The sequence below is a fragment of the Panthera onca genome, chromosome A1 (genome assembly GCF_046562875.1).
Source record: "Panthera onca isolate mPanOnc1 chromosome A1, mPanOnc1 haplotype 2, whole genome shotgun sequence".
NCBI classification, from domain to species: domain Eukaryota; kingdom Metazoa; phylum Chordata; class Mammalia; order Carnivora; family Felidae; genus Panthera; species Panthera onca.
The window spans coordinates 151130781-151274017 of NC_138339.1; the positions used below are offsets into that span (position 1 = coordinate 151130781).

Here is a 143237-nt window from a genome sequence, read left to right on the forward strand (position 1 = left end):
AAACACCCTTAAGGAAAATTTTTCTGTATACAAGAGAAATACACTCTAAAACATGACTATTGTACTTTACTACAATGCTAGTAATTGCCTATTGGTAATGCAACATTTGAAAATTCTATTTACTCTTTTTAGTTCAAGATATTTAGCTGTGCATTTAATTTTAATTAAGCAAGACTTTTCTAACACTATATTCATTTATCTGTGTTCTGGCATCTATTAAGGCTGCCGAGTGTACTCTCACCTCTGTAGGTTTTCTAATTTATTTTTCTCTGCTTTAAAACGCTGTGCTTTTTAATGTTTTTGTTGTAATTTCTTTTGTTTACACACTTTGATTAAGATTTCTGGTGAGTATCTTTATCTGCTTTTGTTGCAATGCATTTCTTATTTATGACATCATGCCTAGTTTTGAAATTAGAAATTTATGATCATAATTTCTTTAATTTTGCTTTATTATTTTGTATAGACTAGTGAAACAATTAAATGATTCTTATTTCTTCCCATTCTGATCTTCATATTTCATTGTGACAACTCTATTCTCCATAAATGTTCTCTATTTATGTCTTTAGCTTCAATATTTTTGTTCAATATCTAGTATATTATTTCTCTCATCAACTCAGACTAATATAATTAACTAATATATTGTGTACTAAATTGAATTATTTAATTTTCTTTTTTTGTATTTTTTAATATGAATTTTATTGTCAAATTGATTTCCATACAACACCCAGTGCTCATCCCAACAGGTGCCCTCCTCAATGCCCATAACTCACTTTCCCCTCCCTCCCACCCCCCATCAACCCTCAGTTTATTCTCAGTTTTAAAAAGTCACTTATGGTTTGGCTCCCTCCCTCTCTAACTTTTTTTTCCTTCCCCTCCCCCATGGTCTTCTGTTAAGTTTCTCAGGATCCACATAAGAGTGAAAACATATGGTATCTGTCTTTCTCTGCTTGGCTTATTTCACTTAGCATGACACTCTCCAGTTCCATCCACGTTGCTACAAAAGGCCATATTTCATTCTTTCTCATTGCCAAGTAGTATTACATTGTGTATATAAACCACAATTTCTTTATCCATTCATCATTTGATGGATATTTAGTCTCTTTCCATAACTTGGCTATTGTTGAAAGTGCTGCTATAAACATTGGGGTACAATGTCCCTATGTACCAGCATGCCTGTATCCCTTGGGTAAATTCCTAGCGGTGCTATTGCTGGGTCATAGGATAGACCCATTTTTAATTTTTTTGAGGAACCTCCACACTGTTTTCCAGAGCGGCTGCACCAGTTTGCATTCCTACCAGCAGTGCAAGAAGGCTCCCGTTTCTCCACATCCTCTCCAGCATCTATAGTCTCCTGATTTGTTCATTTAGCCACTCTGACTGGTGTGAGGGGGTATCTCAGTGTGGTTTTGGTTTGTATTTCCCTGAAGAGGAATGACATTGAGCATCTTTTTATGTGCCTGTTGGCCATCTGGATGTCTTCTTTAGAGAAGTGTCTATTCATGTTTTCTGCCCATTTCTTCACTGAATTACTTGTTTTTTGAGTGTGGAGTTTGGTGAGTTCTTTATAGATTTTGGATACTAGCCCTTTGTCTGATATGTCATTTGCAAATATCTTTTCCCTTTCTATCAGTTGCCTTTTAGTTTTGTTGATTGTTTCCTTTGCAATGCAGAAGCTTTTTATCTTCATGAGGTCCCAATAGTTCATTTTGCTTTTAATTCCCTTGCCTTTTGGGGATGTGTCAAGTAAGAAATTGCTGTGACTGAGGTCACAGAGGTTTTTTTCCTGCTTTCTCCTCTAGGGTTTTGATGGTTTCCTGTCTCACATTCAGGTCCTGTATCCATTTTGAGTCTATTTTTGTGCACGGTGTAAGAAAGTGGTCCAGGTTCATTCTTCTGCATGTTGCTTTCCAGTTCTTCTAGCACCATTTCTTAAAGACACTGTCTTTGTTGCATTGGATATTCTTTCCTGCTTTGTCAAAGATTAGTTGGTCATCCTTTTGTGGGTCCAATTCTGGAGTCTCTATTCTATTCCATTGGTCTATGTGTCTGTTTTTGTACCAATACCATGCTGTCTTGATGATGACAGCTTTGTAGTAGAGGCTAAAGTCTGGGATTGTGATGCCTCCCACTTTGGTCTTCTTCTTCAATATTACTTTGGCTATTCTGGGTCTTTTGTGGTTCATACAAATTTTAGGATTCTTTGTTCTAGCTTCGAGAAGAATGCTGGAGCAATTTTGATTGGGATTGCATTGACTGTGTAGAATGCTTTGGGTAGTATTGACATTTTAACAATATTTATTCTTCCAATCCATGAGCATGGAAGGTTTTTCCATTTCTTTATATCTTCTTCAATTTCCTTCATAAGCTTTCTATAGTTTTCAGCACACAGATCTTTTACATCTTTGGTTAGGGTTTATTCCTAGGCATTTTATAATTCTTGGTGCATTTGTGAATGGGATAAGTTTCTTTATTTGTCTTTCTCTTGATTCATTATTAGTGTATATGAATGAAACTTATTTATGTACATTGATTTTGTATCCTGCAATTTTGCTGAATTCATGTATTAGTTCTAGTAGACTTTGGTGGAGTCTATCGGGTTTTCCATGTATAATATCATGTCATCTGCAAAAAGCGAAAGCTTGACTTCATCGTTGCCAATTTTGATGCCTTTGATTTCCTTTTGTTGTCTGATTGCTGATGCTAGAACTTCCAACAGTATGTTAAACAACAATGGTGAGAGTGGACATCCCTGTCATGTTCTGGATCTCAGGGGGAAAGCCCTCAGTTTTCCCCATTGAGGATGATGTTAGCTGTGGGCTTTTCATAAATGGCTTTTATGATGATTAAGTATGTTTCTTTTATCCTGACTTTCTTGAGGGTTTTTATTAAGAAAAGATGCTGAATTTTTTCAAGTGCTTTTTCTGCATCGTTTGACAGGATCATATAGTTCTTTTCTTTTCTTTTATTAATGTGATGTATCACATTGATTGAGTTGCCAATGTTGAACAAGTCTGCAGCCCAGTAATGAATCCACTTGATCATGGTGAATAATCCTTTTTATAAGCTGTTGAATTCGATTTGCTAGTATCTTACTAAGAATTTTTGCATCCATATCCATCAGGGATATTGGCCTGTAGTTCTCTTTTTTGGCTGGGTCTCTGTCTGGTTTAGGATTCAAAGTAATGCTGGCTTCATAGAATGAGTCTGGAAGTTTTCCTTCTCTTTCTATTTTTTGGAATAGCTTGAGAAGGATAGGTATTATCTCCTCTTTAAATGTCTGGTAGAATTCCCCAGGGAAGCCATCTGGTCCTGGACTCTTATTTGTTGGGGGATTTTTAAAAACATTTTTAATATTTATTTATTTTTTAGAGAGAGAGACATAGAGCATGAGCAGAGGAGGGACAGAGAGAGAGAGAGAGAGACAGAATCAGAAGCAGGCTCCAGGCTCTGAGCTGTCGGCACAGAGCCTCACGTGGGGCTTCAACTCACAAACTGCAAGATCATGACCTGAGCCGGAGTTGGACACTTAACCGACTGACACACCCAGGCGCCACAATTGGGAGATTTTTGATGAACTGATTAAATTTCTTCACTGGTTATGGGTCTGTTCAAGCTTTCTATTTCCTTCTGATTGAGTTTTGGAAGCGTGTGGGTGTTTAGGAATTTGTCCATTTCTTCCAGGTTGTCCAGTTTGTTGGCATATAAATTTTCATAGTGTTCCCTGATAATTGCTTGTATTTCTGAGAGATTGGTTGTAATAATTCCATTTTCATTCATGATTTTATCTATTTGGGTCATTTCCCTTTTTGAGAAGGGTGGTTAGAGGTTTATCAATTTTGTTTATTTTTTCAAAAAAACCAACTCTTGGTTTCATTGATCTGCTCTACAGATTTTTTAGATTCTATATTGTTTATTTATGCTCTGATCTTTATTATTTCTCTTCTTCTGCTGGGTTTAGGGTGTCTTTGCTGTTCTTCTTCTATTTCCTTTAGGTGTGTTGTTAGATTTTGTATTTGGGATTTTTCTTGTTTCTTGCAATGTATTTCCCTCTCAGCACTGACTTCGCTGCATCCCAAAGCATTTGGATTGTTGTATTTTCATTTTCATTTGTTTCCATATATGTTTTTAAATTTCTTCTCTAATTGCCTGGTTGACCCATTCATTCTTTAGTAGGGTGTACTTTAACCTCCATGCTTTTGGAGGTTTTCCAGACTTTTTCCTGTGGCTGATTTCAAGCTTCATAGCATTGAAGTGGTCTGAAAGTGTGCATGGTATGATCTCAATTCTTTCATACTTATGAAGGGCTGTTTTGTGACCCAGTATGTGATCTATCTTGGAGAATGTTCCATGTGCACTCGAGAAGAAAGTATATTCTGTTGCTTTGGGATGCAGAGTTCTAAATATATCTGTCAAGTCCATCTGATCCAATGCATCATTCAGAGCCCTTGTTTCTTTATTGATCCTGTGTCTAGATGACCTATCCATTGTTGTAAGTGGAGCATTAAAGTCCCCTGAAATTACCGCATTCTTATTAATAAGATTGCTTATGTTTGTGATTAATTATTTTATATATTTGGGGGCTCCCATATTTGGCGCATAGACATTTATAATTGTTAGCTCTTCCTGATGGATAGAGCCTGTAATTATTCTATAATGTCCTTCTTCATCTCTTGTTACAGCCTTTAATTTAAAGTCTAGTTTGTCTGATATAAGTATGGCTACTCCATCTTTCTTTTGACTTCCAGTAGCATGATAGATAGTTCTCCATCCCCTCACTTTCAATCTGAAGGTGTCCTCAGGTCTAAAATGAGTCTCTTGTAGACAGAAATATATGGGTCTTATTTTTTATCCATTCTGATACCCTATGTCTTTTTGTTGGAGCATTTAGTCCATTTACATTCAATGTTATTGAAAGATACAGGTTTAGAGTCATTGTGATGTCTGTAGGTTTCATGCTTGTAGTGATGTCTGTGGTACATTGTGGTCCTTGCAACATTTCCCTCACAGAATCCCCCTTAAGATCTTTTGTAGGGCTGGTTTAGTGTTGATGAATTCCTTCAGGTTGTGTTTGTTTGGGAAAACCTTTATCTCTCCTATTCTGAATGACAGACTTGCTGGATGAAGGATTCTCAGCATTCCTTTCAGGCCTGCCAAGTTTCAGTAGATAGGTCTGCCACTACTCTTATGGGTCTACCTTTGTAAGTTAGGACCTGTCTGTTTATCCCTAGCTGCTTTCAGATTTTTCTGTTTATCCTTGTATTTTGCCAGTTTCACTATGATATGTCGTGCAGAAGATCCATTCAGGTTACATCCGAAGGGAGTTCTCTGTGCCTCTTGGATTTCAATGCCTTTTTCCTTCCCAGATCAGGGAAGTTCTCAGCTATGATTTGTTCAAGTACACCTTCAGCCCCTTTCTCTTGCTTCTTCTTCTTCTGTAATTCCTATGATGCGGATATAGTTCCATTTGATTGCATAACTTAGTTCGCTAATTCTCCCCTCATACTCCTGGATTTTTTTAGTCTGTCTTTTTCTCAGCTTCCTCTTTTTCCATAATTTTATCTTCTAATTCACCTATTCTCTTCTCTGCCTCTTCAATCCGTGCTATGGCTGCCTCCATTTTATTTTGCACCTCACTTATAGCATTTTTTAGCCCTTATGGCTATTTCTTAGTCCCTCGATCTGTAACAATAGATTCTCTGCTCTCCTCTATGCTTTTTTCAAGCCCAGCAATCAATTTTATGATGATTATTCTAAATTCTTGTTCCATTGTATTGCTTAAATTGGTTTTGATCAATTCGTTAGTTGTTGCTACTTCCTGGAGTTTCTTTTGAGGAGAATTCTTCCATTTTGTCATTATGGATAATCCCTGCGGTGGCTCCAAACTGCAGGGCACTTCCCATATGCTGTCTGGAGTAACTTGTGTTGGTGGGCGGGGCCACAGTCAGATCCGATGTCTGCCCCCAGCCCACCGTTGGGGCCACAGTCAGACTGTTGTGTACCTTATCTTCCCCTCTCCCAGGGACAGGACTCACTGTGGAGTGGTGTGGCCCCTGTCTGGGCTACTTCCACACCACCAAGCTTGTGGTGCTGCTTCAATGGGATCTGGCTGGGATATTAGCTGGGGTGGATCCACAAGGTGCACAGGGGCGGGAGGGGCAGGCATAGCTCGCTTTGCCTTCCCTGTGGGAGGGGCCCTGCAGCACCAGGAGGGAGGCAGACCTGTTGGAGGGATGGGTCCACAGAGCACCACGTTGGGTGTTTGCATGGTGCAAGCAAGTTCGGTGACAGGAACTGGTTCCCTTTGGGATTTAGGCTGGGGGATGGGAGAGGCAGATGGTGCTGACCAGTGCCTTTGTTCCCTGCCTAGCTGAGCTCTGTTTTCCAGGGCTCAACAACTCTCCCTCCTGGTGTCCTCTCTCCCTCCTGCTCTCTGAGCAGAGTTGTTGACTTATAACATTCCAGTTGTTAAGTCCTGCTGGCTGTCAGAGCTCAGAGTCCAGCCCCTCCGCTTTTGCAAGCCAGACTTCGGGGGCTCTGCCTTGCCTGGCTGGTTGCCCCTCCACTGCCCTGGCTCCCTCCCACCAGTCTGTATAGTGCACACTGCCTCTCTGCCCTTCCTACCCTCTTCCATGGGCCTCTTGTCTATGCTTGGCTCTGGAGAGTCCATTATGCTAGTCTTCTGGCGGTTTTCTGGGTGATTTAGGCAGATGTGGGTGGAATCTAAGCAATCAGCCGGATGTGGTGAGCCCAGTGTCCTCCTATGCCGCCATCTTCCAAGCACCCCCCGCTTAATTTTATTTTATTCCCACAGTGAAGTTTATGCTCATAAAACAATACTAATGAATAATAAAGACACCCAATCTTACTAGGCCATTTCTCTTGTTGGATACTTGAATGGGCCATATTTTCTAATTTTAAATTTCTCCTTATATGTAAGCAAAAGAAATCATGACAGGGGTGTCTGGGTATCTAAGTTGGTTAAGCATCTGACTTTGGCTCAGGTCATGATCTGGTGGTTTGAGTTTGAGCTCCACATCAAGCTCTGTGCTGACAGCTCAGATCCTGGAGCCTGCTTCAGATTCTGTGTTTCTCTCTCTTTCTGCCCCTTCCGTGCTTATGCTTTGTCTCTCTCTGTATGAAAAATAAACATTAAAACAAATTTTTTAAGAAATCATGGCATGCCTCTTTTGAAATCTCTTTACCACTTATTTCTTTAAATTTATTGAACTAATGAATGAAAAATGGAATATTCCTCCTGCAACATCATCCTGGATCTCACACAAGTCAAACTCGTTTAATATTTGATGAATGTTGAAGGGTAACTAACTCTGTCACCTACACAGTTCATGAAATAAGGTTATTCCAGCACCCCAATTTTCAGAACAGGAAAAAATGCCAAAATTATCTAGTAATAATCCTTCTGATTGTGATTTCCTAAGAGTGCATATTGTTTGCCAGTCACACTCAATTTCCTTCCATAATCATCATTTGTATTTCTATCCTTATTCTCCATTTTGGAAATTAAGATACTGAAATCTAGCACAGGTTCCTTTTTAAATGTCTTATTAAACACCAGGGACCAACTTCTAACTGTTACATAAAATGATCTTAAATAGTTCTTTCAATGCTCATAGCTATATTCAATTTTAAGGGGATACTAGCTTTCTGTGAGAGGTCCACCACCTCTTATTTGTTAATTTTAAAGTAAGAAAATGAAAGACAGATTTCCTTTCTTTTTTCACATTTTTATTTAATTTCTAGTTAGTTAACATAAAATTTAGCATTGGTTTCAGGAGTAAAATCCAGTGATTCATCACTTACATATAAACCCAGTGCACATCCCAACAAGTGCCTTCCTTAATACACATTACCCATCCCCTACCTACCTCCCCTCCAACAACTCTCAGTTTGTTTTCTATATTTAAGAGTCTCTTTCATTTTTGTTGTGTCCTTTGCTGTGCAGAAGTTTTTATCTTGATGAGGTCCCAACAGTTCATTTTTGCTTTTATTTCCCTTGCCTTTGGAGATGTGTCAAGAAGTCGCTGCAGCTGAGGTCAAAGAGGTTGTTACCTATTTTCTCTTCCAGGATTTTGATGATTTACAGTCTCACATTTAGAACTTTCATTCATTTTGAATTTGAATTATTGAGTTAAAATTGAGTCATTTTGAATTATAAGAAAATGGTCCAAGTTCATTCTTCTGCATGTTGCTCTCCAGTTTGCCCAGCACCATTTGCTAAAGAGACTGTCACACCCCGCTGCCTTTCCACTCTCGTTCACCCTAAGTTTGTTCTCTGTATTTAAAAGTCTCTTATGGCTTGCCTCCATATATAATATATATATATATATATATATATATATATATATATATATATATATATATAATATCCAACCATATCCAACTATATCCAAATAACTATATCTCCAGAATTTGTAGAAACCCCAGAACTAGACCCACAAACGTATGGCCAACTAATCTTTGACAAAGCAGGAAAGAACATCCAATGGAAAAAACACAGTCTTTTTAACAAATGGTGCTGGGAGAACTGGACAGCAACATGCAGAAGGTTGAAACTAGACCACTTTCTCACACCATTCACAAAAATGAGCTCAAAATGGGTAAAGGACCTGAATGTGAGACAGGAAACCATCAAAACCCTAGAGGAGAAAGCAGGAAAACACCTCTCTGACCTCAGCCGTAGCAATCTCTTACTCGATACATCCCCAAAGGCAAGGGAATTAAAAGCAAAAATGAATTACTGGGACCTTATGAAGATAAAAAGCTTGTGCACAGCAAAGGAAACAACCAACAAAACTAAAAGGCAACCAACGGAATGGGAAAAGATATTTACAAATGACATATCGGACAAAGGGCTAGTATCTATAATCTATAAAGAGCTCACCAAACTCCACACCCGAAAAACAAATAACCCAGTGAAGAAATGGGCAGAAAACATGAATAGACACTTCTCTAAAGAAGACATCCGGATGGCCAACAGGCACATGAAAAGATGCTCAACGTCGCTCCTTATCAGGGAAATACAAATCAAAACCACACTCAGATATCACCTCACGCCAGTCAGAGTGGCCAAAATGAACAAATCAGGAGAATATGGATGCTGGAGAGGATGTGGAGAAACGAGAACCCTCTTGCACTGTTGGTGGGAATGCAAATTGGTGCAGCCGCTCTGGAAAGCAGTGTGGAGGTTCCTCAGAAAATTAAAAATAGACCTACCCTATGACCCAGCAATAGCACTGCTAGGAATTTACCCAAGGGATACAGGAGTACTGATACATAGGGGCACTTGTACCCCAATGTTTATAGCAGCACTCTCAACAATAGCCAAATTATGGAAAGAGCCTAAATGTCCATCAACTGATGAATGGATAAAGAAATTGTGGTTTATATACACAATGGAGTACTACATGGCAATGAGAAAGAACGAAATATGGCCCTTTGTAGCAACGTGGATGGAACTGGAGAGTGTGATGCTAAGTGAAATAAGCCATACAGAGAAAGACAGAGAAACTTAACAGAAACCTATGGGGGAGGGAAAGGAAAAAAAAAAAGAGGTTAGAGTGGGAGAGAGCCAAAACATAAGAGACTCTTAAAAACTGAGAATAAACTGAGGGTTGATGGGGGGTGGGAGGGAGGGGAGGGTGGGTGATAGGTATTGAGGAGGGCACCTTTTGGGATGAGCACTGGGTGTTGTATGGAAATCAATTTCACAATAAATTTCATATATTGAAAAAAAATATCAAATAATTAATCAATGTAATGCACCATATTCAGAGTATAGAAGAAAAAATTATCATTTCAATACATGCATGTTCGTTATTTCTCCTCTATCCTTTGTGATTTTGTTAATTTGAATCGTATCTATCTCTATTTCTCTTTTTATGACTCTGGCTAGAGATTTATAAATTGCATTAATCTTCCTAGAAACAATCTTTTGGTTTCATTGATCTTTAGTTTCCATATCATTTAGTTTCCATATCATTGATTTCTGTTCTAATCTTTATTATTTCCTTTCTTCTGCTGGTTTGGGGTTTTGTTTGTTCTTTTTCTAGCTCCTTTACGTGTAAGGTTAGGTTATTTACTTGAGGATTTTCTTGCTTCTTGAATTAGCCTATATTGCCATAAACTTCCCTCTTAGAACTGCTGTTGCTGCATCCCAAAGGGTTTGGACCATTTGTTTTTATTTTCACTTGTTTACATACAATTTTTTATTTCTTTGATTTCTTGGATGACCCATCCATTATTTCATAGAATGTTATTTAACTTCCATGTATATGTGGTCTTTCCAGAATTATTATCGTGGTTGATTTCTAGTTTTACAGTGTTGTGGAAAGGAAATATGTATCATATGACGTTGATCTTTGTGAATTTTTGAGACTTGTTTTGTGACATATTATGCGATCTATTCTGGAGAGTGTTCCATGTGCACTTGAAAAGAATGTGTATTCTGCTGTTTTAAAATGGAATGTTCTGTATATATCTGTTAAATCCATCTGGTCCAATGTGTCCTTCAAAGCCACTGTCTCTTTGTTGGTTTTCTATTCAGATTATCTGTTCCTCCAAATAAGTGGGGTATTAAAGTGCCTTACTATAATTTTATTACTATGGATTAGTTACTTTATGTTTCTTATTGACTGTTTTATGTATTATTTGCTCCCATGTGAAGAACATAAATATTTACAGTTGTCGCATCTTCTTGGTGAATTGTCCCCTTTATTATTATATAGCGCCCTCCTTTGTCTCTTGTTACAGTCCTTGATTTAAAGTGTATTTTTTCGGGGGCATCTGGGTGGCTCAGTTGGTTGAGCATCCAACTTCGGCTCAGGTGAGTTTGAGCCCGTGTTGGGTCTGTGCTGACAGCTCAGAGCCTGGAGTCTGCTTTAGATTCTGTGTCTCCCTCCCTCTCTGCCCCTCCCCCACTCATGCTCTGTCTCTCTCTGTCTCTTGAAAATAAATAAACATCAAAAGGAGAAATTTCTACAAAAAATAAAGTGTATTTTTTTTCTTATATTAATATTGCTACTCTGGCTTTCCTTTAGAGATCCATTTGCTTGATAAATGTTTCTCCATCCCATCACTTTCAGTCTGAAGGTGTCTAGGTCTGAAGTGAGTTACTTATGGAGACCATACAGGTTTTTACTTATGTTTTATTCACTCTATCACCTATGTCTTTTGATTGGACTATTTTGTCCACTTACATTCAAAGTAATTATTCATAGATATGTAGTCATTGCTATTTTGTTACTTGTTGTGTGGTTGTTTTATAGTTTTTCTCTAACTCTTGGATTTTGGTCTTTTTGTTTGTTTGTTTCTGTGTCTTTCATGGTTTTCTTTTTATTTTTTTTTTTCCAGTAATATATTTGTATACTTTTTCTTTTTCTTTGCGTATCTGCTATGGGTTTTCATTTGTGGTTAACATTTTGTTTGTTTATAACATATATTATAGCACTGTCTATCAAGTTGATGGCTGCTCACGTTTGAACCAGTTCATACTCCTCTCATTACCATGATTTACATATATGGCATCATATTTTACATCCTTTATTTTGTGAATGCCAGGCTTCTTTTTACAGAAATACTTATTTTTACTGATTTTGTGTTTCCTATTTTTCAAATTCTTATTCATGGTCTTTTCTTTTCACCCCAAGTCCCCTTCAACAAGTCTTGCAGGACTGGTTAATGGTCATGAACTCCTTTAGTTTTTGTTTATCTGAGAAACTCTTTATCTCTCCTATGCTGAATGATATCCTTGACAAGTAGAACATTCTAAGTGACAGAGTTTTCTGTTTCAGCATTTTGAATATGTCATGCCAGTCCTTCCTTGTCTGCAAAGTTTCTGCTGAAAAATCTTTTGATAGCCCATGGATTTCCCTTGGATATTACTTTAGTCTTTCCTCTTGCTGCTATTTTTTTTCTTTATCACTACTGTTTTCTATTTTGATTACTCTGTGTGTTGGTGTGGACTTCCTTGGGTTAAATATGTTGGGGGTATCTCTGTGTCTCATAGATCTGGATATGTTTCTTTCCCCAAATTATGAATGATTTCCATTATTGTTTCTTCAAATATATTTTCTGCCCCCACTTTATTTCTTTTCTCTTTCTATAAGGTGAATGTTATTAGTCTTGATGGATTTGTTGAATTAAAGTCTATTCTAATTTTGTGAAATTTTCTTCTCTCATCTGCTTCCATTACTCTGTTTTCTAGATCATAAATTCATTTCTCTGCTTCCTCTAGTATGCCACTTATTATACCAATTTCATTTTTATTTATCATGTTCTTTATCTCCAATTGGTTCTCTTTTGTCTCTTCCTTTAGTGTCTCACTGAGGTCATACACTCTTTTCTCAAGTCCTGTCAGTATATTTACGATCATTATTTTAATTTCTCTATCAGGAACATTACTTACATTTGTTGCAGTTAGGTCTCCTGCTGATTAGTCCTGTTCTTTTATTTAGGACATATTCCTCTGTCTCATTTTGTTTAACTCTCTGTGTCTGTTTCTGTCTGTTAAGAAAGTCAGCTACGTCTCTTGCTCTGGAAGGTAATGTTCTCATTGAGAAAAGTTCCTGTAGTCCCTGCAGTACAGTGCCCCCTGTGCATTGTGACCTGGCACTTAAGGATTCTCTCTTGTGTGTGTACTCTGTGCCCTGTTGTGGGTTAATCACTTTTTTCCTTAAGTACAGTTGTCTGCAGTGGCTCTCCTTGCCTGTGGTGGGGTGTTTTATTCCCAGCCTTAGGTGAAGTGCATTTTAACAACTGACATGCTGGTCTGCTTGTTAAATGAGGTCTGAAACCACTGCTTCTGGCACCTGAAAGACCTAAGTGTTTCTGGGAAGTGGGTATGGGGTATATGCAATTTTGCCAAGATGCACCTCAACTTGCATAGAAGCCACCTCTATGCCAGCACAGTCACAGCCTTCAGAAGTACCGAGCCCTTGCAAATCATGTGGGTAGGGATATGAGTTGGTGACATTTGCTTATTTTTTCTGCAGGAGGTTCACTGTAGGGCAGGAAATGAGGCAAGCGTCTGCTCCCTACCACATAACTGCCTTTCCTACCCTCTTTGCTATCACTTCCTCTCTATCTTTAGTTGTTAAGTTTGTTCTGCCAGTCTTTGGGTCCTTTTCTGGGTTATTTACACTGATGTGAGTATCTAGTTGTATCAATGGAATGAGACAAACTTAGGGTTCTCCTACTTTGCTGTTTTCCTAGCTTTTCTCCATAATTTTTCTTTTTTGTTTCTGTACACTCAAGCTATTGTCTGGAGCCACATACTGAATGCAATATGAGATTACTCACATTCAGCCATTTTTGCACATATTGGAAAATGTATATTTCTCTATTCATAGACTCAATAATTAAACAATATGAATTTTATCCAATTATATACAAAACGATTATATATAAACATAATTATACATTATGTAGAATTTTATAAAATTAAAAATACAATTACCACATGATCAAGTAATTCCAATACTGGATACTTACCCAAAGAATATTACATCAATAATTCAAAAAGATATATGCACCTCTCTCAACACACAAAAAACAAATAATTCAGTAAAGAAATGGGAAGAAGACATGAATAGACACTTTTTTCAATGAAGACATCCAGATGGCTAATAGACACATGAAATTATGTTCAACATCACTCACCATCAGGGTAACATAAGTCAGAACCACAATGAGATACCTCCTCACACCTGTCAGAATGGCTAAAATGAACAATTCAGGAAACAACACATGTTGGCAAGGATGTGGTGAAAGGGGAATCCTTTTGCACTGTTGGTAAGAAGGCAAACTGGTGCAGCCACTCTGGAAAACAGTATGGAGGTTCTTAAAAAATTAAAATAAGGGTTATCTTATGACCCAGCAATTGTACTACTAGCTAGGCATTTATCCAAAGGATAAAAAGTGTCAATTTGAAAAGGTACATGCACCCCATGTTTATAGCAGTGTTGTCAACAATAGCCAAATTATGGAAAGAGCCAAAAGTCCATCGACTGACAAATGATTAAAGAGGATGTGGTGTGTGTGTGTGTGTGTGTGTGTGTGTGTGTGTATGAGTGTGTGTGTGTGCATGTGTGTGTGTGTGTGTGTGTGTATAATGGAATATTAGTGATAAAAATGAAATCTTGCTATTTGAAATGATGTGGATGGAATTAGAGTGTATTATGCTAAGCGAAATAAGTAAGAGAAAGAGAAATATATTATCGCACTCATATGTGGAATTTAAGAACCAAAATAGATGAACATAGGGGAGGTATGGAAAAGTAAGATAAAAACAGAGAGAGAGAGAGGCAAATCATGAGATTCTTAAATACGGAGAAGAAGCAGGGTTGCTGGAGGGGAGTTGGGTGGGGAGGACAGACTAAATTGGTGATGGTCATTAAGGAGGGCAGCTTTTTGGGATGAGTACTGGGTATTTTATGTATGTGATGAATCACTGGTTTCCACTCCTGAAAAAAATAATACTACACTGTATGTTAACTAACTTGAATTAAAATAAATAAATTTTTTAAAAAAGTATACTGTCTGTAATTATCAACTTTTAATATTCATCATATCTTTTCTAAAGTTAATGACTACCTTCATTAATGGGAGTTTGCAATATCCATCATGATTTCAAATACTATATTAAATCAATTAATTTTAATAATTTGTTTTTATATGGAATAAAAAATGTTCATTAGAGTAAATTTGTTTAGTTATGAGATAATAGTAATTTTCAAATTTGAAAGTGATAGTATCCCTTATTATCAAAACTATACTCTTAATTTCATATCTCCTCATTCTCTGATAGTTTCCATTTGTAACTTTTATACAAAAATGTTTATTTACATATGTGACAAGTATATTTCAATTTAGATGTTGAAATTTAAATTTTACAAATTCTACTGTATGAATTCATTAGGAAGAGCGACTTTTTTTTAAATCATTTTTTATGTAAATTCCCATTAGTTAACATGCAGTGTAATATTAGTTTTAGGTGTAGAATTTACTGAATCAGCACTCACATACAACACCCAGTATTTATCACAAGTGCACTCCTTAATCCCTATCACCTATTTAACTCAACCCCTCCCCCACCTCCCTTTTACTAACAGTTTGTCTCTACAGTAAGAGTCTGGTTTTTTTTTCACTTGCCTCTCATTCTTCCCTCTATGTTCATTTGCTCTGTCTCTTAAATACCACATCTGAGGGAAATCATATCGTGTTTGTCTTTTTCTGACTTGCTTCATTTAGCATAATATTCTCTAGCTCCATGCACGTTGTTGCAAGTGGTAGATTTCATTCTTTTTATGACTGAGCAATATTCCATTGCATGTATATACCACATCTCTTTTATCTGTTCATCAGTCAATGGACACATGGGGTCTTTCCATAACTTGGCTATTGTTGACAATGATGCTATATCAGCATTCATGTTCCCGTTCCAATAAGTGTTTTGTATCCTTTGGGTAAATACCTAGTAGTGCCAGTTTGTAGGTTAGTTCTATTTTTAACTTTTTGAAGAACTTCCATACTGTTTTCCAGAGTGGCTGTACCAGTTTGAACCAAATTAACAATTTAAGTGGTTTCCCCTTTACATCCATTGATTCCTGCATTGTTAACTAGTTCTCAACACAGTGGCAGTGACGTTTAATGTCCAGATTTATTTAAATTAAGAATGTGAGAGAAATGAAATCAAGAGAGAATAAATATACAATGAGAAGAAAGGTTTTTTTCCATTTATGATATGTGAGGACATCAAGCCCTCAAAATTCCTATCATCAGTGAGCCTTTATATTTTGGAACAGTAGTACGTTTTTGCCTTAAAAACTCATATTAAAATTCTACATTCCATCCTTTAGGGAGAAAAATGTTAGGATAAAGCTCAACTGATCCTAGTCAACATACATAAAGAAGAGGGAACATATTCTTCAAAATTTTAATTTCCAAGAATTCTTCCAAATTCAATGTTTACACATTTGGTGTGACTCTCATTTTTTTTACTCTGATGCCTTGAGACAAGATTATAAAAGATCTGTCATACTTGTGGAAGAATATTGATATAATTTCCTGGTATCTTGTTTATGATAGAAAACTCACTACCAACAGGATTTTGGGATTTTCCCAAAACATAAAGAATGGATATATAAGATAAACCCCTCTAGTTTTTCCTGACTACCACATATGTAGTGATATTTTCTTCCAAATGGTATTGCTCAGGAGAATTAAGTGTGTTGAAATTATACATACACTTCAAGAACCATAAAATTCCTCAGTAAACCTGAACAAAGATGTAAAATGTCTGTATTTTGAAAAATATAGAAAACTCATGAAAGAAATTGAAGAAGACATGAAGAAATGGAAAAACTTTCCATGCTCATGAATTGGAAGAATAAATATTGTTAAAATGTCAATACTACACAAAGCAGTCTACACATTCAATGCAATCCCAATCAAAATTGCACTGTAATTCTTAAAGCTAGGACAAACAATCCCAAAATTTATATGGAACCACAAAAGATCCTGTATAGCCAAAGTAATGTTGAAAAAGAAAGCCAAAGTGGGAAGCATCACAATCTGTACTGTAGCCTCTATTACCAAAGCTGTAATCATCAAGACAGTATCTTATTGGCACAAAAACAGACACCTAGACCAAAGGAATAGAATAGAGAACCCAGAATTGGACCCAATATCCAATGGAAAAAAGAAGTCCCTTTAGAAAATGGTTCTGGGAGACCTGGATAGCAAGATGCAGAAGAATGAAACTGGACCTCTTTCTAACACCATAATCAAAAATAAACTCAAAATGGATGAAAGACCTAAACATGAGACAGAAAACCATCAAAATCCAAAATGAGAACACAGGCAACAACTCTATTTGTTTTCGGAACTTCTTACTTGACATGTCTTAGGAGGCAAGAGAAACAAAAACAAAAATGAACTATTGGGACCTAATCAAGATAAAAGCTTCTGCACTCCAAAGGAAACAATCATCAAACTAAAAGGCAACCAACTGAATGGGAGAAGCTATTTGCAAATGACATATCAGATAAAGGGTTAGTATCCAAAATCTATAAAGAACTTACCAAACTCAACACCTAAAAAATAAGTAATACAGTGAGGAAATGGGCAGAAGACATAAATAGACACTTTTCCAAAGAAGACTTACCAGAAATCAGAATCCAACCTTACATTAAATGAATAATTCACCACGATCAAGTGGGATTTATTCCTGGGCTTCAAAGGTGGTTCAAATATTCACAAATCAATACATGATACACCAAAATAGTAAAAGAAAGTATAAAACCCATATGATCATTTCAATAGATGCAGAAAAAGGATTTGACAAAGTACATCATCTCTTCATGATTTAAAAAACCTCCACAAAGTAGGGATAGAGGAAACATACCTTAACATACACAGGCCATGTATATAAAACCCATACCTAATAATATTTTCAAAAGGGAAGAACTTAGAAATTTCCTCTACGGTCAGGTACCAGAGAGGGATGTCCTCTCATTCTCATCACTGTTATTTAACATAGTACTGGAAGTCTTAACCACAGCAGACAACACAAAAAATAAAAGGCTTCCAAATCAACAAGGAAGAAGTGAAACTTTCACTATTTTCAGCTGCTATGATCCATAATGTAGAAAACATGAAAGACTCCTCCCCCAAAATTGCTACAACTGGTATATAAATTCAGTAAATTTGTGTGATACAAAATCAATGTACAGATCTATTGTATGTCTGTACATCAATAATGAAGCACCAGAAAGAGAAATCAAGGAATCAATCCCATTGTTAAATATGCAAAACCATAAGATACCTAGGAATAAAACTAACCACATTGGTAAAATATCTGTATTCAGAAAATTATACAATACATATGAGAGAGATTTAAGATGACAAAAACAAATGGAAAAACATACCATGCTCATGGACTGCAAGACCAAATATTGTTAAAATGTCTAAATGTTACAAAGTTAAAATGCACCTCCCCCACTCAACTTCTCTCTCACTCTCTCAAAAATAAACATTTAAAAATTTTTAAATTAGAGAAGAGAACACAGGAAGTAATCTTTTTTACATCAGCCATAGCAACTTTTACTAGACATGACTCCTGAGGTATGGGAAATAAAAGAAAAATAAACTACTGGGACTTCATCAAAAGAAAAACTTATGCAAAGTGAAGGAAACAAAGAAATTAAAAGGCAACCTATGAAACAGGAGAAATATTTGCAAATAACATATTTAGTAAAGGGTTATTATCCTAAACATATAAAGAACTTATTAAACTCAACACCCCAGAAAACAAATAATCCAGTTAAAAACTGGGCAGAAAAGGGGCACCTGGGTGGCTCAGTTGATTGAGCGTCCAACTTCGGCTCAGGTTATGGTCCCGTAGTTCATGAGTTCAAGCCCCACGGCTGGCTCGGTGCTGACAGCTCAGAAGCTGGAGCCTGCTTCGGATTCTGTGTCCCCCTCTCTCTCCACCCCACCCCTGCTTGTGCTCTGTCTCTCTCTGTCTTTCAAAAATGAATAAACATTTAAAAAAATTTTAATGGGCAGAAGACATGAATAGACATTCCTCTAAAGAAGTCGTCCAAATGGCTAAAAGACACATGAAAACATGCTGAACTCACTCATCATCAGGGAAATACAAATCAAAACTACAATAAGATGGTACCTTACAACAATCACAATAGCTAAAATTAACAACACTGGAAACAACAGGTATTGACAAGGATGTGGAAAAAGTGGAACCCGCTTACAGTGTTGGGAGGAATGCAAATGGGCACAAGCACTCAAGAACAAAGTGTGAAGCTTCCTCAAAAAGTCAAAAAAGGAGTTACCCTTTAATCCAGTGATTGCTATACTAGACATTTATCCAAAGGATACAACAATACTGATTTGATGGGAAACATTTACCAGATGTTTAAAGCACCATTATCAACAATAGCCCAATTGTGGAACGAGCCCAAATATCCTTTAACTGATGAATGGATAAAGAAGATGCTGTTTTATGCACAATGGAATATAACTCAGGCATCAAAAAGAATAAAACTTGTTATCTGCAATGATGTGGATGAAGCTAGAGAGCATATGCTAAGAGAAGTAAGTCAGTCAGAGAAAATAAAATACCATATGATTTCACTCATATGTGTTATTTAAGAAACAAAACAAAGGATCACAGGGAGAAAATAAAGGAGAGACAAACTAAAAAACAGTCTCGTTAACTATAGAGAACAAACTAATACTTACCCTAAGGGAGGTGGGGAAAGAGATTGGCTATATGTAAGTATTGAATCACTATGTTGTACCCTTGAGTATAATTTACCCTGTATGTTAAATAAATGAAACTTAAATAAAAACTTAAAATGTAGTTGGTATAGAAAAGGAACAATATTTAAAATTTATGCCAACACAATGGTACAAGAGCGGCTAGAAGGTGCTAATAATTGTAAAGCCTTAGTTGAAATGATGGTTAATAACAAAATAATCACAGACTACTAACTACACATACTGGCTTCCTGCTCTAGGCTTTGGGAGGAACAAGACCAATAACATAAAGGAAACTGGGATGTGGCTAACAGATATTTATAGGAAAACTGTTAATCCCTAGGCACCATGATAGGCTTGAAGAGGTAAGTGGGAGGGACAGAGTGAGAGAAAGACAGTAAAGGAATAAAATATGGCCCCTGCCCCAAGGAGCTATCATCTTATGAAGGAGGCAGATGCATGTTTATAATCACAACAACAGTCAGCAGACAAAGGTGATAACAAAAATGATAACATTGCCATTAATGGTGTGTTTGCTCAGTGGCATGCCAGGCATGTACCTGAGTATTTTGCAGTGTTAACTCCCTTAATCCTGAGAACAGGTGCTATGAGATATGTACTATTGCAGAGAATTTACGTCAATAAACTCTGCCCAAGGGAGTTGAGGGAAGATTTATGGGCAATGAAGGATATATAGGAGTCTATCACTGTCAAGAGTGAGAAAGGACATCCCAGGCAGCAGGAATAGCATGAACAATGGCAGATGGAGGGTAGGATGTGTGTGAGGACTGAAGGAAGGATCCATGTTGGGGGACACAGCATCACAGACAGTAGGAAACATAGTCCTGGGGGAAGGGTGGTGTGAGTTAGGTTGGGACCTAATTGTGGAGAATTTGTTAATTAAAGATGTTAGGGAAGAGAAATGAGGCCTTGAACAGCTTTGGGATTTATAACACTATTTCTGGATTTTTGTGGACCAGGGAGAATTTGGAAGCAGGAGACATAGGCCAAGGGTCTTAAAAGACACTAGAAACATTGTAGGAGAACACAAGTCATTCGGAATGTCATCTCAGCTTTACACGAGGAATACATGGGAAAGAGACATTAAAGACTATGGAATTACTTACATTGAGTCTTGCTAAGGCATATATATGAATATTCAAATGAGTCCTGTGCACTGTTCATGTAGAATCTACAAACAGGTTAAGAGAAGAGTCTACACAAGCCTCCCTGAGGGTTATGTAGAGAGAGGGGAGGGGTTGAGAGACTTCAGTGGTAGGACTCACAGGACCTGACAAGTGACTGGATATGAAGGTGGCAAGGCCACAGACTCAGGTAAGGATGGGTGAGAAGGAGAGGAGAAAAGACCTTGTATGATGTTGTAAGGATTAAAAGTGAGGCTCCTCTAGGAGGTGGTGGTGCTCCGCCAGGGATGAGGAACAAATTTCATGGGCTCCTGAGAAGGTGCTTGACTCAAGACTAATCTGCAAAGTGTGCATGAGGGCAAAGGGAGCAAAGAAATCTATTCATATTTTATGTGCAATCAGGCTCAAGAAAGAACCCTGTTTCCATCCCTCCCACTCCTTATTCTACCCAGTAACATGTCCATCAGTTTTATAAATCTCTGACCATTGTCTCTGGGAGATCTGGGCAGGTAGGCCTGTGTAGAAAACTCCGACGTTCAGCTGGTCTAAATCCATCCCCCTCCCCTTTCTCCCTTGCCTGCCTCCACCATGGAGGCCTAACATCTAAATCCATGTATTACCAGAAAAGTCATGTGACTCACATATGAGCTTCCAGGGTGTGGTTGGAGCAGAGCTGGAGGTCTCAAGGGCCAGGTTCCCTTTTGAGGGTCAGTTTAAGTGGGTTGACTGGATCTGGATCACCTCGCCAGGTTGTGGGTTCTTCTGAGTGGGCCTTCTTAACTCTGGTTGATGGACCCATGGGGTGATACCTGAAACTTTAAGGGCTGTAGGAGTTGTTAGAATAACAGTATGTGGCCCAGTCCACCGTGGTCTAAGGTTCCCTCTTCCAATCTTTGACCCACACAGAGTCTCCTGGCTGAAAGGGGTTAATGGGGGTCCCTAAGGAAATTGGGGCCCTCTCTATGGTGTATCTCTGTAACTTATTTAGGACTGTCCCCAAGGTCTGGAGCTGTTCTCTTATTCCCTTGTCTCCAATCTAGTGTAGGTCTCCTGGGAGTTTTCCTAAACATGGGGGGCGGGGGTTGCCCATATAATAACTCAAAAAGGGAGAAACCCAGTGCCCCAGGCATGCATTGGGCATGCAGGAGGGCCAACAGTAGTAAATCTGGCCATGGGAGATTAGTCTCTTGGAACTTAGCCAGGGTTTCCTTGAGGGTGCGATTCATCCGCTCTACTTTCCCTGAGCTCTGGGGTCGGTAAGCAGTGTGCAGTTTCCAGGTAATGTTGAGGGACGTTGTCAGGGTTTGTATAACATCTGCCACAAATGCAGTTCCATTATCACTGTGTATGGTTACGGGTAGACCAAACCGAGACACAATCTCCCATAGAAGGGCTTTAGCCACCTCATGACTTCATTCCGTTCTGGTTGGGAATGCTTCACCCCATCCCGAATGTGTGCAGATTATTACAAGAAGGTACCTGAACCCTTTATTTGGTTGTATGTCACTAAAGTCCACCTCTAAGTCTTCAAAAGGGGTGCTCCCCCATCCTTTGCGTGCCAGGCAGGGGCCATGGGGCAGACCAAGCATTGTTTTTGGCACACGTTACACATTGCTCACTGACAGCTTGGCATAATGCCGGCAGCTGGCTGATATAGTAGTCCTTTTTGAGGAGGAGGGCCTCCAGTGCAGTTTTCCCTAGGTGTGTGAGTTGGTGATATTCCTTCACTAGGTGTTTTCCCATAGATGTCGGGACAAAGATGTGCCCATTTGGCATGACCCCCCATTCCTCTTTGCTTACTGTGTCCCCTTCTGTTGAGGCCCAACTTCTTTCTTCATTGGGGCAGGGAGGCTTCCCTCTGGGGTGCAAGAGTCATAGGTAGGAGCTTCACCTGGTTCACCACAGGTGGCCGCTCTGCCTGTTTTGTCAGCCAGGCGATTTCCTTGAGTTATGGGGTTGTCTTCTTTCTGATGTCCCTTAAAGTGTAGGATAGCTACCTTGTCTGGCAGCCATATGGCCTCAAGAAGCTTTAGTATTTCTTCCTTGTTTTTGATAGTTTCCCCTGCAGCAGTAGGGAGGCCTCTTTCTTTATAGATGGCCCCGTGTACATGCACAGTAGCGAAGGCATACCAGGAATCAATGTAGATGTTAACTTGTTTACCTTTGTTAAGGATGAGGGCTCGGTTTAAGGCGTACAGTTCAGCCCATAGTGCCAACCATCCTTCTGGCAAGGCCTTGGCTTCCGGAATTTCAGTGGTTACCGCATATCGTGCTCTTTGGCTGCCCTCTTGTAAATAGTTGCTCCCACTGCTGAACAGGGTGATCTCTGGGATTGTTATAGGCTGGTCTTGGAGGCCCAGGTGGCTGGTGTAGACGTCATCCACTACTTTGGAACTGTCATGGTCAGGTTCTCCCTCCTCTTTGGAAAGGAAGGTGGCCGGGTTTAGTGTTCTTACTGTTTCAAGAGTGACCCTTGGGTTTTCATAGAGAAGGCCTTGGTATTGTGTCAGCTGAGAATTGGAGAGGAAATGATATCCTGGGGTGCTTATTAGGGACATGACCGCTTGTGAGACCTTAACATTAAATGTTTGTACCAGTATGAGTTTGCCTCCTTGATGAGCAGGACTGTGGCTGCCAGTGCTCTGTGGCATGGTGGCCATCCTGCAGCCACAGGATCAAGTTTTTTGACAGGTAGGCCACTGTCCATTGCCAAGACCCCATGCTCTGAGTGAGCACTCCAAGGGCTATTTTGTCCTTTTCATGTACAAAGAGGTTAAAGGGCCTTTCTATGTCAGGCAAACCCAGGACTGGGGCTTGTCCCAGAGCTGACTTTATTTCTGTGAAAGCGGTCCTTGCCTCCTCAGTCCATGCAAGGGGCTCCTGGTCTTGCCCTCCCAACAGGTCATAGAGGGGCCTCACTATGGTTGAGAATCCAGGAATCCAAATGCGACAGAACCTTGTGACCCCTAAAAATTCATGAAAGCCTCATTTGTTTGGGGTTGTGGCAGTGTGGTGATAACTTTCTTCTTTTCCGGTCCTAGTTCTCTTTTTCCTTTTGTGAGGAGGAAGCCTAAATATCGGACCTGCTGCTGACAAACCTGTGCCTTCTTCCAAGAGGTCCAGTACCCCGAATAGGACAGGAGCTGCAGGAGGACCTTGGTACCTTTCATACAGTCTTCTTGGGTGTCGCTGGCAAGGAAGAGGTCATTTACATATTGGAGGAGGACACACCCTGTTGTTTCCCTCGGAAAGTCGGTGAGGTCTGCAGCTAGTGCTTCCCCAAAAAGAGTGGGCAAGTTCTTGAAACCTTGGGGAAATCGTGTCCAGGTCAGCTTCATCTGGCACCCTGTAACGGGCTCAGTCCATTCAAAGGCACACAATGGTTGACTTTGAGGAACCAGGTGGAGGCAGAAGAAAGCATCCTTTAGGTCAAGGCATGTAAACCATCTGGCTGACCCCGGAATTTGCCTGAGGAGAGTATACAGTTTTGGAACCACTGGGTGTAAGGGAATAGTCACTTTGTTAATGTCCCTCAAATCCTGTACTGGTAGGTATTCTCCTCCTGATTTCTTGGCTGTCAAGAGTGGGGTATTCCAAGCCAATTGGCACTCAATTAGAATACCTGCTTCTCAGCTTGGTCAGGTGCTCTTGTATACCCATTGTAGCCTCGAGTGGAAGGGGGTACTGCCTTTGTCTCTGAGGTTGGGCTCCAGGGATCAGGTCAACAATGGTGGGGCCCCAACTCCAAGCTAGTCCAAGTGGGTTATCTTCAGCCCATACAGAGGGGAATGTAAGCCTGAATTCTGAGGGGCTACAGGGTAGGGCTTGGGCACAGAATAGTCTCCATTCTTCTTCCCTTGGCAGGGTAATCGCCAAGACCAGGGTTTATTTCTGCCTTGGGTATAATTGGAGGCTAGTGTGTCCAGTGGGATCAAAAGTTGTCTGGGCCCCAAGTTTAGAGATCAGATCCCAGCCCAGGAGAGGAATTGGGCAGTCAGGTAAGTAGAGGAACTCATGCTGGACCTTGTTCTCTTTTGAGAACATTGTCGAGCTTGACAGAAGGGCTGCTGCATCACCTGTGTCCCAGTAGCCCCAAGTATGGTTTTAGTCTTTTGGCTGAAGGGCGCCACTGGGGAAGTAACAATGGAGTATTCAGCCCCAGTGTCAACTATGAAAGTTATTGTTCGGCCCCCCTACCTTCATTTTGACCATGGGCTTGTGGAGGCCAAGAGAGAAAGAGCCCGGTCCCCCTCAGTCCGATTCTACCCCAGCCAGACCAACGAGGTTCTCACCTCAAGGTTCCTCCTGAACCCTCCTGGCTGGGTTTTGAGGGCCCCTTCCAATTTGGACATTCATTCTTCCAGTGTCTTTTCTCTTTGCAGTATGCACATTGGTCCCTTGCTAAGGGGGCTCCGGGCTTCCCCCCATTTGATGGTTGGGGTCTTTCCATCTTCGCGGCATCTGTTTCTTTTAGTGCCGCTGTGAGAAGGATGGCTTTCTTTTTTAGTCTTCTCTCTGATTCTCTTTCGGCTGCAAATTCTCAGTTCATGATAACTGTTGGCGACCTCTATCAGCTGAGTGATATTCACCCCAGCAAAGCCCTCCAACTTCTGGAGTTTTCTTCTGATATCTGGGGCAGCCTGTGCCACAAAAGAGGTATTTACCATCTGTTGACTTTCTGGTGCCTCGGGGTCAAACGGGGTATATACACAGTATGCTTCACATAATCATTCATAGTAGTCTCTGAGAGACTCCCCAGGGTGCTGCATGACTGATGATATTTTAGTCATGTTCACAGGCTTTCTGGCTCCAGCTAGGACTCCCCAGAAGAGGGCTTCCTGCTATCATTGGATGTGGGCCTGTCCTTCTTCTGTTTTGAAATCCCATTTTGGGCATTCTTCAGGTGTGGCAGCTTGAGCACAGACAGCAGGGTCATTAATCCCCAGAGGTGCGTGATCTTCTAGGTACTGTCGTGTTTCTCTCATTCTTCTTCTTCTTTCTTCTGTATTAAACAGAGTAGGGAGTAACTGTTGACAATCTTCCCAAGTCAGTTGGTGGGTCTGGAAGAGGGACTCCATCAAGTTGACCATTGCTTCTGGCTTTTCAGAGTATGATGAAGTGTTGTGTCTCCAATTGAGGAGGTCGGTTGTAGAGAAAGGTTGATAATGCATCATGGAACGGCTGGGCTGGACTGTTCTGTCCTCATTCTGTCTTTCAAGCTCTCTCATCTCCCTTACAGGCATTTGGAGAGCATTAGGTCTGGGTCTGGGGCACAGCCTGTCTGCTGGCCCTTGTGGGGGAGGGTTCTTCGGTCTGAGAGGGGTGGGAAGATGGGCGGGAGTGGCAGCAGTGGCGGCAGAGAGACAGATGGGGGAGGAGTTCCAAGCTCAGGAGAGTGGGGAGGGAGCTTGGCAAGTCATAAGGAGGTAGAAAGACAATATCTTCCTCCATGTCTCCTTTAAATATTAGAGGAGCAGTGAGTCGCTTCTTTGGCTCCCTGGGTGAGCTTCCGGATAAAGTGGCTAAAACCTTTGCCTGTCTCTGTTTGCTAATGATGAATTGCACCCAAGATGGAGGATTTCAGGCAATTTCAAGCCAAGAGTCGATGTATGGAAATTGGTCAGGGTGGCCTGGGTTCCCAGTGACTATTAGCTAGACCCACTGCACTATTTGAGCATCTAATGTCCCTTCTGGGGGGCATCATACATTGAATATGGGCCATTCTAGTTCACAAAAGGTCCTTAACTTCCTGGGTGTCATTTTCACCCCATAATCACCTGAAAATCCCTTTTTAAAATTTTTGAGCATGACCTCTAAAATTGTAGGCTTACTCTGTTTTGATCCCATTATTAATTTCTTTCTCATGTTCGGTGTTGCAAAGAGACAAAGGGAGGGCAGATGAGAAGACTAATGAGATATTCGTCTGCTCGTGTTCCTGAGGGAAACTTTAGGTGACGTTTGGCCATAGCGGACTCAGTTTTGTGACCTGTGATTGGAATCTGATCCAATGCTGCCCTAGACCTTATACACTCACCACAACACAGGAAAGCCCATTCAGACTCCGTATACTTTTGGGGGCCTTAAGGGTGTCTGTCTGTTGATCCACAAACACGAACTCGACTGGCAAGCCTGGCTGAGCTGCACATTTTCACACACACACACACACACACACACACACACACACACGAGTCTATTACATTCCCTCCTGCAAAATTCTCTACCTGTGAGAACTGTTAAGGCCTCTGGGGATTGATCAGGTCCCCCTTCCACCCTTTTGGGTGGGCCTGACTTCTTTGGGGCCCTGGCCTTACTGGTTCCAACATTGGGCCCAGGTCTTCACCTACCAGGTTTCTTTGAGTCCGGCGGGAACAAAAGAGCGGGCCGGCCTGAGGCAACTGAGAAGGTGACTCCCAAAATTCAGGCAGGGCATGCCTTCTCCCTTGCGATCCCTCGCTCTGTCACCACCTCGCTGTTCTCCCAAACTGGTGGCAACACTGGACCAGTGCGGTTGGGTTTCCCGGTCAGGGAACCAAGTACATTACGGAACATTACGGAACCAAGTACATTAGGCTGGAATGCTGGCAGAAAAACCAGGCGGCACTCGGAGATCTTGGTGGATTGGAGATTTATTTAACACAGGTGGGCTCAGAGGAGACTGTTTCTCCAAAGGTCTGAGCCCAGAATGCAAGTGGGGAGGGTAATTTATAGCCAACAGCCTCCATATCTGTGGGGGTTTTCATAGGCACAGCAAACAAAGGAAGAAGAAACCAGAGGAAAGGTCTCTAAGATAGAGACCAGAGTCTGTTTTAGCCCTGTCAGCCATCTTTGGCATACTTTATTTACTTCTCCAAGAATCTCATGATTGGTGAGATTGGCCCTACATGGGCTCTGTGTAGACAGTGCCTATCTCTCAAAATAAATAAACATTTAAAAAAATAAAACATAGACACAAAGACCAATCCAGAAAAGAGAAAAATTGATAACATGGACTTTATAAAATAAAACTTCTACCCTTGATAAACCTTGTTCACAAAACCAAAGACAAGCCACAAGCTGGGAGAAAATATTTGCAAACCACATATCTGAATTCAGAATGTACCCTGATCCTAAACCCTAGCTCTCTCAGGGTCTTCTACCTCTAGGTTGGAACCCACAAATTCCAGTTAATCAGTCTAGTGCTGTCCCTAATGAGTCCTCTGGACAACCGGGTTCTCCTTGCATATTCCACTGCTCCAGCCTAAACACACTAACCATTATCTCCAAAGACTCAAGGCCCACCCTACTCCTATCCTCATTTCCTAAACCCTCATGCCCTAAACCATTACCACCTGATCTCTCTAATCTCTCAACTAATAAGCATTCATTCCCAAAACCTTCTAAACCCACAGCCAATACTGTCACCCCCTTACCACCTAAACAATTACCCTCTCAGACCTTCACTCACTCACCCTTAAACCATCGCTTCCAAATTCTGAACCCACTAGCTCCCCCACATACCACCCACTAAACCTCCTAAACCCTCCCCCCACAAACATCCACCAGCTTACCCCCTCATCCACTCACCCACAAGAAATATTTCATCTCAAACCCAATAACACTCTTCTTCCCACCTCCTCACATAAAACACCTAAATCATAAGGGCGTGTGGCCAAAAAGCCATATGCCATCAACCCAAAACCATACACCATTAAATAATAGAATCCTAAAACCATAATCTATAAACCACACACCATGATCCACACATCATGAACCAGAACCGTAATCATAACTAAAGCCAACATAAATATTCATAGCAATACTATTCACAATTGGAAAATGGTACAAAATACGCAAACATGCCACAAAGGGTAAAAGAATATACAACATGGGGTAGATCCATAAACAGAAATGTTCTTCCAATATATCAACAAATGAAATAAATTTGAGCAGCTACTGAGGAAAACTGAGTGGGAGTTCCTCAAAATCTTAAGGGTAATAATCCAATCACAGAAAAGAATATTATAAGATTCTACTTGTTTGGGGTATCCATAATAATCAAATTCACCTACAAAAAGTAGCATATGGTTGCCAGGCAGAGGAGAAAGGGGAATGGGGAGTTAATGTTTAATATACACAGATTTTCACTTGGTCAAAATTTAAACATTCTCAAGGTGGAAGGTGGTGATTTGTGCACAATGGTAATATATTTAGTGGCATACAACTGTAGACTTAAAATCTTTTAGGGATGCCTGAGTAGCTCAGTCAGTTAAGGGTCCAACTTCAGCTTGGGTCATGATCTCACAGTTTGTAGATTCGAGCCCTGTGTTGGGCTCTGTGCCGACAGCTCAAAGCCTGGAGCCTGCTTCAGATTCTCTCTCTCTCTCTCTCTCTCTCTCTCTCTCCCTCTCAAAAATATATAAACATTTTTTAAAAACTTTTTAAAAATCTTTTAAATGGTCACTATTATATTTTGTAAATTGAACCACAATTAAAATCATGACTAAAGTACTAAAACATATCACAACATGAACAAAGATTGAAAATACTAAATTACAGAAGCCACCCAGAAAAGGCTGCCCAGATTGGAGCCCTCTGTGATCTTTAAATCAATCATGGTTGTGAAGTGAGTGAAAGTCTCAAGATCAGAAAAGTGGGTCACAACAGGAGGAGTCATTGTCACAGAGTTCAGGCAGGTGATTACAGTTGAAGTGGCCTCTGGATTAGATTATCATGAGGAAACCATAATGATTTCCCTGTTTGGGAGTTCTATAACAATTCCTGGGGAAGGTGTCCTGTTTTGAGTAAAAAACAAAGAAGTATGTCATAAGAAGTGGCAACTGTGTAAAATGACAGCTGGTGAAGCTGAGTGCAGAGATAAAGAGTATTTCTACTGCTATGGAAGGCTTTCTATATGTTGGAAATTTATGGAAACTACATGACTTCTCAGAACAACTATATTAGTAACATACCAGAAAAGTGCAGAACACATCAAACCTTATGATGGAGGCCAAACCCTACCTGGACACAGTTCACAAGATGCAACATATTACTAAAGGACACTGTGGTAGAATTATATTAGTGGCCACTCTGCTGTGGATGTTGTGGATGACCTAGGATATGGTAGAAACATGCCATTTTGAGTTCCCATCTTTCACCACATCACTCCACACAAATACAAAAAAAAGTTAAAACAAATAAACTCAGTGAAATTGTAGGATACAAATTCAAGATACAAAAATCATTACATTTGACAAGCTCATAATGAACCATCAAAAGAAGTTACGAAAACAATTAGAAAAAAATTTTACCACAGACATGAAAAACTTGTATCATGGAAATAAGACATTGATGAAGAAATGGAAAGATATTATGTGTTCCTGGATTATAAAAATGAATATTATGGAATTGTCATTTTACCCAAAGTGATGTACAGATGCAATGTAATCCCTCCTGATCAACATTCTAGTACCATTTTGCACAGAACTAGAAAAATCCTAAAACGTGTATGAAACCACAGAGGACCATGAATAGCCAAAGTGTCTGTATAAAGAACAAACCGGGAGGCATCACATTCCCTGATTTGAAACTATATTATAAAGCTACAGTGACCAACAGTATGCTATGGGCCAAGAGATAGAAAGACCAATGGAACAGAATGGAGAGCCCAGAAGCAAATCCACACATACGTGGACAATTAATTCGCAACAAAGGAGCCAATAATACACAACGGTGAAAAGACAGTCTCTTCAATTAATGGTGCTGGGAAAACTGGACAGCCCCAAGCATAACACCAGACCCCTATCTTACACACCACACAACAACTAACTAAAAACCCACAACAGCTAAGAGGAAGGAGGAGCACCAGTACGGAGGGCAGGGATGCCCTGAAGTTAATGAGGCCTGGTATCCTGATGGGATTAATTCCCAGTGGGGACATTGGTGGGACCTGCAGTGGTTCTGATTTCCTCCTAAGCTCCGCTTATTAAGTATCAGCAAAGACAACTCTGGGCTCAGCTGTCTCCTGGTGATGTTTCCAACTCTGAAACAATGGTTTTACAAAGGAACAAGACAATGTGCTTCAGAACTTTCCTCAATGAGGGAAGGAAGAGGGAAACTGAAAGGGATGAACCCTAAGGAGCTTTTCCTGCAAGGGATCCTGTGGGGAGAGGCAAGGACCATACAGTGGGGAAGTGATGGACAACAGCACACCAAATGCCTCCCTCGCACATGAGAAAGGCCCTGTTCTGAGGGCACGAGGACCAAGCACCCACTTCCATGTTGGGGGGCTCCTTCTCTCAGTCCCAACTGAGGATGATGTCCTGAAGAGGGGTGTTCCAAGTTTGCACATGCATCTCATGGTTTAGGGTCAGAATCCTGATTGGGAACCCTTTGCCCAAGTATGTGATCCAGGTGATACTTTGGTCATCAGACACATCAGAGGATACCTACAAGGGGGCCCTCCCATGAAAACTTCTGAGAGGTGGGGCAGAGAGGGATAAAATGCACTGGGAGGGAAGGTGCATGTCTTACCCACGAACACCATCTCTGGGCCCCTCCAAGTATCAGAGTCTTGGGGGATTCCAGCCATTGAATCCAATCTCTTCCCCTACTCATTCTGACCCCCCAACCCCAGCAACTGTCTCTTCAGCCTTCACACTGGGATCAGACAAGTTACTTAACACATCAGGGATTCAAGTAATTCTTATTGACCACTGATGGGCACGGCTTTTGCCCAGGCACTGGTCCTCCAGATACGTCGTGCCAAGCAGGCATCAAGGGAGATACCAGAGCAGCGTGGGTAGGCGGGAGCAGCGTAGTGGGCTGGACTAGTTCTAATATTCTATTTTTAACATCTTCTAAGTGCCTACCTTGGCACCCCAGCCAGTCACTGGGGTTACAGAGACAGAAAAGCCCCACTCTGTGCAGGAAGGGCATTGCAGGGGGCCCACTGACCCCAAGCCCACCACTGACCACACAGCCCTGAGCATTGCCATGACCTCTGAACACATCTACAGCCGGCCCATCCCCAGAGCACCCAGGCCTGGGGTCTTAACCATGTGACATCTTTCCTCAAAAACATGGGCCTAGAATGCCCCCACCACCCACTATAGCCCTCAAGTTTCCAGAAATCCCACATATTCTGTTGGATATCTGCAGGCTGCACAAGGATAAGCCAAGAAAGTGACATCCCTATGGAGTCAATGCTGAGGAAACTGTCTTACTCAACCCTATGAGTCCTTCCCTCTGGACCCTTGGACCCCTGGACCTCAAGGCTGGTGAGCAGGGCTGGGCTGAGAGGCTCTCTTTGCATTGTTGCTGATCTTTCCTTCCTCATATGTGGCTTGGAACCTTGGAAATAAATGCTGAGATTGACTTTTTCAAGTGTTTTCCTGAAACAGTGGTTGAGGCCAAAGATGTTTTGATGCTGACATGGATAGGTGCACAGTGGGGAGCAGTCAGAGCTGGGGACAACTTGCTGCCCTCCACATCCCTGGGCTGATGTCCCTCACTGACCTGGTAATGGAATTTCTCAGTATCTGCTGGTGGCAGGAGGAGGTGGGATCAGGATGTCCAGGGGTTGTTCCAAAACTGTGGACATCTCTTTACGCCAGCCCCGTGTACCTGGTGGCTCTGCTTTGCATACTGGATCCCCTTAGAAATTACATCTGGGATCAGATTCTGTTAGTTCCTGGCTCCAGCCTCCATGTCAGCTGTCCATCCACTTGTGCTGAGGCTGAGTACAATATCATGGACAGGAGGCCAACCCTGGGCCTGATCCCCACTTGGCAGCAGCAGGAAACCTGACACAAGCCATGGGAGGGGAGCTTACAGGAGGGTCTCATTTACAAGACAAATCTTTGAGTTGCTGCTCCATGAGTCAGGGCTCGTTTTCTGGAAAAACCTTCTTGGTCAAATGAGATTTTCAGAAGTAACTCATGGATTTGATGTCAATTAATATATTATGAAAGGACCTTATTTGATCTTCTTAACTTTCATGCAATTGAATTAACAAACATGGACCCTATTTACAAAATTCACCAGGTTGCCAATGAATAGACACCTTGAAGTCAGAAAGTACTGCATCAGGAATCCAGGTCCCCAGTGTCATCCCTTTGCAAACTGTGATGTTTGCAAACTTGTGAAGACATAGGATGTACTTTGTAAGGACCACTGATACCCTTGATCCTCAGAAGGTGAAAAGGATACAAGCTTGAGTTATGGCTGACAACCACATGGTAGACATACCTGTGTGATCCCAGGTCCCACTGGGGCTTTGGCACACATGTCTGCAAGACCAGGCCGTGGCTCATTGAACCATAAAGCAATGATGTTCCCAAGGAAGCAGCCCTGACATGCCTGCCCCATCTACTGGCTTTTTCATTTCTTGGATCTGCTGCTCACAGTTTCCACATCTCTTGCTCATGTCACTGCTGCCAGCATGCCTCTCCTGCAAGAGCAACCACCTCCTATCTTCCATGATCTATGTTCCAGGCATCCTGCAGCTTCACTTTTTAGAACACAGCAGAGAAGAGAGCAAGCAGTCAGGAGGTGGTGCCTGAGGGCTGCACCTGCATGCAAAGTCATGCCATCACGTGGACATCATGTGACTACTTAGGGCCTCCTGGATGTCTGGGTTGTCCACGCACATGTCACATGGTCGCATGCACATATGTGAGCAATTGACTGTGTCTAACTCTTGTTACCCAAAATGTTTGATCTTACAGAGGCTACAGCCCTACAACCCAGGTGATATTTAATCTCCTGAGGTTGATGACCCTGAGGAACAGTTGTTTCTGGGCCAGCCCAGACCTTGTGTCCGACTCACAGAAGGAGAACACAGGGTTTATTTGCTGGAGCCAGTTGCCTCCATAATTGCACAGTCCCTCGAAGTCAGGCAGGAATTCTCCTTCCACCTCTGGAGCACTGGGAGGAGCTGCAGCTGAAGGAGGTGGTGAAGACACCACTTCATCCCCTCCAGGTGCATTCCTGGGCAACCTACTTCAGAGGTCATGGACCACACAGGCTCATCGACCACATCAGTATGCTGGATATGTTACGGAACCAGGCTGGAACGCTGGCGGAAAAACCAAGCGGCACTTGGAGATCTTGGTGGATTGCAGATTTATTTAACACTGATGGGCTTAGAGGAGACCATTTCTCCAAAGATCTGAGCACTTTATGCAAGAGGGAAGGGTAATTTATAGCCTTCAGCTTCCATATCTGTGGAGGTTTTTGCATGCACAGCAAACAAAGGAAGAAGAACCCAGAGGAGGGGTCTCAGCTAGAGACCAGAGTCTGTTTTAGCCCTGTCGGCCATCTTTGGCGTACTTTATTCACTTCTTCAACAGAATGACAAAGTTCTTTGAATAAATTTGAATGGCACAGTGAGAAGAAGAGGGGATGAGACAGAGGAGCACATTACCTGAATCCAGGGGTGCAAACATTAACATGCCCAGTCTCACTCTGTCACATTAGCCTTTCCTGATTGTGGGGTCCAGAGCTCAAGTCTAAGCAGGAGTCCCACACCTGGAAGGGCCCAGAGCAAATGACACACAGTGGCTCCACCAGACAGGCATGGGGATAAGCATGCCTTATCGCAGCATACCTGCACAGCCCTCAGTGTTCAGATGATCACCTGGCCTACACTGTACCTGAAATATATACCAGTGCAGCAGCTTGACCGCCAACAGAGAGGCTACGAGGAAGGTTGTGGCTTTAAAGACATGACTGCAGGGAACAGAGGACAGGGTCATCTGGGATTTCCAAAGGCAGTGTCTATGGAAGGTGGAGACCCCTTCAGGAGACAGCTGGCAATGAGGCTGGAGATGTAATACCTCTATGATCTGAATGGTCATGTGCCCCCCAAGCTCGTGTTAGAACCCCAGCACCCAAGATGATGGTGTTAGGAGGTGGGGCCTGTGAGAGGTGGTTAGTTCAGGAGGATGGATCCTCCATGGATGGGAGTGGGGCCCTTACAAAAGACCCCACAAAGCTCCCTCACCCCTCCACCAAGTGAGGACATGGCAAACAGGTGCTGTCTGTGAACCAGGAAACATGCTCTCACAAACACCTGATCTGTGGGCATCTTGATCTTGGGCTCACCACTCACTGAGGGCAGAGGGGGTGCACAAATAAATGCCTCCTGTCCCCATGGGGAGAAGATTGAGGGGTTCATGCAGCCCCTTGGGCAAGGTTTTGCATTGCCTGGAATCATGGTGAGGCCCCAGCCTAAGCCAGACCCTGCTCTCTACTGTCCTGGGATGTGTCACCCTGAGCCAGGATGCCCCCTACACCAACATCCCACAGAACATGCCAATGATGAGGCGGGGGAGGGGGGTGTCTCCAGGGCCCAGGCCAAATGGCATGGTGGTGCTGCTCCCCTCCCCAGCCTGGTCTTAGCATAATTCTCAAACTTCCTGGATGTGGACAGCATGCAGGGCTCAAGTATCAAGGGCAGCACAGCATGCGTGGAAGGGCAGGTGCCACTGCCTGAGGACTCTGAGCTTAGCAAGGTGATCCCACAGTGCAGTCCTGAGAGATTCTCCAGAGGCCTGGACACCCTTGAGAAACAGAGGAACAACAGACAGTGTGTGCCCTGTGCAGAAGTGGAAGGGGCTCTCCGTGTTGATGTTTCTTCCCAGTGGGCACAACACTGAGTGAATGTTCATTCTCCCACTGTGAAGGCACAGGGAGGAGACTGAGGCTTTCAGAACTAGCTTCCCTCTCTCATGCTGCATGCCGTCGTCCCATGCTCTGCAAGAGCCCTGCCCCCTGCACCACAGCAGAGGGGAGGGAGGCCAGGAGGTTTCTCTGGACAGGCCCCACCAGCCCCTTCTGGACACAGTGCCACACTGCCCTGCCTCTGGTCCTGTGCATCCACGAGAGGCTCCTGGCGGTCTCCTCTGGGGGTCTGTAGCTTCACTGTGCACATGGCGTCCAGCACAGGCACACGGCTAGGCGGGGCTCCAGAGAAACAGCATTCTGCTTCAGGGAGGACAGATAATTATCTCACGTTGGCAGAACAGTCAGTGTTCTGGGTCTGAAGTTTACAAACAAAATCCCTGTCTTTGAGAAGGAAGATTAGCAATGGAATACCTTCCACATCGCTATCTGTGTAAATGATTTGTCCTGAAGTCAATCTCTCTGTGTGCCAAACAGCATTCTGGGTGAGACTGTGAGGTGCTTCTGGGTGAGATTCACACCAGAACCTGCCCTCGTCAGTGAGGGTGGGCCTTGTCCAGTGCACTGAGGCCTGAATACAGCAGAAAGGGGAGTAACCCCCTCTCTGCCTGGCTGCTGAGCAGGACCTGGTCTTCTCTGCCCCCGGACCAGAATGTGCACCTGCTGTGCTTGTGCTCTCGGGCCTCCTGGCTCGGGCTTTGACCCCAACCACCAGCTCCCAGGTCTGCAACGGGTCTGGGTGTAGGTCAGGGTGTTCCCAGCCTCCATAACTATGTGAGCCAATTCCTTATAGTACACACACAGGTATACACACACACATACATACCACATACACACATGCACACCACACACATGCAGGTACACACACATACAGAATCATACCACACACACACACACACAAACACACACACACCACACACACACACATACATACATGCACACCACACACATCACCAGCTCCCAGGTTCTCAGCAGGCCAGCCGCAGGTCAGGGGGCTCCCAGCCTCCATAACTTTGTGAGCCAATCCCTTGTAATAATGTTATGCTTCCCTGGAAAACCCACACTAAGACACTCATGTTCATTATAAAAGACAAGAACCAAAATTACATTTGCATCACTTTCCCAATTTTCACAATTTTATGTATATAAATACCTACATACACACACATGACACAGTTTGGGAAAAAACACAGCAAAATATCCTGAGGGTTAAAACTGAGTGGTGGGACTCTGAAGAAATACTGCTTCTTTATCCTTCATTCTAATTTCTATGTGTTGTACAAGCATAATTTACTTTTTTCAGAAAATAATAAACATCCATTTTTTTCTAAACTCATACTATCCACTGTTGAAGGCATTTATTTACAACCATCACAAACATGGAAACCACCCAGTGCCCATCCACTAGTAAATGAATAAACAGGAGTAGGACCGTGCATACACGAAACCACATGGACACGAGCAAATTGCTGGTGCATGTCCCCCCACATTGCAGTGAGGTTTAGATGTCCTGCAGATTCACTGGTTTGGTGGGTTTGGAGGCTTTTCTGCTAAATATTGTTTCTCATTTAATTTTATTCCTTCCAAAAATGATCTGTTATGTACCAATGTTGATAGGTTCTTAAACAATGCAAGGGTTAGGGCACCGACCCCCCATGCAGTCAAAAGTCGATAAGTAACTTCTGACTTCCCCAAAACCTAACCACTAATAGCTACTGTTGAGCATAAGCCTCACCAATCACATCAACAGTTGATTAGTACGCATTTTGCATGTTGTAAGTATCATATGCTGAATTCTTACAATAACGTAAGCCAGAGAAAAGAAAATGTCGTTGAGGAAATCCTAAGAGAGAGTATACTTACAGGACTGTACGGTATGATTTTAACGTTTATTTATTTTTCAGACAGAGAGAGACACAGCATGAACGGGGGAGGGGCAGAGAGAGAGGGAAACACAGAATCGGAAGCAGGCTCCAGGCTCTGAGCCATCAGCCGAGAGCCCGACGCGGGGCTCGAACCCGCAGACCGCGAGATCGTGACCTGAGCCGAAGTCGGACGCTTAACCGACTGAGCCACCCAGGCGCCCCTGTACGGTATGATTTTAAAACCACTTACACTCACATCCCCACTCGGCTCCTGCTGCTGGGTCCTGGACAGTGTGTGTGCTGTTGGCTGCTCCAGGTCTATCGTGCTGGGGCTGAACCCCGAGATGCTCCTGGCATTTCCCAAATGTATATGGTGACAGAAGATTTCACAATTCTGGTGGAGAAACATATCAGCCTGGGAGACCCTGCTGACAGGTGCAGCTGAGTCTTAGACACATCTGCACACAGGGTTCTGATCCAGATTAGCTGGAAGTCCCAAGTGCAGGCTGATCCCCATTTTGGGGAGCTCCCAGAGAAGCTGTCCTTGCAGCTGGCCCTGCCTGCATCCACCTGGCCTCATCTTACCCTCTGGAGAGGGTCTGCGAGGCCATCGATGCCTCAGCAGGATTCTGGTGGGGAGAGACTGGGCACGAACTCCTTGGATCACTTTTGTTTCAAAGAAAAAGTGTGGGATTCAGGAAACAAATGATGGGCTACTGTTGGCTTTGTTGCTCACGTTGTTCACCTTCCCCACCTAGCCACACTCTCATGGAAGACATTGCCCTCTTCCTACTCACCGGCTCCTCACTTCTTTACCCACCAGAAGAACCCAATTCTGTGTTTATGTAGCAGGCAGAGAGCCCTTGACTCAGAGAAAATGAGGTTCCCACATCCCTTTGGTCTAAACTAGTCACAGCAATAATGTCCCTTTCCTTTGCCACCGATTATTCCAGGGGGTGACTGGCACCTTGCAAGGCAAAAGAAAAAAAAAAAATCAGTGAGGTGCCTGGGTGACTCAGTGAGTTAAGCATCTGACTTCAGCTCAGGTCATGATTTCATGGCTCGTGGGTTCCAGCCCCACATCGGGCTCTGTGTTGACAGCTCAGAGCCTGGAGCCTACTTCACATTCTGTGTCTCCCTCTCTCTCTGCCCCTCCCCTGCTATCTCTCTCTCTCTCTCTCTCTCTCTCTCTCTCTCTCTCTCTTTCTCTCTCTCTCTCTATCTCTCTCCCTCTCTCTCTGATAAATAAACATTAAAAATTTTTTTTCAATCAGCTGGAGACTCCATCAGCTTCCCCCACCCACCCCACCCTTCCTTCAAGTGTGGGATGTAGGTGTCAAGCCTGGAGCTCTGGTAGCTATTTTGTAACTAAGAGGCAGCCAGCATGAGGGTTATAAGTCCTCATGTTGGGAATGGAAACAGAAGATCAGGACATGCCTGGCTCAAGGGACATCATTCAGCTCTGGCCCCAGCTCTGACTATTTCTTTGGTAACCCCACCAAATGCCATTACTGTAATAGCCCCTCTGAGATGGGTTTTCTCATATTTGCAGCCCAAACTTCTTGTTAAGAAATAGCTTTACCAAATTTCAGCCCAAGTAGGTGTTACTTTACCTAAACATATTCATTTTTTTACAACCAGACTGAATTGCTGTGTTTTTCATCCTTTGTCCTGTAAACAGTGTTGGTCAGCAGACAGGGCAAGTGCAGTGGAGCTGGAGGGTGTCACCTTCAGATGAAAGAGAGGTAGGAAACTGCCTGTGCCCTGCAGATTGTGGAGGCCACCTGTAGGAGGCGTGGGGGGGGAGGAACTGGCCAGGCAGCTGTCTCCTGGAGTGGGTATGGGGCTTTGGGACAGTCAGCCTCTTCCTGGGTCCCCCACAGCTCCCCAGGTGGGCTCTGTGGCCCATAGGACTCCTGAGGCTCCCATCAAGCAGGCCATACAGCTGTGCCTGCTTCCCTTGGGACATCTGTGTGGGTAGTGTCCATGCAACAAGCTGGATTCTGAGGGCACCCAGCAGGGAGACCACATGTAGAGAAAGAGACAGAGACAGACTGAGAGAGAGATACACAGACAGGGCCTGACCTGTGTGCAGCAGGTTATTCAGAGGCCATTTTCCAGCCTCTTGCAGCCCACATCTTGGCCGCCGTGCCAAGGGGCCCTAGGCTGGATCGCTGTGGAGTAGGGTGGCTGCCCCTGCTGACTAGGGACATTGTGTTGTATCTCAGGGGGCTGCTGAGGCTGCTACAGAGAATCATTTCAGGCTGTTGGAGGTCCAGGGGCCCTGGTAGAGCAAAGAGAGCAGACCCATCACCGGGCCCTCCACCATCAGCCTGCCCTCCCAGCAACTAGAAGCTTCTCTGGGGAGGGCAGGGCTAGTGAGAGAGCCAGAGGGATGTATGCTGCCAAGGGCAGCTGAGCTCGAACCACCCAGTGGACTTTGCCGGAGTCACCCACCACGGCATGCAAACCACAGAAATGCCCTTATGGAAGCAACAGGCATGTATTGTTTTGCATGACTGTGTGCGTGGCAAGTAGGTCCCCACTGATTTCTTCTGGGCCCCGGCAGGCCTGAGTGGGGTGCCAGGGCCTCCACACATGTCAGGAAGTCCCCAGGCTCTCCCCATAAGGGGTCTCTAATTCCAAGCTTTCCCACACACAGGGGTCCAGGCAGGTTCCCCGGGGCCACCTCCCATCTGAGGAGGCCAGTGTAGAGACCAGCACAAGTGATGCACCTGCTGAGGCAGAATCTGAGGCACATCTGGTCCATATCTGGTCCACAGCAGGCGGATGTCCAGGACGGATGGGATGGGGGTGCACGCTCCCTCCTGTCACCCCAGCTCAACAGACAGAGGCTCACAGGTGGCTTCAGTCCTAGCAGGTGAGGGCCCTGCCCTTTCTGTTGACCCACCTGTATCCATCTACCTGGAGTCCCTGGAGGGTAGGCAATGTCACCATTGGTTTGGGATATTTTAGGTATCAAAGTGAGCACTGGAGACAGATTCTCGTAGGCCTGATGTTTGGACTTTGCACCTGTACCCCCAAAATCTCCACACAGGCTGGTTGTTTTATTTTACTTTAAACATTTTAGTAAGAACGGCATCTATTTAGGGTGTTCAGCACAGTGATGTGAGGCACGCATACCAGTGACATGATGGCTGGAGCCAAGTTCTGGACCTGCCTTCTCCCCACTCAGTTACCCTCTATGTGTGATCACAGCACCTGAGGTCATGCACACTCAGTACAGGGCTGTCAGCTGGTCACTGTGCCGGGCACCAGGTCTCCAACTTCCTCCTGCATCACTGCCACCATGTGCCCTGGGATCAACATGCCCCCACCCCACGCCATTCTGTGCTCAGCTTCTGCCTGTTCTTCAGATTCCACATGTAAGTGAGACCACGCAGCCTTTTCTTGTGTGTCTGGTTTATTTCACTCAGCATAACATCCTCCAGATCTGCCCATTCTTTTTTACAGCTGAGCAATATTCCTTTGTATATGCATCACTCATTGGATGGACACTTGACCTGTTTCCATGACTGACCATTGTGAACAATGCTGCCACGAATGTAGATGTGCAGAGATCTCTTCCAGACAGTGATTTCCTTTCCTTTGTGTAAATCCCCAGGAGTGGAATTCCTGGATCATCAGGTGGTTCTATTTTTAACTTTTTGAGGAACCTCCATTCTGTTCTCCACAGTGGTAGCACCAGTTTGCATTCCCACCAGGAGGGTTCCTTTTTCTCCGCATCCTCACCAATACTTGTTATTTTAAAATAATGAAGGTTTAAACAGTGCCTTCATTGCCAGCAAAGAGCCAGGTTGCGCCCAGGGAGCTGGGAAGTCTTTTGGCCTTGGAAATAATAGCAAGAATGTCCTGAAATTCATTGAGTATGGTGAGCCTCTCCCGGACATCCACTTTCCCTAGGGCTGAACGGCTGGCTTGTAGGAATACTTGGCAGGAAGTTAGGGACAGGGAACAGAAAGGCAGAGGGAAAGAGATGAGAGACACAAGACACAGGGAAGATGCTGGAGAGCAGGTGCTGTGTGGAGCAGGAAGGCCAAGCTGCAAACGGGTCCCTGCTGCCCAGGCTGCTTAGAGCAGGCAGGTCCAAGAGGTGCTGTCACCATCTGTCAAGTAGAAACAGTGACTTCCCAGCCACTGTGAACCTTTATGGGCAGTGGGGCCCCTAGACATGTTGGTGTGTCTTGGGAGCAACTGACATAGTCCCTGAAACTGCAGACACTGTGATTGTTAGTAATGATTCATGACACAACAGCCTTTTAGTGTCCATGGGCATTTCCTCTGACCATACTTACAGTAGCATCAGGTGTGATGGTCCCGAGCATGTCAAGGGATGAGGCCTCTTCCAAGTTTCACTGGCTCTTCCATTTCTCTGCTTGTTTCACGGACACCAGGAGAAGGGAGGATGGAAGCGAAGCAGGGACACCACCCCAGGGCAGCGCCCACCTGGGGCCCCATAGTCGCCCACACACGGGTAGAAGAATCATCTTGTCACACAGGCAGACTTTTCCTCCAGGAAGGACATTGTGGGACCACAAGGCAGAAGTTCCACTCATGGGTTTTCCCCTGAGATAAACCACCAGCAATGTAGGATCTTAATCAAGAAAGATCCCAAGGGAAACTCTCCCCTTCATGCTCCCCTAGAACTTTCCAGTTGCTATGGTGACAGGCAACCTAGTGGTGATACCTCAGATACCTGATAAGATGCTCAAGGTTGGTCCCACTTCAGCAGGTGTCTGTACTTGGTGCCTGGATGGTGGGGGAAGGAAGGATTCACAGCCCTGGTGCCAGCTTGACCTCTGATGGTGGTACCCCAGCAGCAGACTGGGGTTTCCACACACATAGCTGGCCAGCCAGGAACAGCAGCTTTGTTTCAACGAAAAAATCCCACAGCCAATGAGGGGAGGAAATTGGGGAACAGAGGACAGACCTTGCCCAGCGATTCCTAACTGCTGTCCCCACCTCATGTGCTTCTGCCTTTGGAACATTTATGGAATTGCTTACTGCACAGCTCTCTGAGTGAATCTCCCTTCTCCAATGGCTGCTGAAACTCAGCCTCCATGATCTGGCTTCCTTTCATTAAATGATTTCATTGAAATCATGCACTTTGCAACTACATGGAAGGAGCTAGAGAGTAATATTCTGAGTGCAAACTTCATTCTAAACCAAACCCTAAGCCTGGTACCAAACCCCTAGCCTCAGAGCCATAAACCTAACCATGACCCTAACCATAACCTTAGCCCTAAACTTCTCTCTCTAGAGAGGTTACTGAACTACAGGATAATGGGCACATACCTTCACACTGGCCCTAACCCAAACCAGAACCAGAGCCTGAACCTGAGCTCAAACCCTAACCCGAACCCATTCCTGATCCTGAACCAGAACCCATATTGTAATCCTAACTCAAAACCTAACACTAACCCAAAACCAAACTCAAATCCAATCCCAAATTCAAACCCAATCCTCAAGGTGAACCTGAACCCTAATTTTAAAGCCACTCCTTAACCCAGATCTGAACCTTAAATTCCAAACCTTAATCCAAACACCAACCTGAACCTGGCCCAATCTGAACCTCAGTCCAAACACTAAAGCTAACCTGAACATGAACCCATACTCCAACCCAACCCCAAAACTGATCCTGAACCTGTGCCCAACCCGAAGCTGATCCCTAACCAGAATCCAAACCTGAACCCTAACCTGATCCTTAACCCGCACCAGAACCCCCAACCTTAACACAAACCCATACGTGAACCCGAACCCTAACCTGAACCCTAACACTAACCCTAAACCTTAACCCATTACCAAACTCAAACCCAAACCCTAACCTTGAACCCAAACACTGACCCTAACCTGAGCTCTAACTCTATACCAGACACTACCTGAACCCGACCCTTAAACCCAAACCTACCTCCAGACCTGAATCTTGAACCCCAAACCAAACCTGAGCCCTTAAACCTGAACCTGGAATCTAACTGGAGCTGAACCTGAACCCTATGCCCTCATCCATAGCCCCACCTACTGGCTATGGGGATGGCTGCTCCATGGGTATGTGACCTGTGTTGGTCAGTAATATTGTAACAGCCCTAGGTCTGTGTTGTCCTGCAGAGCACACCGTGTGGTGGACAGACAGGCTGGGGTGCTTTCTGCCACTATGGCACAAGTTATTAATGTGCTCGGTCGACACGCTGCCTCAACGTCCTGCACACGTGTGTACATGTTTCCACATTTGGTCAATTTCCAAATAATGTGTGCATTCTCCTTTTGGATTGTGATGGTGTCACTTTTCATTTGCGTCCAATTGTTATTTATAGGCAAATATCACCAATAATGAATCAGAGCCCTAGATGGATTATAAATGTCCTGATGTTAGAACATTCCTAAGAGAATATTCATCCAGAGTCAAGTGTGATTCACTGAATGCATAAATATTTCCATGTTGGAATTGAGAGGAGACTCATCGCTATGTCAACCAGAAGAAAATACAGTGGAATGGCAGTGTGGTAAGCTATGTGGCTTGAAGTTAGAAAGGATTAAAATTTTGCAGAGAGGGGCGCCTCAGTGGCTCAGTGGGTTAAGCGTCTGACTTTGGCTCTGGTTTTGGCAGTGCGTGGGATGGAGCCCTGCATCGGGCTCTGCACTGACAGCGCAGAGCCTGCTTGGGATTCTCTTTCTCTCCCTCTCTCTCTCTCTGCCCCCTGCCACCTGTGCTCTCACTCTCTCAAAAATAAATACATAAGCTTAAAAAAATAAAAAATAAAATAAAATGTTGCAAAGAAAGTTAACATGAATCAGCAGTGATATTATTTCTTTATTAATGCAGATGTCTAAAATGAAATAATTGACATATCAATGCTATGGTATGAATGTTTGTGCCTCCCCAAAGTTCACATATTCAATCCAAACCCCCAATGTGATGGTGCTAGAATGAGGGACCTCTAGGTGATTAGATCATTGGGGTGGCATTTTGGTGACTGGGATTACAGTGGACCCTTGAACAAGGGTCCTTAAAATGCATGGGTCCACTCATATGTGAATTTTTAAAAATAAATCCAGAACAGCACTGTAAATGTATTTTCTCTTCCTTATGATATTCTTAATAAAGTCTTATCTTTGCTAGGTTACTTTATTGTAAGGCTACTGTATATGAAACACATATAAAAATATATGTTAGTGAACTGTTTACATTATCAGTAATGCGTCTGCTCAACAGTAGGCTGTTAGTAGAGAAGTTTGTGGAACCTAAAGTTATACATGAATGCTTCACTGCATGGGGGGGTTGGTAGTCCTAACCCCCACATTGTTTCCCCTTATAAAAGAGCCCCTAGCCCCTTCTCTTCATGTGAGGGCACAACAAGAAGTTTGTCACCAGAGAGTGAGCCCTCGCCCTATCATCCTGCCACCCTGGTCTCAGACTTTCAGCATACAAAAGTATGATAAATAAATGTCTACTGTTCTTTTTAAGTTTATTTGTTTATTTTGAGATAGAGAGAGAGAGAGAGGGAGGGAAGATAGAGGGAGAGAGAGAGAATCCCAAGCAGGCTCCATGCTGTCAGCACAGAGTCTGACTCAGGGGATCAATCCCATGAACCCTGAGATCATGACCTGCACCACAATCCAAAGTCAAATGCTTAACTGACCGAGCCACTCAGGCACCCCCAAATGTCTACTGTTTATAAGCCCCTGTCTGTGGTGTTCTGTTATAAAGGCCCAGATAGACTAAGACAATCAGCAATGATGTATAAAACAAATTGAAATTTGAAATGAAAACAAGCTACAGTACCAGGGCAAAAAGTTAAAGTTCATAATATAAATCTAACCAAGTATATATATAATATGCATTCAGAGAAAACTGAGACATGGATTGGGAGATAAATTGAAATATAAATAATGCAGAAATATTATTTGTTCAGGAGCAATACACTCAAAATTGTTGCCATGGCGATTCCTTCTACCTTGATCTACAGATTCCACGGCCCTCATCAAATTACCATCACAGATACTGACAAATGGTCCACACTGAGACTAGATGATGTAAGACTGAGGAACACAGTTGAAGAACCCACACATGTGGGTCCAAACACTTGTCATAAAGCTACAGCAGTGAGGAGAGTGTGATATTGGTGAAGGAATAAAGAAAACAGCAAAGCACAACATAGAGCCATGTGAATGTAGTCATTGATTTGTCAAAGGGACAAAGGTAAATCAATGCTGAGGAAAGTCTGTCCCACAAACGGTGATAAAACAATTGGGAGATGGGGGAAATATGAATGCACATGTAAGCATTCACTCAAAATAAACATAAGTAAACAAAATAGACATAAATTTTCAAATGCAAAACTATAAAGATTACACAGGCAAAATCTACATGACCTTGGGATGGTTGATTCATTTTTTAAATAAAACACCAAAAGCCAGTCCATTAAAAAAAATTTGCTGGTGTTTACCTTATTAAAATTTAAAATGCCTCTCTGTGAAGGTTTTGTTAAGAGAACAAAAAGATAAGCCAGATTGGGAGAAAATATTTGGAAAACACATCTGAAAGAGGACTTCTATGGAAAATGTACAAAGAAAAAAATACATACAAAGAAACCCCAAAAGAAATCGAGACAAACAATCCAAATAAAATTGGTAAATATGTGCAAACACAGTGAACCAGATGAGATATACCAATGACAAGCATACAAAATAATGGTCAACAGTTTGTCAGTAAGGAAAAGCAAATGAAAACAGCAACATAGCACTGTATGCCTACCACAATAGCTAGGATCTTAAAGGGAAAAAAATAGCAACAGGAAGTTTCATTCACTGTAGGTAAGATGCACAATGGCACAGCCACTTTGGAAGACAGTTGGGCAGCTTTTCCCAAAGGTAAATGATTGCATTCTTGGGTATTTGGACAACTGCTTTGAAATTCATGTCACGCAAAACCCTGTGTGCAATTATGCACATCATCTCTTCGTGATGGCCAAATACTTGTAAAAATCAGGGTATCCTGCAAAAGGTGTATCAATAGCCACGTGAGGTACATGTAAGTATCCATGAATGGAATACTGTTCAACAATATGAAAGAATGGTCTCAAGCCATGCAAAGAAATGGATGGATCTTAATGGATATCACGACACACACACAAAAAAAAAAAAAACTGACCCAAGTAGACTACACGCTGTGCGCTCCAGTTTCTATGACGTGAGGGGAAAGGAAACATTACAGAGGGTAAAGAGACAGGGGAGATTAAGAGAATAGGGCGATGGAAGGCACTGAGGGGCCGGGTTGGAGTGGACTCCCATGAAGCCCGTCAGGGAAATGCAAATCAAGACCACAGAGAGGTGCACTTCACATCCATTAGAACGGCTATTACAGAAACAGTGGACATGAACACGAGTTGGTGCAGACATGGAGAAATTGGCATCCTAGCACGTTATGAATGAGGATGTAAAATGTCTCAGCCACTGTGGAAAAGGGTCTGGCAGTTCTTCAAAAAAGCAGAACGTACATTTAAGATGTGATCTTGCAATTCCATTCGGAATCTGAACTCTAAACAATAAACCCAAATTCAAACCTGAACTCAAACCCAATCAGAAACCCCAGCCTTACTCCGACCCAGAAGCTAACTCCCTGATGGCCCGTGTTGTTGGCACTGGACTCTCAGACACTCAGACACTCGACCTGCTCCCCTCATTCAGCCCCTCTCATGGGGCATGTTTTGGGAATAAGATCTTCCAGGCACATGAGGGACCCTGTCTACCACTACCCATGTAGGGTCTGTTCCTCTGCACACCCTCCAAGTCCCACCCCCCACAGGGACGTCCAGGTATGGAGCATGGATGGGGACCCAGAGGAGAAGCAGGCACTGGAGGTGGCAAGGGGAAAGAAGACTTGAAGAGGTTGAAGACAGCTCTGCCATGGGCCAGGACTACCATGCATCCAGTCCCCTAGCAGCATGCCCAGGCCCAGAGAAAGAGGAGGGTACAGGTGCTGGGCTGATGGTTTGTGGGGCCCGCCTGGGTTGGGGCCACCGGTGAAACACCCTGGAGAGGACAGGGCTTGGGGTCCTGTGTCCACCATGGCAGACACCTGGAACTAGGATGAGCAGCCTTCCCTGGTGAGAGGACTACAGGAGAGAAGGCCTCAGTTTCTTCCCTTACAAGTCGGGTGTGTGAAGTGGGTGACCCAAAGGGTTCCACATGATCAGAGAAGCGTGGGTTGGACTTGGTCCTCTAGGGATGGCCCACTGTGTTTGGGAACCCTGGTGGTCCTTTTAGTAGGGTCGCGTGGGGACTCGGGGGCCAGGAGCTGGTGTGGTTCGGCACGTGCCGAGCACTGGATTCTGACTCCAGCAAGATTTAGAGAGGTGACCATCCTCACTAGAGCCTCGGGTCTTGGTTTGGCAGTGGGGATGTCGCCGCCTATTGAGGCGGCCTTGTGAGGGAACAGGGGAGCCTGCCGCCGGCTCCTCCGCCCACTGGACACTGGGGAGACCCCACCTGCTCACATGCACAGGCGGGTTTGGCTCCAGGTGTCCCGCCTGGGCTGCAGTTCCAGCGCCGTCCACCAGGGGGAGGGCCGCTCCCACCGCCAGAGCGGGCCAGACGATAATTCCGGGTCCCAAATGCGAGCTGCTCACGGGTGCGAGGGACTCCGCATCCCCTCACCTCCTCCTTCACCTACTGACTCCAAGCACTCGGCCCCGATGCCACAGTTCTGGGTGGCCCCTGCCCTCCAGGAGCTCACGGTCTGGAGGGTAGAGGGGCAAAAGCAAACGCATGTGCAAGGAGAAAGCCAGTACAGGGCGGAGGGGAGAGGAGGAAAGAAGAGGGAGTGAATGAGATGAGATGAGGAGAGAGAAGAAGGGGAGGGGAGGACGGAGAGGAGGACCAGAAAGGAGGAGGAGGAGGTGGAGGAGGGGGGAAGGAGAAGAGAAGAGGGAGGAAGAAGAAGGGGGAGGGGGAGGAGGGAAGGGAGGAGGAGAGAGAGGAGAGGAGTGAGGAAGGAGAAGGGGAGGAGGAGGAATGTAGAGGAGGAGGAAGGAGGAAGACAGAGGGAGAAGAGAGGTGGGAGGAAGGTGGAGAGAGGGGAGGTGGTAGGGGGAGGGGGAGGGAGAAGAGAGGGGGGAGGAAGGAGAAGAAGGGGAGGGGGAGGAGAGAGCAGAGAGGAAGGAGGAAGGAGAAGGGGAGGGAAGAGAGTGGAGGAGAAGGAGCAAGGCAGTCATGGGGAGGCAGGCAGAGCCTGGCAGAGGGCATCAGCTACCTATCAATCTATCCATCTATCCATCTATGGCCTTCGGTCACCCTGCCCAAAGCTTCCTGGCTCACAGCCTGCAGTGCCTCACAGGCTTAGCGGGAGCCTTGGCCTCAGGGTCTCCCAGGAGGCTGGGCTGTGCTCTCCACTGAGGCTCAACCGGGGATGCCCCTCTACCAAGCCCCTCACTCCCGAGTCCTTGACAGAGGGTGCCAGGGCCCTCCTTCAGTTCGTTGCCACGTGGGGTTCTCCACAAGGCAGCACATAAAAAGGCAGCTTGTTCTCCCATAGCCAGGAGTCAGGAGGAGTCATTTAGATAGAGGGACAGAGACACAGAGAGGGAGAGAGGCACAGAGAGGGGCAGATGCAGATAGAGAAAAACACAGGAGGGAATACAGGAGACAATGAACAAGACAGAGCCTTGGGCTTCTCGCAGTGGCATCCGGCAGGTGACAGCCTCGCACTTTGCATCCTTCACAGTTAGACAGGAGTGACCAGGCTTCCCTGCTCAGGGCAGGGGCAGGGGGCGCATTACAGAAGGATGTGGGCTCCAGGAAGTGGGGGTTGCCAGGATGCCACCACATGGCCAAGACAAGGCACTCTGGTCTGATCCTAAACACAGCAACAGGCCATTGAACTTGTGATGCCAAAATGGAAAGCTATCTGCCTTTCTGCTATTTCAGGCCCCTCACAGTGCAGACTGGGGCATGAGAGCAGGAGGGGGAGGTCAGGGCACCGGCACCCAGGCCCCAGGCTACATCTCAGTGTCTGAGCTACATGGGACAGACACCACTTCTCTGCCTGGAAGGGGCATCTCACATGTACCTGATCACATCCCTGGGAAGTAAATGCTGGATAATTCCCACTGTGCAGTGGAGATGCCTGACAGGCAGTGATTCATCCAGGGTTACAGAACAGTCAGGTCTGTGTCCTCTGTGTCCTCAGAGCTGGGGTCCTGGCTGCACCCAGGCCATCTTGGGGGCCGTGTTGGTGTAACTGTGTATGGACATGGGTTGGGGCAGTAGGGTGAGCAGTCAGAAGCCCAGAGGGGCCTTTTGGGGGGTGATCCTATCTGAGGAGGGGCCCAGGGAAGGGGACCCTAGGAAGAGACCTCAGTTCCTTGGTGATAGGTCCCCAAGATACCTTGGGCACCCACATTCTAGAGACAGCCCTTCCCAGCTCACTTGGACAGAGATACTGCCCCGAGCAAAGTGTCCTCCTGATGTGTACTGACTTCCTGAGGCTCTGGGCTCAGAAAACCCAAATTACAGCCTTTTCTGTTGCTATAGACATTGGCTCAGCCCTCACCCCAGTGCCTGTGGCCATTTGGCAAGAGGGACCCAAGAATAACACAGGAGAGCCCAAGCCACCACTGTGACATCAGTTACCCTAACCCCCTGGCCACATCACTTCTTGCCTCCATGGTGTCCCATTGTTGGTGACAAGGAGAAAATTAGGGTGGAGCAGAGAAAGCAGGAGGTTGTCAGGATGAGGCCCTGTTTGTCTGGGGAGAGAGAGATGAGGGGTCATATGACCTGACATTAGGAGTGCAGGTCCAAGATGGCCAGCTGATGGCCAGCTGTACCTACTGAGGGCTCACCCAGGTCCCACCCTCATGACTGTTCTCACCACAATCGGGCCCTGGGAGCTGGGATGGCAGATGTTGGGGCCTGGTCCATGCTCTTGCCTAACTTTCCAGTGAGGGGTGTTTGAGAGATTCTCCTCTCAAAGGTCAGCCTTCCTGTTGCCACTGCCAGAAGCTGACAGTGTCCGAGGAGGTCCTCGGGGACCCTAACCCCTAAATGGAACAAGGGGAAAGGAGTAGGCTTCCGGAGAGGGAAGACCCTTCCAGCTGAGCTGATGGCCTTGGCCGAAGGAAGCTCCACTCCCTGGCAGATACTGGGGGTTAGCCCTTATCCAACTGGTAGATAGCAACCCTCTAGGCCCTACCTTGGCTGCTCCCTAAAAGTGAATTTCTAGGCAGAAGAGGGACAGTAGACATCTGTTTCAGTTCCCTGCTTCAGGAGGACTGTCCCCTCCTTGATGGAGGGGCTACACCTCCAAGTGTGGGCCTTTGGGGTTTGAAGTGTATGGGTACTGTTATGGGAGTGTCTTCCTGGGTGTCCTCTGACTCTGCTGTCTGCCTGCCTTCCTCCAGCACCTTCTCTCCAATCCTGGGTGCCTGGCTGGACCAGTCCCCAGAGGATCTCTGTCAGTTTCCATACCTTTCTCCCCAAAATGCTAGTGGACCAGCACAACTTAACGTGCCTGGTCTGGACCTGCTGCTCTGCCCAGATGTTCCTCACCCAGTGGAAGCCCACTGAGGCAGAGCCAGAGGGTCAAAAGAATTAGGGTGGCTGCTGTGATGATGGAAGAGGGGGCTGGGCCACAAACACAGGAGCAGAGAGTGGCCTCAGCCCACTCCTCTGGTGAACTCTAGTCTGGGAACCCTTCCTGGGACATGGCTCTTGGGTTGGCTTGGGTTTCTCTTAAAGGCAGTAGGGTGTTTTCTGTTTTTGGAAAGTCACATGGAAAGGTAATCATGTTGGTTGAACATTCCTCTGCCTGCAGTTCACGTCAGCTCTGAAGCCAGATCCAGAGCTAATGACAGCTGTGTTGCCAGCTTTAGCAACTGCTCTGTGAGCATGAGTCTACCATCTCCAGAGCTGAAGTCAACTCCAGAGATAGCTTGAGCATGAGTTCTGGCACAAGGTCCATTGCCAACTCCACCACAGCTCCAGAGCTAGCCCCAGCATCTGCAAAATTATTACAGTGAGAGCCATTTCTAGCACCAGCTCCAGTGGTAAAGTCAGCTCTGTTGCCAGCTCTGGAAGGAAGGAAGGAAGGAAGGAAGGAAGGAAGGAAGGAAGGAAGGGAGGGAGGGAGGGGGGGGAGGGGAGGGGAAGGGAGGGGAGGGGAGGGGAGGGAAGGAGGGAAAGGAAGGGAAGGAAGGAAGGAGGGAGGGAAGGAAGGAAGGAAGGAAGGGAGAAAGAAAAAGAAAAAATTCAAAGCCAGGTTCAGAACCAACTCTAGCACCATCTCTGGCACCAGATAGAGAGATGGGGTCAACTACAGCACGAGCTCTTACATCAGCTCCCAAGTTTGAGCCAGCTCTGGCACTGGCTCCAGTGCTAGTTCCAGAGTGAGGGTATTCACCATCCTCTGAGCTACAGTCAGCTCCATCATCACGTCTGGCACCAACCCCAGAGATAGAGACTATGTCACCCACTCCTATGCCAGTTCCAGCAATAGCTCTAGCATGAGCTCTGGATCCAAAACTAATCTCAGAGTTAGAAACAGCACCAAGTTCTGAGCAAGAGCTAGCTCCGCCACCAAGTCTAGAACTAGTTCCAGAGCCAGAGCCCACACCAGTGGCAGATTCTGCACCAGCATAAGGGCGAGAGCCAGCTCTGGCATGAGCTATGGCATCAGAGCTGGTGCCAGGTTTAGAGGAAGAGCAGCTATAGCACCAGATCCACAGCTAGAACCAGTACAGCAACAGCTCTAGCTCCATCAGAGTTAGAAAGAGCTCAAGTACCATCACTACCACCAGCTCCAGAGCTAGAGGCAGCTCAAACACCCACTTCCAGGCCAGCTGAAGTACAGGCTCTAGCTCCATCTCTGAGAGCAGATCCACACCTGCACCAGCTCCAGAGCAAGAGTCAGCTCTCCTCCAGTGCCAACTCCATAACCAGAGCCTGGCTTGCTCTCTTCCTTCCTATTTTTTCTTTTGTCGCTTTTTCTTTTTATACTTTACAATTAAGTGTTTTGTTATAACATTTATATAAAATAAAAATTTTCTTTTAAAGTATTTTAAATTGTACAATTCACCAGTATTAAGTACATTTGCAATGCTCTGAAACCACCACCACTGTCTAGTTTCAAAACATTTCATCACCTCAAACAGAAACCCTATCCCCCCTCATGAAGTGGTCCCTCTTCATTACCCCTGGACCCTGGAAACCAATCATCTCCTTTCTGTCTCTATAGTTTTACCTGTTTTGCACATTTAAGTGGAACCAATCTGTGGTTTTGTGCGTGGCTTCTGTCACCAAGCATAGTATTTTTGAAGTCCCATCCATGCTGTGTCATGTCCCAGTATATGATCCATATTGTGGCCAAATAATATTTCAGTGTACATGTAAAGAAATGACCTTGGGGCGCCTGGGTGGCGCAGTCGGTTAAGCGTCCGACTTCAGCCAGGTCACGATCTCGCGGTCTGTGAGTTCGAGCCCCGCGTCAGGCTCTGGGCTGATGGCTCGGAGCCTGGAGCCTGTTTCTGATTCTGTGTCTCCCTCTCTCTCTGCCCCTCCCCAGTTCATGCTCTGTCTCTCTCTGTCCCAAAAATAAATAAAAAACGTTGAAAAAAAAAAATTTAAATAAAAAAAAAAAAAAGAAAAAAAGAAATGACCTTTATTCATCCCATATCCATATCCACAAATTTACTTATCTGTTGCTGATGAACATTTGGGTTGTTTCCACTTTTTGGCTATTGCAAATAGCATTACTATGAATGTTCGTGTACAGACATGTGTTTGAGTGTCTGTCTTCAACTGTGTGGGAAGAATTGCTGAGTCAAATGGCAAGTCTGTGTCTAACTTCTTCAAGAAACTGCCAGTGTTTTGCACAAAGGCTGCACCATTGTACATCTCCCACCCAGACTCCAGGGATGTATGAGGCCTCCAACCTCACCAACACTTGTTGTTCCTTGTTTTTTAAATTATAGTCACCTTTGCAGGTGTGAAATGTTATCACTGCAATGTCTGTGTTTTATCGATAAAAGACTTATCATATTTATTATTTGCAAGTATTTTCTACCATTATGTGGGTTGTTTCCTTACCTCTTGTGTCCTTTGACACACAAAATTTTTTATTTATTTTTGACAGAGAGAGTGCGAACGTGAGCTAGGGAAGGGCAAAGAGAGAGGGAGACATAGAATCTGAAGCAGGCTCCAGACTCTGAGCAGTCACCACAGAGCTTGATGCGGGGCTCAAACTCACAAACCATGAGATTGTGACCTGGGCTGAAGTTGGACGCTTAACCGACTGAGCCACCCAGGCACCACTGACACACACGTTTTAAGTTTTGATGCTGTCCGATTTGTTTTATATTTTATTGCCTGTGCTTTTGGTGTCATATTTAAGAAACCAGTGTAAATCAAACGACATGAAGGTTAGCCCCTGTGTTTTTTGTCTAACAGTTTTAGAATTTTAGCTCTTAAATTTACGTGTTGGATCTATTCTGAGTTAATCTTTATATATGGTGTGAGGTAAGGCTTCAGCTTTACTCTTTTGCATATGGATATTCACTTTCCCCAACACTACTGTTTGAAGTTTGTTTTCCTTCATTGGATGGTCTTGGTGCCTTTGTTGAAAAATCCACTGACCACACATGTATGGGTTTAATTCTTGGGTCTCAATTCTATTCCATTTACCTTGTATCTTGCAGCCTGACTGAATTTATTAGTTCTAACAGGTGTGTGTGTGTGTGTTCTTTAGGATTTTCTACATACAAGATCTTGTCATCTGTTAATGGACAGTCTTACCTCCTATTTTCCAATTTGGATGTTTTAGTTTTTTTGCCTAATTGCTCCATCCAGACCTACGGTGAAATGTTGAGTAGGGGTGGTGGGAGTGGGTGTCTTTGTTCCCGACCTTAGGGAGAAAGCGGTCAGTAAGCTGTGCATGATGGTACTTGTGGATTTTTCATACATGCCCTTATTACGTTGAGGACATTTCCCATTATTTCTCCTTTACTGAGTTCTCCTATTGTGAAAGCATGTTGGATTTTGTCAAATACTCCTTCTGCAGCAGTGGAGATGATTGTGTAAATTTTTTCTCCTCCATTCTAATATAATAGATTTTCATATATGGAACCTTTCAATCCCTGGGGTAAATCCATTGGCCATAATGTATAATCTTTTAATTTACTGCTGGATTCTGTTTGCTATGATTTATTGGGGCATTTTTGCACCTGTATCATAGAGGATATTGATCTATAGTTTTCCTGTGGGGTCTTTAGCTTTGTTTGTTATTAGGGTAATTTAGCCTTGTAGAAATCAGAAATGTTCCCTCCTCTTGGATTTGTCAGATGGGAAGAACTGGTATTAATTCTTCTTTAAATGTTTGGTAGGATTCACCAGTAGAATGTTTTGTAGTTCCTGTGCTTCTAGGAATTTTTACATTTCATCAAGATTATCCAATTTGTTGCTGTTCAATTGTTCGCAGTCTCTTTTAATAAACCCTTTTATTTCTGTAGGGTTGGCAGTGTTTTTCAAACTCTGTTTCTAATCCCCGTCTAGATTTCTCTTAGTCAACCTAGGTAAGGCTTGACAATTTTTGCATTTTTTTACCCAGAAAAAAAGTTTTGCTGATTTTCTCTACTGCTCTGTTCTTAATTACATTAATCTCTCCTCTAACATTTATTCTTTCAGTTTAGTTTGCTTTGTTTCTAGTTCATGAAGGGCATCTTCTAACTGACCACCTTCTCTAGGTTGTGGCTGACCCGGGCAGCCAGCACCACTTCCCTCCCAACATGTCAGCCCAGGCCACCACCAGACTCTGGTCTCATCACTGAATCTCTCCCATGGCTGGGCATGATGCCTGACAGTTGATAGGTCGACCTGGCCTTCTGTGGACCACCTGCTGCCTTCAGTACCTTCTGCTTTCCAGGAACCTGAGGACCAGCTGACCCTAAGGAGCACTGCCAATGAGCACAGTACAGGTCACTGCCACCTGTGCCCACAGGCACCATGAAGCACTCACTCGTGGTGAGTGAAGCACCTACTGGGTCTGATGACGGCAGTTATCTCTTCTTGTCTACATCTCCCCAGGACCCTGCCAAGAGGCCTGGCTCTGCTTGCCAGTGCTCCAGCCTTTGTCGGATAGATGGACTCTCAGATTCCACCATCAAGGCCGACGGAGAGTGAGAGTCCTGCCAAGCCCCATCTCCACCCCACCCTCCCCCAGGAGGAAAGGCCCCTTCACATACTTTGCTCTTCACCAGGTGAGGAAAGGCAGATGAGTGCCACTGAAGGGCTCTGAGACCACAGGAGATGGGGTCAGTGGGAGGGGACCATTTCAGAGGAGGTGAGAGGGTAACTGAATTTTTGCACAACAGGTAAAAAAAACAACAAAGGGCTTACTGATTTGGACAATACTGAACATAAATGTAGAAGCTACACATGAATACCATATTAAAATCCTCTTTCTACGACAGCTGGGAGTTGTGATTTCATCCTTTCATTTCCTGCGTTTAAATGAAACACTCACTCCTCATTCAATAAGAAGTCTTGCAGGGTTATCAGTTTATTTTAGGTGTGGGATGTGAGAAGGGCCAGCCACAACTCTCCAGCCACTGCGAGACACGCCCAGACACTCTTCCCTCGGAGGACATGGTCACATTAGTATTGTGACCCTGGACAGGAGCAGAGGCAACCCCTCAGAATTCCTGGCATTTAGCGGTCAGAGGTACGTTCTCAGGTATGGGAACAACCACTCAAATTTGGGAGTCTTTATACAGCCCTTGCCAGGACTGTTGCCTCTCCCAGGACAGTAGCTGTATTTCTACAATTTGGAGGAAGAGGGAAACTTCTGCTTCTCTTGCTGAGATTTCTTCTGACAAGGATTGAGAAATTAACAGTTTCCAAGGTCATACTCTGGAACTCCATCAGCCCATAGTGGGAAAAATCGTAAAAACAAAACAAAAGCCAGAAGCAAAGGAGAACACAGAACATGGAAAGGATGAGGCCAGAGAAAGGTTATTAGTAAATGTACTGAGAGCAGGCAGGACTTAGCCTCTGCAAGCCTCCCCAAGGACCTCCCATGGCCCACTCTTTACCTACACTTAACACCTCCTGGGAGGTGGTCTCTGACCTCAGAATTCCTTTTCCTGCTGGCTTCTTGTCCAGGGGAAAGGTTTGTGATGCAGAATTTAGAGCTACAGCTGGGCCTCATCCCATAAGCATCCCCACAATGCCTTGCACAATAGCTTACTCCAGAAATGCCCTAGACAGGGACACTATGGTCACTCTGGTCAAGGCCTGTGCCTTGCTTATGTGACAGGAGTGCCAACATTTCCCATGAGGAGGCTGAAAGATGTAGCCTGACAGGTGAGGGGTGTCACCAGAAATGACCATCCATGGGCACCACAGTCGCTGCCTTACCAATACCAGAATGCCTCCAATCCAGGTGGGAAACACACACTGCCCTGAGCTTACTGGAGTGCCCTCCCATATCCTTCCCCAGGACCAGAGGCTGAAGGGTTACACCACACATGCCAGAGAGCCTCCAAGGCCCTACATAACTTCCTGTGTGTCCCGTCACAGACTTCCAGTAGCATCCCAACAGACAGCCTACAGAAGCAAGAGCTAGGTGAATTAGGGGGCAATTCTGAATTATCCCCTCCTCCTCAGTGGCTGCAAGTGTCACCTACACACACAGCAGGGCTCACGTCTGCCAGGCCCAAGGAGTGTGCAGATCGTCCAACATAAGCCACCCAGGTGGCTCAGTTGGTTAAGCATCTGATTGTTTTTGGCTCAGGTCATAATCTCAAGGTTCATTAGACTGATCCCCATGTTGGGCTCTGTGCTGACAGTGTGGAGGCTGCTTGGGATTCTCTCTCCCTCTTTCACACTCTCAAAATAAATAAACTTTAAAAAAAGAACAACATGGAGCAAGCAGCTGCTCACATGTGGCATCTCTTGGTTTGGATGGTCCAGAATTGTCACATGTGGCACTTCTTGGTTTGGAAGATCCAGAATTACCACGCAAGGGACGATCACACATGCAGTGGTCATGGGTTTGCAGAGCGAGTATCTGATGGCACACCGTGGCTATGGAGGGAGCTGTAAAGAGAATGACGGTAAGTGGTGACCTGGCCTGGGACAGTCCAGGGGTCCCGAATGGGAAGTGTGCAACAAGACAGGGTCTGATAGCACCAAGTGGGTGTGCTAGGATCAAATGTTTGACAGCACAGGAGGAGCAAGTGGTAAGCACTGCAGAAGGATGTGCTGGGGTGAAAGCTGGAGAAAAAACACACAAGCATAGACTGTGGAGTTGTGCACAAGTGTGTAAAAGGCGACCAAAATGGCAAATAATGGCTGTGCAAAGAGCAAAGAAATGGCAGAGTGGGCATTCCCGTGGTGGAAGCTGATGGTATGGAACAAGGGTGCAAGGGGCAACTGTTCAGTAACCCAGTGAATGCACACTGGTTTAGTCAGCGTGCCAAAACGTGGCTGGAAAACACTCAGGGAAGCGTGCAAACATGACTGTCCAACGGCAGAGTACAGGGGGGCCCGGTGCAAAGGAGTACACAGAGGGTGGCCATACGACTGCCCACAGCAGCTGGGCAAGGTGCTCAATGTCAGGGTGGGTGGTCAGAGGCAAGGGAACACTGGGGAGTGATTGGTGGTCAGGTCCACATCCTCTTGGCCAGGCCACAGCGCCCACCCATTTGGTCCAATGCCAGGCTGGATATCACTGTTAAGGCATCTCTCAGATATGATTAACTTTTAATTCTGCACACCTCAACAAAGCAGATGACACTCCACAGTGTGGGTGGGCCTCACCCAATCAGCTCAAGGCCTTATGAGCAAGGACTGAGGTTTCCCAAAGAAGCAATTCTGCTTCCAGGCTGCCACACACACCCTCCTGAGTTTCCAGGCTTTGGACCAAAGGGCACAGTGTCAACACATCTCACTCACCATCTCTCGCTCTAGGTAGATCCTGTGGGTTCCATTTCTCTGGAGAACCCTACCACTCTGTTAAGTGGCACACAGGTGTGCAAGGTGTGAAAACTGAATGGCACAGGTGAGCATGCAGTTCAAATAGACCACAGGGTGCAACGATGAACTTTTTTTGCCTGGCAGAGGTGCTGTGCAAGGTTTGGAGGCTCAACGGGGCAGACGTGCTCTGAACCACATACTGCTTGTTTGGTGGCTTAGGATGACAAAGACAAACATGAGTGAAGGGTGGAAGAGGGTCACAGGGGCCCCGGAGACCATGGGAAGTACTTATCCATAGTTACCTAAGTAGGAGAGTCCCGAACCTGCAAAATGCTAATACAGAAAATTTCCACTGATTTCACATTAACTTTACCAGTGCCATCTCTGCCTATACACCTCCTGGCTGGTGGGGCATAGACATTTTTGATGGTACACACATACACGTAGAGTTGCTCCAGAATCAAAGTGGGACTCATAATACAAGAAAGGTAGAAAAAAACATCTTTAGGTTCATGGTCTATTGTTTTATGTGCAGAGAGAGTGTGCTTATACTAAGGGGCACTGCTAAGTACCATCAGAGAGCTGCCAAAATGGCCAGTAGAAACATCTAGTTTTGCTGGTCCTCAGCTCCATTCAATTCTTTACACACCTTTCAGCATCTGCTAGGTACAAGATTCTACAAAGTTACTGTGGGGAATACAAGATGGTTAACACAAGCTCCTGACTCTTAGGAGCTTATAATCTGCTAGAGGAGATCAGTAATAAATATAGATACATGCAATGTGGAGTTAATAAAGTGCCAGGGAAATACTGAAGGGACACTTCTGATTGGGAAGGAGAGAGGTTCACTCAGGAGGTGGCATCTCATGGAAGTTACAAAAGAGGTAGAGTCTGAGTAGATGAAAACATGTAGCCCTCGCTGGGCTCCAGGTCTACCCCTGATGGGAAAAGGCAGGGCTGTCTCAAGCAGGAGAGAAATAAAACCCAGCAGACCCACAGACCCTGAGTGGTGCCCGAGTGCTGCACCACAGTGATTCTTGGGGGCATGCGTGAGGCCAAGGACGGGGCACAGGCCCGCAGAGGGAAGGCAGGTTCTGTGTAAACAGTGGCTCTAGTGTGGGACAGAGACAGAAGCCCTGGCCTGGGGGCTGCCCTGGGCCCCAGTCCCCGCCAACAAGAAGGGGCTTGCTCCAGGGGAAGATGCACATTCACACAGTGGTCCTGCTGCAGAGGGTACCCTGCCAGACACACCAGCTGCCTCACGCTGCCGTGGACGGGAGGCCTGTGGGCTTGCAGGCTGGTCTTTGCTAAAAGGCCGGGGGCACCGAGAATCCCAGCCACCTTCTGCCCCCACCTGAGTCCCCAGCACACTCCAGGCTTATTGCTGCAGATCTTACTTACCAACACCTCCCACCCAGCACCTCACTGGATCTAGAATACTCAGCCCTGGCCAAACCTCAGGACCAGGAGCCTGGACCCTCTGCACAGGCATCAGGGCCCCGGGGAGGCCAGCGGACAGCCAGGATGCTATCACGCCCTTAAGAGCAGGAGCCATGCCTGGGACACTGGAGGTGACAAGGCTCAGTGGGAGGTGATGTGTCCCAGGCCACACAGAAGCGTGGAGATTTATTTCCGGAAGGCGCACCAGAGGAGGCCGCCTACCCTCCATGCTGGTGCCCCACAATCCTGTCACGTCATGGGGTACCTGATCCACGCAGCATGCATTAAAGAGTTGTGGTGGTGACCACGACCTCCTCTAGCTGCCTCAGAAGCTCCTCAGGCTGCGGCGAGAACGTGCTAGTGTCCACTTTCTGGAAGTCTGGGTGGGCCACCACGGACGCCAGCACCTCGGCAATCCGGCCGATGTCGAAAGCAGCCTGCTGGGGGCCCAGCATGGTGCCCTCGCCACCCTCACCCTCCACTTCATCAGGGCCCATTCCCTTTGCCAGCAGCAGAAGCCTCCTCTCAGCGATGATCTTGAGGAAGCGGTAAAATTCTTCAAAATTGATCCCAGAGCAAGCCCTCATGATGACCTGGCCAGAGAGGAGCAGCCAGTGAGCCACAGCTTGCTCGCAGCTCCAGGCAAGTATCTGCTGACTGTGGGCAGGGCCCAGACCACAAAGGATCCAGAAACTTGGCCCAGTTCTCGAGGATGGGGACAGAGATGACTGGGGGTCAGCCAGCGATGGGATGGGTCTGAGTCCTACAAGCTGGAAACCCCAGTGACCTGCCCCAGGCCCAGAGGGCCCTTCACACAGGCAGACCTAGAGGCTACCACGCCCCCAAGACCATAGCTCTAGCCCCCTCTGAGAATGTAGGCTGCCCTGGGGGCTGCCCCACACCCTCCCCACACTGCAGGCCTGGCTCTGCAGAGCCCCTCCCTAGTCCCCACTGCAGCCCTGCGGAGCCCCTCCCAGTACTTCCCACACCCCCGTCCTGTCCAGGCTGGCCTACCTGGCAATGATGGTGCCAGTCAGGCATGGTGTCCCTCCACTCACTGACCTCCTGCTGCACGGCACAGAGCTCTTGCTGCAGGAAGTGCCACATGTTGGCCAGGTTACAGCCATTGACCCAGTTGTGGTTGATGGAGATGGTGTCCTCCTGGGAGGGGTGAGGCAGAGGTGTCCCCATGAGCCCAGGGCAGGTACTGCCCCTCCCCCAGCCTGGAGGTCCCTCCAGCCCTTCCCAGCCCTGAAAGGGCTGCTCTTGTGTCCCAGAGGTGCCAGCAGGGAGAGCGGGCTGGTGGAACCCGGCCTGCACACAGGCTCTCCTAGACAGGGTGGGGTCAGCAGAGGTGAGCCTAAACCCTCTCTGTGGAGAGGCATCTGAGAACGTGCCAGGGGTGAGGACTGGTGGGCCAGCCAAGGGGCAGTCACAGGGGGAGACGGACTCTCTGGGGCGGGAGCCACACCAGGAGGACCCCAGGACGTGTCTCCCTGGCCTGTCTGGGCCACGCTGCGGGCATGTGTGATGCGGTGTGCCCACCCTACCAGATTGTGGACTTGGTGGTGCCAGCCACTGGGCACGAACACCATCTCGCCCGCCTCCTGCGTGACCTCCAGCGGGGGGCTGCAGTGCTCACGAGTGGGGTACAGACGGCGGTCAAGGAGTGCAGGGGAGGTCACATCGTAGGGCAGGCCACCATGGCAATCCCGCAGGGCTTCTTCCTGCCCTGGAGGAAAGAAGAACCACTTTTTCCTCCCACAAATGTTGACAGACCAGCTGAAGGAGCGGAAGATGTCGGCGTGAAACGGTGACCTGTGCAAAACATCCCCTTAGTGCCTCTTGGCTGGGTGCCATCTGGTTCTTTCCAGCGGGACGGCCACAGGCAGAGCCCCGGGAGGGGAGAAGTGGGTTAAGCTGGCAGCAAACAGGGGCTCTCATGGAGTGGATGGGCTTCAGGACCGCATGCAGGGAAGCGGAGGGGATGAGGTGCCAGCAGGAGGGAGGAAGCGGACAGACTGTACCAGGTGCCAGTGGGCCCCATGTAGACGAAGCGGTAGTCATCCACATCCAGAGAGTCCCAGTACTCGTTCAGCCAGTCAGATGAGAAGTACACAGGCAAGGTGAAGACGTCCTCCGCCGATGAGTCCCTGGAGGGGGTGGCAGGGGGCTGTGGCAGGAGTGGCTAACAAGATGCTAGATCCTAAGCGTTCTGGAAGGATGAGCAACCCCGAGCTGCCTTCCAGAGCCAGTGCCAACTGACCACCCAGCGCCAGTCCAGCCACCAGATGACCACAGCCCCCATGGCTCAACCACAGTCACAGCAGGTAAAACGGCTTTCGGGGCGCATCGACCACACAGGCAGGGACCTGACTGCTCCAGAACTTCCCAGCACCACTTCTAGGATTTCAGCCTCTGGCTGGGCTACGGCTCCAGATGCCTCATCTGCATCACCCTGTCTTTCCAGAGTCTGGGGACCTCTGTGCTTTCACCCCACCAGTGACCTCCAGTCTGAGTGGATGCGACACCACAGGCCCATATATGCTGAGATCCTTCTCTCCTACCTCTCAACACTCGAAATCCCCCTGGTCCAAAAACCTGATCCCACAACCAAGCTGATGGGGCCCCAGGCACAAGAGCACACCAAAGCAGCCCAAGGGAGTGGGTAGCCCCCCCAACAACATGCTGGAACAAGCTTCTGGAGCCACTCACACATCTCTCATGGTCACAGGCCACGAGGGGGGGAACCCCAGGAGCCCTAAACCACCTGTAGTTACCCAGAACACCAGCCACTCCCTCTGCGGCCATGCCTTTGTGTGCCATCAGACTCCTGCTTATCCTTCAAAACCCTGCTCCAATGTCATGTCTCTGATGGCCACCTCTGCCTGCCTGACCCAAGTGTTGCTTGGTTCTTTGTTCTATGGTTTCCAGGGTTTCCATATGTGACACTCAGCCAAAATCAGCCACCATATAATCACTGAACAAGTTTCTCGAACAAGTTCTCGTGCAATACCTAGAACGCACACCAGAAAACTCACTTATTGTTTACTGGAAGCCTGAATCCACAGTGTGGGAGCATCTGGGTCTACAAGTCCATACGTGCTGCTGGAACAGGAGTCCCTGAGGGCCAGGACCTGTGTCTGGTCTGTGAGGAACAAGCAGCACTGGGGCAGAAAGCACCCAGGGCGTGCTGCTGCCAAGTGTACTTTTGGATTAGTCTCAGGAACCTCAAGGGAGCGAATCTAGTCTCAGTTTACCTTTCTGAACCTTACTTACCACACCAGCAAAATGAGAATTCAGTCATTCACTCATCCATCCGACACTAACTTAACACCCACTCTGTGCCCTGTGCTGCTCGCTGGGGTCTGAGTACAATGGTCGATGCTTGTGAAAAACACACCCCTGAGCAGGGGAAAGGGACAAAAAACCCCAGGACGACCTCAGAGAGTGGGAACACAGCAGATGGGATGAGGCTGCCCATGCATGTCAGAGCTCCCAGGGAAAGAAACGAGTGCTAGGTGGGGAGACCACAACAGGCCTCCTTACAGACAGAGAGTTGCTGGTCAGTGATGGAGACTTGCTGGAGACTGGACACTCCCAGTCCAAGGTGGACAGGCACTGGCCTAACTTGGAAAAGCAGGGCTGTAAAGGGAAGGCCAGTCCTAGTGGCACCTGAGAGGAAGGGCGAAGGCTGAGTACTACCTGCCAGCTAGAGAGGGTGGAGTCCTTAAAGAGGGTTCTGGGCAAACGTGAAGCAGAAGAGGTGGCCGCGGGAGGCCACATTCCTCACAGTCACCCACCCTGTGATTGAAGAGGACGCCTCCAACCAGAAGAGAGCCAGGTCTATGCGCGCCGAAACACCCTGGCTGGGGGCGGGGCGCCTGGCTGGCTCAATCCACTGAGCGTCCGGAGTCTTGATTTGTGCTCAGGTGGTGGGTGATTCCAGAACCGCGAGATCCAGCCCCGGTGTTGTGGTCTGCGCTGAGCGTGCAGCCCGCTTGGGATCCTTTCTCTCCCTACCCATCCTCCCCTCCCCAGCTCTCTCTCTGCCCCTCCTACCCCCCTGAAACAAAATCCCTAACTGGGGAGAAGACGAGCTGCCCCGTGTGCAACCAGGGCTCGTTTAGGTCCAGGTAAAACAGCGCCCCTGCGCGCGCAGCGCCCCTTTACCTGCACAGGTGCCAGTCTTTGAGATAGAGGCAGCCCCGAGGAGAGAAATAGCCCCCCTGGATGTACTCTTGCCAGTAGCTGATGTAGTCTCTGAGCGGCATGTGTTCTTTGGGGTTCGAATTGTACTCCTGGACCCCGCAGTTGGCAACAGGCACGACGACATCTCCTGAAACAACAGGGTCCGGCACTGACTCCTCCGAGGCTCTCCGAAGACAACCACCCTCGGGTACGCGCTCCCACCGCCGGCTGCCGGCCCCCGGTCCTCACCGTACTTCCGAAGCAGGTGCTCGAAGTTGGGCTTCCCGCTGGACGTCACCCAGTGCCTGCGGCTGCCCCAGCCGGCGGTGAAGGAGCTGGAGAAGACGCACGGCATGTTGGGAAGCAGGTAGCCCTTGAAGAAGTCGGCGTAGGAAAACGAGTCCGGATTCTCGATGAAGTCCACGCAGCCTGGCGGCGGGCAGGCGCCGCCTGGGGGCCGCCCCTTCAGGCCTCGGAAATGATTTTCGGCGTATACGCGCGTCTCTCTGTCCATCCCGGCACAGGCTGGGCGTCCGCGCGGGGCGGGCGGCGCAAAGGCCGCCGCTGCCCGGTGAGGGGCGTACGCCCAGACTCTCGCCTCCCGTTGTCCGGCCCGAAGACTGAGAGTGATCGGAAGTACTTGCTGAAACTACTTCCGGAGCAGACGTTAGGGGCACCGGCTGCTCACGGCCTCCGTGCCGGCCGGAGCGAAAACCGCGACGCACAGGCTCTCAGAGCCCAAGGTCGGCCCGGCGCCGTGGAGCGGAATTAAAAGCATGCGGGCAGAGTTCCTGCCCGAGTACGAAACAGGGAGCGCCGGGCACTGGACGCATGCGCATAGCAGCCTGCGGGCCTCATTCTGCGCAGGCGCGGGGGTGTTCCTTAGCACCTCTGAAGCATCTGGTCCCTCCCGCGTCTGAGATTGTCAAGCCGCGCCAGACCCGAGTCTCGCGGTCTGAGCGCCTCCCGGCTGACACAGGTAAGCGGCGCCCGCACTGTGCGGCTGGGCCTGTGCCGGAGCCCACCCACACCTCCCGCGGCACAGTCCCGCCTTCCACTACTGTCGCGGTAAGAACCCCTCCTCTTCCCAGCGCGCCACTGACCAGGGGAGATGGTGGGGCGTGCACTGGGCTGACGAAGGGGCATGGGGGTCAGAGGTGGGGCCCTGGGGAACGCTGGGGGCCTAGGGAGTGATGGGGACCAGGAGGGGACGCTGGGCACCTGGAGGGGATGCTGGGGGTCCGAGGGTGATAGGGACCTGGAGGGGATGCTGGGAACCTGGAGGGGATGTTGGGGGGCCTGGAAGGGATTCTGGGGGACCTGGAAGGGATGCTGGGGGCCCAGAGGGTGAGGATCTGGAGGGGATGCTGGGAGCCCAGGGGGTTGATGGGCCCTGGATGGGATGCTGGGTACCTGGAAGGGATGCTGGGGGACCGGGAAGGCATGCTGGGTACCTAGAAGGGATGCAGGAGCCCAGGGAGTGATGGAGACCAGGAGGGGACGTTGGGGGCCCCGGGGGGATAATAGGGGCCTGAAGGGGATGCTGGGAACCTGGAGGGGGTGATGGGGACCTGGACAGGATTCTGGGGGCCCAGGGTGTAATGACCTGGAGGAGATGCAGGGCCTAGGGAGTGATGGGGACGTGTAGGGGATGCTGGGGGCCCAGGAAGTAATGGCCTGGCGAGGATGCGGGGCCCAGGGGTGATGGGGGCCTGGAGGGGATGCTGGGGCTCAGGGGGTGATGGGAACCTGGATAGGTTGTTGGGGGCCCAGGAGATAATGGCCTGGAGGGGATGTGGGGCCCAGGGGGTGATGGCCTGGAGGGGATGCTGGGGACCCAGGGGGGTAATGGCCTGGAGGAGATGCTGGGGGCTCAGGGGGTGATGGGGACCTGGATAGGTTGCTGGGGGCCCAGGAGGTAATGGCCTGGTGAGGATGCAGGGTCCAAGGGTGATGGGGGCCTGGAGGGGATGCTGGGGCTCAGGGGGTGATGGGGACCTGGATAGGTTGTTGGGGGCCCAGGAGGTAATGGCCTGGAGGGGATGTAGGGCCCAGGGGGTGATGGGGACCTGGGTGGGATGCTGGGGCCCAGGGGTGATGGGGGACTGGAGGGGATGCTGGGGCTCAGGGGGTAATGGGGACCTGGATAGAATGCTGGGGCCCAGGAGGCTAATGGCCTGGAGGGAACGTGGGGCCCAGGGGGTGATGGGGACCTGGGTGGGATGCTGGGGACCCAGACGGTGAGGACCTGGACGGGATGCTGGAGGCCCAAGGGGTGATGGAGGCCTGGATGGGATGCTGGGGGCCCAGGGGGTGATGGGGGCCTGGACGGGATGCTGCGGCCCAGGGGGTGATGGTGACCTGGATGGGATGCTGGGGGCCCAGAGAGTGAGGACCTAGATGGGATGCTGGAGGCCCAAGGGGTGATGGAGGCCTGGATGGGATACTGGGAGCCCAGGGGTTGATCAGGCCCAGGGGGTGATGGAGGCCTGGATGGGATGCTAGGAGCCCAGGGGGTGATCAGGCCCAGGGGGTGATGGAGGCCTGGATGGGATGCTGGGGGCCCAGGGGGTAATGGCCTGGAGGGGATGCTGGGAGCCCAGGGGGTGATGGAGTCCTGGATGGGATGCTGGGGGCCTAGGGAGTAATGACCTGGAGGGGATACCGGAGGCCCGGGGGGTGATGGGGGCCTGGACAGGATGCTGGGGGCCAGGAGGGAATCCTGGGACCCATTGGGATGGTGAGGGCCGGGAGGGCATGATGGGGGAATAAGGTGCCTGAAATGGAAGTGTGGGGGATCAAGAGTGAGGATTTGAGGCTGCACACACCAGTAGGTCTGAGATGGAGGAACCTCTGAGTGGGGACGTGGGAAAGGGTGACAAGTTAGGGCCTTAGCATATTGGAGAAAGAAATGTTCTGTGAACACAAACCTACCCACATCAACATGGAAAGAAAGATTGTAGGTTTGTTACTATGTGAAGTTGGCAGATTACATGTACATAGAGAGTCTGCAAGAGAGTATAGAGTTGGGCAGAATGTGTGTCACACACGGTAAAAGCAGAAGAAAGGACAATTAGAGCTCTCATCTCCTTGAGGGAAAAGCAGATGCACTTCCTTGGTCTTTTGAACCTGGTGAGAAGTTTCTGATTCTGTTCTGCAGGTGTGTGTTTACAGCTCTGAGTTGGCAGCTGGTGACTGCCTTGTAAAATCTGGACGCTGGGTTTGTCTCATTCCTGCAGGAAGGAGACACTCTGTGTAAGGAGGAGGGACAGGTGCCTCTCTTTTATTAAATAAGGAAGATGCCACCCTGCTTACCTTTACAGGTGGGATACGGAGCTTCTGGGGATGTTGGGACTCTGAGCTTTGGAGGAGGGCTTGAGGGGGATTCTTCCCAAGTGACATGAAGCTTACCCAGAAGGAGAATAGGGAGGACCAGAAGTGGGGAAAGGAAGAGGAGGGGGGGCAGGAGGAGAATGAGCTGGGGTGAGTCTGAGTTCCGGGTAGAAGTGGGATCCACGGTGGGAGCTGAGAACACCGAGGAGGTGGGGCAGGTGGTAGACAGTGTTTGTGGTGAGTAGAGCAGTGTGAAGAGCTGTGTGCTTCTGTGTGTGCGGTGCCGGCTTCCCACTCGGCTTCATTGTGCCCTGAGGTCAGCATGTGGCCATCAGCAAGGACACCTGGGGCCGTTCATGTGGGGGGAAAGAATCACCCATGGGGCGCCTGGGCAGCTCAGTCGGTTGAGCATCTGAGTATTGCTTTCAGCTCACGTCATGATCTCAGAGTTTGTAGGCTTGAGCCTGGTGTTGGGCTCTGTGCTGACAGTGTGGAGCCTGCTTGGAATTCTCTCCCTCTCTCTCTGCCCCCCTGCCCTGGTTGTGTGCATTCTCTCTCTCAAAATAAGAAAAAAAAAAAATCACTCTGATCTCATCCAGATAAGACTTAAAAAACTTTTTGATATAGAGCTATCCTTGCAGGTATGCATTTGTTCTTTAATTCTTTCTTCCTCTCCTTGTATGCACACGCACACGCACACGCACACACACACACACACACACATACACCCACGGTCTGTTTCATATGTATGAAAAGTTACATGTGTAAGCTTATGCTGTCATTACCCTTTTGCAAAAATTTGACTGTGTACTGTCAAAATCTTGCCATCTGTTGGCTCCGTGGTCCTTAATTACTGGATTTCACTTGTGGCTGCAGACTTGGGAGGCAGTTGGGGAAAGTGTGGGAAACAGAGTGTTTGTGATTGTTTGAAGATTTAGGAAATACGGCTTTAAGTTTGCGGCTTGGGAGAAATAAGACATTCAGATTGGTATCACCTGGGAAGAACCCCAGGATTCCAGTGTCTGAAGCTGTGAGGTTGCAACTAAGTTCCTAAGAAAGAGGAGGCTTTGGGCTAGCAGGTCCACACACTCCCCAGGTCTGATTGCACAACTGAGCCTGTAAGGGTAGGATTTTTGTGCTATTACCTGTAGTCCATGTGGTGGCCCTCTGGTGTGGTCAGTGTTGCCACCGCTGCACCAATGGGGCTGTGGCAGCAGGCGTGAGAGCAGGGCTGGGGCCAAAACATGGGCTGTGCCCCTCAAAGGCCCCCAGATGGCAGGCCTGGCATCACTGGGGAACTGTGGGAAGAGCACATTCCTGGGCCTGGGGCAGGGCACTGCTCCCAGCCTGAACGCAGCCCAGTGATGTACTGTGCACAGCCAGAGAAGAGGGCTGCAGGGGGAGTTTAAAAGTTAGCACTTGGTGGGAAATGCCGTGGGAATGAGGACAAATCCTCATTCTCTGCCTTCAGCGTTAGAGGGATGGTACACGCCCTGTGAATAGACCACGTTGTTGCAGCGGGACACCCCCAAACAGCACATGTGAACCTCTGGGTTGAAAGCACGAGCCTCTAAGGAGCAGGAGGTAAAGGTAATGGAAAAGGCGGCTGCCGGCGCCCAGAGACACTGCTCCCACTGTTCTGACTCCAGACCTGCTTGTGCCCAAGAGTCCTTGGAACTTGTGTAAAATGTCGCTGGTCCTGTTACTTTGGAAACTAACTAAAAATAGGGTGTTTACTTGATACTGAGTGTCAGTCCAGGGCACAGGTCTGATGTAAGCCCTGGGAGTTATCCATGCACAATAGCGTGTCTCATAAAGTGCCGAGCGTCGCACGCTGCACCCACATGCCCACTCATCTCTCCCCACGAGCATCCCCAGTTCTGCTGCTTTCCCAGGTCAGCACAGGTCCCCGTGGGTTCCAGACGCAATAAGGACTCCAGGAGCTTAGCACAGATCAGAGACCCAGGTCAGGACCTGGAAGGAAGAAAGTCATCCATGGTGGATGCGGTCAATGTTGCCACATGAGGTGATTTGTAGTTCGCTCAGCAGGCATTTACCAGGGGCCGAGGTGTGCCAGCATTGTGCCCAAGGCACCCTCCTTGTGATGTTTGCCTTCTGTGGTGGGTAGACTGAGCCTGTCAGCATTAAGGATCATTCACAAGCTCCTCAGAGCTGTGGGCAGTGCTCTGGTCGGAGCTGTGGGCAGTGCTCTGATTGGAGCTATGGGCAGTGCTATGGTCGGTGCTGTGGTCAGGGTGGGCCCACTATGGCCCACTGGCCAAGCTTGGCAGCCACCTATTTTGTCCACGAGGACAGCCATGCCACTCTGTTGCTGTGGTGTCTTGGCTGCTTCCATCGGCAGAGCGGGGTGCTTGTGACAGTGACCAGTGCCCACGGAGTCCAGGGTATTTACTGTCTGGCCTTTGGTCAGAAGGCAAGGAGGCTGGTGTTGCTGCATAGGGTTGGGATCAAGGGCAGGAGAGGGAGGCCTGGCCTCTCAAGGGCACTGCTTCACACAGACTAGTGAGGGCCAGTGTGGGAGTGCTGTTCTCACTTGGGTCCTCCACATCTTCCCTGTCCACTCCGTCTGCCGGGGAAGAACCACGGGAACGTGAGGAAGGAGGGGTGCCGGCTGCGGGTTTCTCCTTTTGCTTCGTCCTTGGAATCGTCCTCAGAATCATCCACCCTGAGTGCTGCTCCCAGTAGGCAGTGAGGTTTCTCCTCCTCTGGACTGTTCTTTCCTCTTCCCTTGCTCTTCCCTGAGTGAATTCTAGCATATCTGAGAGGTGTAGTTGTCCTGGGGTCTTCAGTTATTTTACTGGCAAATGAACGGGCCCAGCAGGAGCCATAAAGTTGGTAGAGCGAGCTCCTGACGATGCAGTACCGGCCTCAGTCACTGTTTACAGAAGGCGTGCGTGGGCTCACGCGGTGCTCGTGGAGTGACTCCTGGGCCAGCAGCTGTGGTCGGGATTTACAGTGGGGCTCATGCAGTGCTCGTGGGGTGTCTCCTGGGCCGGCAGCTATGGTCAGGGATTTCCAGCGGGGCTCACACAGTGTCTATGTATGGACAGGGAGCCCACTCCCTGTGGGCTGCACACTGTGGGGACTAGGGGCCGATTTGGGGGGGCTCCTGGCTGCTGGAGGACTAGGGTCAGGCTGGTCCCAGGTGCTGACCAGTACAGTGACAGGCTCCATGGCAGGGCTGAGGTGCCTGGCCTCCAACCTTAGTCTTGGGCTCAAAATCCCAAAATTATGTTAGTCATCCCTGGTTCTGAGAGTAGAGGCTTGTCTGCCATCCATGTTCCAGATGACAGCAGGGGCCTCGTGGAGGAAGGGCACTAGCAGGTCACCTGCAGAGGATATCACAGGTGTGTGCACCTGACTTTCCTGTCCTGCCAGAGCTCCAGGCTACCACCAGCGCTCTGTAGTCTGTTTTGTGTTTGGGTCAGTGTCAGGGGAGTGCCCTCTTGGTGGGGACAGAAGTCTGGTGAAGAGATGCTTGTTTTCCAGTTCCCACTGTCCGGCTGTGTCTGCTGCAGATGGTGACCTTGCTCACCATCCCAGCATGGCTGCAGGGCTGCTGGGAACGCTCACAGGTCATGCCCCTCGGGAGCATGACTCAGTTGTCTGTGCAGACAGTTGGGACCGTGGATGCCTGGGTCCCTCGTACTATGAGGTTGGCGTTTGTCAGGTGCACCTGTAGTGCTGAGGCTCCCCTGGTCTGGCACTCACCATGTGGCCAAGGAGATGGGCCTCCCAGGGGGCTGTGAGCAGGCTTCCAAGGGGACAGTGTCCTGTAATCCTGGCCAGGAGGCAGCAGATGGTGTCTCAATCAGGAGGGACAACCCTGCACCACTATGAGAAGAAGCGCCTGGGACAAAAGCTGGCATGAGATGCAGAGAATTACGTCCTGGAAGTTCCTGCCCCTGGTTTCTGTACCATCTCAGCTTCGATGGACTTTCCTGAGTCCCCTATCCGACACACTGGTTAACTAGGCCAGGACCACATCTGCCATCTGTGTCTGACGGTGTTCAATGAAGGCTGCTACCCACAGAACTGTGAGCAGCGGGGTGAGCTGGACAGACACATTCAGCCCCAGAGTGTTCCCTAAGTTGGGTTAGGAGCACAATGCTGTCCTTGCCCCAAGAGCTGGCCGTCACAGGAACCGGTGGCTGTCCTGCCGTGCCATCCTCCGATAAGACTTCCTTCCCATATGTCACCACACCTTCACCCATGAGCTGTGGAGTTTAGTCTGCGTTAGCTCAGTTTGTATTTGGTGGAGCATTGCCAACTCTCCGCTCACTGTGTTTCTCTGTAAGTGGGCAGCTCCGTGCAGTACACGTGGCTTTGTTGTCTTGTCCAGCCGTTCTGCTCTAGTCCAGGTCTTTAAGGTACAACTCAGTGAAGATGTTCACAGGGGTCCAGTGGACTGAGCTCCACGGGCCCAGGCCGAAGCCAGTGTTGTTTCCTCAGGGCCTGTGGCCTGTGGCCGGGATGCAGGGACTCCCTGTGTGTTGTTAAGAGATGACATTAGTTATTTGTTCTCCTTATTTCACAGGGAAGGCCATGTTGTGACTGCGAGGGGTGAAGACAGAGGGTAGCAGTAGAAGCCCATGGTACGGGGGACCCTTGCCCAGAAGTGAGCTGGACGAGGCATTCCCAAGCCCAACTCTGGCCAAGTCAGCATCACGTGCTTGTGGCCTGAGCTTGCATAAGGTCCTCTTCCTGTCCCGGCTTCAGTGCCTTATCTGTTCAGTGAGGGGCGGACTGTGTGTCCTTCAGGGGTTGTTCACATCTGCTGTTTGTGACTTTCTGCCCTTCGTTAGCAAATGCAAACTGTAGGTGTGAACAGTGCGCCCCTGCTGCTTGTAACTGTATGAAACTGTACGTGTACGTTTGTATGCATAGCCTGTCGATTATGTGGAGCTTCGTGAAGTTAGCGGGCCTTACAAGAAGGGAAAAGTTTTTCTGTGGGATTTTTTCTTTTATGGTATTAAGTCAGTTTCTGCACATTTCCAATGGAGAATGTTAGTACAGGAACTTGTCAGGAATGGGGGGGGGGGGGTCATCACAGCCAAAACAGTGTATGCATGAGGGATCCTGGGGTGGCCGTTTCCAGGGGTTTCTGCCCTTCAGTCAGGTCCAGCCATGGACCCTGCTTCTGGTGGGGCGGGCCTGCATCTTGCTCACTCCGGGTGGAGGAAGACGGCTCTGCTCAGAGCCTGGCCGCCCCCTCTCCACCCCTGCCGTAGTGTCTCTGGTCCAGGTGTGATGATGTGCTGTAGCCTGCCCCACCCACTGATTTATCCCTCTCCTGCACAGGCAGAGTGGCCGAGGCCGTGGAGCAGACCCACCAGGAGCCAGATGAGCGGAGAGGTCTGCGTGCACACCTGGCCGTGCTCCTACTACTTAGAGCTGGACAAGCGATGGGTCCCTGGAAAGCTTTCCTTAACCTCCTGCTCCCTGAAGTTTGCGGCTGATGAGGCCCAGGAGACGCTGGTGAGTTTCCCGCTGTCTGGCATCACTGCGATCAAGAAGGAGGCTTCTCACTTCGTCTTCAGCTCCATCACTGTCCTGGAGAAGGACAACCGCAAGCACTGGTTCGGCTCCCTGCAGCCCAGTCGCAATGCCGCATTCAGTGTCATCGAGCATTTCTGGAGAGAGCTGCTGCTCTCCCAGCCGGAAGCACCGCTTCCTGCGACCAAGGGGAAGGAGCTGACTGGCCTCATGGCCTGTTCCCAGAAGCGCCTGGAGGACACGGCCAGAGTCCTCCACCATCAGGGCGAGCAGCTGGACAGCATCACCAGGGGCCTGAACAAGATGGAATCCGACCTGGACGTGGCTGACAGGTACACACAGCCACGTAGCCCTGCCCTGTGTGTCTTCCCCACCATTCCCTGTGCGGTACATATGGGTCACCCCGCCAGGTGGGCTACAGTGGCACATTTGTGGGGGGAGGGCTCTGTTTCCAGTGTCTCAGGAAGACCACCTTATTCAGGCGCCTGTGAGGGAACAGGCCATGCGGCCGGGTGACTCGTGGAGGTCACATGCGGTCCACCGGCACATCTGTTGTGCACAGCCACGTAGCAGCAAGCCTGGGGCCACACTGAGGCGCTCCAGCTGCTCCCAAGCCTTCCATCGCAGGACCCCCCTCTGTTTCACATCAAGGACCCCACGTGGGTCATATGTGCCAATATTAATCTGTTTTTTATGAACTAAGATTCAAAAAATCACTTGTTTGTTCAAAAAGTGCAGTTATAAACCCACGACCTGGTAACATAAACAGCTCTGTGAATGAAAAATAGTTTTTGTAAAGCAGACACGCTTAGTGAGAGGGTAGCCTTGTTTGGGGTTTTGCTCCTCTCTTTCCCGCACAGTCCTGCCGCCCGCCTGCTTCTGCAGTCGCCTGCAGGTCATACTGTGTCCCGGGGCCTCTGGGTGCCCCTCACACGTCCGTGAGCACAGAGCTGAGTGCTGCCAGGTGCTGCTGTGAACACACTGGCTCCAGAAGGTCTCAGAGACGATGCTCTGCACTGTGCTGATTCTAAGATGAGTGCAGGACGAAGGAGATTTTAGCGTCTGCTGGGAACAGCCTCTCCCTGTGTCCCTGATGGCTGTCGGGGAACTCATGACCAGATGGCCTAGTGCTGGGCCCTGAGTCCAGGCCTGCGTGGCTGCTGCTGGTAGGGACCCTTGACTTGAGTGACCCCACTCTGCAGGCACCACCTGTTGCTGTCCTGGGACACTCCTGACTGCCTGCATGGTGTGGGAGGCGTGTGCTCGAGCTGCAGGGAACAGAGCCCCAAATCTTACCTTCAGAGGAGTGCTTGTGGGGGCACCTAGGGGGCTCAGTGTGTTAAGCAACCAGCTCTTGGTTTTGGCTCAGGTCATGATCTCGTGGTTTGTGAGTTCTAGCCCCATGTCGGGCTCTGTGCTGACAGCACGGAGCCTGCTTAGGATTCTCTCCCTCCCTCTCTCTCTGCCCATCCCCAGCTCATGCTCTGTCTCTATTTCTCAAAATAAGTAAACTGGAAAAAAAAAAAAAACAACCAAGTTGCAAGTAGATGTGTACAGCAGAATACCGTTTATTAGTAGTGGAGGACAAAGTACAGAGAGCACCCGAGCAGGGCGGGGGGAGGGCACACTGGGCCCCTGGGAAGGGCAAAGCAACCGCCTGGTGCTCCTGGCCACAGTCCTTGATGCACATCCATCGGTGCTGTTGTGGGGAGTCCCCAGGGAGCTCTCTGGTTGGTCCATGAGGTTTGGTTCCCCCTCAGTTCTAAAGTGTGTTCCTTTCAGATTCCTGTTGTCTAGTTGTCTGGCCTCTGATCTCATTCTGTGTCTTATCTTTTTGTTTTACTTTCTGTTTCTTGAAGTGTGTCTTCCTCCTACCCTTCCATCTCTGTGATGTTTTTAATTTCTCCGAGTTATTTATTAATCTCCAAACGTTCCTTCTGAATAGCAGCCTGTTGCTTCATGGGCACGCTGACCTCTGTGTCTTGGGGTTTTCTGGAGAGCCATGTGCGGAAAGGACTTGGGTGTGTGTTCCAGCTCAGGAGAGGAGTTTGCTCCCCTCCCCTGCTCCCAGCTCACCTCCCGCCCTTCAGCTGAACCACATGCAAGCTGGCCAGGCTCCCTGTCGCCAGCTCCCTCCTGACACACGGCTTAGACCTCCTGCTTGTGGGGTGAGGTAAGGCCCAGCTTCACAAACACGCCTGTTGTCGAGGTCCCTGGTACCCTCTGTCTCCATGTGTAGGTTCTTCGCCACAGACTGGGTCGTGTCCCAGCTTTGCCACCACTGCCTTTTCCCTTACTTTCCTGGATTCACAAAGTATGTCTGGTTTCTAGGTTCCAAAATGTGGTTGCTGCCGTGTCTTCTCGTTGTCCTTGGGGAAAATATGTGTATTCGATTTGTCATCTCTGGTAGTGTGATTTATAATAAATATGGACTCGGCCCTTGTAACTGTTCCTGGCTCAGAGCTCCTAAAGCCCTTGGGTTTCCCAACTGAAGACGGCAATGAAGGTATCACGGTGTTCATAACAAGTCCAAGTTCATGTTGTTGCGGTGACTTTGGAAAGCCCCTAGGGATGGCGGCTGGTGGCCTGTGGACCCCACCGTGGGACCAGAGAGTTGGAGGCTTCAGTCCTGCCCCTGACCTCTGGGGAGGGGAGATGGAATCGATTACCAGTGGGCAATGGATTAATCGATCATGTCTATACAATGAAGCCCCAGTGAAAACTCAGAGGGACGGTCTTGGGGTTGGGGGGGGGCTTCCAGGCTGGGGAGCACATGGAGACGTGGGTAGAGTGACGTGCCTAGAGAGGCATGGAAGCTTCCCGCCCCTTCCCCAGTGCCTCACCCTGGGCGTCTCTTCCATCGGGCTATCCCTGAGTCATATCCTTTTGTAATAAACCACTAACCTAGCAAGTGAAACATTTCCCTGAGTTCTCTGAGCCCCTCCAGCACATTCATCAGACCCGAGGAGTGGCCGTGGGAACTTGTGATCTGTCACCTGTGGGTCAGAGCACAGGTGATGTCTGGACTTGGGGTTGATGTCTGAAGTGGCAGTGGTCTTGTGGGGCTGAGCCTGTGAGGTCTGATGCTGACTCCATGTGGACAGGGCCAGAGTGGAGTCCATGTGGACGGGACCAGAGCTGAGTGAATGGCTTGGTGTGGGGATAAAACCACACACACCTTGTAATTGTCAGAATCTGATCATCCTCTGACAATTTTTCAAACAGACATATCCTTGAGCATCCTTTTTTAGTGCACCAACCTACAATTACTTACAATTCTGTAAGTATCTGGTGCGGAGGAAGGAGGAAGAGATGCAGGGGCCGGTGCGGAGAAAGGGATGCAAGGAGCTGTGGCAGGGAGCCGGTACATAGTCCGTTGGCTCCAGCCCTCATGAGGATGCCTGAGTTTTCTGCTCACAGCTGCTTGCTCCATCCTGGAGCAGGTGCTGTCTGTGCAAAGTTCAGGTTTTCCTACCATCTTTGGACATTGTCCCATTTACAGTCATAGGGTAAAACAGACATAGTGCAAGTGCTTACTTCTCCATCCGTGTGGTCTTCTCCTTTGATTTGCCATTTTGTTGCCAGTTTCTGCCTTTTTCTGTGTCTGGGTCGATATTTCAACAGGAAATTGGGAAGAGCTATCTAAAGTGTGCTTTCTTCTCTGCTGTGTCAACCCATGAGCTCCTGTTATTTGCTTTTGATTCCTGCTAGGAAATGAGGGTAACGATGGACTAACTCGAAATATCTGAGCTATTGCTCTGTTTTACATGTTGTGTTCCTCTTCCTGAAGACTCAGTGGATGAACCAGAGAAGGACTGAGTCACAGAAACAGACCCTTCCACTCCCAACCACTGTGCTGCTTCCATGGGGCACCAGGCATCCTGAGTCCCCAGAAAGATTGCCCCTGCGCCCATCCTTCACATCTCCCTGTGTCCCACTGTCTCTCCAGCAGCCCATCGCCGGGGCTGGCGGACTGCTGGCCCCCAACACACCATCAAGAGTTGGCACCTTCAGACATTGGTGTGAGCACCCCTGTGGGCTTGACTGCTTGCATTCTTATTTTTGTGCTTTGTGATTCATTGTCCCCTCAGAGGTCTTTCCCGTGGGTGGGCCAGGCCGGGTACACTGTGGGGTCCTTGATTCTGCTGGAGGTGCCCTGTCACGGTGCTTGGTCTCTGTCCCACCATGGTCCCAGGTGGAAATAGCTGTGGTGCCTCCAGGGGTCCTCAGAGATGGTGGTGCCTCTTTGTCCTGGCCTGTGTCCGCCTCTGCCCACGCTTCTTCTCTGTCTCCTTCTCTGCTTCTCTCTATATTTGTGTGTGTGTGTGTGTGTGTGTGTGTGTGTGTGTGTGTGTGTGTGTCCGTCCTACAGGTTCTGTCTCTCTGGAGAACCTGACAGATAGGGAATCTGGTACTAAGACTGAAGGGTGATTTCTGAATGTGTTCTACAGTTTTGGGGATTAATAATCTGATTAGATTTAAGTCTAATAACTCTCATTTCCACGCACTAGTGCATGGCATGTAGCACTAGAGATATACAAAATATCTCTGCAGGACACTCCTAGTCAAATACTTTAAGAGGCAAGGATCCGAGTGACCACGTATTTGATGCTAATAGCATTTTTGTCAAACTGAGATTTGCTGGCTGCTCCCAACTCCACTGGACAAAGTGCAGAAAGGAAAGAATGAGCTCAGGGTAACACAGAGTGGCCTGAATGCCCTGTCTCTGCCCTGAAAGATGCCCTGAGTGCCTGTGGTTGCAGGGCCGGGGTTTCTTACCTTATTATTATATAAATCCTAGTTAGGTAACTAAAGTGTAATAACGGTTTCAGGAGTAGAATTCAGTGAATCATCGCTCACATGCAACACTCAGTGCTCATCCCAACAAATGCCCTCCTTAATGCCCATCTGCCCTACCTCCCCTCCAGCAACCCTCAGTTTGTTCTCTACTGTTAGGAGTCTCTGTGGTCTGTTTCCCTCTCTTCTCTTCCCTCCTTCCCATATGTTCATGTTTTATTTATTAATTCACATATGAGTGAAATCATATGGTATTTGTCTTTCTCTGATGGACTCATTTTGCTTAGCATAATACATTCTAGCTCCACCCATGTCATTGCAAATGGCAAGATTTCACTCTTTTTTTTTAATTTTTTTTTTTTTTTACATTTATTTACTTTTGAGAAACAGAGTGAGACAAAGCGTGAGCAGGGGAGGGGCAGAGAGAGAAGGAGACACAGAATCTGAAGCAGGCTCCAGGCTCTAAGCAAGAGGTCAGCACAGAGCCTGATGCAGGGCTTGAACCCACGGACTGTGAGATCGTGACCTGAGCCGAAGTTAGACGCTCAACCAACTGAGCCACCCAGGCGCCCCAAGATTTCATTCTTTTTGATGGCTGAGTAATATTCCACTATGTATACACGTATGAATACATGTATATACTACTTTTTTATCCATTCATCAGCTGATGGATATTTGTGCTATTTCCACCAGAGTTTGGCTGTTGTTGATAATGCTGCTATAAACATTGGGGTGCATGTACCCCTTCAAATCAGCACTTTTGTATCCTTTGGATAAATATCTACTAGTGCAATTGCTGCGTCACAGGGTTGTTCTATTTATAGTTTTTTGAGGAACCTCCACACTGTTTTCCAGAGTGGCTGCACCAGCTTGCATTCCCACCAACAGTGCAAGGAGGGTTCTCCTTTCTCCACATCCTCATCAACATCTGTTGTTTCCTGAGTTGTTGGTTTTGGCCATTCTGACAGGTATGAGGTGGTATCTCATCCTGGTTTTGATTTATATTTCCTTGATGATGAGTGAGTGATGTTGGGCCTTTTTTCATATATCTGTTGGCCATCTGGATGTCTTCTTTGGAAAGTGTCTGGTCATGTCTTCTGCCCATTTCTTAACTGGATTATTTGTTTTTTGGATGTTGTGTTTGATAAGTTCTTTATATATTTTGGATACTAACCCTTTATCTAATATTTCATTTGCAAACACCTTCTCCCATTCCATCAGTTGCCTTTTAGTTTTGCTGATTGTTTCCTTCACGTCCAGAAGCGTTTTATCTTGATGAGGTCCCAGTAGTTCATTTTTGCTTTTGTTTCCCTTGCCTCTGGAGACATGTCTAGTAAGAAGTTGCCATGGCCGAAGTTGCCATGGCCGAGGTCAAAGAGGTTGCTGCCTATGTTCTCCTCTAGGATTTTGATGATATTCTGTCTCACATTTGGGTCTTTCATCTATATGTTGAATTTATTTTTGTGTATGGTGTAAGTACGTGGTCCAGCTTCATTCTTCTGAGTGTTACTGTACAATTTTCCTGGCACCATTTGCTGAAGAGACTGCCTTTTTCCATTGAATATTCTTCCCTGCTTTGTCGAAGATGACAAAGATGTCGAAGATCATATAGTTGTGAGTTCATTTCTGGGTTTTCTATTCTGTTCCATTCATCTATGTGTCTATTTTGTGCCAGTACCACACTGCCTTGATGATTACAGCTTTGTAACATAGCTTGAAGTCCAGAATCTTGATGCCTCCAGTTTTGTTTTTCTTGTTCAGATTGCTTTGGCTACTCGGGGTCTCTTGTGGATCCATACAAATTTTAGGATTGTTTGTTGTAGCTCTGTGAAGAATGCTGGTGTTATTTTGATTGGGATTGAATTGAACGCGTAGATTGCTTTGTGTAGTATGGACATTTTAACAATATTTGTTCTTCCAATCCATGAGCATGGAATGTCTTTCCATTTCTTTGTGTCTCTTCAATTTCTTTCACAAGTTTTCTATAGTTTTCAACATACAGATCTTTTACCTCTTTAGTTAGGTTTATTACTACTTATCTTATTGTTTTGGTGCAGATGTAAATGGCATTGACTCTTGGTTTTCTTTTTCTGCTTCTTCATTATTGGTGTGTAGAAATGCAACCAATTTCTGTATGTTGATTTTATATCCTGTGACTTTGCTGAATTCATATAGTAGTTCTAGAAATTTTTTGGTGGAGTCTTTTGGGTTTTCTACATAGAATATCATGTCATCTGCAAATAGTGAAAGTTTGACTTCATCCTTACAGATTTGGATGCACTTTATTTCTTTTTGTTGTCTTATTGCTGAGGCTAAGACTTCCAGCACTATGTTAAGTAGTAATGGTGAAAGTGGACATTCCTGTCTTGTTCCTGATCATAGGGGAAAAGCTCTCAGTTTTCCCCATTGAGTATGATATTTATTAGCAGTGGTCTTTTGTATATAGTCTTTATGAGATTGAGGTGTGTTCCCTCTGTCCCTACTTTGTTGAAGGTTTTTGTCAAGAATGGATGCTGTATTCTGTCAGATTCTTTTTCTGCATCTATTGAGAGGATCATATGGTTCTTATCCTTTCTTGTATTGATGTGTGTCACATTGATTGACTTGCAAATATTGAACCAGCAGGTCTGGGATTTCTAAAGACCAGATCTGAGTGTCGTCTGCGAGCACATTAATCACAGCACAAATTGAAACCCCAGCTTTGTGTGCTGTCTTCTGTTAAGCCTAGGATACTGATGAAGAAGAAACTGGATCCTGAAAAGTGGAAAGTGGACATATGGGAAAGTCCTGATTAAACTGGGGGCATTGAACCCCTCCATTCGAGTGAGTCTTTGTCGTCAGACACGTCCCTTCCACCGTCATCCTGCTTTGTTGGAAGAGTCTGTAACGGCCCCCCTGAGGTAACTGCCTTGCAGGTCTCCTGAAGAGACCCACCCCACCACCCTCCTTTGCTCCTAGATGAATTGTAGGCTCGGGTCACAGCAGATCCCAAAAGGTGAGGCACAAAGCGTGACCCTGAGGAGGATGTGACCCTGTGGAAGAGTTGCGTGAAGGTTCCAGTGTCCACAGACAGAAGGAAGTCCACAGGACATGCATGGGAATGGGTATCAAGGGTGGGGGACAGTGGTGGAAAGGACATCATTTACAGCAGAGGGCCTACAAAACAAGGGACTGGATTCAGTACTGTTGCTACCCGGGTTGGAGAGGGCTCCACCGATCCACTGGCGGGCGAGGCATTATGGAAGGTGACCTATGCTGGGTGAGGTTTGGAACGGTCGTATGGACTTACCATGTGAGACCCGCTCCCCACCCAGCCTGGCCCAGAGGGACACACTTGCCCCAGGACCATGAGAACCCTGTTTATGAGGAGGCCCCATATCCTTGAGGAGCTGTGTAACCACTCTTCTGTGTAGGCCAGAAAGGATGGTGGGCACTGCTGCCCCTGAGCTGGGACCCTCCCCGTGGCAGGGGTGATAGACTCCAGAGTGTCGGGCCGGGACCCTCCCTGTGGCAGGGGTGGTGGACTCCGGGGTGCTGGGCCGGGACCCTCCCCATGGCGGGGGTGATGGACTCCAGGGTTCCAGGGCCAGTTGGTGGCCTGCAGTCACTGAAGATACGTGGGATGGTCACCACAAGGGACAGCAGAGCAGAAGCAGCAGTCAGAGTGGTGTGAGTCCTAGAGACCTGTGGTGTTGGCTGGTTGGTCACGTGCCCCCAGGGAAGTAACAGATGGGCAGGCAGGGCCTTTGGTCCTTACCAGGGCTGTGTACACAGAAGGGCCCTGGGTCAAGTGAGTGAGCCTCTAACTTGAATTAGAAAGCAGTCATGGCCCCTGAATCATCTTCCAGACTTGAACCAGTTTCCAGATCCGAAACCCTTTGAAGGATGGGGACACGTCCCCCTTGAGGAGAAACCCTGGGATGCCACTATCTGTTGACACTATCATTTCTTGTGCCAGCCTTCCCCCCAGGGCCCTGTGGTGTCTAACCAGGGCGACTGAGCACTGGAGGCAGGAAGTCATCAGACTTTTAGGGACTAGGGGACACTGGATCTGACGCTGATGCTAGCAGACCCAAAACGGCCCTGTGGCCCACCAGTCAGAGGAGGGGCTTATTGGGCTCAGGGGATCCATGGAGTCTCAGATCAGGTCCGCCTCACACAGTCACACAGTAGGCCTCTGAACCCAGCCCATGGCTATTTTTCCCAGGCCTGGAGCATATAATCAGAATACACGCTCTCACTAGCTAGAGAACCCCACACCAGTTCCCTGACCTACATAGTGAGAGCTATTCTGGGGAAGCCACTGGAACTACCTAGAAGAGTGAACCATTCTTGCAGGGATTGCAGAGGTGCGTGTCCCCATCAAGGACCTGCAGGGTGCGCGGGCAGTGAGCCATGCACCATCTCCGCTCAGCGCACTCACTGGGCTGTGCAGGGAAAAGTTGGAGAAGAACAGTGGATTGTCCCAACTGTGACCAGGTCGTTCTCTTATGGCACTCGCTGTACCAGACACTTGAGCAAGTTAGCACATCATGTGGGACCTGGGGCGCAGCGTGTACTCTGGCAGACACTCTTTGTTCATGCTGTTAGGAGGGGCCACCAGAGCAGTTTGCTCCCCAGCAAACTGTGCAACGCTGTCCCGCCTCATGGCAACACCAGCTCTCCAGCCCCATGCCCGTTTCCGTCACAGGGACCTGGACTGTGTTTCCCTCCACAGGGTAGCACCCTGGTCTGTTACCTGGGTGATACCATGCCAACTGCATCGAGGGCGTAAAATTAGCAACTACTCAGGACACACTGCGAAGGCATGTCAGAGGGTGGGAAAGTAAATCTCCCAGAGAATCAGGGGTTTTCCACCTCAGTGAAATTTCTAGGGATCCAGTGGTGTGGGGCTCACCGAAGTGTCTTCTACCATGAAGGACAGGTTTTTGCTTCTGGCTCTTTCTACAACCAAAAAGAAGACACTGCCTGGTGGTGAGCATTTTGGAAGCAACGTCCTCATTTGTGGTGCTACTCTGGCCCTTTTACCAAGTGACATGAAAAACTATTGGTCTTGAGTGGAACCCAAAGCAAGAAAGCTCTGCAGCAAGTCCAGGCTGCCATGTGGGCCACACGATTGAGCAGATCCAGTAGCACTTAAAGTGTCCGTGGTAGACAGGGGTGCTCTCCAGAGCCTGTGGGAGACCTCTGTAGGGAGTCACAGTGTATGCTGTTAGGATTTTGGAGCAAAGCCCTGCCATCCTGTGCAGATAACTTCTTTCTTTTTGAGAAACAGCTCTTGGCCTGCTACTGGGCCTTTGTAGAGACTGAACGCTGGACCGTGGACCACCATGTTATCACACAATCTGAGCTGTTCTTCATGAAATGGGTGTTATTTGACCCAGCAAGCCATGACGTGGGCACGCATGGTGACCCTCCCCCCAGCCCCCACATCCAACGATGGTGTGATGCAGGAGATCAGGGGCAAGCGGGCCCTGACAGCACGGGTTAGGCTGTATGAGGAATTAGCTCTCGTGCTACGGTGCCTGCTCCTACACCCCTGCCTTCTGCCCCCAGCCTGCACCTACGGCACAACCCATACCTGCTATCAGTTGACTGAGAATGAAAGCAGCAGGGCCTGGTTTACACTTACAGATGGTTCTGTACCATGTGCAGGCATCACCCAGAAATGGACAGAGGTGGAGGGAGATCCTTCCAGTGGCAGAACTTCAAGCCATGCACCTGGAGGTTCACCATGTTGGGAAGGCAGTCTCGTGCAGTCTTCTGACCCACTGTCAGCCCTGTTAGAATGGATCTGAGGGCTGGAGCACACAGCCTATGCCAGGCTTATCACCTAGTAGGAAAATAGCTTTCCCTGTTATAAGCTCAACTGGTACTCATTTGTTCTACTGAAGCACTCTGCCAGCTGTCAGAGTTCATATATCAGAGTCCACGGAGAGGGGGCAGTCCTTGAACTACAGCATTCAAAGGATGTGCATAAGCCTGTTGTCCTGCATCGGCTGCCAGGGGACCAGCGGCCACTACCAGAGCTGGTTCTGTTCTGCTCTTCTCTGCACTAGGAAAGCTGAGTATGGCATTGCTCTGTCCAGTGCTGGACTGTGTTGTGCTCCATGGTAACTCCGATACCAGGATGCTGTGGGCAAAAGTGTTTGAGTCCTCCCCTGAGATTGGTGACCAGTGTGTGGCACTCTGCTCAACAGGGTTCTTGGAAGGAGGAATGGCCAGATGCTCAGTTGCATGCTGATTGGCTGCAGCCAGTGGTTTGGCTGATGTTCAGGACTGGAAGAAACAAGAAACAGGACTGGAAACTTCATGACGAGGAGATCCAGGGCAGAAGTGTTGGATAGACTTCTCTGGTTGGGAAAAAAGGCAAAGATGTGCCTCACGTGAATGCTCACTGAAGGGTGTCTTCAGCAGAGGAGGATTGTAATAATCCAGTGGATAGGATGACCTGTGCCCTAGATACCCGTTGGTCTGTTTCCCCAGCACCTCCTGAAGTTACCCACTGAGCCCATGAACAAAGTGGCCATGGTGACAGGGATGGAAGCTATGATTGGGTCCAGCAGCACAGACTTCAGCTCACCAAGGCCAGCCTGACCACAGCCACCAACACCAAGTCTCCAATATGCCTCTAGTCTCCAGGGTGTTCAGCCTGCTACTTGGTGGCTGGCTGATTATGTTGGACCATCTCTTACTGTGAATCCTTTGAACGTGGCTCCTCATTTCAAAATTCTGTTTTTCTCTTTGGGTTTCAACAGTTTGACTATAATGTATCTTGATGTGGCTCTTTTTAAGTTTATCCCCCTTGGAGTTTGTTGAGCTTCTTGAATGTGTACATTCATGTCTTTCATCAGATTTGGGAAGTTTTCAACCAATGTTTCCTCAAATTCATTTTCTGTCCCTTTCTCTCTCTTGTCCATCTGGGATTCCCATAATACATTTATGGATATGTTTGATGGTGTCCTTTGGGCTCTGATCATTTTTCTTCCTTTATTTTCCTTCCTTTCTGCTCCTCAGACTGGGTAATTTCAAAGGTATTACTTTCAAATTCACCCATTCTCTGTTCTCCCCTGTCAAATCTGCTGTTGAATCCCTCCGGCAAGTTTTTCATTTCAGTGATTGCACTTTTCAGCTCTAGAATTTGTTTCCTTCTCATAATTTCTTTTTACTAATATTCTTGTTTTGTTCAGACATTTTTTTTCTTATTTCTTTCAGTTATTTGTCCATAGTTTCCTTTAGCTCATTGAACATATTTAAGATTTTGGTGTAACATCTTTGATAAAATATTAGGACTTCCTCAGAGATGAGTATGGGCCTTATGAATCAGCCATACTTTCTTCTTTCTTTGTATGTTTTATCATTTTTTCTTGAGAAGTGCACATTCTGTTGTGGTAAATCTGTTATGGACTAAATGTTTGTGTCCCTGAAATTCACCTGAAGTCCCTGAGGTCACCACCACCCCCAACCCCCACCCCAGTGTGATAGTGTTAGGAGGCAGGGCCTTTGGGAGGTGATTAGGTTTAGATGAGGTCATGAGAGTAGAGCCCCCATGATGGGATAAGAGGAAGAGGCTAAATCTCTGTCTCTCTCTTCTTCCTCCTCCTCCTCCTCTTCCTCCTCCTCCTCTTCCTCGTCTTCTTCTTCTTCTTCTTCTTCTTTTCTTCTTCTTCTCCTCCTCCTCCTCCTCCTCCTCCTCCTCCTCCTCCTCCTCCTCCTCCTCTCTCCCCCCCTTCCTCTCTCTCTCTGTCTCTCCCCCTCTCCCTCTTCCTCTTTCTCCTCTCTCTCTCTGCTGTGCGAAGACACAACAAGAAGGTAGCTGTCTCCAAGCCAGGGAGAGAGCTCTTCCCCAAAACCAAATCTGTTGGCACCCTAATCTTGAACTTCCTAGCCTCCATAACTGAGAAATAAATGTCTGTTGTTCAAGCCATGCAGTTTGTGGTATTTGTTACAGTAACCTGAACTGACTGATACACTCTGGAAACCTAATTCTACTCCTTGGGGATTAGTGGTCTTTGCTTGTTGAGGGTTATGGCTGGAATTGGAATCTTTTCCCAACTATTTTTGCAAAGTGTGTCTCTCTTGTTATATGTGGTCATTGAAGTTTCTCTTTCATTGCGTCTCTGTTCAGCTAGTGAACCGACAAAGATGTTCTTAGGAATTGGGTCTTGTCTCTTTGAATTCCCTCTGGCTGGGAAGCCACTTGGGCTTATCGTGGCTGAAACCTCTATGCCAGCCTCTCTGCAGTCAAAAGCAGCATAGAACTTCTAGAAAACAAAATATTAAAATTCTGTGTTATGCACTTCCTACTTTTTGGCATTCCATGTCTCTCTTTAAATGAAATGAAGACAAGTTGGTAACCCAGTTTTGATTTCAGGAGTTTGGTAGAAGCTACTTGCTGAGGTAATTGGTCTGGTTGTGTTTTCATTGGCATCTGTGAGTAACTGGTATTGCCTCTGTTCAGAGGTTGGAAAATGGCACTCTGGAATGACAGTTTGGCTCTTCACAGTTGAGCCAAGTGTAGCTCAGCACTTTGAGGACATTTCCCATTGTGTTCCTAGTGTACATGATTGCTAAGTTGGGTAGGATTGTGCCTACATTTTTTCCTCCCTATCCTAGATATTCTGACTGTTTTATTCTGATGTGTCTCTGATATGTAGATTTTTTAGAACAGGCTTTTAAATTACATACCATAAAATTTACTCACTGTATGTAAACAATTCAATGATTTTTAGTAAACTTACAGAGTTGTACAGACAAGACTGTAGTCCAAATTTTAGGACATTTCTATCCCTCCCAAAAGTCACCTCAAGCCCTTTGGCAGTCACTCTGTTCTTGCCCTGCCCAGGTCACCACTGATCTAGTCTTTCTGTGTAGACTTGTCTTTTTAGAGAGTTAACATATGTCTGGCTTCTTGCACCGTGTCATGTTTTTGAGATTCATCTCCATTGTAGGATAGATCAGTACTTTGTTACTTTATATTTCTGTTCTTCTTTTCTCTTTTCTTTTCTTTTCTTTTCTTTTCTTTTCTTTCCTTCCTTCCTTCCATCCTTCTTTCTGGCTCCATACCTACTTTAAATGGGCTTGGACTCACAACCCTGAGATCAAGAGTCTACTGACTAAGCCGGCCAGGCACCCCATTAGTTTGTATTTCTGACCAATACTCTGTTATATGATCTATCACATCTTGTTTGTCCATTGACCAATTTTGATGGACATTTTGTTGTTTCTGTTTTGTGGCCATTATGAATAGTGCTGCTATAGACATTTGTGTACAAGTGTTTGCATGAACATTTGTTTTCATTTCCCTTGGTTAGGAAATTGCTGGGTCTCTCTTTAACATTTTGAGAACTTGACCAATTGTTTTCCAAAGTGGCTGTGCCATGTTTCACCTCCCCACCAATAATGTATGGGGGCTCCAGTTTCTCCACAACATCACTAACACTTGTTATTGTCTGCTTTATTATTATAACTATCATAGTGGGTGTGAAGTGACGTCTCATTACACAATCATTTTCCTAATGATAATAAGCATCTTTTCATATGCTTTTTTCCCATAGGTCTATTTTATTTTTAAATTCTTTGACCATTTTTTATGTGGTTGTCTTTTTATTATGGACTTTGTAGGAGTTTTATATATTCTGGGTAGAAATCCCTTTATCAGATAAATGATTTGAAAATATTTTCTCTCTTTCTGTGGATTGTCTTTCTTGAAGGTGGTTTTGAATCACAGAGGATTTTAATTTTTTTTCTCCAATGAATCAAGCACAATTTATTTTAGAACTAAAAGGACAGACTGAGCAAAAGAAAGTTTTATCCTAAACTTTCCCAATAGACATTTTCTCCCCAGACTGCATGTTATCAATTTTTTTAAAAAAAATTTTTTTTAACATTTATTTTATTTTTGAGACAGAGAGAGACAGAGCATGAATGGGGGAGGGTCAGAGAGAGGGAGACACAGAATCTGAAACAGGCTCCAGGCTCTGGGCTGTCAGCACAGAGCCCGACGCGGGGCTTGAACTCACGGACCGCGAGATCATGACCTGAGCCGAAGTCGGCCGCCCAACCGACTGAGCCACCCAGGCGCCCCTGCATGTTATCAATTTTAAGTCCCATCAGTGGTCTTCATATTATTCATAGAGGATGTACAGATTGTGTCGTTTCCTTAAAGAGTCAAGTTTGAAAATAATATTTCTACTTTTTGTGCTTTAGAATTATTTGTAAGTAATCTCTGTGCCCAACCTGGGGTTTGAACTCACAACCCCAAGATCAAGAGTTGCATGCTCTACCTACTAAGCCAGCCAGATGCCCCACTTTTTGTGCTTTAGAACAACTCTCAAAACATACTATTATGCTCCCAGCTCATAACTGTTCAATTCATTCTTTCTTCTTGAAATAACTTAGAGCAAGAGAATCATTTACTTTGTACATTTTCAAAAACAGAACGTGTCCATTTTCTCTCCAGTGTTCATGGAGGGAAAAACTAGTCCAACCCAACAGATGAGCAAAAAGTCTTTTTCCTATTTTGGCTTCTCTGGTTTAAGTGACCAGAGAAAATCATTAGCTGTTTTTATTTTGGTTTCAACATAATAGCATCTATAGCCTTTTCTTCCTCCGAAGCCAACACTGGTCTTTCACATTCACAACATGAGCATTTCAGAGCTTTGCAGTTTTGCTCCTTCAGATACTGCCCAGCCAACTCAAGGGGAGCACACCTCGGAAGACAGAAGACCCTCCCAGGTCCTCATTCTCCTTCTCTGCTGCTCCCTCCCCTCACCCTCGGGGCACCATGAAACGCAGGCCTGATTGCTTGTGCCTTGCGCACAGATGGGGCCCAGACCTGGCTGGACACAAGGCCAAAGGATTTTAAGTTTGATGAAGACCAATGTACCTGTTTTTTTTGTTTTTTTGTTTTTTTTTTTTTGTCACTTGCCTTTGGTGTCATATCCAGTTCATTGCCTAATCCAGAGTCACAGAGGTTTATTCTTTTGCTTTGTTCCAAGAGTCATAGTTTTAGCTCTTCTGTTTAGGTCCCTGAACCACTTGGGGTTCATTTTTGTGAATGATGTGAGAAATGAATCAAATTTCTTTTTTCTTTTCTTTTTTATTTTATTTATTTATTTGTTTGTTTGTTTATTTATTTATTTATTTATTTATTTTGGTATGACGCTATTCAGTGATCTCAGCAATATTTGTTGAAAGATGGATGTTTCCCCACTGAATTGTCTTGTCATCCTTGTCGAAAACCAGTTGACCATAAGGATAAAGGTTTGTTTCTGGACTCTGAGTTCCATCTCATTAATCCACGCTGTAACCTTTCACCAGTACCACACCATCATCATTGTTATGACCGTGTAGTAAGTTTGCACTCAGCAAGAGTCCACCAACTTGTTTCTTTTTCAGGATTGTTTTTGTCTATTCTGGGTCTTTTGTGTTTCCATGTGAATTTTGGGATAAACTAAGGGCTTAACAGTGCCCTAACTGGGAGAATTAGGGAGGTGTTGTTACCACCCCCCTAGAGGTGCACCCCCCTGCACCCGTAAGGTTTCCGTTGTTGCTACTGGCTCTTCATGTGGCCTCCTGTACCGTAATCCCATGCTTGGGGAAGGACCCTAGTGCAGCAGGTAAGGGTGGATGTCCACGCCCCCCCCCCTTTTTAAATTGAAGTGTAGTTGGTACACAAGGTTACATTAATTTTCAGTGGATAGCATATCGGATAAGTTGATACATGATGCTGTGCTCACTACCAGTGTCCAAGACTATTATAGTATCGTTGATCATACTCCTTGTGCTGTATCTTAATTTACCCCTATGATTTATTCGTTCCTTAACTGGAAGCCTCTATCCCCCACTCCCCTTCACCCATTCTGCTCCTCTACCCAACCCCCCTACCCTCTGGCAACCATCAGTTCTATGTATTTATGGGTCTGTTTCTGCCTTTTCTTTTTCTGTTTATTTGTTGAGTTTTTTAGATTCTGCATATAAGTGAAATCATGTAGTGTTTGTCTTTCTCTGTCTTATTTTATTTAGCATAATACTCTCGAGGTCCATCCATGTTATTGCAAATGGCAAGATTTCATTCTTTTTTGTGGCTGAGTGATATTCCTCTGTGTGTGTGTGTGTGTGTGTGTGTGTGTGTGTGTGTGTGTATCACGTTTTCGTTATCCATTCTTCTATGGGTAGACCCTTGGGTTACTTTCATAGTTTGGCCATTGTAAATAATGCCTCAGTAAGCATAGGGGTGCATATATCTTTACCACTTGTGTTTTCATTTGCTTTGGGTAAATACCCAGTAGTGAAATTATTGGGTCATATGGTAATTCTATTTTTAATTTTTGACACACCTCCATACTGTTTTCTAGAGTGGCTGCACCAGTTTGCACTTCCAGCCAACAGTACAAAAGGGTCCCCCTTTCTCTGCATCCTCACCAACATCTGTTGTTTCCTGAGTTAATTTTAGCCATTCTGACAGGTGTGAGGTGGTATCTCATTGTAGTTTTGATTTGTATTTCCCTTATGATGAGTGATGTTGAACATCTTCTTATGCTTATGTGTCTGTTAGCCATCTGGATGTCTTCTTTGGGGAAGTGCCTAATCAGATCCTCTGCCCATTTTTTAATTGGGTTGTTTGTTAGTTTGTTTTGGTGATGAGTTGTATAAGTTCTTTATGTATTTTAGATATTAACTGCTTATCAGATGTATTATTTGCAAATATCTTTTTTCCATTCAGTAGGTTATCTGTTTGTATTATCAGTGATTTCCTTTGGTGTGCAGAAGCTTTTTATTTTATGAAAATAAAAAATGAAACAGTTTGTTTTTCACTTTTGTTTCCGTTGCTTAAAGAGACATATCCACAAATATGTTACTAAAGCCAATGTCTAGGTGATTACTGTGTGTGTTTTCTTTCAGGAGTTTTATGCATTCATGTCTCACATCTAATCCATTAATCCATTTTGAGCTTATTTTTGTGTAAAGTGTAAGAAAGGGTCCTATTTTATTCTTTTGCATGAGGCTGTCCAATTTTCCCAACACCATTTGTTGAAGATACTGTCTTTTCCCCATTGCATATTCTTGTGTCCTTCATCGTAGATTAATTGACCTATAAGTGTGGGTATATTTCTGGGCTCTCTATTCTGTTCCTTTGATTTGTGTGTCTGTTTTAGTGCCAATACCATACTGTTGTGATCACTGTCACTTTGTAGTATATCCTGAAATCTGGGATTGTGATAACTCCAGCTTGGGTCTTATTTCTCTAGATCACTTTGGCTATTTGAGGTCTTTTGTTGTTCCATACAAATTTTAGCATTATTTGTTCTAATTCTGTGAAAAATGCTCTTGGTGTTTTGATAGAGATTGTATTAAATTTGTAAATTGCTTTGGGTAGTATGGATGTTTTAACAATATTAATTCTTCCAGTCCGTGAGCATGGTATATATTTCCATTTCTTTGTGTCATCTTTAATTTCTTTCATCAATGTCTTAATAGTTTTCAGAGTACAAGTCTTCCACCTCTTTGGTTAAATTTATTCCTAAGGTATTTTATTATTTTTGGTACATCTGTAAATGAGATTCTTTTTTTCTCAATTTCTCTTTCTGCTACTTCGTTATGGCTATTCATACTCTTGAACTACTTCTTGCTTCAGTTTTGGAAGGTTGTGGTTTTTGAGTGTTTTGTCTGTTTCATAAAAGTCCAATTTATTGGTGTGAAGTTGGGTATGGTATCCCCTAGGAGCCTTTCCAGGGCTAAAGGCTCTATGGTGATGCCTCCATCACTCCTGATGTTGGTGATATGCATTTTCTTTGTTTTATTTTGGATCATTTTTTGTAAGGGTTTTCTTTTTTTTTTTTTTTTTTTAATTATTTCAAAGAACCAACTTTTGGCTTTTTTAATATTTTCTTTTTTTCTGTTTTCAATTTCATTGATTTCTGCTTTTCCTTTATTCTACTTACTTTGGGTTCAATTTATAACTTTTTGAAACAGAAGCTTAAATCGCTGATTTTAAATCCTTCTAAGAAGTTTTCCAACATCCACTGAAAGCTATAAATTTTCCTCATGACTGTTCCACTTGCACCCTGCCATTTTTTGCATATTGGTTTGTTTCACTCACTTCAGATTTTTTTGATTCCCTTTATTTAGAATCGTATTTAATTTCCAGATATTTGAGGATTTTCTATTAGCCTTTTGTCATTAATTTCAAATGTCATTTGTTTGAGGACAGAAGATATGTTCTGTATGATTTCAATACTTGAAATTTATTGAGATGTGTTACATTTTTTTAATGTTCTGAATACACTTTAAAGAGTGTATTCAGCAGACAGATGTTGGTTCCATAAATATCAATCAAGTTGAGTTGTTTAAATAGTGTTTATATTCTTACTAATTGTTTTTGTCTTCTTGCTATATTATGGAGATAAATTTGTTAAAACCTACAACTGTGGTTGTCTATTTCTTCTTTTAGTTTTGTCAGTTTTTGCTTAATGAATTTTGAAATTTTGTCAGATATACTTGTTTAGTATTCAGTCTTTTTGTTGGATTGGTGGATTGTTGATGGATTATTATGCATTGTCTGTCTTTATCCTTGGTAACATCCTTGTCTTAAGGTTTACTACTGGCACGATGCATCTTTTTACCAATACCTTTGCTTTTGACGTGTCTGTGCCCTTATATCTCACAGTCTCTTGTAAACAAGATATAGCTGTGTCTTGTTTTTGTTTTTGAATCCAGGCTGACAATCTGCCTTTAAATTAGAGGATTTGGTCTATTTACATTTAATATAATTACTAATATGACTATATTTAAGTCTGCCACCTTGATTATTTTCTATTTTTTCCATTTGATCTTTGTTCCTTTGCTTTTCCTTTCCTGCTTCTATTTTTTTTTTTTCATCACAAGATAGATCTTGTGGTGTTATTAGTGGTTATTTTACAGCTGTACCGTCTGATATGGTAGGCACTAGCCACATGTAATTAAGTTTAAAATTCAGTCCTGCATTAGGAGCCACACTGTAGATGCCCAGTAACCACATGTGCCTATTACCATATTGGACAGACAGATTACTGCAGAAATTTCCATCCGATGGCTCTCTATAGATTCAGATCAGGATTTATTTGGAGTCAGAATCACCCAGGGTCAAACGTGAAAAGAGCAACATTTTTCAGAAGACGTGTGTTTCTTTTCCTTTTTATTTTTATTTTAAAAAATTGTTTTTAAGTTTATTTATTTATTTGTAGAGAGAGACAGAGAGTGCCAGCAGGGGTGAATCAGAGAGGGAGAGAGAGAATCCCAAGCAGACTCTGCGCCGTCAGCACTGAGCTTGACTGGGGCTCAAACTCACAAACTGCGAGATCATGATCTGAACCAAAATCAGGAGTCAGACACTTAGCTGACTGAGCCACCCAGGCACCCCAAAAGACATGTGTTTCTATTGTGGGCTTATTACTGATAGCTTTGTGTCTGTAGACAGAAGAGATATGCTCTTGGCCTCGGTTTTCTTTTCTAAAGCACGGGGTAGTAATTCCTGCTCTTCTGCTTTATGGAGTGCTTGGGTAAAATGTAGCCCTGTAAAATGGCTAAGTGCTGTGTGAAGGCTAAAGCAGTCTTCAAGAAAACGCACTGAAACCCCGTTGACTGTTCTGTGTTTTGTTTGGTCTTTTAGGTTGCTGACAGAGCTGGAGTCACCTTCCTGGTGGCCCTTTAGCTCCAAGCTTTGGAAAATGCCATCAGAAACAAAGCTTAAGGGAGACGCTTCAACGGCTAGTCCCAAAACTCTTGGGAAGGAAGGGGTAGTGGTCAGAATTCCTGCTGTTGTCTCCCAGAGAACATCATCCCATGTCAAACCAGGGAGTCTCACCGTCCTAGTGTCTGGACTGGAAATCCATGATTCGAGTTCTGCGCTCATGCACAGGTTCGAAAGAGAAGACGTGGATGACATTAAGGTTCACACGCCCTATGAGATCAGCATCCGCCAGCGGTTCATTGGGAAGCCTGACATAGCCTATCACTTGATATCTGCCAGGATGCCAGAGGCCATCCCCGTTTTGGAGGTGCAGTTCAGCAAAAAGATGGAGGTGTTAGGAGACGCCCTGACACCCAGCAGCACCAAAACCTCCTCCCCAGCAGAGAAGGGCTGCTCCATGTGGCACACAGGTGAGTGACTGCTGGTGCAGGCCCTGCACAAGTCTCCAGAATCATGGTCAAATGCAGCATGCCTGTGGCACATCCATAATTTGAGGCATCGCTTGGAGCAGCTGCTGGTTTCCAGGCACCAGCAACTGTGCATTTGTTAGCAGGTGAGAACAACTTCGGGCCTCTTTCCTTAGTTCCTGCCACCTCGAAGTGGGCAAGTCCCAGACTCAGGTATACCACACACTCAAATGGGAGCCAGGCAGGTTTCTCCAGAGTCTGCTTTCTATCCAGAACAGAGGAGGGCTCCAGGGTAGGTGTTTTCACCTCTTTCCTCTGTGGGACTTAATTGACACTAGCATGCCGGCTCTGCACCCCCGACCTGGGCCCATTCCAGGAATGTGTCTGGGAATCAGAATCCTGGACAACCATGCAGATACATTTTGTGGGTTTGTAGGCCTTGGCAAGGGCCCATGGAGTCCTCCCGTGTGTCTCCATGGAGAGCGTGGGGCTGGATGTATGCCTTTGGACAGCCTGGGACCACCGGACTCCTCAGGCTCACCTTCCTGATGGGTGTCAGTAACATCTCGGTCACGTCTTTAGTCTTTTTTTTCTTTTTAAAAAATTTTTTTACATTTATTTATTTTCTTTCTCTTTTTTTTTTTCAATATGAAATTTATTGTCAAATTGGTTTCTATACAACACCCAGTGCTCATCCCAACAGGTGCCCTCCTCAATGCCCATCACCCACTTTCCCCACCCTCCCACTCCCATCAACCCTTAGTTTATTCTCAGTTTTTAAGAGTCTCTTATGGTTTGGCTCCCTCCCTCTCTAACTTTTTTTTTTCCTTCCCCTTCCCCATGGTCTTCTGTTAAGTTTCTCAGGATCCACATAAGAGTGAAAACATATGGTATCAGTCTTTTTCTCTATGACTTATTTCACTTAGCATAACACTCTCCAGTTCCATTCACATTGCTACAAAAGGCCATATTTCATTCTTCCTCATTGCCAAGTAGTATTCCATTGTGTATATACCACAATTTCTTTATGCATTCATCAGTTGATGGACATTTAGGCTCTTTCCATAATTTGGCTGTTGAAAATGCTGCTATAAACATTGGGGTACCAGTGCCCCTATGCATCAGCACTCCTGTATCCCTTGGGTAAATTCCTAGCAGTGCTTTTGCTGGATCATTGGGTAGATCTATTTTTAATTTTTTTTTTCAGTATGTGAAGTTTATTGTCAAATTGGTTTCCATACAACACCCAGTACTCATCCCAAAAGGTGCCCTCCTCAATACCCATCACCCACTCTCCCCTCCCTCCCACCCCCCATCAACCCTCAGTTTGTTCTCAGTTTTTAAGAGTCTCTTATGCTTTGGCTGTCTTCCACTATAACCTCTTTTTTTTTTTCTTCCCCTCTCCCATGGGTTTCTGTTAAGTTTCTCAGGATCCACATAAGAATGAAACCATATGGTATCTGTCTTTGTCTGTGTGGCTTATTTCACTTAGCATAACACTCTCCAGTTCCATCCATGTTGCTACAAAGGGCCATATTTCATTCTTTCTCATTGCCACGTAGTACTCCATTATGTATATAAACCACAATTTCTTTATCCATTACTCATCAGTATTTTTAATTTTTTGAGGAACCTCCATACTGTTTTCCAGAGTGGCTGCACCAGTTTATATTCCCACCAACAGTGCAAGAGGGTTCCCGTTTCTCCACATCCCCTCCAGCATCTATAACTCCTGATTTGTTCATTTTAGCCACTCTGACTGGCGTGAGGTGGTATCTCAGTGTGGTTTTGATTTGTATTTCCCTGATGAGAAGTGACATTGAGCATTTTTTCATGTGTCTTTTGGTCACCTTGATGGCTTTTTTGGAAAAGTGTCTATTCATGTCTTCTGCCTGTTTCTTCACTGGATTATTTGTTTTGCAGGTGTGGAGTTTGGTGAGTTCTTTATAGATTTTGGATACTAGCCCTTTGTCTGATATGTGATTTGCAACTATCTTTTCCCATTCCGTAGGTTGCCTTTTAATTTTGTTGATTGTTTCCTTTGCAGTGCAGAAGCTATTTATCTGGATGTGGTCCCAATAGTTCATTTTTGCTTTTAATTCCGTTGCCTTTGGAGATGTGTCAAGTAAGAAATTGCTGCGGCTGAAGTCAGAGAGGTTTTATCCTGCTTTCTCCTCTAGGGCTTTGATGGTTTCCTGTCTCACATTCAGGTCCTGTATCCATTTTGAGTTTATTTTTGTGAATGGTGTAAGAAAGTGGTCTAGTTTCATCCTTCTGCATGTTGCTGTCCAGTTCTCCCAGCACCATTTCTTAAAGACACTGTCTTTGTTGCATTGGATATTCTTTCCTGTTTTGCCAAAGATTAGTTGGCCATCCTTTTGTGGGTCCAATTCTGGAGTCTCTATTCTATTCCATTGGTTATGTGTCTGTTTTTGTACCAATACCATGCTGTCTTGATGATGACAGCTTTGTAGTAGAAACTGAAGTCTGGGATTGTGATGCCTCCTGCTTTGGTCTTCTTCTTCAGTATTACTTAGGCTATTCGGGATCTTTTGTGGTCCCATACAAATTTTAGGATTGCTTGTTCTAGCTTCTAGAAGAATGCTGGTGCAATTTTGATTGGGATTGCATTGAATGTGTGGATTGCTTTGGTAGTGTTGCCATTTTAACAATATTTATTCTTCCAATCCATGATCATGGAAGGTTTTTCCATTTCTTTGTATCTTCTTCAATTTCCTTCATAAGCTTTCTATAGTTTTCAGCATACAGAATTTTAACATCTTTGGTAAGGGTTTATTCCTAGGTATTTTGTGATTCTTGGTGCAATTGTGAATGGGATTAGTTTCTTTATTTGTCTTTCTGTTGCTTCATTATTAGTGGATAAGAATGCAACTGATTTCTGTACATTACTTTTGTATCCTGCGACTTTGCTGAATTCATGTTATCAGTTCTAGCAGCCTTTTGGTGGAGTCTGTTGGGTTTTCCATGTACAGTATCATGTCATCTGCAAAAAGTGAAAGCTTAACTTCATCGTTGCCAATTTTGATGCCTTTGATTTCCTTTTGTTGTCTGATTGCTGATGCTAGAACTTCCAACACTGTGTTAAACAACAGCGGTGACAGTGGACATCCCTGTCGTGTTCCTGATCTCAGGGGGAAAGCTCTCAGTTTTCCCCATTGAGGATGATATTAGCTGTGGGCTTTTCATAAATGGCTTTTATGATGTTTAAATATGTTCCTTCTATCCTGACTTTCTCGAGGGTTTTTATTAAGAAAGGATGCTGAATTTTGTCAAATGCTTTTTCTGCATTAATTGACAGGATCATATGGTTCTTATCTTTTCTTTTATTAATGTGATGTATCACATTGATTGATTTGCAAATGTTGAACCAGCCCTGCAGCCCATTAATCACAAACATAAGCAACCTTATTGAGAATGTGGTAATTGCAGGGGACTTTAATACCCCACTTACAGCAATGGATAAATCATCTAGACACAGGATCAATAAAGAAACAAGGGCCCTGATTGATACATTGGATCAGATGAACTTCACAGATATATTTAGAACTCTGCATCCCAAAGGATCAGAATATACTTTCTTCTCAAGTGCACATGGAACATTTTCCAAGATAGATCACATACTGGGTCACAAAACAGCCCTTCATAAGTATAAAAGAATTGAGATCACACCATGCACACTTTCAGACCACAATGCTATGAAACTTGAAATCAACCACAGGAAAAAGTCTAGAAAACCTCCAAAAGCATGGAGGTTAAAAACACCCTACTAAAGAATGAATGGGTCAACCAGGCAATTAGAGAAGAAATTTAAAAATATATGGAAACAAATGAAAATGAAAATACAACAATCCAAACACTTTGGGAAACAGTGAAGGCAGTCTTGAGAGGAAAATACATTGCAATGCAGGCCTATCCCAAACGCTTTGGGAAACAGTGAAGGCAGTCTTGAGAGGAAAATACATTGCAATGCAGGCCTATCTCAAGAAAGAAGAAAAATCCCAAATACAAAATCTAACAGCATACCTAAAGGAAATAGAAGCAGAGCAGCAAATACACCCCAAACCCAGAAGAAGAAGAGAAATAATAAAGATCAGAGCAGAAATAAACAATATAGAATCTAAAAAAACCTGTAGAGCAGATCAATGAAACCAAGAGTTGGTTTTTTTGAAAAAATAAACAAAATTGATAAACCTCTAGCCAGGCTTCTCAAAAAGAAAAGGGAGAGGACCCAAACAGATAAAATCATGGGGGAGCCTGGGTGGCTCAGTCGGTTAAGCGGCTGACTTTGGCTCAGGTCATGATCTCACAGTCCGTGAGTTCGAGCCCTGTGTCGGGACCTGTGCTGACAGCTCAGAGCCTGGAGCCTGTTTCAGATTTTATGTCTCCCTCTCTCTCTGCCCCTCCCCTCTTCATGCTGTGTCTCCGTCTCAAAAATAAATAAACGTTAAAAAAAATTGGATAAAATCATGAATGAAAATGGAATTATTAACCAATCCCTCAGAAATACAAGCAATTATCGGGGAATACTATGAAAATTATATGCCAACATACTGGACAACCTGGAAGAAATAGACAAATTCCTAAGCACCCACACACTTCCAAAACTCAAACAGGAAGAAATAGAAAACTTGAACAGACCCATAACCAGCGAAGAAATTGAATCAGTTATCAAAAATCTTCCAACAAGTAAGAATCCAGGACCAGATGGTTTCCCTGTGGAATTCTACCAGACTTTTAAAGCAGAGATAATACCTATCCTTCTCAAGCTGTTCAAAAAAATAGAAAGGAAGGAAAACTTCCAGACTCATTCTATGAAGCCAGCATTACTTTGATTTCCAAACCAGAGACCCAGCAAAAAAAGAACTAAAGGCCAATATCCCTGATGAATATGGATGCAAAAATTCTCAACAAGATACTAACAAATTGAATTCAACAGCATATAAAAAGAATTACTCACCATGATCAAGTGGGATACATTTATTTATTTTTGAGAGACAGAGCGTGAGCAGGGGCGGGGCAGAGAGAGGGAGACACAGAATCAGAAGCAGGCTCCAGACTCTGAGCTGTCAGCACAGAGCTGGACGCGGGGCTTGAACTCACAAATCGTGAGATCATGACCCTAGCTGAAGTTGGATGCTTAACCGACTAAGCCACCCAGTCGCCCCATGTCTTTAGTCTGTATTTTTGTCTCTGTGAATGATTGTGAGAAGGCGTGTCTCACACCTTTTATTTGTTTTGTGGCCTCACAGGTTTGTCTCTGTGGACTGCCTATCCCGTTTGTTTTTCTACCGTGCTGTTTCTTCATTTGATCTGTAGTAGCACCTTATTTTTTGTAGATATGTATCCCTTGTTGACTTCAGGGGCTACCAGTACCTCTCCCAGATGGTCATTCTCCACCACAGAAATGTTTAATGTTGCTGTGGTCACATCCACCATGTTTCACCTTCAGTTTGTTTTTGAGTCCAGCTTAAGAAATCCCAGAGTCATAAAGTATCGTATTTTCTAATACTGGTGTTATATGTGATCTTACTTCTATATTATAGCAATTTTTCTGACAGGCCAGTAGTCCTTCCTTATTAACTTTGATTGCCAGGTGTCTGTTAAAGTGAGAGACATGTTTTTACTGTCCTGGTTTCTTTTTTCTCTGAAGTGATTGATTTCAGTGCTAATGTATAACCAATTTCCCTAACACATGAATATTGTGATGTTATTCTAGATGGAAGTTTCAAGAAGAAATGTGCTTAAAAATAGACCTGGTCCCATAAATACCAAGACATTGGGAATGTTAATGTAAAAACTTAATTTAAAAAACGTATTTTTTTGGTGCGCCTAGGTGGCTCGGTTGGTTGAGCATCCAACTTCAGCTCAGGTCGTGATCCTGTGGCTCATGGGTTCGAGTCCCATGTCAGACTTTCTGCTGGCAGAGCCTGGATCCTATTTCAGATTCTGTGTCTCCCTCTCTCTCTGCTCCTCCCTTGCTCGCATGTGTGCACTCTCTCTCTCTCAAATAACAATAAAACATTTAAAAAAAAAAAAAAAACATATTTTCTTGGTGCTCCCAGATTTTTCTTTGGCCCCTCTCTCAAGGCCAGACTTAGAAGCCCATGACAGGGCCAAGGAGGGTAAGCAGTACAAGCCAGCATAAGACCCTGACCCAAGGGGCCTGGGCAGTGAGGGGAGACCAAGGACATGGTGCTGGGCACCCACAACCCTTGTCCTCGTGGGGCTCCACCACATTCGTGGTTCGTGGGCTTTCTGTTAGAACTGGCATCTTCAGAGACAGGACATGGCACAGGGGCCAGAGCCCTGCGGCCAGGGTTTGGATCAGGAAGGGCACCAGCCAGGGCTGCTGACCACGGGCCAGACGTCTTCCTCCTCAGGGAAGCCACAGTCACCTACCGTCAGCCATGTCCGCACACACCTCCTGAGCAAGGTCCAGATTCGGGTTGGATTGAGTGATGGGGCCTGTGTTCGTGGAGTGAGTGGAGCCATATCAGGATGACACATGAGTTTTCACCTCAGGACTAACATCAGCCTGTGCAGATCAAGACGTGGAGTCCTCCCTTGGGGAGGTCACCCTGCCTGCCTGTGAGCTTCTGCAGGTGGTGAGGAGGGAGCTGGGGAAGGAGCTACAGGCCCCGGTTGTGAGCAGAGTGGTGTGTCTGACTTGCTGTGTGTCTCTGTTGTTGGCTGCCGCACCTGAGGTGGAGACCATGGCTGGACATCTCCAGCTGCTGTTGTGATAGAGCCTGTGGCCAGAAGGTGGCAGTGTAGTCACAGGACCCAGAGGAACTTCCCGGAGACCTCTGCAATCCTGTGCAGTGTAGGTGGCCCAGCCAGCGGCCCAGCTGGCCCAAGGTGTCTCCAGGGGCTTCGGGAGCCCGGATGACACAGGTGGGCAGTGTCCACCTTGGGGGAAAGCAGCGGAAAAACTGCTGTGTTTGCCTAGCTTCCAGCTTGGGGACAAGCTGCAAGGAGGGTACAGAGTCCCCGTGTCTCAGACACTGATTCCCCTGACGAAACGATGCTCACACACTGTCGCTCTCCCAAGTCCGCGTTTTGTCCACATTCCCTCATGCCTGCTGTCCCCAACCGTGTGTGGTGTCCCATGGGATGTGTCTGTGTGGAGGTTGGCACGTTGTCTTATGTTGTCTCATGATCTAGGGCTGACAGGTTTCAGGAGGACTTCAGAGCAAGGCCCATGCATAGTGTTTTACAGAGTTTTGGGTACTTACTTTCATCTTTGCCAACTGGTCACCTTCTCTGACTGCCTATTTAAGAGGCCCTGGTCACCTGCTCACTCACCAAATGGAGATCTTACCCAGCGCCTGCCCTCAGTGCCCCCTGGTTGGCTGTCCTGCTTCCACACTGGGACATGTACTCCGGACCAGACCTTAATGACCGCATCTCCAGCACCCAGGATGGGCCCGGGTGTCTAGCAGTACACACATCTGTGTGACAGTAATGTCCCTGTGCAGGATCGCTGATTTAAGACTCTGGCTCCAGGTGGTAGAGTCCTGATCCCAGGGCGCAGGGACCACAGTGACCACAGACAGACCCTCACCCGTGTGGTCTCTAGGCCACGGGAACCATGCTACCACATATACCCTCCCTGTGTGGTCACTAGGACACAGGTACTCCCTGACCCCAGTGGACCCCCTGGAAGCTGTGTGGCTCTGACCCACTTGATCCCCTCCAAGGACCCATGGGTCCAAGCTGTGTGCTCTATAGTTTTGCACGTTTGCAGAGTACGGTGTTGTGGTTGTAGTTAGTGGAGACTGCTGTTTCCCTCGTTTCCACTCTCTGTCCTGTGCTTCCTGCGTAAGCAGGGGAGGGAGCATCCTCTGATGTTCTCTGGGCCCATCCCTCAGCCATCGTTGAGGTGTTGGGGTCCCAGGGACAAGGAGAATGACCTCTGGAGGCTCTGCTCTGCTCCCAGGTGCAGCTGCTGGGCCTTGCTCTGGGCACACAGTGAGGCTAGGTGTGCGTCCACAGCTGCCCCTCCCAGCCCAGTCGTTGTTCCTAGAAAGTGAAATCATCCGTACATTCCCTTGTACCTTGAACGATTTGTGCTGATTCTGTTTAACTGAGATAATTAATGACTTCAGAGACAGAAACTATTTTGTACTGAAATTGATTTTTCTTCGGAGATATTTCAGAGCGTTGAAGTCACTGAGTCAGTGACTCAGGTCTCAGTACAGAGCATGGGGGTGCTAAGCTCTGTGTGGATCCTGCTGACCCATAGCTCTTCATGAAAAATAGCCCTGACTTAGTATATTCCAGGAAGAAAAATTCTGTTTCGGCTTTCTGGTTAAGTAAAAACCCCTTTTGTTACACATTCAGAAGAGGTCAGCAAGCCCTCCAGAATACAGCTGCAGGTGTGTGAGCAGCAGTGGAGGCACACAGTGTTGGGCCCTGTGGGCTGCAGTCTTGGACACGCCGGCTGGAGAGGCCCAGCTGCAGAGTGCAGGGGCGGCACGGGACTGCCAGTGTGCAGGTGGAGTGATGCCGGGACAGGTGACGAGGGAAGGTGGTTGCTGCTGGCGTGGCCAAGGGGGGGGACACGTCGGTGTGATGTGGGACGGGAGCCCCGGGGGACCAGGGAGTGGACACCGAGGAAGAAATTTGCCATAGAACTGCACTCACTGTGTTCCACTGATAACTCTTGTGACATCACGTGTGTCAGCTGGCTTTCTTTTAGGCCAATAACAGCTGTAGACCAGGTTTTCTGTTTTGGCCTCCATTCTTCCAGCCGGGCTCTGATGCTGCTTTTCTGTGGCCCACTTCAGAAAAGTGCTTTTCGTTATGTAACATTGTAGGTGGTGACATCTTTGATCACATTAAGGCCAAACAGCACTGAATTGCGGCCTATGGAAAGTTCCTTGCTAATTAAAAGCCCTGAGGAAGTTGGAGGAGGATGGGGCTTTGGAGATTTTAGAACACAGGTTGTGAAAGCAATTTCATTGGTTGCAGTCAGCATTTATTTTATTAAAAATGTTTATTTATTTATTTTGAGAGAGAGAGAGAATCCCAGGTAGGCTCCACACTGTCAGCGCAGAGCCTGACATGGGGCTCAAACTCACAAACCACAAGATCATGACCTGAACTGAAATCAAGAGTTGGATGTTCAACCGACTGAGCCACCCAGGTGCCCCTGGCTTTTTTTTTTTTTTTTTTTTTTTTTTAAAGAATGGAGTAGAAAACCTGATGTGTATGCATGGTTTTGTCTGGGAGGACATTTGGACCCCCTGGATGAGGGTGTGGTGTTCTCCATGGACCCACTACTCATGGGACACACACACAGTGTGCACACACCTGCACAGGGTCTCCTCCAGCAGAGGCCAGCCAAGACCCAGGGTCTTGCCTCCACGCAGCCCCCGCTCTGCCCACACATTCCTGAGTGCTCTCTGTGTGGCCTGGGCCCCTTTCCTCTGCAGGACCCTGAGAAACCTGTGTCTTGTCCTCACCCAGCCTGCACTTGTCCTGGACGAGGCCGTGCTTCCTTTGCTCCTCAGGGAGGATGACTGTGTAAGAGTTATGTGGAGAAACTCAAGTAGCAGGGGAGTCTGTGTATGTGTGGAGCTCGCCCCAGACCAGCATCCTTCTCCTTCCTTTCCTGACTGTGCGTTCATCCGGCTGCTATGATGACTGCTCACCACCTCTGGGGTGGCCCTTCTGTGCCTCCTGTCCCACAGAAGCCAGAGATGCTGGCATCCAAACAGCTGACTCTCGTCCCGTGCACTTTCTGCTCTGCAGCTCCCTAACATAAACGTGGCTATGCCACGTACCTGGATGCTTTGCATGATGGAGAAGGGCAGACCACAGACCCTGACCGATGCCCCAGGGCCGCAGATGGAGGTTGGTTGCACCCCACAGGAGGGCCTGTCTGCCCTTCCGCTCCTCAGGAGTTCACCGGGCGCAGGTGTCGGGGGACGGGAGACACCCCTGAGCAGGGCCGGGCCACATGTAGTGCTCTGACTCACCCCCAGCTCGGCACGGCTGCACACTCAGCTTTGCTTGGCCCAAGCTGCTGGCCATTTCCTGTGCTCTGGAGAACCACAGCGTTGTGTGGGGTAAGACTCGGTGCTGCAGTTTCCAGCAGGGGATTTCCTGGGCGTTTCACCAGGGGTCAGCACATGGTACATCTGATACTCCAAACGTATGGTCTTTTCCCCCAGACAAGGATAACGACCACTCGTGGATACAGGGCCTTTCTTCAGATGTTAGCCACAGAACCAGACCTTGACTCTCCAGTGAGAGCAAGGCTAAGGGAGCAGCGTGGACCTGGGGTGGGAGTGAGGCTCGGGCAGCCCCCACCCAGCCCAGCGTAGCAGAGCTCAGGGACAGGGCCCTGCCACACCCACCTCCCCAGCAGGCACAGAGGCTGTGGACCAGTGCGTGTGTGAGAGAGCCCTGACGGCCCTCGAGCCCTCAACATCAGTCCGTGTAAAGTTCTGAATGTTCTTGGGTCATTCGCACCTCCAGGAAGATGTCACGGCTGTTTGACTTTCCTTTCCAGCGTCTGGGCTGATGGACCGGGCCGTGCACCACGAGCCCTGCCCAGGCAGCCAGGACAGCCAGCCACTCCAGCTGCAGACAACCCAGCCGTTCATTTCCGAGGGGGACGCCCAGGAACTGAGACAGGTAATGTGCGCTCCCGGTGCCATGGCGCCTGCAGACATCTCCCTGCTGGTGTACATGGGCCACCGTGCATCTTGCTCTCTGCAGATGCAGAGAGCAGAGAAAGAGCGGTGCTTGTTCTAGGTCCTTGCACTTGGTGACATGCAGACATGCCAGTGGGCCTGTACACACACGGTCTGCCTGTGGCCGCTCCTGCCTGTTGTACATGTGCAGATATGTGCATACATGTGTACTGTGTTTGTGTGCACTGTGTGTGTGTGCTCTGCATGTGTCTGTATATGTGCATGTGCTTTGCGTGTGTCTGTGTGTGCCTGTACTGCGTGTGTGGTGTGTATGCATGTGTCTGTGTATGTCCGTGTGTGGGCTGTGTGTGCATATGCTGTGTGTGTGTCTGTGTATGTCCATGTGTGTGCTCTGTGTGAATGTGCTGTGTGTCTGTAGGTCCATGTGTGTCTGTGTGTGCATGTGCTGTGTGTGTGCTGTGTGTGTATGTGTATGTCCACATGTGTGTGCATGTGTCTATGTATGTCCATGTGTGGGCTGTATGTGTGCATGTGCTGTGCATACGTCTGTGTGCATGTGCTGTATCTGTGTATGTCCACGTGTGTGTGCATGTGCTATCCATGCATCTGTGTGTATGGTGTATGTGCATGTGTCTGTGTATAGGCTGTGTGTGCATGTGCTGTGCATACGTCTGTGTATGTGTGTGCATGTGCTGTGCATGTGTTTGTATGTCCGTGTGTGTGCTCTGCGTGAGAGTGCTGTGTGTGTGTCTGTGTGTGCATGTGCTTTGTGTGTGTATGTGTATGCATGTGTGTGTGTGCTATGCGTGTGTATGTGTGTGTGTGTTCTGTGTGTGCATGTGCTGTGCATGTGTCTGTGTGTATGCTGTGTGGGTGTCTGTGTATGTCTACGTGTGTTCTGTGTGTGCATGTGCTGTGCATGCGTCTGTGTGTGTGGTATGTGTGCATGTGTCTATGTATGTCTGTGTGTGGGCTGTGTGTATGCATGTACTCTGTGTATGTCTGTGTGCATGTGCTGTGCATGTGGTGTGTATGCATGTGCCGTGCCTATGTGTATATCTGTGTGTGTGCTATGTGTGCATGTGCTGTGCATGTGGTGTGTATGCATGTGCCGTGCCTATGTGTATATCTGTGTGTGTGCTATGTGTGCATGTGCTGTGCATGTGTACGTGTATGTCTGCATGTGTGTGCATGTGCTCTGCGTGTGTCTGTGTGTTCATGTGCTGTGTGTCTGTGTATGTCCGTGTGTGTTCTGTATGTGCATGTACTGTGCATGCGTCTATGTGTGTGCTATGTGTACATGTGCTGTGTGTGTCCATGTGTTTGCTGTGTGTGTGTATGTCTGTGTGTCCATGTATGTGTGCATGTACTCTGCATGTGTGTATGTCTGTGTGCATGTGCTGTGCATGTGTCTGTGTATGTCTGCATATGTGTGCATGTGCTGTGCCGTGTGTATATGTCCGTGTGTGTGCTGTGTGTGCATGTGCTGTGTGTGTGTATGTCTGTGTATGTGTGCATGTACTCTGTGTGTATCTGCGTATGTCTGGGTGCATGTGCTTTGCATGTGGTGTGTGTACATTTGCTGTGCATGTGTCTGTGTATGTCTGCATGTGTGTGCATGTGCTGTGCACGTGTATATGTCTGTGTGTGTGTTGTGTGTTCATGTGCTGTGCATGTGTATGTGTACATCTGCTGTGCATGTATCTGTGTGTGTGCTGTGTGTGCATGTGCTGTGTGCATGTCTGTATGTCCGTGTGTGTGTGTATGTGTGTGTGCAGGTGCCCCACAGGGGTGTATACAACTGAGCATGCTCACTCACCCACATTTCTCTCAAGGGCTTGACACTGGATTCTTACCTCTTTTTGTCCAGAAGTAGAACTTTAAACAATATTAGACGGAAATATTTTAATTTGTCTTCCTATGTTATTGCTGGACAATAGTGATTTAACTTTTTCCTTTTTAAGTAATTTTGAAGCAAATGCCTAGACACCATGCATGTGCACATCATAGACATGTCAGCACATGTCTGTAGAACGTAAGAACTGGTAGAAACCCCCACACCCTGCCACGCTCACCTGGGTTCACCAGACATCAGTCCTCGTGTTCAGGGAGGTGTGTGTGTGTTTGTGCCGCTCAGGACCCGCACGCGGCCCCACGCAGGACACTCAGCAAAGTGCCTGCGTGTGTACAGCTTCTCTCTGCCCTTCCCATTCGCTTCATGGTATATTTGTAGAGAAAACTTGGATTCCCTGGTTCATAGCTAGACACTTTGTCAGACTCAGGCTCTGCTTTGGAGAGGCTATTCCGTCAGTGGCACCTCACTCTTCCACCAGGGCACACAGGAAGACCGTTCGTCTTTTAAACCTGTTTTTAAAGAAGTCCTATTGATGCGTCTGCAGAGGCACGGTCTCCTTTAAGCTGGGCCATTTCCTCCTTGGAAAAAAGGCATTCATCTTTGCTGTGGGATATTTTAAATATGCATGAGCTGTCACTCTTTCCCCTGGTCTAACTTAGTCACTTTCAGTAATGACACATAGGAACGCTGCTTTCTAGCTGCAACCACAAATTCTGCAGGTTACTGACTGCTCCTTGTGACCCGCGTATTGACTGCAGAACACGGCTTCAGGCCTTGAGAAACCCTCATCCTATAACAGACAAGTCCCCGTTCTCCTGAGAGAGGATGAGAGCACACAGGCCTCAGGCTGGGGTGATCGGGGACCCTCTCCCACCCTCCTATGAAGGCATCCCACTGTGTTGTGTTGAGGCCGAGGCAGGAGCGTGACTTTTTGATAGGAAGTGTAGGGATTTCATCTGTTGGTTCTGGTGGCGTCCATGTGGTTTGAAAGGCCCCTTCCAATTTCAAACCAGCAGTCTGTTCCCTAGGTGGTAGAGGTCAGGATGTGAGTAGGATGGGCTCCCGTGCCCTCCTTCCCCATGAGACACTGCGTCCCTGGGGTTAGTCCTGACCGTTGTCCACAGGTGACCAAGCCGTGAGTCAGGACACCAGTTGCAGGGCGGGGAAGCAATGACCCCTGGGTGGTGGGGCTGGGGAGCACTGCAGGAGAGCAGGGCTCTGCACCAGCCAGCTGCCTCCCCCCCTGCAGGGAGGGCCCAGCTCCACAGGACCTCGTCCTCTAGAGGTGAAACACATGTTTCATATTTAGACAAGAATTCTTAGCTGTAGTTGAAGCTCAAGCGAAAGTAGGAATGAGGTAAATTTCTGGGGAAAACAGAAATGCAAGACCCACCCCCCCAGCCCCCTCCCGTTCAGCTGTGGTTTCTGTGGCAGATGCCGTTACAGTTGTTACGTGGAAAGCAGTTCGGATGCTGACAGAGACGACCGGCTGTGGTTTCCCTGGGGCCAGCGTGCTCAGCGCAGCGGGCCAGCTCTCACCACGGCGGCCACTGTCCACGGGGACTGGAAGAGGCACCGGATTCCCTGGACGGGTTTGGCAGAGCGCCGTGAACCATGTCTCGCGTCTGATGCGCTGGCCTTTCCTGCCTTGGGACTGCGGCCTGTTTGTCAGGACAGCAGTGTCCGCTGCCTGCTGGATGCAGTTCTCCTCTCGCTGGGAGTTTTCTCCATCATGTCTTAACCCCCACTGCCCTGTCTGCTCCTGATCTAGCTTTCCCCGCTGTCCGTGGTACAGGGACCGCAGCCTGACGTGTAGCCACAGACGTGGCAAAGGAGGGTTCACCAGATGCTCCTGCCCTTCCTATAACGGGGTGCAGGGTGAGGACCTGGCCTGTGAGCTCACGGTCCCCATTCTGGGGGCGGGGGTGAGGACCCGGGCTGTGAGGTCACGGTCCCCGTACTGGTACTGCGGGGTGATGAGGACCCGGGCTATGAGGTCATAGTCCCCTTTCTGAGGGTGCAGGGGGAGGACCCAGGCTGTGAGCTCACGGTCCCCGTTCTGTGGGTGCAGGGTGAAGACCTGGGCTGTGAGGTCACGGTCCCCGTACTGGGAGTGTGGGGTGATGAGGACCCGGGCTGTGAGCACACGGTCCCCTTTCTGGGGGTACAGGGTGAGGACCCGGGCTGTGAGCTCATGGTCCTCATTCTGAGGGTGTGGGGTGAGGACCCAGGCTGTAAGGTCACGGTCCCCATACTGGGGGTGAGGGGTGAGGACCCGGGCTGTGAGGTCACAGTCCCCATACTGGGGATGCGGGGTGAGGACCCAGACTGTGAGGTCACGGCCCCTGTTCTAGGGGTGTGGGGTGAGGACCCGGGCTGTGAGGTCACGGTTCCCATTCTCAAGGTGCAGGGTGAGGACCCGGGCTGTGAGGTCATGGTCCCCATACTGGGGGTGAGGGTGAGGACCCGGGCTGTGAGGTCATGGTCCCCGTACTGGGGGTGCAGGGTGAGGACCTGGGCTGTGAGCTCATGGTCCCCTTTCTGGGGGCGTGGGGTGAGGACCCAGGCTGTGAGGTCTTGGTCCCCATTCTGGGGGTACAGGGTGAGGACTCGGGATATGAGATCCCGGTGAGATCATGGAGGGGCATTGGCGCAGGCAGGCAGGCAGGCACCTTGCTGGACTGGGCTCTGCTCGGGGACGGGAACTGCTGGTGTCCTTCTTGCTGGCCAGGAGGCTGGATTCAGTGCCCTGAGCTGTTTGGAGTGACTGCTGATGTTTGAGCAGTGGGTGCTGAACTCATTTCAGGTTTCTACCCTTCCCCCTGCCCATTCTCTTACTGTCCTGTATCTTCCCCTGAACCTTCCAAGTCATTTTCATCACTTATGGGAAAAGCAGTGCTGCTTTGTGGGGTACGGGAGGTTACGATGCCACTCGTATTTATGGTTTTGATGCCAGTCCAGATACTACTGGTGAGTTAGGCCCCTCTTTTCAGTATCTGTTACTTTGTAAGTTATTAAAAATGCCCCGACATCATGTCCTGTGTCACTTGTGTGAAACCTAAGAAGAGCCTTGGAAACCTCTGACATCCCTGACTGTCGACATCTCAGTGAGAAGACAGGTGTCCTGGGATGGGCCCTGCACTGGGAACTAGGGTCCTAGCTCTGGCCCGCCTGCTGCGGCTTCATGCCCTCCCTCCTATGCTGCCCCCTGAAATCGCTGGCCATGGTGATCGGCCCCAGGGCATCGCCAGGACGCAGCTGGGCTTTGAGGAGGGGCAGCTCCCTTGCAGTCTGGGTGGTTGGGAACACATTGTGCCCCTTCCACTGCCCCAGAGACGTGGATGGGGAGGCAGTGCCGCAGACAGATTCTAGAATGTGCCAGCCCCAACTAGAGCAGCTGCTGGGCTGCTTGGAGGGAGGAGTGCTAGAGACAGGAGCTCAGGGAGGGAGGAGCATGGTTGTGGGGGTGGGGGGAAAGGGGAGTAGCATGGGAGAGAGGAGCTTGAGGAAGGAGCTCAGGGGCAGGAGCAGAGGTGAGGGGGCGGAGCGCAGGACAGGGGACGGCAGGAGTGGGTAGGGTCAGGAGCAGGTATTGGGGAACAGGAGCAGGGGCTATAGAGCCTGGGTTGAGGGCAGGAGCAGGAGTGAGGGGGGCAGGAGCTGTCGGGGAGCAGGGTGGAGTGTGGAGTGGGGTGGGGTGGGGAGGACAGGAGGTGGGGGGAGCAGGGTGGAGCGTGGGGTGGGGTTGGGAGGGCAGGAGCAATTACGAGGGAGGGTAGGAGCTGGAGGGGCAGGGTGGAGCGGGGGCTGGGGTGGGGTGGGCAGGGCAGGAGCAGGGGGAGCCGGGCAGGAGTGTATGCTTTCCTCTTGCCTCAACTCCAAGGGAACCCCACACCTTAAAGTGCAGACATTTCAGGATGGCGCGCCTTGGCACTTTACCCCGTGTGTGCTGTTGTAGTGAACACTCATCATGTAAGTGTGCGGTTGTGTCCAAGTCCCGTACAGCGTCAGCTCCCGGCCGTGGCCCTCCTGTGCTGCTCCTTGAGGTCACCTGCTCTGGGAACCTCCTTCGGGTGCAGTCACCTGTGTGTCCATCCACGCTAGGCTTTCCTCGCTGCGCACCGAGCTTTCCGGCTGATGGTCTTGAAGCACCTGCACTTTCCTTTCTGCAGCCAAGTACACGGTGTGTGGATGGCCCACGTGTGTGCATTCACTGTGTCTGTATGTCTGGGCCCCACTGCCACTCCCAGGTCCCAGGGTCACTCCCCCTGTAGTATTTTCCACACACTCCTCCCCACGCTGGTGTGGGGAGCTGTGAGTCCTCCTGCCTCAGTCTCCTTCTCTAGGGTTGCTTTGGCCCTGAAGGGCTCGTTGCAATTCCAGACAGATTGGAGGAGGGATTGGAGATTCCTCCTCCTTCTGGGGAGGAAGAAAGGCTTCTGGAAATTTGACACAGATTGTGGTGAATGTGTAGGTCACTTTGGGACGCACCGCCATCTTGCAGCCCAGGAACACGGACACACTTCCCTAGTTAGGTCTTGAACATGTCTCCGTGTGGGATGCAGGTCTTAGGCCTTTACCTCTATTTTCTTGCATTCTGGGGTGAGTCCTACTTGGATCCCATGGTGACCTGATGGTGGGCTGGTGCCCAGAGCCCCCCCTAGTCCTGGGCGGCGTTCCGTGTGCCTGCCCTGCCTGGACCCTGAGTTGGACAGGCCGGTCGGCCCACTTTGAGGACTGAGGGATCCCTGAACGCAGCTGCCCGTGTCTCACTGTTGGGATAGGATCCTAGTGAGTCCACTTCTCCACCCGCTGCACAGGGAGGTGGTCTTGAGGAGGGGCCTCCCTAGAAGAGAACCCTGTGCTGCTGTCCACAGACAGCCCTCAGGGCCTCGAGGAATGCAGCAGAACGGACGAGGTGGGACATGGGGGTGGTCTATGAGTGCTGAATGTAACAGATCGTAGCCTAGAATGTTCTTTACAGCCTCCAGAGCTTTGGCTGTGCTGGAGGCCAGTGTTTTCCTCTTTACCTTCTCTATAGCGTATTAATGGCCCCAACTGGAAGAACTATTTGGACTTGCAGACAGCTTGATTTATCCCAGCTCTGTTCTTAAATGGTTACTAATTTCTCACTGCAAGAAAATTCACAGTTTTTCAGTGAGTCAGCTTAATAACAAGATCAGGGCAGACAGTCTCACTAATACTAAACTCACTTTAGGTACTTAATATTGATGTAGTGGTACTCTGAATCCTGGGGTTTTATCATGAGGCAGAACAAGGCATTTTCTTCTTCAGACGGTGAGTTAGCACATTGCAGATGTTGTGCACACGTGAAGGTCCATCCTTCTGTGCTCTGTGTCCCTCCCCTGCCACAGTGACGTGGTCGGAGCCGGAGGCTGGACAACCAGGGCCCTGGAGGCTCACAGCGGAGCTGGGCCTCTGCCTCCTCCCTCTGATTCTCACACCTTGACAGCTTGTGGTAAGGAGCTTACATTGAAACACACATGTTTATAAGTGGACCTTCCTTGCTGGATGAGCTGCTTTTCCATCATATATTATAAACAGAATGAAAGTGTCATCTGTGCCACTATCTGTGCGGTCTGTGGTGTCGGGAGGTACAGGCCATCCTGGCATATGGCCAGTACAGAGAGAGCACAGTAACTTCTCTGCCCTGGGGACCACGTGGCGCCACCCGCTGCTGGCCCGAGCCATCCAGGCATCTCTCCTGGTTGTTGAAGCTGCCGAGTGGGCCCAGTGCCCTGCCAGAGGGGACCGAGCTTTCCCGGCAGTGTCTGTCTGTGCCTCGCCTGTGCTGTGTGCACCGTGTGTTTCTCTGTAGTTTACGAAAGTTGCTTCCTCCCAAAACTCAGTGTGCTTTTACTCAGGTCATTTCTGTGTAGGTTCACATGTGTCCAGGAAGATGGCTTGTCACTGGGGCAGGGACCTGAGGACGAGCCGTGGAGCCGGGTTGAGGCAGTGCCCAGGGATGGCTCCTCTGAACGGCCTGCTGATCCTTCAGAGACTGGCAGCATGAGACATTGCTGACGAGACGGCTTGTCATCCTGGGCCACAGCAGTAACAACTGTTCAGGTTTGGCCAGACTTGCTACTCCCCATTCTTTCCACCCTGTGTTCTGTGGAATGCACATGGTGCCGCTTAGTGTCTCCAGCCCCTTTCTTAAAGGGAAAGAACACCACACCAGCATGCGAGGCACACTCTTAGCCTGACAGTGTCCTCAGTAATTTTATTGGCAGACATGGTGGCTGTGAAGGGCACTCGTATTTCTGCAGTATCAGTTAATTTCAAGCACAGTTTTGGCGGGCCGGCCAGGGTCTCCTCACGGGCTGCACAGAAGGCGTCTCAGAGAGACATTTTCAGAGTCCAGCAAGTCAATAGGAACGTGCCGTGTTTGGACTGCACACTCAACAGAATGCTCCGCGTTTGCGGGCGAGTCAGCCGGTCCTGGATCCCGGCAAGAGGCATGCGCTGGGCCACAAAGGGGCGCGGCTCTGTTGGGAAAGCTGTCACGTGGTGGGGTGGTCTTGTGCTCCCTGGCACGATGGCCATGGGCCACATGTAGCCACTGAGCACTGGAAGTGTGGCTTATCCAGCTTGAGGTGTGCTGGGAGTACACCATTCGGCAATTGATGAAAGCATGTGTCTCGTTAGCGTTGTTCGCGTTGACCTCACACTGAAGTGAGAATATCTTGGTTTGATGGGGTAAAATAGGGTGCACTGTTGACAGTCATAATACTTACCGTTTTTACTGTTGAAAATGTGCACATTAGAAAATTTCAAGTCCCAGCTGTGGCTCTCCATAGGCAGGACATCTGCCATAGCTGCTCAGGGCTACGAGAGCAGGCCTGGGTCCTAACCCCCTCGCATGGCTGTGTGAGTGCTATGACCTGGGTCATCACACCATGATCCCTGTGGGCTCATCACATCAGGGCTGCACTGACTGGCCCTGAGCTTAGGGTCTTGAGCAAGCTCCTGGGCCTGGTTTGAGACACAGCTAGTTTGAAGGCTCTTAGAGACCAGTTGGGGTGCGTGGCAGGGGACCCACAGTCCTTACCCAGATCTGGGCTGACCGGGATGAGGTCGTGGGTGTGTGCTTCGGCCCCCAGAGTCACACGTCTGTGTGAGCGTGCGGGCACGGGGTGGAAGGAGGCCGGATGCTCAAGTGCCACAGCGTTACTAGCAGTGCTTGTCTGACAGCACCAGCTGGGTTTGGGTTCAGGACAACATACTTCCTTTTCTAGTTCTGTGTCCTGTGTGCTTGCCCAGTGAGATCTGGCCAGTAGCTGCCTTACTAAAAGCCCATGTCATCAGCACAGGTGCACCTGTGCCTGCTCACAGTGCAGATCCTGCTGGTCCTGGAAGATGCTTGGTGGGGTTGACAGGGACATAGATGGCTCAGCACAGGGTGTCCCCTCATGGGTGTGGAATTGGGTGCACATGGGTAGTACAGGCCGGCCCGCCGGGGACATGGTGTGTGCATACCTCCTGGAGCGCCGCATTGGTGCACTCAAGGTGGAGGCCTGCTGGGAGGGGTGGTTGGTGGGAGAGGGACCTGCCTCACACGGTGCTGAGCGGTGACTGTTTATTGTGCTGTTTGGGCCTCAGCCATGTGAGGTCATAGGAACGCGATGGAAAAGACCTCCTGTATTAGGTCATCCAGCCCGTCCCTCAGAGCCGACTGACCCCACAGTATACTTTCCAGAGCTCCGTCCAGTTTTTCCAGTGACTCAGCGGCTCCCAGAGGGCGCGCAAGGCTGGTGTCTGAGCCTGCTACCTAGGGTCAGGATTTGTTGTTCCGTGCCTGGACGGGGCTCCCGGGGGTGATGCTGGGCTCGCAGAGAGGTAAGGGGCCCAGCCTGCCTCTGTCACAGCGACCTCCGTGCTCCTCACTGCCAGCCCCTCCACGAAGCGGGCTGTCGCGGTGCTCCTGCAGCTGAGCCTCCAGGACTTGGCGGGCGCGCCTCACATGGCGCTTTATAGTTTTGACAGCTTGCTCCCATTTGTGAGCTCATTCCGGCCTCACCGCTCCTGAGGAAGGAGCTGATCTGCTCATCCTCCCGGCCACCTCCCTGCCTCCATTCTCTTCCTCGTGTGGCAGCCAGCAGTGCAGGGTGGCTTCTTGAGACACCTCCCGAGACGTCACCTGGGGACTGGTGTGCTGTCCTGAGGTGTGGCCAGTCCTAGGCTGTGGTGTCACCTGGTGGTGCCAGTGGGGGTGATATCAGTGCGCAGTATGGCGCCCTGTGGGGTCCCCGCTGTATCCCCTGGGCCAGTCACTGCTGACACTCGTCCCTGCATGACCAAGGACTTAGAAGTCATCTGTGGGCCATGGACCCGCTGGGAGAGGGCAGACAGGCACCCCGTGCTCCTCAACGATTCACATTCTGCAGGCCCTTTGTCCTGACCCGACTTTCCCTGAAACTGGCATTAACATTTATTGCAGGTAGTTGGTCATTAAGATTTCTCTTAAAATCATTCCTTTTTGTTGTCAGCTTGAGGATATTAAAGTTTTAAAGCCAGGCTCAGCACGCACGTAGTTAAAGTACCTTTCACAATGCAAGTAGTCTCGGTAGAATTGCAGTAAAACGCCTGCTCTTACAGCGTGTGAGACTTTGGACGTGTGACTGAGCCACAGAAATGGGGCGAGGGGCCACCATCCAGCCTGTCAGCGTCCCTCCTCCCCTCTCAGCCCGCAGGATTGTGCTCCACGATCTCACCTCCCTTGGGTGCTTTGTATGTGAAATGTTCAAACACAAAGGAGAAAGTGGTTTGGCTTTTCTTTGTAAATCCTGTGTTTCCAGCTAGTCTGGGTTCGGTCCTTGGGTGCAGACAGGTACTGAAGACAGTGACTGTACAGACCCCAGGCTGCATTGTCAACTCCAGCCTGCTGCCCGCCCTGGGGGTCAATGCTGCTGAGTGGCCCAGCTGAGACCCAGACCCAGGACTGGAGGGCAAAGTGTTCATCACCCCTACTGACTCACAACATTTCCTAAGCACTATAAACGTGACGGGAAGATACACTGTTTTTGAGAGTTTGAAGAAAGGCATCCCCCTCTGCCACATGTGCCTCTCTTGCAGATCCTGAGGAAACTCAAAGGTCTTGCCCTGGACACCGAGGCAGAGCTGGAGAGGCAGGACGAGGCCCTGGATGACATCACCGCCGCCGTGGACCGGACCACCCTAACCATCGACAAGCACAATCGGAGGGCAAAGAAACTGACTTAGAGGGACAAGAAAGCATGACAGTCACTTCCCTGAGTGCTTTGTTCTCAACACCTGCACGCTTCCTTGACCAGAAAGCCCGGGAAGTTGGGTCCAGGACTAGGCGGTACCTGGAGGCCTTGCCCTGGGAGGTGCAGGCCTGCCTGGGCTGTAGGGGCCTGGCTCCCTGTGCACTGTGATGCTGACCATGGCCCCCAGGGGGGAGGAGAAGCTCCAGGAGGCCTGCACCCCCATGGTGGCCCCAGCTCCTCTTGCTCCCACCTGTCCTGGGCCCTGATTCCCTGCTCCCTACCCTTACTCCCCTCACTCCTCCCCCCCACTCTCCCCCTTCTCCCCCCTCTCTCCTCCCCCCACTCCCCCCACTGCCCCCTGCTCCCCCCCACCCCACTCCCTGCCCTCCCTCCCCATTCCTCCTCCCTGCAGGGCTCCCCCCTACCCACTCCCCCCTCCTTGCAGGCCACTCCCCTTTCATACTTGAGCCCCTTGGAGCCTGGAGAGCAGCTGGAAGCTGACCCCAGTGCTCAAGGCTGCTTTGCATGGCCAGCAGCACAGCTAGCGGAGTCTTCATTGTTTCTCTGTCCTTGCTTGGTGCAAAAGGGCAATTTAAGTCTCTGGTAAAGAAGTCTGCTGATTTTTGACTCTGCCCCCCTAACTCTGTGTGCTATGTGAGCAGAGCCCCTTCTGCAGGACCACATTCAGGCCCGAGACCCCCCCCCCCCCCTCTGGGCCACTGTGCGTGGGCCCCAGTGCCCTCAGTCTGTCCTTCTCTGGGGACAGGCCAGTTCCTTCCTGGTTGTGCTGTGATTTTCTACCCGAAGTCTAGTACATCTGGAGGTCATCCTATAAACACCTGAAATGTTCCCCTGCCCAGTTTTTAGCCAAGTGTGAAAATAATACATATTGCACCTATTTTAAAAAGTGTCGATTTTTTCTTTAGGTGCCCCATTTCTGCCCAGAAATAGAAGAGATACCGTAGTTTTAGAATGTATTTTGAAGATACATGTTGATGCTGCTTTCTGCTTGGGATCCCAGTGGGAGGGCCCCTCAGGAAAGGATGGGGGCAGAGTGTGGAAGTGGGTGAGCCCTTCTCTCACAGGCTGGGCCACCTGCAGACTGCTTTGGAATAGGCTCTCCTGTGGCTGTCCTCTGACTGTGCAGGTATAGTGCTAATTTTCTGGGGCTGCTAATGAAGTACAAGTGGGGGGCCTAGGACAGCAGGCTTTGTTCTCTCCCAGGTCTGGAGGCCAGGAGACTGAGGTCAAGGTGTCACAGGGCCATGCTTCCTCTGAAGGCTCCAGGAGGATCTCTCCTGCCTCTCCTGACTGCCAGAGCCTCAGGTGTTCTGGGCTCATGGCCGTGTCTCCCCAGTCTCTGCCTCCATCACCAAATGGCTGACTGAAATTCCCCCTCCCTTGTCTCATAAGGACACCTGTCACTGACTCAGGGCCTGCCCTGATCCAGGGCTAGCTTTTGCATAATGTGGCCATTTCTGCTAATGTCGCATTCCAGTTCAGTGTGGATGTGAATTTGGGGTCACCTAGGAGTGCGCAAATTTCTGGAAGCTTGCTTGTTCAAGAAGACACAGGAAGTAGCACGTCTAGAAAATAACCTTCATGGGTATCTTCTGGTTCTTGTTACTTTGGTGAGATATAGTCCTCATCTCTGTCTACTTTATTTGACCTGTCCCTACCAACCTCCAGAATGACAAGTGGGCCTGTGCTTTCAGGGCCGCCAGTCTGATGCTGGCGTGTGAGTGAGTGCCCCAGCACTTTTCTGGCACTGTGAGATTGGAGTTCTCAGCCCCAGAAGCTCCTTCTTCTCAGGCTCAGTGCTGGGGAGGACAAGGAGGGCACAGCAGATGTGTACGTGTGTCAACAGGACAGTTATTGAGAGCTTCTGCTGTGCCCAGATGCAGTGGCGGGATCGTGTCCTGTGGAGCTTGGAGTGAGGCGGGAGGATGCAGTTCGTGCCCTGGGCCCTGGGCATGTGCAGGTAGGCAGGCTGCCCTAACTCCAGAAGCTTCAGTTCCTGCAACAGCCCATGAGGAATGAGGTTCCTAGAGGTGGAGCATGTGGTTCTCTGTGACAGCTGAACTCCAGACTCACACCAGGGACTCAGAGTGCACACACGTGTGCATACACACATGGACTTGCATGTGCACACACACACATGCTGACCCCAGGCTCCTCAAAACTCCGTGGGTATCTGTGCATCTCACATCAGCAGTCAGAGGAAGAGCCACAGGCCAGGTGACTTCTGCCATCAAGAGCCCTGAAGTCGGAAGGAAAGCAAACCTGTCCCACCCTTAGCCTGCTAGGGCGGTCCTGCCAGCATCCGCTCATGCTGGAGACAACCACTGCCCTTCATCTCCTGGCAGCTGGGCTGCACAGACTTCTGCAACTGGCAGTACTCAAAGCAGGGCCAGGACTCCCGGTGAGTTCTCCAGAACTAGCCTCTCCTTTTCCAGCACCTGGGGATGCTTGGGACCCCAAGCACCAGCAAGGCATGTGGCACTGAAGACACTGGAGCGTTAGGGCATTATCTCTGGGCCATTCTCTCCCGTGAATACATAAATTGATGGAGACAACAGTTCTCTGCAGAATTAGACTGTTAAAAAAAAAAAGGTACATCAGGATCATTTTATGCTACTTATTAAGCTTGATCCCAGAGTTAACTTTTTCATCTTACACACTTCCACTAGCAAAACTCCATTGCCAAATCAGGCTGGAACCTAAGCACAGACACCTACCTGTTTAACCACTGGACTCCAAGGCACAGGCCAACCCTAACTATGAAGGGCAACCTAAAAGGCCAGCCCTTTTCAAAAATCCCTATGAAACCAGGCAGTAATTCCAACACCAGTTACTCCTAATCCCAGGTGCTCTAACTCCACCCCCACTGCTCCCACCCCAGGTGCCCTGACTCTACTCCCCACCTCTCCCCTCCCTTGGTGTCCTAACTCCACCCCTACTGCTCCCCTCCCCAGGTGCTCTGACTCTAATCCCAACCTCTCCCCTCCCCAGGTGCTCTAACTCCACCCCCACAGGTCCCACCCCAGATGCCCTGACTCTACTCCCCACCTCTCCCCTCCCCTGGTGCCCTGACTCCACCCCCACCTCTCCCCTCCCCTGGTGCCCTGACTCCACCCCCACAGCTCCCCTCCCCAGGTGCTCTGACTCTAATCCCAACCTCTCCCCTCCCCAGGTGCTCTAACTCCACCCCCACTGCTCCCACCCCAGATGCCCTGACTCTACTCCCCATCTCTCCCCTCCCCTGGTGCTCTGACTCCACCCCCACCACGCCCCTCCCCAGGTGCTCTGACTCCACCCCCACTGCTCCCATCCCCTGGTGCCCTAACTCCAGCCCCCACTGCTCCCTAGTCTGGATGGACTGGCCATGCCCCACTTTTTGGACTCAGAGGACATAACTGGGACTGGACACTGAGTTGCTTCTGGAAGCTGGACCAGGGGAAGCAGGTGAATAGTCAGGTGGTGATCTCTCTGGCCATCTTCAGGCAGCCCAGGTGTTGGTGTGATGGCTGGAGCCCAGTTCTTTGCATCAGGTGAGGAGATGCTCTGGAGGGTGTCATGAGGACCCCACTGATGCTTAGCAGTGGCAGCGGGCTGTTGGCAATGGGGCCTGTGGTGTCCACCCTGTTTTCTGCTTTCCTGATGTGGGCCTTGACCCCTGACACTGACGTTCAGTCCATTTGTGGGGTTGAGGTCACCCATGTGCTTTATTTCTGCACCAAAATATTAGTGTTTGCCCTTTAACTGACGATTGGGGCTGGACTATATTGGTTTGTTGTCACCCTGGGAGGTGTTTGCACTTCCTAAAACACAAAATGCTCTGAGTCCAGTTTTACTCCATATAAAGGTGGGCAAAACGCAAGACCCTTGCAGCTATGGCACCAACTTCACGCTGACATGAAACTGCTTTCACATCTCATCAAAAACAATTGACTCTGGAACAAAACAACCCTGAGTTAATTGGTCTGTTTCAGGCACAGGTGGGTTTTGTATAAAAGGCCCAGAAGTAACTACTTCATCTTGAGCCATGTGACGCATATCACAATGTCCGGGCTGTGCTACTTACAAGAGAGCGTCCAGGACTTGTGAGCAAATGGGCTTGATGTGTTCAGATAAAACTGTGACATTACAATGTCATTTATTTCATGTGTCAGGATTTGTTATTCTTGCTTTGATTTCATTCTTTCAACTCTCTGAATTTTAAACACGCCCTGGGCATGCAGGCTGCAGGTGCGTCACCCACCAAGGTGTGTGGGTCCCTCAGGAGGTAACTCGCTGGCCTCCTCAGCCCTGGACTTCAGTGTGGCCGCAGCCGGGGGACCCCCCCACTCCATTCCCAGGCCGTGCCCAGCGGTCCACAGCTTCAGAGGCTGCACGGATGGGAGTCCGTGGTCCTGGTCCTTTAGAAGGCAGAGCTTGGAATGGGAGGAGTAAAGTGAGGAGCAACTGATGTGGATTCCACAAGTGATTTTCCCTGCAGGCCCCAAATGAGCACACACAGAGATTTTAGCCGAGGAAAAGACGAACATCCTGGAGACATTTTCAAACACACAGACACACGCACACACAAGGAACGCGACTGTATGCAGTCAGTTAGGGTGGGGGCTTTGGTTTGGTTTGGACTTTGATGAAATGCCTTCTCAGAGGCAGGGCGTCAGCCCTGGCATGAGACCACCAGCCTCACCTGTGAGGAGCCCCCTCCCTCCTTACTGCTGCCAGTTTAATTATTAGCCATAGGTTTGAGTAAAACTTGAAAGACACACAAATTGTAGTCAGTTTTCACATTTGCAACTGATTTCCACATCCACATAATATTTCAAACTTCTGGCACCCATCTGGAAACTTGGAACAGCAGTGGGCCTGTTGAGGAGGTAATTTTCCCTGATTCATTTTGAAAGTGAAAAGCCGCAGGGCGGGAGGCAAGGGTGGTCCTGCTTCCCAAAACGCCTGGTCAGTCTCGCTCCTAGGCTTCCTCAGCACAAGCAGGCAGGAGCAGTGGGAAGGTATCGCTTTGCAGCCCCAGGAGCTCCTGCCAGCCCAAGAGAGCCACGCACAGCCAGGCTGTGCTGCCAGGTAAGGACCCCCGGGCTGCAGAGGTGGAGAGCTATGAGCAGGACCAGAGACTGTGCCCCGTGGACCAGACTCCCACAGGCGTGGACAAGCATGTCCTCAGAGTGTGGCTGGTGTGCCATCATGGGCAGCTGCTCTCCCAGTGGGCAGCTTGGGCACCGGCACCACCCTGTCTCTCTGGCACATTTTCCCCCACCAGGTGCCCCAGGGTCCTTCAGACTCTGCTCGACATCTCCTGTCCCCACCTCTGCCATTTCCTCTCACCCTCAGGATGGGGGACTGGTGACTCACTTTCCCCAGCTGACCCTTCTGCTTGGAGCATCTTTCCCGGAATGAGCAAAGGGCTTGTGTCCATCAGCTGGTTGCTGGGTGCAGAAACCCAGCTGGACGTGGAGGAGGCTGTGCCCACCCACAGTGGCCTTTTCTTCCCATGCCCAGCCATACAGCAGGTGCCCAGAGGGCTGACCCTTGTTGGGAGACTCGGGGGCAGATGTTCTGGGAGGCGTGGGGGCAGCAATGGCACTAATCCCACACTGTGTAAGGTGAGCGTGTGAAATTAAAGAGAAGCCCCACTAACGTGGACTCCGACACTAGCCAGGGATGCCGGAAAGGGGAGCCTGCCCCTTGGGGACCCCAACCAAAGCATCCACAACTGGAAAGAATCACCAGCTACAGGCCCCCCGAAGGAAGAGGTGTGGGTTGCATCTCCTACAAGAAGACCACCTCTGTAACCCAGCCAATGAGAAACCGTTAGAATGTCCTAAACTGCAACTCTCTGTTATCCCTGAATAAACCCATTTTTGCTGATAAAATACCTATTTATTTTTGAGGTGAACAAGGACAGTCAGGCAATGCACAGCCTCCTGCCGTCCCTTGGCTGTTGCTGTGGGACCTCAGGCCACAATGTCCAGTGAACTGAGGCTCTGGTTCTGAATGTGGCCAAGGCGCTAAGATCACAGCTGGGGAAGATGATACAGACGGGTCAGAGGACAAGCCCAGGAGCCACCCCCAAGTGCTGAGGAAGCACTTCACCTATGATTCGGACACTCAAGTCTGCCCCGCGTGCTGTCTTGCCCCGAGGGCTCACAGAGGCACCCCAGAACAGCGCTGAGGCCTCTGGAGCATGAGATCCCTCCCAGCTGACCAGTGGGACCGAAGACTCAGGGAGGACAGTGTGGAGAGAAGGGAAGGGGTCTCAGCCCTCAGGGCAGGATCCAGACCAGCAGGCTGCTCAGCGTGCAGATCCAAACCCACCATTTATGCCCCATCTCAGAAAATGAGCTTCCTTCTGTAGTCGGTGGCTTCCTGCTAAACCCACAGACCACCTTTCTTCCCAGTTGGCTTGGCCACACAGGACCTGGCCCTGACACAGGGTGTCACAGAGAGGGGCTGGAGCATTAGCTGGGGAAGAAGAGCAAGACGCCCTGGGTAGCAACAGTGATCCCTCGAGACTAACCCAAATCAGGAGGTGCCTGAACCTGCAGCCTCACTGGCTTTCTGGGCTTGCAGGGGTGTTGAGGTCCTAAAAAAAAGATCATGGCATCTTGTCCAAGCTCACTCTGAGCTCTGGGTCTGGGGAAGTAGGTACCCTGCCGTCCTGTAGTCAAACCCTGACCCTAGGAGGCCCCACAGTCCAAGCCCTGCTGCCGGTAACACTGTCAGGCCTCCCCCTTCTTACACTGCCTAGTGGGGTGGGGGGGGCAGACCTCACAGCCTGGGCAGGATCCAGGATCCCCCCCTCACCCACCCCTCACTGTGCACAGACCTCACAGCCTGGGGAGGGTCTCCCAAAACCCACCCCTCACTGTGCACAGACCTCACAGCCTGGGGAAGGGTCTCCCCCTCACCCACCCCTCACTATGCACAGACCTCACAGCCTGGGGCAGGGCCTCCCCCTCACCCACCCACCCCTCACTGCGCACAGAACTCACAGCCTGGGGCGGAGTCTCCCCAACACCCACCCTTCACTGTGCACAGACCTCATAGCCTGGGGAGGGTCTACCCAACACCCACCCCTCACTGTGCACAGACCTCACAGCCTGGGAAGGATCTCCCCCTCACCCACGCCTCACTGTGCACAGACCTCACAGCCTGGGGTGGGGTCTCCCCAAAACCCACCCCTCACTGTGCACAGACCTCACAGCCTGGGGCAGGGTCTCCCCAACACCCACGCTTCACTGTGTGCAAACCTCACAGACTGAGGAGAGTCCCTACCCACCCACCCCTCACTGTGCACAGACCTCACAGCCTGGGGTGGGGTCTCCTCCTGTCATGTGGCCTGACTGCAAACTGAACAAAAAGCAAATAGAGGTGTGTGATTTTCCTGGGGCTTCCGTAAGGAACTACTACAAATAGGTCGGGGGAAACCATAGAGCTTATGCTCACGTAGGTGTGGAGGCCTGAATCTGAAGCCAAGGTGAGGTCAGGGTACTGCTCCCCCCAAAGGTCCCAGAGGAGACTGCTTCCGGCCTGTGCACCTCACGGTGGCCTGAAGCTGCATGTGCCCATCCCTCCAACATTGTGGCATCGCTGTCTCATCCACTGTGTGTCTGTCAACACTTGTCAGTGGATTTAGTGCCCAGCAAATGACCCCACGTGATCTCAACATCCTTAACATAACTGCATCTGCGGAGACATTTTTTTCCAAGTAAGGTCACATTTGCAGGTTCCTGGAATCAGGACTGGGACATATCTTTTTGAGAGCAATAAGTCAGACCATTATAGGCTGCCCTCTGTTCCTCCTGAACTCACACTCGGCCCACCTACAAAATATATTCACTCCATCCCAACATCCTCAAAAGTCTCATCTTTTTACCCATCATCTTTGTTCAAAGTGTCATCTAAATATCATTGGCTCGTTATGTGAATCTCCTCAATCTGGTGGGGGAGAGACTCAGTATGGTCCCCCCTGGGGCAAAATTCCTCTCCATCATCTCCAAACTACTTGGTGGGACAGGCATAGGGCAAGAGTAGCAGACTGTCCCTAGCCCAAGAGAAAAACACAGAAGTTAGAAAGGTTGCCAGAGTTCCTGTTCTGATCTCATACTCATGGAGCTGGGAAGTTGCTACCCCATCCTCACATCCAGACAAAAGCTGAACAAGCTGAAAACACAACTCTCCTTTAGTCCCTCAGAGAAATGAGGTCACAGGGTAAACCACTGCCCCCAAATCTGGAGACTGGTGAGCCCAGGGAATCACAACCTACTAAACCAGAAACCCCCTTGGGAACCAGTGCCCACGCGTGAAAAACCACACTGTACAGGACAGGTTGCTGGAGGCTCAGCATGGACAAGTCTGAGAGTGAGGACTCCAGCAGGCTATCACAGTGAAGACTGGAGGAGATGTCCCCTCATGCTCCTGACAGGGAGGGGAAAGTAGTCACCACGAACACCAGAGCACCGGCCCATCTTCCGGAGAAATGAGTCTACCAGAGCCTGACCTGCTCACCACACCACCAAAGTCCTGTTTACAGTGGTTTCTTTCACCTGGTACATCATGTCTGTCACCATCAAGAAAAAAACACAAGGCACACTGAAAGATAAGAAACACAATTTGAGGACACAGAGCAGCATCAGAACCAGACAAGGCAGTCATGTTGGAATTATCAGAGCAGGAATTTAAAACAGCTGTGATTAATATGCTAAGGACTCTACTGGATAAAGTAGAGAGTACGCAAGAACAGGTAGGTAATGTATACTGAGGGATAGAAATGCTAAGAAAGAATAAAAAAGAAATGCTAGAGGTCAAAAACACTATAATGGAAATGAGGAAAGCTTTTGGCAGGCTCATCAGTAGAGGGGACACAGCCGAAGAATCTGTGAGCCTGGGGATGTGTCAACAAAAATTTCCAAGATGAAAGCGAAGATAAACAAGGCTGCAAAACAGAGAACCCAGATTATCCAAGGACTATGGGGCAACAAAAGGCAAAGTGTACATATTGGCGGGGGGGGGGGGGGGGGGGTTGGGGGAAAGACCAGACAGAGAACCAAGAGGAAGAGGGACAGAAGAAACATTTGAAGCAACACTGAGTGAGAATTTCCCTCCAAATTCATGCCAGGCACCAAACCACAGATTCAGGAAGTTCAGAGTATACCAAACAGGATTAATGCAAAAACAAAATAACAACAAAAAACCCTAAACCTAGGCATATCATAATCAAACTTTAGAAAATCAAAGATAAAGAAAAAATCTTGAAAAAAGCCAAAGGGAGAAAATCACCTTACCTGTAGAGAAGCAGATCCCATGAACATTAAAATGATACTAAAGAAATATTATGAACAACTGTGGCCACAAATTTAATAAGCTAGATGAAATGGACCAATTCCTTGAAGGAAAAATCTGCCAAATGCCCATTAAAAAAGATAAACAATTTGAATAGACCCGTTTCTATTAGAGAAAATGAATCAGTGATTTCATAACTTCCCCAAACAGAAAGCTCCAGGCCCCAGTGGGTTCACTGGTGAATTCTACTAAATATATAAGGAGAAATTTACCTTATTATCTACAGTCTCTTTGCAGAGGATAGAAGCAGAGAGAATACTTCCTAACTCATTCTATGAGGCAGCATTACCCTAACACAAATCTAGCAAAAACATTACAAGGAAACTACAGACAAATATCTCTCATGACAATCGATGCAAAAATCCTTGACAAAATATTAGCAAACCAAATCCAACAATGCATAAAATAATTATACACCATGACCAAGTGGTATGCAAGGCTGGTTCACCATTCAAAAATCAATTAATAGAATTCATCACATCAACAAACTACAGAAAAACCACATGATCATATCAATAGATGTAGGAAAGCATTTGACAAAATCGAACACCCATTCATGATTAAAAAAAAAACACTTCCAGTAAACTAGGTACAGAGGGAAACTTCATCAACTTCATACAGAACAGCTACCAAAAAATCTATGTTCTATGGCTAACATCATAGTTAATGGTGAGAAACTAGAAATTTTCCTGTTCAGGTCATGAACAAGGCAAGGTGTTCCCTCTCGCCATTCCTTTTCAACGTCGCACTGGAAGTCCTAGCTAATGCAATAAGATAAGAAAAGTATACTGATTGGAAAGGAGGGAAAACTGTCTTTGTCTGCATGTAAAATTCAATACTGTCAAGATGTCAGTATTTCCAAACTTGATTTATAGATTCAGTGCAATCCCAATTAAAATCCCAGATGTCAACAAACTGATTCTGAAGTGTCTTTTCAGAGGTGAAAGACTCAGAAAAGGCAACTCAGTATTGAAAGAGAACAGAGGACTGACACTACCTGACTTCATGACTCACTACAAAGCGAATGCAATCAAGACAGTGTCCTGTTGGTGGAAGAATAGACAAGTGGGTCACTGGAACAGAACAGAGCGCCCAGACATAGACCCAGAGACATGCAGCCAAAAGATTCTGAACGAAAAAGCAAAGGCAATACAATGGAACAGAGATAATCTTTTCAAGAAGTGGTGCTGGGCATCTACATGCCAAGAAAAAAAAAATCTAGGCAGAGTCCTTATATCCTACACAAAAATTAACTCAAAAATGGATCATGGGCCCAAATATAAAACATGCAACCATGAAACTCCTAGAGGATAACATGGGGAAAACCCAAAAGGCTTTGGGTGTGGTGAGGCCTTTAAAACCCAACAATGAAGGCACAGTCCATGAAAGAGAATGGATAAGCTGGAGTTCATTACCATTAAAATTTTCTGTTCTGTGGAAAACACTGTCAAGAGAGTGAGAAAACAAGCCACCACCTGGGAGAAAATGTAAAAGGCACACCTGATAAAGGACTGTTATCCAAAGGACGGAATGGATATGTGAACAGTGGTCCATCCAGACAACCCGACATCACTCAGTGCTAAAGAGAAACACACCACCCAGCCGTTAAAGGACATGGGGAACCTTAACCACGTATCACTAAGTGAAAGGAGCCAATCCAGTGGCTGCGGGGATTGGGGGGGGGGGGGGCCAGGGATGACTCAGGGTGCAGGAGGGCTGGGCTGTCAAGGCGGTGACGTCACACACTGTGTGAGATACGGCTGCAGTGGTGGATACACTTGTCACACAGAATGCGCAGCAGCAAGACTGAACCCTACTGGAAACGGTGCACTTTGGGTGACAATGATGTGTCAGCATGGGCTCCTTTATGAATAAAGGCACGTCTCTGGTGTGGGGTCAGGGCATGTCTGGGAAATCTCTGTACCTTCCACTCAATTTTGCTATGAACCTACAACTGCTCTAAAAAAGAAAGTCTACTTAGAAAGGCAGTGAGTCGGGGGTGGGGGTTGGAAAAGAGTCCCAAGAAACATCAGAATCCAGCAGGGTGAGCTCCAGTGGGTTTCAAGGCATGAGAGCAATCCTCTGTGAATCAAGGCTGTGCTCTGTGCTCTTGGAGTCATTCAGCCTTTCCCTGAAGGGCAGCGCGGGTCCACAGCGTGTTTTCCTCCTGTGCAACTCTGGAAATGCAACAGCCCATTTCCCTTGGTCCCTTCCAGTCTAAGCACACAGTATTTCTGCTGATACTACGTTCTCTGAGACCCGGTGGGCCACACCATCAGAACGCGGTCCTGGCTGGACTGCCTCTGCTCCTGGCCTGTGCAGAGAGGCCTGGACACCTGTGAGCCACATGGAGGGTCTCTCAGGGACATGCGTTCCCACCCCCGAGTGGGTGCCACCTGGACCGGCTGAGGACGTCCCAAAGCTTCAGGAGCTGCCGTCTTCCCCCATCTCTCTCCACCTCACTACAAACCAGATGCACCTTTCTCCCCTGACCCAGGAATCTCCCAGGGTCACAGCTCTCAAGTTCTGCCCTGCATCCAACAGGAGGACACAGTTCAGCCGGGCACAGTTCAGGAGGACACAGTTCACTCTGCTGCTGTGACAAGTGCCCCTCCCCCCATCTCAGAGTGCCCACTGGCGCTCTGACAGCACATTTCCACCAACAGTCTGTTCACGGCAGCCTGGGATTTTCTCTTATGTGTCTCAAGAATCTCAAGCTGCTGCCCAATGCCCAAGCCACTTCCACGTTTTTAGGTGTTATGACGGTGGTGCCCCATGTCCTGGTAAGAGGATCTGTGTCAGTTTCCTGTGGCTGCCATAGCAAAGCGCTTAAACTGGGTGGGTGGACACAAGAGGAATGTGCTGTCTCCTGGGTCTGGAGGCCAGAAGTCTGCAAGCAGGCTGTTGGCCGAGCTGCGTCATCTGGGCTCCTTCGAGCAGAATCAAGCTCCTTGCAGCAGTGGCACTGAGGCCCCCCTTTCCTCTCTGGTTGTCGGCTGGGCCGCTCTGAGCTCCTAGAGGTCACATGCATTCCTCGCCCCATGACCCCCTCCATCGTCATGCCAGCATCCTTTTCATGCTGGGAATCTCAGACTCCCCTTCTGTGACAAGCAGTTGAAAAGTCTGCTTATAAAGGACCTCATGTGATGAGGGCAGGCCCACCTGGACAGTGCCCTGATCTGGGACCTTGATTCCATCTGTAGAATCTCGTCACAGCATCGTCTCATTAGTGTTGGACTGTGTTACTGGGAACAGCTGTGTGTGCACCAGAGCAGGGATACTGGGGGAATCTTGGGATCTGCCCTTCTGTTTCCAGGAGAGCTGTGGTCCAGCCCTCACTCCTCATGTACCCACAGGGAGTGGACACCTCCACCTTCAGTGACCCTTCTCACTGTTGGGGAAAGTCACTTCCCGCCTCTGCATCTACAATATGCAGACCCTACAGAACCCATGTCTCAACCAGCAGAGCCCCTGGCCCAGGTCACCACTGCCTCTCTGCTCCTTGTCCTGTTCCAGGACCCTTAGAGCTACAGCCCTGAAGAAGCCCCCTTCTTTCCCCCACATGGCCGAAGAGACAGCAAGAGCACAATGGAGCCCACTGTGGGGGCAGCGGCCTGGCGGGTGAGGGGTCCCGGTGCCTCCATCAGCTCAGCAGGAACTCCCTCCTGTCACTCCGGGCAGGCTGACCACAGGCTGACAGGCAGACCAGGACCTGCAGCAGGCCAAGGAGGTGCGGCTGGGGACTCACGGTGATGGGCTGGTGGACACCGGTCCCATCCATGGAAACCTGCCAATGTGTTCCACGTGTCTGGCACGTTTTCAATGGGGTGGTTTCTGTTGTGGTGCATGGTGTTTATAGCAATGAAGCCCGGACAGATGGGAAGTCATGGTGGGCCCAGGAGTGAGTGGGGTCCAAGAGGGGACATCACTGTTTGTGGGCACAACAGTGCAGTGGGGAGTGGGGGTGGGAAGAGACAGAGGCCTGAGGGGCCAGGCCTCTCTGGAGCTTGCTCTGCGTCACAGGGTCCCTCAGCCCTGTAGACGCATGGGCGAGAGAGGCAGGCACCCGCTACTGCAGGCCGCAGTGTCTGATGGAGACCAAGTCCTGAGCACCCCAGCCTCTGGGCTTGCCCACTGCCTGGGTTCTCTGTGGGCAAGAACAGGCAGGAGATAGGGGCGCCTGGGTGGCTCAGTCGGTTGAGCATCTGACTTCAGCTCAGGTCACGATCTAGCAGTTCGTGAGTTCGAGCCCTGCGTTGGCTCTGTGCTGACAGCTCTGAGCCTGGAACCTGCTTCAGATTCTGTGTCTCCCTCTCTCTCTCTGCCCCTCCCCTGCTCATGCTCTGTCTCTCAAAAATGAATAAATGTTTTTTAAAAAATTTTAAAAAGAGCAGGTGGGAGACAGCGAGGCAGGACAGGTGGCTATAGCACATCAGTGTCTGGGGCGAGGCCCAGGCAGGCCCACAGGAGACACTGGAAGTCCCGATTAGTGTGTGAGTACATCAGGAAAACCCACTGCAGCTGGATTCCTCTGCCACCCTACAGGGAACTGCCCAGGTTAAAGTGGGTGGCACACAGTTGGTGCCAAACCCTGCTTAGGGCTGTGGCTGCATGAGGCCTGGCTCCTGAGGGCTGTGCCTCTGGAGAAGCTGCTTTTTACTGCCCTAAATCTTTTTTTTTTTTAATGTTTGTTTGTTTGTTTGTTTGTTTGTTTGTTTTTGAGAGAGAGGGAGACAGAGAGTGAGCAGGGGTGGGAAAGGGGCAGAGAGAAGGAGACACAGAATCCAAAGCAGGTTCCAGGCTCTGAGCTGTCAGCACAGAGCCAGACGCGGGGTTCAAACCCACGAACTCTGAGATCACTACCTGAGCCCAAGTCTGACACTTAACTGACTGAGCCCCCCAGGTGCACCTTTACTGTCCTAACCCTTGAAACCCCAGTTTGCATGCACCTCCAAGCCCAGGAGTGTCTCCTGGGGTGGGGGCAGGAGGCAGAAAGTCAGAAGGTTAGAGGGGGATCTGGGGGGAGGAGGGGTGGGTGTGCCTGCAACCCCCTCCTGTAGAGAAGAGGACTGTGAGGAGACAAGCACAGTCCCCGGTCTCCGTGGAAGGGCTCCACCCTGGGCGCCCACCCCCGACCAGCCTCCTGTTTTAGAAAGGCGGCTGGCTCTCGCGAGGCTGACATTGCTGCATGCCAGGCACCACCGAAGTCACACACTCTCACCAAAAGCAGACGTCTATCTCCAGATGCCATCCCAGAGAGCGTGCGGCCTGAATAAACAAATCACTCTGGATTCAGAGGAGAGCGTGCCTGTCAGCACTGGCTTTCCGTGATTTTCAAAGGAGAAGTTTCCAAAACAAAAATCTTTGCTTAGCTTTGGAAATGATACCTCCTTCAAAGCTTGATTCTTTCCTTATGTTCTGAGTCCGATAAAAGTGAGAGGCAGAATGAGGCCCATGCTGACACAGCCCTGCTTGCTGTCTGCATGGGGCTGAAAGGGTCAGGATAAGTTCTGTGCTGGAGGAAGTGATTCGCTTGTTCATTTGTGGAGCACAGACCTCTGTGAGTGGCACACCTGGACCCTGCCCTCCAGAGCCCTGGGAAGGTGCAGAACTGAGCCAATAGCAGAAGGGGCATTGTGGCGAGGCCCCGAGAAGTGGGCAGACAGCAGGGATTTGGACCTGGGTGGACAGAGGGCATCCAGGAGGACAGACAGGGGATGGAGTGGGGGAGTCTCCTGGCAGCTGGAACACTGCACGTGTGGAAGGTGGGAAATGGGTGGGTGCTGAACTGTCTTCAGGAGGGAGATCTTCCCTACACCCTCCAGGCTGCAAGCCTCAGCAGGAAGACAGGGTCAAGTCCCAAGGGGTGATCTGGACACAGAAACGGAGGTAAAAAAGGTGCGCCAACACTGTGGAGCCCTCCACACAAGCACATCTGCACACAGGCTGTGCCCAGGTGGGCACCAGCTCACCGCTGCCGGCTTCCAGCTCCTCACAGAGGGTCCCACCTTCTAACCAGACCTATGGCCTCCTTTGTCCCTAACCTCTGCTCCTTGGGCCGTGGTCACCAGTGTTTGCACAGGAGACATACCAGGAGCCCTGCCCAGGACTGGCCTCTTTCCCTCCTGACTCCAGAGCTGGGTTTGGTCAGGGGACACATGCTTGGTGCTGTGTGGGTGCAGTGGGACAGCAGCATGGGTGGGAAGGGGAGGGTGAACCTGACTCAGGGACTGTGGGAGAGGGTACTGCCCTGTAGCTCACCAGGCTCTCTCAGTGCATTGCTGGCAGTGTTCCTGGTCCTGGGTAGAGACACCTCACAGGGCACGTGGTGTGTGTGCATCGCGTGTGTGTGTGTGTGTGTGTGTATGTTTGTATATGTGTGTGTGCATGAATTTGGGCACATGAATAAGTGAGTATGGGTGTGTATGCATGGGTTTGGGTCTGTGAGAGTGTGTGTTTTCATGTGTGCGTGTGTGGGTTTGGGTGTGTATGTGTGTGTGCACAGTTGTATATGAGAGCTTGGGTGTGTTTGTGTACATGTGCATGGATTTATGACTCCATGTGTAGATTTGGGTGTCTGTAGGTTTGGATGTGTGTGACTTCGGGCGTGTGGGGGTATGTGAGTGTGAGTTTGTGCACGTGTGTGTGAAGGTTTGGGGTATGGGGCATGTGTGTGGGTATGCACGGGTGTGGGAGGGGTTGAGGGTGTGGGGTGTATATATATGTGTGCACGAGTATGTGAAGGTTTGGGGGTGTGGGTGTGTATGTGAGTGCATGGGTGTGTGAGGAATTGAGGGTGTGGGGTATGTATGTGGATGAGTGTGTACACAGGTATGTGAAGGTTTAGGGTGTGGAGGTGTATGTGACTGTGTGCATGGGTGTGTGAAGGCTTGGAGGTGTGCATCAGAGTATATACATGTGTGGGCGTGTCTGGGTGGTGTGCCCCAGCAGGCTCGGGGGTGTGCATCAGAGTATATACATGTGTGGGCGTGTCTGGGTGGTGTGCCCTACCCATGGAGTACACTGGTGTCAGTTCGGGAGATAGAAGTTGGCAGGACTTCAGTTTTGTCACCCCCCATGCTTCCCTGGAGCCAGGCCTGGCATGTGGTGTAGATGCTCATTGGCTCTGGTTCCTCCTGTGGGCAAGCAGCTGGTCTGGCCCCTGGTGGCACCCTGGCCGTCCTCTGAGCACCCTTATGCCTGAATCTGCGGGTGGCATTGCACCCTCCAGACCACTCACCAGTGTGAGTCACAGGCCAGGTGGCCAGTGCCGGTGGCAGGCCAGCAATCTGTGCCCCATCCAATGCCCAACTCTTGGACCCAAGGACATCTAGTGGAAGCAGGGTCCCAATGCATCAGCCAAAGTGCCTTCCCAGTGGCTGGATCCTTCACCCGGATTGTCAAACAAGGGTGCACGTGTCCTTGGTAGCAAGACCCGCACTAGCTTCCTGTGTTCTCCCTCCACAGTACAGGGACTTTGTACTCACTAGGCCACTCCCAGGTTCAGCCCAGGGCCCGCACGTGACCGTCACCCAGGTAAGCTCTGGAAAGGTGGAGAGGGCTGGGGACACCAGGCCAGACATGTGACACGTCCCTCTGACTTGTCTAGGTACCCAACGGCCCCAAGGAACCCCCCCAGAGAATCCCTTCTGGAAGGACAGGAGCTGCAGCCCCTCACTCTCTGTGGCCGGCGGGAGTCCATCATGGCCAGCATTGCCTCCCAGGATTTCTCTGTGAACCCACGAGGGCAGCATGTCACTCCGGTGGCCAGGCCTGGACATCCTGCTGAGGATGGGAGGAAGATGGAGAATGTGGCAGCCACAGCAGTCCTCCAGATGGGGGGCCCTCTCCTCAGCCCTGCTCTGGGGGGTGCAGGACCCGCATGGCCTCCGGTCTCAGCCCCATCCTCCCCGAGTGCTGCTGGTTCTTCCCCAAAGCAGGAAACACGGTGCTCTGTCACAGCCACAGGCAGGCTCAGGACCAGCTTCCCTCTGAGGACAGGGGGGCTGATGTCTGCACAGAGCTGAAGGAGAGAAGGGCTACAGAAGTTTTAGAAAAAGGAGAGACCCCTGGTTCAATCCCCATCCCCTGACAGAAGGGAGGGAAGCTGAGGCCAGAGAGAGAGTCACCTGCTGAGGCCACCCAGGACTGCAGGGTGAGAGCCAAAACACGGAGTGACACGGAGGGGCAGGCCCTGTGCACAGAGCCATCTGCCCAGGGGGCGGGCACTTCTCCCCGACTCCACTCCTGTTTCTAGGTCTTCACTGAAAGGGGCCAAGCAAGTTGCCAGACATTGAAGGAAATCTGAATTAAAAAGCAGAAAAATTAACAAATACAGAGTCTGCAAATAATGAGGATCCCAGGTAATAAATGAATGTGCCAACCAGCTAATTAACAGTATACCTGTCTTAAAATAAAAGCATGTGTACCAAACACTGAAAACTGGAATAAAGGTCAGGGAACCTAAATGGTGTTTTGGAGGCAGAGCAGGCCAGGAACTGGGGCAAAAGAACCTTGGGAGGCTGAGGCGTGACTCCAAACAGGCATGGAAATGTGCACCTGTCCCATCTCTGGAGGGACGTGAATAAGCTGAAGAGTTGGTGGGAGAAACAGACTTTTACACATGGGGCTGTTTGAGTCCCTCTTTGAGGTGGGGACAGGGCAGGTGGCACTGCGGGCTGCTGTCCTGGCACCGGCCTGGTACTTCTGTGACCCACACGTGTTGGAGCCCAGTGTCTGGGTAGATTAGAGGTGGCTCCGGGGTGCCTGCCTGTACTGGATTCTCCCAGCTGGCTTGTAGCATCTGTAATTAACAATGAGAGCAGCTGTGCAGAGCTTTGCAACACAAGCTTCCTGTCCTCTGGAGCTTCTGGATGAGTTTAATTAAAAAGTGTCTTGATATTGCAAGGGAAGTTTAAGAGCCAAAATACTTAATTCGCTGTGACCAATGAGGAACATTGTAGCGGGACTTGCTGGTGAATCAGCCTCTTTCTCCACATCTGGGTAAAGGTTACAGTTTAAACACAGTAGTAAGTGTCTCATTACACAGACTGACTTGAAACCCAGATCTCTCTGGGGTTGTTCATTTTTATTGTATTGATGTGTGGACAATTCAATTGCAGTGATTTCTTCAAGGGATAACTGAAGAGCCACTTTAGCAGTTCCTGTGCAGACACGTTCTGCCCGGGGGCCCTGAGGGTGGGGTGACATTCCCAAGACTACGACAGGCGACATTCCTTGTGAGAAGGAGGAAGGGGGAATTCATGTTGGAAAGTAGTTTTCTTCTCTAGTTGCTCTTTCACCTACATCAGGAAAGGGAGGTTGTTTTCAGGCAAAACTGTGGCTTGCAGACACGGCAAGTGTGAATCTAGATATCCACATGCAAGGAGCCATGCATGCCCTGGGCTACCAATGCCTGCCATGGGTTGCAGGCCACTGTTCTGTCTTACTATGATGTTAGGTGCATTTGTAATGTGCGATGTGTCTGTGTATTCGGCATTTTGCCACACAGACCCCTGCCCATGGAGGTGGGCCGGAGAAAGTGTTGTGTCCCAATGTCCTCTGGTGGCCACTCCATGCAAGCATGGCCTTCCGTCACATGGGCTCCTGGGACACGGGCCAACCCACTAAAACCAATGTGAGAGAGTTGCCTGGGACTTCTCCATCTCCCACCGACCCAGATGTACTTATGAAGTTATTTATTCATGTGTGTGCGCGTGCACACAGAGACCTGTGGATCCCACGGAAAGGTGCGGACACCTGGAAACACACAGACGTGAGGCGGCCTGCAGACGGTGCAGAAACACGCATACGCACAGAAACATGCAGACAGGCATGAACACACAGCACTCAGTGCACCTTGTCCCAAGTTTTTCAAACAGCCTGTAAAGAATGCGTGAGATATCTCTGAAAATTAACTATAAGACAGAAAATCGGAGAAAAGGAGAGCAACATCAGACAGCAGGAAGAAAGGCTGAGAGAAAACCAATGACGATAATATAAACAACAGCAGTGCTCCTAAGTCCCTCACTATGTGCCTGGACCGAAGGATGTGTGGTCACCCCTCATTTCCGAGGTGGGCAGGTGCCAGGCTCCCGTCTGGCATCTTTTCACAGCATCACCATGTGAAGGACAGAAGCCACCAGTAGGACCCCCTCTGAGCCACATTTATGAGTGGCACAGGGCAAGCCCTGTCCCACAGCGGTGCTCTGGGTGACAGAACGGGCTTCCCTCCTGAGGTCTCTATGGCTCACACAGCCTGTGCCTGGTGTCTCTCATGCCCCAGGTGGATGCTGTGACTTTGGCATTTACAAGGGCCATCACTGGGCCAGTGGGAGCTGTTGTCTGGGGGGCCAAATATGGCTGGGAGATCAAAGAGCATATGTTGAGAAGGGGTGGGGGGCTCATGTTTGGACACCCCCTTGTGTCTCCATCTCGTCCCTTTGCTGGGATGGAAGAAGGGTTGGCAGCCCAGACACTGTCACAGCTGTGTGGACATGTGATCACAGGCATTTCCTGGCCTCTCCGGGTGCTTTCCAGCTTGGCCATCTGTTCAGTGAGGGGAAGCTCTTGTGAGTGGGTGTGTTGTTCTGGTCAGGCCGGCCCCTGCACTCACACTGCAGGAGGGCAACCACAGCTGGGGCCTCAGACCAGGGCAAGTACAAGTGCCTGACCCACAGATGCCACCGGCAGCCAGGAGAAGCTGAAGAGGAAGAGAGGCACCGACTGGGGTGAGAACCCCACCCGGTGACCAGGATGCTCCTGGGGCAGGTTCCTGTCATCATGCGATCAGGATCCTCCCAGAGTCTTTATGGAACTCACATCATCTGTTTGTCTACATCCTGTCTTCCCCACCCAACAAATGGAATGCAAACCCGTATGCTCCAGGACTTTATGCAAAAGTATTTAATGAGTGAAGCTGGACAGTCTGCCTCAGGTTCACGTAGGTCCACGCTGGCTGCCTGGGGAGGGGGGGTACCTGGGGAGGTGGAGCACCTGGGGAGGGAGGTGAAGCACCTGGGGAGGGAGGTGGAGCAGCCTCAGGTGGAGCACCCAGGGAGAGAGGTGGAGCACCTGGGGAGGGAGATGAAGCACCTGGGGAGGGAGGTGGAGCACCTGGGGAGGGAGGTGGAGCAGCCTCAGGTGGAGCACCCAGGGAGAGAGGTGGAGCACCTGGGGAGGGAGATGAAGCACCTGGGGAGGGAGGTGGAGCACCCAGGGAGGGAGGTGGGGCACCCGGAGAGGGAGGTGGAGCACTCGGGGAGGGAGGTGGAGCAGCCTCAGGTGGAGCACCCGGGGAAGGAGGTGGAGGACCTGGGGAGGGAGGTGGAGCACCCAGGGAGGGAGGTGGGGCACCTGGGGAGGGAGGTTGGGCATCCGGGGAGGGAGGTGGAGCAGCCTCAGGAGGTGGATCACCTGGGGAGGCAGGTGCAGCACCTGGGGAAGGAGGTGGAGCATCAGGGGAGGGAAGTGGAGCACCTGGGAATGGAGGTGGAGCACCTAGGGTGGCAGGTGGAGGATCTGGGGAGGGAGGTGAAGCACCTGGGGAGGGAGGTGGAGCACCTGGGTTGGCAGGTGGAGGACCTGAGGAGGGAGGTGGAGCACTTTGGGAGGGAGGTGGAGCACCTGGGAAGGGAGTTGGAGCAGCCTCAGGAGGTCGAGCATCTGGGGAGGTGGTCTCCTCAAGCCCTTCTCGGGGGTAATTCCGTCTTAGCATCCAGAGTGTGGGCTTCCTGAGGGCAGGTTCCTAGTGCTCTTCTCCCAGCCCAGCCCAGTCCAGCTCAGGAAGGAGGAAAGAGACCCCCCAGAAGCGTGTGGATATCTGTGTGTACAGGTGTGTGTCTCTGTGTGTGCATGGATGTGTGTGTGTAGACTTACTTACATGTGCATGCCTGTCTACCTATGTGTGCATGGGCATATGTACGTCTCTGTACATGCATCTACATGCATCTCTCTGTGTGCATGGACCCACATATGCAGTGCTTTCGGATCCACGTGTACAAGCCTGTGTCTGCATCTGAATGTGTTTCCCATCCCACTTGCAAAGCTCCTTGGATGTCAGAGGTACATCATATCCCAGCAGGACTTGACAGGTCAGACCCTGCCCCACAGTGAGGGGACCTACAACTTTTCCCAGGACCTGCCAGGATGCTTGAGACCCTCAAAGGTATATAATGGCCTCTGAATACAGAAAGTAAGTGGAAAGTACTGATTTAAAAGCAAACAGAGACAACTCCTTTTGCAAAAGATTTTCCCAGCAAACACCTGTGCCCCGAGGGCTCCCCACAGAGGGTCTGCCTGGTCCAGGAGGGCTCCCGTATGTGTCTCCGGATGAGGGATGGTCCTCTGGGCACCCTCCATTCAAGAGCCTCATCTGCGCCAGCAGGTCAGCAGGGGGTGTGGGGGTGCAGAGGGAGGGGGTCCCCCCAGACCAAAGTAACACCCCCAACTCTGAGGGCTCCTGCCTCACCTGGGCTGTGAGGTACAGACACAGATTCCTGGGCCCCAGAGCAGTCTGCGACCAGAACCCCAGCCACCCCAGAGCTCCACATTTTAGGCTGCTGACCCTGAAACCTGTGCACATGTGAGTCCTTCTCCAGAAGAGCACGTGGCTACTGAGACCCAACCCCCCCATTCCGAAAACAGAGTTCTCCTTGCTCCATGTGACCCACAGCCAGGGAGTGGCTTCCTGTCACAGCTCTGTGCCTAGGACTCTCCTATGGGTCTGGAGGGCACAGTGAGGGACAGGGGTATGGGGGAGGGGTCAAGGAAGACAAAAGAGAATACCGCATTGTGTACGGGCCTGGGACTGGAGGGGGCTTCATGTGCTGAGGCTTGAGGGGTGGCCAGAGGCACTGAGATGGCATCATTGACCTTACATGGGCCTGGAGTGGGGGTGGGGCACACCTGGGTGGGGAATGGGGCACCCCTGGGGTGGGGGGTGGGGCACACCTAGGCTGATGGATGGGGCACCTCTGGGGTGGGGGTGGGCACACCCAGGCTGATGGATGGGGCACACCTGGGGTGGGGGTGGGGCACACCTGGGGTGGGGGTGGGACACACCTAGGCTGATGGATGGAGCACCTCTGGGGTGGGGGTGGGGCACACCCAGGCTGATGGATGGGGCACACCTGGGGTGGGGGATGGGGCTGGGCAGGCCAGGGGTGGCCTAGGACACTGACCTGCACACAGGTCCTGCCAAGTCCTGGGCCCCACCATCAGGCAGCAGCCTGGCATGCATCAGGGGAAGCCAACAGCCCAGGGTGACTCCAATGGCCGTCTGCCTCGGCCCTGTCTGTCTCTTCTCCAGCTCCTAGACTGACTTTGGGGTCAGCATGAAGTCCAACTGGGGTATTTTTCTTGTATGGCTTGTGATTTTGGTGTCATATCCAAGAATCCATGACAGATTCCAGGTCATAAAGATTTGCCCCTGCGTTTTACTCTAAGAGCTTCATGGTTTTGTGTCTGATTCGTTCTGGTGTGTTTAGGGAGTTAAATTGAGGAAAGGGTCTATGCAGTCATCCCTGCATTGTTTGTTGGTGAGACTGTACCCTCCCCCCAAAGGTCCACCTGCCTGGGTGTGTCCCTGGGCTCCAGCTCCACCCAGCTGGTCCTGCCCATGCATTTCAACCACCCCTGGTGGCTTGGCCTCACCTCCACTCCTATTCCCCACCAAGGGGCCTTGCTCAGGTTTACTTCTCATTTACCATCCCTGCTCAGGCCTCAGTCCCCCATGTGCAGGATGTGTGCGTCCTGGGTGGTGTCCCCACTAACGCAGAGTGCTGGACCCTCCTCCTCCTGACCTCCACCCAGCTCCTTGCAGCCAGTCCTTTCCTGAGAGGCTGGACCTGGGCTCCTGCTCCACACCCTCATCCGTGGGCCACCCAATCAGGAGTATCTGGGGCCATGAGGCAGTCCTAACTCCAGAGATGCAGCACTTGATGGTGAACTTGTGTGCACGCAAGTGTGAAGGCCCAGCTTTGACACCCACTCCCTTGGGCTCAGATCCCATCTCAACTGCTTCTGTGGTGTGACCTGGGCTGGTTGCCCTCAAAGGGATGAGCCCTACCTTTCCTGCTTCTTGACCCCAGGCCCAGGCCCCCAGAGCTCCCGAAGACTGGAGCGAGAGTGCGTAGGTGCCAGTTAAGCTTGGCTGGCATTTGTTGGGTGGGGTGATGCATGCGGGACAGTCTTGCTCTCTCTATGGGGACAGGAGTTCACCTGAGGGCCGGACATTGCACAGAGGAAGCCTGTGTGACTGGACTCAGGGCCGACCATCAGCAGACCAAGAGGGGGATGGGTGTGGAGGCAGCTGTGGCTCAAAGTCCAGAGAAAGTGATGGCCCTGTGTGTGCAGCTGTGTGTGTGAGCGTCTTGTGTGCATATGTCTGCATGTGCACAACTGTTGGTGTGAGATTGCATATTTGCACATGTATGTGTGTGCATGTATGTTCCCCAGAACCTGCCTGCATGTCCAGCATAGACCACACTCTGGGTGATTGACAAAGGGCAACGGCTCTGGCAACGGCTCCAGCAATGCCCTGGAGCTAGGTGTCCTACAGGCAGTGAGGCTTCCCGGGGCTTGCAGACTCTGCTGCTGGGTGGAGGGCTGTGGTCCTGGCAGTGGTGGGGACAAGCCCAGAGTACAGAGGGAATGGACAGAGGGGTGGGCACCTGGGGAGAGATGAGTGTTTGGGCAGAATCCCAGGATGGTGGGGGTCGAGAGGTAAGCCTGCCAGGTTCCAGGTATTCTGGAATCACAGAACTCCAGGGCTGGGCTAGACCTGGGCAGGAAAGTCCCACTCAACAGGTCCTGGCTGCTCCCAGAGGCCAACTGAGGTGGCGGGAGGGGGGGTGGGCAAAGCCCAAGCAGCCTCTGGGATCCCTGTTGGTCTTGGCTGGTGCTGGGTGGCTCTTCCAGCCCTGCCTGGCTGGCACTGGTCCCAGGCCCACCAGTTCCTGCCTCTGGTGTCTTGGGAGAGCCAAAGGACCCAGATAAGGAGGGTCTCCAGCATCTGTTCTGGCCACCAGCTTCCTCACCAGCCAGACATTGCCAACCCAACAGGCCCCCACCAGGGCCAGAAGCCCCTGAGTGTGCATCCCCTCCCCAGCCCTTTGCCCAGCAGACCCCACCAAGAGGATCCAGAGTCAGGAGCCAGGCTGGGTCCACCGGGGCAGGCAGCACGTCCGGCCGGGTGCACGGGCTTCATTTCCTGTCCTAGAGAGTGAAGACACATGGCTGCTTCACCCACGCAGAGCACCCACATGCAGCTCACACACACATGCGCACATGCAGCTCACACACATGCACACACACATGTAGCACACACACATGCACACATGCAGCTCACACACATACACACACATGCAGCTCACACACATGCACACAGGCAGCTCACACACATGCACACACGTGCAGCTCACGCACATGCGCACAGACAGCTCACACACATGTGCACAGGCAGCTCACACACATGCACACACATGAAGCTCACACACACATGCAGCTCACACACATGTACACACACATGCAGCTCACACACATGCACACACATGCAGCTCACACACACATGCACACACAATGCAGCTCACACACATGCGCACATGCAGCTCACACACACATGCACACATGCAGCTCACACGCACATGCAGCTCACACACACATGTACACATGCAGCACACAGATGCACACATGCAGCTCACACACATGCGTATATGCAGCTCACACATGCGCAATGCAGTTCACACACACATGCAGCTCACACACACATGCACACATGCAGCACACAGATGCACACATGCAGCTCACACACATGCGTACATGCAGCTCACACATGCGCAATGCAGTTCACACACACATGCGCACACACATGCAGCTCACACACACAGCTCACACACATGCACACACATGCACACACGCAGTTCACACACACACACAGCCCACAAACATGCACATGCACACACATGCCCCCCAGGACCGCCTGCCTGCTCAGTCCTCTGTCCCTATAACCTTTGTCTGTGTGATGCCAAGTAACCCTCCTGGTCAAGAGACTGGACAGACACAGGCCAGGCGGCCAGGTCGGGGGAGGAGACAGGCTGGGGCAGGTGGACATGTGGAGTCCCAGCACTTACAGCTGGCCCAATGCTCACAAGCAGGGTGGGCTGCTGGGGGTCCTGAGGCAGCTTCTGCCCTTCCTTCTTACTGGGCGGGTCCTTGATGGGTGAGGATTGGGGACCTTGCGGCATCCTCAGAAATCCCCTCCTGCTTGCCATGCCGGGATCCAGGACAGGATGGTGGCGACCTTGTCCCATCCCCAGAACCACCCTCTTGTCATGCATGGATCAGGGACGGGCTGGTGGGGACCTTGTCCCATCCCCAGAACCACCCCCCTCGCCCCCATCATGCAGGGATCAGGGATGGGCTGGTGGGGACCTGGTGCCATTCTTGGAACTCTCCCTCTCCGCACACCATGTGGGGATCTGGGACAGGCTGGTGTTTGGCCCTGCAAAGGCGTGCAGCTGCTGGCCCCTGTCAGGGCCCCAGCAGCCTGGGAGCTAGGCCACACAAGGGGGGCTCTGCAAATGGTTCCCCCAACAGAACGGGCCTCCTCCCAGGTCCTCTTCCCAGGAGCCCCTGTCTGCCTTCTGGAGCCGCTTGAGGGTGAGGTCCCATAGGGGCTGAGGAGGCAGGAGTTGCTCTGGGGCTCCCAGGGCTGGAATGTGGGATGAGCCATGGTCAGATCAGATTTCCTCATTTGCCTGAGGAGCTCCCTAAGTTGGGGGAGCCAGCCCTGCTCTAATGGGAACCAGCTGTGGGAGGGGGAGGCCGTGTCTGGAAGAACAGGCCACGTACTCCGTGCTCCCAGGGAAGATCTGATGAGCCCCGCCTTTTACAGCTGGGGAAACTGAGGCCCAGAGCAGGCCCATGTCCAGGACCCCTCCAGACTGCAGCTGGGCACCCTCAGGGTCCAGACAGCTGTTCCCTGTGCTCAGGCCAGGCAGACCCTCCAGCAGGCTGGGCCGGCCCCTGTGGGGCCCCTCTGCCTCCCCGGGCACACGCTCTGCTCCCCACGCTGGGCTCACAGGGACACGGGCTCTGTGGCTGGGGGGGTGATTCTCAGGCCATCAGCAGAGGGCTGCTCTGGGAGAGACAGCAGTTGTGGTGTGGGCAGAGAACCAGGGCACACCGTGGTCCGCCCCAGCCCCCCAGCTCCTGCTACTGCCGGCTAGCTGCGTATCAGTCAGCGTTTGCTGCATGACAGACCACCCTCGACTCATGGGTGAACCACAGGGAGGTCTCATCTGTCTGCCTGCAGGGCCTAGGTCTGGGGTGGGGACCTTGGTGCCAGGTCAGCATGGAGCTGCAGTTCAAGGTGGGGTTGGGGCTTTGACTGTGGCTGAGCCTTCCTGGAGAGGGCTGGGAACTGGTGGCTCAGGGGGTACAAATCACAGGGAGGCTGCCCAGGGCTGGAGGGATGGCGTGGGCCTGGGAGAGGGCTTTGAACAGGAGGCAGGGGATGGGCACGGGTCAGACCCAGCTCAGGCATGAGGCGCAGTGATGACCATACCTGGGCTGACCCTGCACTCAGGACCCCACGGCCTACTGCTGACACCCTAGGATCCTGTCCGGGCCAGGACCCCTATTCCTGCTCTCCTGATGTGGCCTGGCCCTGGCAAAACTCGGGTAGGGGGCACCAGAGCAAGGCCCAAGATGTGGGTGGACTGGGTCTCCAGGGCAGGGACACAGACTGGGGTGTGGTCGGGAGGGGACGTGGGGGTGAGAAGCAGGTGGGCGGGGACAGTCCAGGGGGCACAGGAGGGGATGTGGGAGTGAGGAGCAGGTGGGCAGGGACAGTTAAGCCACAGGAATAGGAGTTGTTTCTGCAGAAAGGGGCATTATCTTTAAACGAGGATGTTGATGATTGTATTGAGGTTACTGAGGTCATCAGCATCCGTGAAGAGGATGCTGAGCACACCTGTGCATGCTCAGTGGGCCTCAGCCATTTCCACTGGTGTCTGCACATAACCGCAGAGCGCTGGGAAAGAGGTGGGACCAGGCCTGAGGAGGAGCAGGGACAGTCTTAGCTACCAGGCATTGTTGCTGGAATGGCAGAGGGGAGGGGGCCTGGCCAGTGACAGGCCCCCCCACAGTCGGGCACCATGGCTGGGGTTGGGGGCAGGGCTGACCGTGGGCACCCTGGCTGGGGTGGGGGCTGGATTAGGAGGACATTCCTTGGATGCTGCTGCCCTCCTTACTTGGGGAGTCCACTGCCTTCAGGGATCCAGGGAGGAAAGCAAGACCCTGCCCAGCAGAGCCCCCAGCCAAGGTGGCAGGACAGCGTGGCTGTGTGGCCCCCAGGGGACAGTGGTGGCGGACTGCTCCCCAAGCAGCTGGAAGGTGCCTTGGGTGAGATGGAGCACAGTGGGCAGGATTACAGGCATGTGGGACGGCTTCTCGGTCCCTCAGCCAGCCCCCCAAAGCAGAGGTCCCTTTGCAATCACACCGTGCTGTGGAGTGTGTTCTGCGGCGCCCATGTCCCACCCCTCAGGTGTGATGGAGGTGACTTTGCCAGCAGGGAGCCTGGCCAGCCCCCACCAGCAGACACTTGGCACCACAGGAATCTGCCTCCTGATTACCCAGTTCAAAGGGCCTGTGTGTCCCCAGCTGCTTCTGGCTCCTGGGTCCTGGCCCGGAAACGGGGTGCCACA

The 143237-nt window shown here is 49.0% G+C and overlaps 2 protein-coding genes across 7 annotated transcripts; one reads left to right on the forward strand and one right to left on the reverse strand.

The window, feature by feature from the left end:
- Nucleotides 1-55514: 55514 nt before the first annotated feature.
- Nucleotides 55515-64237, reverse strand: JMJD4 (jumonji domain containing 4). The gene is made up of 6 exons (XM_060636510.3): nucleotides 63833-64237; nucleotides 63566-63731; nucleotides 61420-61545; nucleotides 60943-61210; nucleotides 60407-60553; nucleotides 55515-59985 (listed from the first exon to the last, which is right to left on the reverse strand). The coding sequence occupies exons 1-6, from the start codon at nucleotides 64095-64097 to the stop codon at nucleotides 59677-59679; spliced, it is 1281 nt and encodes a 426-aa protein (XP_060492493.1). The 5' UTR covers nucleotides 64098-64237; the 3' UTR covers nucleotides 55515-59676.
- Nucleotides 64238-64291: 54 nt separating this feature from the next.
- On the forward strand, nucleotides 64292-116059 carry SNAP47 (synaptosome associated protein 47). Of its 6 annotated transcripts, XR_013557676.2 has the most exons (7): nucleotides 64294-64562; nucleotides 72239-72765; nucleotides 74379-74606; nucleotides 92883-93373; nucleotides 103911-104035; nucleotides 107345-108341; nucleotides 108389-108944. XR_013557676.2 is itself a non-coding variant. In XM_060636509.3 (6 exons), the coding sequence occupies exons 2-6, from the start codon at nucleotides 72281-72283 to the stop codon at nucleotides 115151-115153; spliced, it is 1476 nt and encodes a 491-aa protein (XP_060492492.2). In that variant the 5' UTR covers nucleotides 64301-64562; nucleotides 72239-72280; the 3' UTR covers nucleotides 115154-116059. The 6 variants fall into 6 exon arrangements, 5 of the variants coding, with proteins under 5 accessions (XP_078308312.1, XP_060492492.2, XP_078308316.1 ...); XM_060636509.3 differs by lacking the exons at nucleotides 107345-108341; nucleotides 108389-108944 and adding an exon at nucleotides 115007-116059 and having other exon boundaries at nucleotides 64301-64562; XM_060636504.3 differs by lacking the exons at nucleotides 64294-64562; nucleotides 107345-108341; nucleotides 108389-108944 and adding exons at nucleotides 64572-64651; nucleotides 115007-116059.
- The last annotated feature ends 27178 nt before the right edge of the window (nucleotides 116060-143237 follow it).

Coding starts and splice junctions, on each gene's coding strand:
- SNAP47 (XM_060636509.3), top strand. CDS start 72,281: ATGAGCGGAGAGGTCTGCGTGCACACCTGGCCGTGCTCCTACTACTTA. Junction 72,766..74,378: donor GACCTGGACGTGGCTGACAG/GTACACACAGCC, acceptor CCTTCTGAATAG/CAGCCTGTTGCTTCATGGGC. Junction 74,607..92,882: donor CCTCCTGCTTGTGGGGTGAG/GTAAGGCCCAGC, acceptor TTGGTCTTTTAG/GTTGCTGACAGAGCTGGAGT.
- JMJD4 (XM_060636510.3), bottom strand. CDS start 64,097: ATGGACAGAGAGACGCGCGTATACGCCGAAAATCATTTCCGAGGCCTG. Junction 63,732..63,832: donor GCACCTGCTTCGGAAGTACG/GTGAGGACCGGG, acceptor CTGTTGTTTCAG/GAGATGTCGTCGTGCCTGTT. Junction 61,211..61,419: donor ATGGGGCCCACTGGCACCTG/GTACAGTCTGTC, acceptor TGTTTTGCACAG/GTCACCGTTTCACGCCGACA.